The 144,179-nt window shown below is 39.6% G+C and overlaps 2 protein-coding genes across 8 annotated transcripts; both read right to left on the bottom strand.

The window, feature by feature from the left end:
- Positions 1 to 4,265: 4,265 nt before the first annotated feature.
- Positions 4,266 to 44,976, bottom strand: LOC135242056 (A disintegrin and metalloproteinase with thrombospondin motifs 18-like). Of its 3 annotated transcripts, none has more exons than XM_064312946.1 (23): positions 44,723 to 44,976; positions 44,294 to 44,369; positions 43,225 to 43,544; positions 31,485 to 31,734; positions 30,425 to 30,624; positions 30,092 to 30,175; positions 29,713 to 29,872; positions 29,239 to 29,344; positions 28,354 to 28,491; positions 28,119 to 28,272; positions 27,124 to 27,219; positions 26,745 to 26,893; positions 23,187 to 23,359; positions 21,282 to 21,412; positions 20,872 to 20,995; positions 19,323 to 19,567; positions 16,448 to 16,568; positions 15,852 to 15,978; positions 10,227 to 10,431; positions 7,764 to 7,958; positions 7,207 to 7,455; positions 6,865 to 7,018; positions 4,266 to 6,334 (listed from the first exon to the last, which is right to left on the bottom strand). In XM_064312946.1, exons 3-23 carry the CDS (start codon positions 43,537 to 43,539, stop codon positions 6,216 to 6,218), a joined length of 3,495 nt encoding a protein of 1,164 aa, XP_064169016.1. In that variant the 5' UTR covers positions 43,540 to 43,544; positions 44,294 to 44,369; positions 44,723 to 44,976; the 3' UTR covers positions 4,266 to 6,215. The 3 variants fall into 3 exon arrangements, with proteins under 3 accessions (XP_064169016.1, XP_064169018.1, XP_064169017.1); XM_064312948.1 differs by lacking the exon at positions 44,723 to 44,976 and adding an exon at positions 44,503 to 44,607; XM_064312947.1 differs by lacking the exons at positions 43,225 to 43,544; positions 44,294 to 44,369; positions 44,723 to 44,976 and having other exon boundaries at positions 31,481 to 31,614.
- A 34,919-nt stretch (positions 44,977 to 79,895) lies between these two features.
- LOC135242585 (phosphorylase b kinase regulatory subunit beta-like) lies at positions 79,896 to 134,248 on the bottom strand. 5 transcript variants are annotated; one of them, XM_064313725.1, is made up of 32 exons: positions 134,143 to 134,222; positions 131,853 to 131,956; positions 129,628 to 129,714; positions 125,784 to 125,922; positions 124,281 to 124,380; positions 119,387 to 119,494; positions 118,865 to 118,945; positions 116,569 to 116,684; positions 113,709 to 113,772; positions 110,038 to 110,133; positions 109,175 to 109,372; positions 105,767 to 105,824; positions 105,202 to 105,279; positions 104,745 to 104,903; positions 104,357 to 104,451; positions 96,785 to 96,840; positions 96,299 to 96,392; positions 92,048 to 92,131; positions 91,140 to 91,244; positions 90,706 to 90,788; positions 90,405 to 90,495; positions 89,361 to 89,422; positions 89,054 to 89,216; positions 88,452 to 88,533; positions 87,640 to 87,697; positions 85,745 to 85,835; positions 83,186 to 83,388; positions 82,739 to 82,873; positions 82,409 to 82,556; positions 81,763 to 81,870; positions 81,516 to 81,656; positions 79,896 to 81,089 (listed from the first exon to the last, which is right to left on the bottom strand). In XM_064313725.1, the coding sequence occupies exons 2-32, from the start codon at positions 131,902 to 131,904 to the stop codon at positions 80,955 to 80,957; spliced, it is 3,270 nt and encodes a 1,089-aa protein (XP_064169795.1). In that variant the 5' UTR covers positions 131,905 to 131,956; positions 134,143 to 134,222; the 3' UTR covers positions 79,896 to 80,954. The 5 variants fall into 5 exon arrangements, with proteins under 5 accessions (XP_064169795.1, XP_064169793.1, XP_064169796.1 ...); XM_064313723.1 differs by lacking the exon at positions 131,853 to 131,956 and having other exon boundaries at positions 134,143 to 134,248; XM_064313726.1 differs by lacking the exon at positions 131,853 to 131,956 and having other exon boundaries at positions 82,409 to 82,538; positions 134,143 to 134,248.
- Between the last annotated feature and the right edge of the window lie 9,931 nt (positions 134,249 to 144,179).

Raw genomic sequence — 144,179 nt, 5'->3', positions numbered from 1 at the left:
AGGAACCATTTACCTTCTTCAGCCACAATACATCAGAAATAGCTATGCATGCCATGAAGACTAAAGGTCTCACATTCACATTGTGCTATATTGTAAATGATTAAATGAATAGAGGTAAAAATGTTTTAACTAATCAAATTCAAATTAAACATGGATGAATCAATATCCTCCTAATTTGTGAAAGTGTGACACGTGGCCACTAAAACTAACCATTTGACAGATTAGGAAGAATTCAAAGGCAAAGCAAATGACAACAAGCCAATCAAAGTTTAAGTTTACGGGAAATATATATACATATATGAAAGAACATGTGTTCACATGGTTAACAACCTTAATTATGAGGCTCATGATTCACCTCAGTCTTTGATTTTATTGGTTAAAAAATATTGCAACCTTGTTTTCAATAAGCACAATGTGAACATGGGATTTATTCATGGCATGCATACCTATTTCTGACATAATGTCGCTTCAGAGGGAAAATAAATATGAAAACCATATAACTGAAAAAATGAATTATTAAAATTATGGTATTGCACTTATGGTTAGAATGATCAGCATAAACAGTGGTACTCCAGAACCGAGCTTGAAAACCACAGTACTAGAAATAAATGTATTTCAACAGATGCATGTTCAAATTACTGTGTGCAAAGATTTAGCTTGGATATTGCATTTTATTTTTATTTCACACATACAGGTGTGAGGGAGTTGGAGTTTTGGGAGACCAACCGCGACTGAACAGGGGGGTTCTTTAAGCTATTAACCAGAGGTAAAATAGCCACAAAGTCTCAAGAGACACGGGAAAGGAAAACAATACTCCTTAGGGAGAGTATCCCAAAGAAAAGCTCTACACGACCCACGTACTGGGTAAAAAAAGAACTAAAGCTTAAGGAGTATGAAAATAAAACAAAACTGCCGGAGCAGAAAACGGGGCAACTCAAAGAAAACAGACCTCGAACCGAGGCTGAAAAAGTAAAACCCTAAAGAAAGAATACTGAGCTTAGATTGTGGCACTAACTGGTTGCCAACAATCTAAAAAAGCTAAAGACTGTTGTGCTAATTTTATAGCCACAACAATCCAATATCGCACCTTTACTTTTACCTTTTACCTTTTACCTTTTACCTTTTACCTTTTACCTTTTACCTTTTACCTTTTACCTTTTACCTTTTACCTTTACCTTTTACCTTTACCTTTACCTTTTACCTTTACCTTTTACCTTTTACCTTTACCTTTTACCTCGCTTGACATAATCCGCTTCAGAGGAACAAATGAACTGAAGCAAAGCCATCAGATTTGCTCAGAGTTTAAATAGAATTGCACAGGTTCAAATTTAAAAAATTTGCATGATAATTTAATACTCATGGCCGTAATAATGACAGAAAGCGATGAAAACCAAGGCGAATAATGAAGAAAAGAGCAGGTGGAAAATAATGTGTGAGATTAGCTGATCAAAACCATGACAACAGGTTAATAAATTTCTTTGAGCAGGACAAAATCTTCATCTTCAAAAAAGAAAAAAATATATAAGGAATTCCTTGTAATTGCAGATAAAATAGCAACATTTGCAACAGAGATACTGTTTGACCTGACAGCCAAGTTTTTTGGAATCTATGAGGCATTGGAAAAGTAATGCTTTGAGCTGATTTATTGGCTTGGCTAGGAATAACATCTCAGACAAGTGCAACGTACATCCTGTTCTTGTGTGACCTGAGTTATTGAACAGAAATCTTTATGTCAGTTCATTCCCAAAGCCATAAAGAGCTGAACATCCAATTCCCAGTCAAATAGGAACACCCATTAGGACTGCAATGTGGTGGGCAGAATTATGGACTTTTTTGTGTTTGAGAAGCAGAAGTCCATTCAAACAGTTCTGCAGTAATGTTATTTGAATTGTCTACTTATTCATTTTGAAATTGAGCTGTGAAAAAGTGTCTTTGAAGGCAGTGCACTTTAGAGATGGCTGTCATGAAGAGGTGCCTGATTCTATTGTAAGCCAGCACTTCATTTATCAAATAAAGCAGTAGACTGTACAGGTAATGCAGCTCACCTGGTTTTGCTGAGTGAAGAGAGTGAAGATGCAAACAAATCCCAGCTTATTGTCCTGGCCCAGGGTTGGGGACCCCAGCTGCAGACAATAGCCATCTGAGACCATCATCAGCACTAATATAGTCTTAATATAGAAGATAGGCGGCAGCATGTAAGCTAGAGTTCAACACCAGTGCTAAATCAGTGCACACCACACACACACACACACACAGACACGGACACGGACACGGACATAGACAGGAACACATGCACAAATACAATTTTAGAAATCTCTGTCCTATCTGAATTTGGCTCTAAATGTACTTTCACCTGCTCACTCTTAGCTTGTCTTGTCATACATTGAAAGGTATAAAATTCCTCAATGCCTTGTGATCCCCTGAGACAAAGTAGCATAAGTGCGCTGAGCTATAAATTGTGCTGAAGGCAGGGATTTCAGACAGAACATTACCACCAGTGAAGTTGGAGGGGTTTGGGTTTGGAAAGGGGGGGGTGGGGGTGCGGGTACTGGCTGGGGCACGTTGCTCCTGGCTGTTAAATGAGCCTGTGTGATCGGAGCACACAAAGGTGGGCCGGGCGGTATTCTGCTGCTTTGATATGATAATCTGAGTAAACTGCCCGTGACAAAGGGGGCCAACAAACCTGCCATCTTTACGTGAGGAGAAAAAGGCCAACTCCACCTGACAGCTACAAATGAGCTTCGCTTGCGCTGTGCTCTTTCAGCGATCTCCCCGCACCACCTCCCCCTCGCCGTCTCCGATGCCGAAGCGCCTCCGGCCACAAACGTGTGACAGGCGGCGGGATTGGAGAAGTGCGGACGGACACGCTTTTTGTGGTGAACTCGCGGAAACACTGCAGCGATGACGGAGGCGAGGCGTCGGAATATGACAGTTCTCACATCGACCCGAGTGCAGCCAGTATCCGGGCCAAGCGGCGAGAGGGTTGGTAACAGTATAAACCCTCACAGGCGGTAATGTGTGGGACTGTCAGTCCTAATGAGCGCTCAAAAGCAACACTGGCTGCTCGCTCAGGCAAAACAGAGTGGGCGAGGAGCTTGAAAAAACTTTGCGGGCAGTTGGTGGCGATGATTCAGTGGCCCGATGAAGACTGACACTTCACTGACAGTTCTACTGAGAAAATAAAAAGTAGAACTGTCAGTGACGTTTTTTTATGAAATTAGTTTTTGCTGAGGAAAAAGGTAGAAACAGCAGACTAGTCTCATAAAACTGCTGTTAAATATTCAGGCTGTGTAACCTTCTTGCATTGCCTTTATGATCGATCAGGTTGTTTTGCTCTGAAAGGGCATAGACAGATGTGTTTTAGAAGTGAAGAGGGAGTAAGAGACTTTTCCAAGCAAGGCTTGGTGAAATTCAATATATTACCTAATTTAAATAGTTTAACAGTTTCTCTTACAGACAATGTCAATGCTACAATAACATTGTAATGAGTAACATTAAGACTGACTAACAAGGCCAACCACACCAGGAATGGTCTGATGTAACACATGGTGTAAAGCAATTGTTTACACTGGTGACTATCCAGGACCTCAGGCACAGTAGCTCAATTAAACCAGATCCGCTCCAGAATCTGCTCTCAGTGTAAGACAAAACCCAATTCAGCTGATAAAAAGTTATTTTGCATAGCTCCAGACATGTATGACAAGCCATAAAGGGAATTAAGCAGAAACACTATCATGCACAGTAACCAGGCCAAAAATGACATGCCTTTCCTCTACACCCACCACAAATCGACAGGAAAATGGCTTTACTAATATGGATGCAGTCATGTGCTTCACTCTGTCAGTAATGTTGGAAATAGCAGTGAAATGTTTCTGTTCATGACAATTACCCTACTGAGGTATTGTACAAGACAACGAGTGCAATTAAGTGGGAAATATAGTTTTATTAAACATGTTTTAAAATTTTATATTTCCCTTATGTTGTGCTATTTTTACATCATTAGGACACTATTATCCATGTTTCAGATATAGACGCATAGGTATGCCAATGTCAGGCACAACTAGTCTCAGAATGTATACACACAGTAATAAATTACATTTTTCACTTCAAAATGACAGAGGAGTGAAAATGACTAGAATATAACAAATTCTTACCAATAATTGTATCAAATATGGAGTGCATTAAAGAGAATCATAAAATTAAGATTTGAGCATTCCCTTTAGTGTCTATTTCAAATTCTCCCCGTCCATAAAAGATGAAAACACTTTTCATTAGTCCATAAAAGGAGGTTTCAATTTTTATTCTTATGTAGAGCAGTTTTACATTTGAGCAATTCATGTTCACCAAATGGACAAGGTTTTTCAGAGTACAGCTGTTTATCATAGCTATTAATGTTGCAATGCGATGGCAATACACTGCCAGTGAGGAAAGCTGCCATGTCAAACTGTGATATTGGCCAGAAGCCCCTGAACCAGAGCAAACTCCATAAATTATCACTGGGACTAGCTAGACATGTCCAGTCCTACAATCCTGCTTCTCCATGCCTGTCTGAATCTCTCCCATTTGAATCTCTCCAAATTTGAGGGGGTAGAGGGAGAAATGGAATCACCATATTGGGTACGATTTGAGCGGAACATCCAGTTCCCTTACTCACCGTGGGAGCCATAGGCTGTCAGAACTGCCTCCAGTTTGGACCGTGCAGGAGAACATGGGACTGTTACCATCTACAATATTCACACAGGTTCCAGTCTCTTTCCCGTTCTTCCCTCAGGGCTCACCTGACGTGCTCTGGAAAGTCTTGTTCCCTTTTATTTCTTCCTGTGAATTTCATGGTTCTGCTATAGAAGCAGGAATTACAGGAACACAACGAGCTTGTCCACAGAAGCCTCTGATACCAAACACACAGTGGGAGAAGGGAGTGGGGGAGGAGGCAAGTCAAAGGATTCTGGCACTGTAGCCAGTTGCTATTTTAAAAGGCACTAAGAGTGGTCCAAAGAGAGTAGGCAAGAACACACAGGAAAAGGTCTGGACACATCAAGCCTTTCTGAATAAGCCTGTGACCACATGTATGCTTGGTCAGTCCAGGTAAACACCCTCAGGTAGTCCCCAGATTCCTGGAGAATAGTCTGAAGTGAGCCAAGCATGCAAGCACCACTCCTATTCCTGTGGTATAAAAATATTCCTTTGGATAATGTGAATCAAAGCAAAAGTCTGTCAGAGACCATCCCACTAACCATCGCCCCCTCCACCAGCTCTCACTCATCACTCATCTCCCTCGAACCCTGACATCCCTCTGTGTTAATAAAGACAAGAAGATTAATCTGCGCCACCTGCACTGTCAAATAGGAATGATATGGACTCTGTCCTTGGTTACGGACAAAGGAAGACAGCTTTACATCCAAGTTCATCCATAGAATTCACCAGCCAAGCAAAGGACCACACATAACTGTAAACATTATTACTGCTGGCTGGGCACAGGAAATGCAATCATTTAAAACAAACAACTGAACACACAAATACTCATGTGATTGTAACCTACACTTGAATGTGTAGGTTTGCTTGCTCCAAAGCAAAAACCAGCAATAATATGCAGGGGCCAGGGAGCATAAGTGCATGTGATAACTGTGATTATAACAAGTAGTAGTTTGAAGTGATGCATGGGTAACAAATAATTTAAATCTATTAAGATGTGTTCACTTACATCTCATAAAGAGCTCACAAGGGCAAGCAAGTATGGCCTAAGTTAATGCTTCAATGCGTATTGATGTCTATATATATATATATATATATATATATACAACAATACAAATATATATTTCAAATAGACATCAACAAGAATGTACGTGGACTTCCTTAAAATTCTCACAATGGCTTAAAAACAGATGGTCACCATCTCAAGATGTATTAAACAAGGACAATGATAACATATTTACATAATAAGTATCTTGCAGTATGTTATAATACTGTATTTCCAGTCAAGGGACAATAACTGATTGTTTACACAAGGAAACCAATAGCCATAATCATTTGCCTTTTTTACCCACTTATCAGTTATCAAGTACTCCAGGACAAAGACTGTTCTCCTGCAAAGTGATCCCAAATCCAGTTAGGGCCATCAGACACACATTGCTCTGCTGTGTTTTCATAGCTCCAGTCAGCACAGTCCCGAACTCGAGCATCAGCCTAATCGCAGGTGGGAGGCCGGTCGGACAAGGCTACTGCTTCTTGAGGGAGCAGGACTTGCAACACTGTTGCCCATAAAACTTATGGTTGCACACGCCATGTTGGGGAACCAAGTGGCACCAGCTGAAGGAGTCAATGCAAGGCTGTTCATCTAGGAGACATAAATACCCAAAAATCACAATTAGATTCAGCTGTTCATTTTTTTTTTTCCAAACAAAGGCAAGGTCTCCAGCTACACTAACATACAAGACTCTGGGGCAGCAGAAAGAAACAAAACCTACAACAGGGCCAGATCATTAACAAAAAAGGAATTAAAAAAATGTCCCAGACCACCCCCTCATGTGATGAGCAGAGCTGTAGTCAGCTTGGGTAAAGGAAATGGGAACCTGTGTGTGTGTGTGTTAGTGGAGTTTTTTTTAGCCTAGGTGCCCAGAAACTGTTTAAACCAGCCCTGTGAACATAAATAATAGTGCCACTTTTTGTCACTCTTAAGATGTACAGATGCTAATTTAGAACAAATGATTTCACAGCTTTCATAATTTGCCTGTACAGCAGACACACTGTTAGAGTAAATGTGTACCGAATTTAAACAGTGTAGCTGTGCAGGACTGCAGCACTGTAACACATGACTGGTAGGGCTCAGAGAGAGAAGTGAACAGGGTTCATAGCTCTGTACTCTACCTGTCAGGGCCGGGGTGGGAGCGGGGCAGAAGTGGGTGTTACAGGCCCGGGAGGCGACAGGTCTGTGGTGGGGCAGGCATCCTGCCATGGGCCGCCCCTGTCTCAGACACTGGACACTGCGCGTCTGTACCCCTCCCCCACAGGAAACTGAGCACTGCCAAACAGAGAGACCGAGACAGGGTGAAGGTGTGTGTGTGTGAGAGATAGAGAGAGAATGACAAAAATGAGATAGAAAGAGAGAGGGAGGGAGAGAGAGAGAGAGAGAGAAAGACAAAAGTGAGATAGAAAGAGAGGGAGGGGGAGAGAGAGAGAGAGAGAGAGTGAAACAGAGAGAGCGTGTACCTGCTGCCATGGTGAAGAGTACCACCCCAGCACCATGGCGCTGGCTGTCCTGCCCGGTGTGGGCTGGGGCTGGGGCTGGGGCTGGGGTTCGGGGCAGGCCCCCCTGCTGCAGGTCTGCAGGAGCTCCAGCATGGGCTTGGCCAGTGTCCTGCACCTCCTCGGCGGGAACTCGGTGTACTGGCCCTGGGGTCCCCTCTCTCCACAGCGCAGCTCCCTCTTCTGCACGCTGAGCCCGCAGGACGAGGAGCACTGCAGGGAAAGCACCCATCAGCCATTTTGCCAGCTCAGGCAAGCTCACTGTCCTCCCAGGGAGCATTAATATTGCTCCATGTAAAAACACAAAGGAGGGGCGTGACTGATTTTAACGTCTGTGCAAATAAGAATGGCTAAACACCACCATCGTGTTGGCATGCCATTCTCCTGTTTTAGAGCGGTGTCAGCACTTTGGAGTGAGTTGAGTCAGTGGTAAGCCAGCTTGGAGACTGCGGTCTGTGAATGGTCTGTCCAAACCCATGCGGTGGTTAACCTGCAGCGCGAGTATGCACACGTGTCCTCACCTCACCCCAGGGCGTGGCCAGCCACTCTAGCCTGTCGTTCCTGGGGCAGCGGCGCACCACGCAGGTCTCCTGGGACGGGGGCCGAGGGCTGGGCTTGCACACGCTGTCTGGCAGGGTCACGACTTTGGCCCCTGGGTCAGTGCTTCTGCAGAACACACTGCGCTTCCTCAGACCCCGCCCACAGGTCTTAGAACACTGCAAGCACACACACACACAGACACTCTCAATATGAACACTGCAAGTACAGACACACAGAGACACTCAATATGAACACTGCAAGTACAGACACACAGAGACACTTTCAATATGAACACTATGAGAGTACACAGGTCGCACTGAGCTCAGTGTCAAGTGTGGCTGTAAATCAACAAGTTGTCTGTACCCAGTTATGATGTCACATTCTGTCAAAAGCACTTAATACAGTATCAAACAGATCTACCGTAACTGTAATGTCTGGCTGGATTTTCTGTTTTTTTTTTTTTGACAAAGTAGAACAATAGGCCTGTATGATTACATTGTTTTATTACAGTTTCCTCTTCCAGTGCTGCTAAGAACATAGACCTATGTTTTTCAAAGTGGACTGTATGCATCACATGCTACTTTTCAACACTAAATTATGTAAGATTGTTTCTTTACTCACACATCCAAGGGGAATGGGAAAGAAAAACCTTTTAAAAGAGGCCAAAAATGAGGACAATATAATGAGGACATGATTTATTTTGTACTGTGAGGCAGAATTGAAGACATCAGCCTCTTAATTGAACAAGGTTAAAATGTAATACAACCCTAGGTGGCACAATTATGAGGGGAAAAAAACTCCTGAAAGGCAACATAACAGTCTTTTCTATTCTGTGCCATCTCGTATCATTCTCCATTTCTGTCTTACAGTACAAGATTCTCACATATTCTCTGTGTCAGACTGATATGTTGACTATGCTGACTGGGCAGAAAGAAAATAACCACTGCCATAAATGTATTGGTTAAGACACCCATTTAAAAACAAGCCTCTTTAAATTCTATTTGAGGACAGGCTTTCCAGGAAAACTGAAATAACAGGGAAAAAAATAACAGCATTTATTAAAGCCAGTATTTTCCATAAAATGGGTAACAGTCACTGAACTAAAAATGAAAATTTTCACTCTCACTTGAAAATCTTAACTGACATACTGGCAAATATAGGCTCATGAAATCACAGAAAACCTATGCAATCCTACAGAGGTGAGTAACAGACAACTTTGGTTGACACTAAAATATTGTTGAGATCTAGAAATAACCAGTCAAAACCTGTGTACTCTCAATCTGAACTCAATCTGCAATATTAAATACACACAGCCTACTGTCTAGACATTGAATGCTGGAAGTGATGTCATTTGAAGGTGCATGAGTGTTACTGGTGATGGATGAACTTTCCATGGCATCGCTGTGACAGTTCTTGTCATGCCTGACACAGATTAATGACAGTGCCACACTTGGAAGTGCCACACACAGCTCACACTGTCAGAGCCCGAGCACCAACTGTGCAAATCAAGAGAGTCAAGAGCGCTCGGAAGTGTGAGGTCACAGACTACCCTCAGGACGTCAGCTCTGCAATGGCAGTCCTGTGCAATGCTCGGCCAGCCTTTCTAACATGGAATCTGTTCGCAATTCAAAGTCATTTAAATGCATTAAATTGAAGGTGTTAACATGGAACCATTGAAAGGCATACATCCCATTTGTTTCATTTTTTTCTTGATTCCCAGTATGAGAAAATACTGCTACAGATTGTACAGACTTGTTAGATTGTACAGCCTGAAAAAGAACACAAGGTTTCATATGCAAAACACTAAAATATGTGAATATTTAATTAAGTCTTGAAATTCATCAGTAATCCAGCAGAGGGCAGTGCAGTTGTTATTTCTTTTTGGCAGTGAATCAGTTTTGGAGTGCTTTATTAAATGTAGTACTTCATGCTTAAAACATAGAACATCTTCACTCATTGCTGATAGAGCTGAGTTACAGTTCATTGAGAGCTACAGCACAATGCAGGTCATCACATGCGTCTTGTCTGCCCCATGTTCAATGTTCGTATGTGCACATTGGTAACCCCACCAAAAGTGTCTGTATTTGAGTGCAGAGCTAGTATGAGTGGGTTAAATTACACATAAAATACGGCAGCAAATCGTATTAATGCGCCCAACCCATGTCGATGCAAGGGCCTTTATTGCCTTTATTTCCATTTATCATGGAAAAACAATATTGGGCACTAAAGGAGATGTTCGTCTAAAAAAACAAGCAACTACTCTCGTACCCAACTGTATAGGTGTTCTTGTTGTCACCTGTTGAAATATACCCTGTACCCTAGTATGAGCAACGTGTTAGTCTATAGCCTGATTCAACCTGTTTGTAATGTAGGAAGACCTCAGCTTCAGGACAGGGAAGCACTGAAGCTGAAGAGTGAGGATGGTGCTGCAGCAGAGAGCTTACCTGTGACCAGGCCCCTGAGCTCCACTCCGGCGGGCAGGCCTGAACGGCACAGGCCTGCACCTGGGCTGGAGCGGCGACGGGGCACAGGGAGTGCACCACCGCCTCCTCCCGCTGGTACGTCACCCGGCGCAGGCACCGGACTGGGCGTGTCTGCTGGCCGCCCCCGCAGGTGCGACTACACGCCCCCCATTCTCCAGTGACCCAGCTGTGGGGAGAGAGAGGCAGAGAGAGAGAGAGAGAGAGAGAGAGAAAGAGAGAGGCAGAGAGACAGAGAGAGAGAGAGAGAGAGAGAGAGAGAGAGGCACGAGTTAGTCACTCCTTCAGCTGCACAGATGGAAGCATGCTCCAAATTTCACTCACCAGATTGAGGCAAAAGCAGCGCAGTCTGCAGCTATGCTATTGACACAGCTATGTCAATCTGCCTTCTCTTGCCAAATGGATAATGCAGAACAGGAAAACTACATTGCTGATGTCAAAGATCCAGTAGGGGGGGCACTCATTTCACCATACGCAATGCCCCAGAGGGGCTAATCAGGATAGTTACTATTTATTTTTTTTACTTAGTATGAAATGTGCTCTGCCTTTAAATGCAGAACAGAGCTACAGAACTGGTTAGCAGATCCCCTTACTGTGTGTCATTTTACATGCTACCCATTCATAACATATGGCTAGATATTTTAATTAATATTTTGACGTTTAATTAGTGTGCTCTGGAGTACAGCAGTACTCCTATTTTGAACTAAACTGCCAACCTTTTGGTTATAAGTCCATTCCTTTACGCACTGTACTGTGTACTGTGATTTTTAGCATTATTAGATCCCATTGCACTTACTAACTAGTAGTTGCTAATCCTAGTTTAAAAGGATGGCACCAGTTTGATTGCCTGATGTCCCCATACAGTTGAGTGGCCACACAAGCCCTTCTTGCTGCCCATCATAAAAAAGGATAAACATGATTTTTTTTTCAGTGTGTCTTAAGTATAGGTAATTTGAAAAGCCATTAATCTGTTGGCTCTCAGGAAGTATCCTACCTGCTCTGTGCAAAGCACTTGAGGGAAAGACTTCTTTTTTCCCTTCATACCAGCTTGAATCATCAGATTATCTGAAATTCTTTTTCCCCCTTTTCAGCAGCTTGTCTGCTGCACAGCACAAATCACTAATCAGCATCCTGAATCCGGTTTATTCTAGGGATTTACACACACTCAAACCTCTCTCTCCATTTCACATCAGTGCAAATCACACACACACACACACACACACACACACACACACACACAGCAAATTCAGCAGAAATTGTATAATGTGCAGTAATTAACGCTGCGATCAAAGGGTGTGATTTTCGATTTATCGTTGAAACCCTTCCAGCAGTTTCGCTCTTGGATTTGGCCCAAAAGGCTTGCTCTTGTCACAGAAAATAAGCCTTGCCAGGTGTTGCTGAACTGAACCAGAAATAAGCGTAGGTGAGACATGAAGCTCCCTCACTAATTCCCCACATGCTGAGCGGCCCAATCCCACATGCGTGTGTCCTCCTTCTGACTCAACGGCCCGACCGCGGTATGCCTGAATTGCACTCGCTCCCACTCGGCTATTAAGATAGCTGCATGGAATCTGGGTATTTGGGAGTCACTCTTGGACTGAGATAAAAGCTTCTTCAAAAATAGAGGTTGTTTTGGGCCGGGGAGATTATCGTAAATGAGTGGCCTGACAATGGTGCGGTGAAGACGGCAGCCATCTGACACGGGTGGAGCTAGGGGTTGAGTTTTTGGCCCTGGCAACACCCCACCGCCCCTGCTGCCCACTCCGGGACCTGTGTCGAGACATTGTCTATTTATATCCCAACTCCTTTTCAAATTGTTTGACAAATTGGAGGGAAAATGCTGAACTGTAATTTGAGGGGGGAAACGTGAACCACGCAGCGTTGGCCAGAAGCAGATAAACTCGACAGGCCAAATGCAGCCCAAGGAAAAGGTTTATTTTTTATCATTGTGCAAATAAAAATATGTCTGTTGTAAATCAGTAATCACTCACTGCTTCACTGCAAACCATTGTCAGGCATGCTGTAATTTACCATTTTGAAATCTTTTGACAATTTAAATATTTCAAGCTATACAAATTAGGGAACCATATCTACGGAATATTAAAAAGTGGCCCCTTGGTGGTTTAGCCTGGGCTGGGCCCGACAGTCATCTGCTCAGCCTTAGCTTTCTCATTAATCTGTCTACGACTAGGAGTCCACAGCAGTGGGACACAACTGGTTATGTCCCATCATGGGAAGCGTGACGTTAAGACCAGACAGGGTTCCTCAGGTTACTGTTGCGTCAGTTCCTCCAAACAACATGCCTAGAGCCCACAAGCTACCAGCTGAGCTCAGACTGAAATATACTTTCCTGATTAACCCTACAGCAGCTCTCTCCTCGTCCGCCGCTATGCTCCCTGCACAGGCGCGGGTTGCTTTAAAGGCAGCCTCCACGCATGAGCCTGTGTATTGCATCAGTTCCAAAGCACTCCTCCTGACATGTTATATAACAGTTGGCATGCTGAGGTGGAGTAGTGAGCAGCTGACCTCTGAAGTTGATGGGATGGGTTTGGGTTTGCTATACCTGCAGTTATTCAACAAAGTCACAAACCAATGAAATAGGTCAAAGCCAAAATGGTAGATCCTAGCCACACACAAATTTACCCAGTGAGACTGAGCAACATAAAAACCCTGGCAATGAATGTTTGTTCTTCCTTTCTGATACATCAACAGCCTGGAAATGTAACTACTTGTTTATTATTCTTCTTTTTCATCATAACAAAGCTCCCACCCTCATATTTCTCCGGCACGGTTTGTTCCATGTATTGTAGCCACACTGGAAGGCCTAGGTAAGTGATTCTGCAGCTGCAGCCAGTTTACAGCCCCATTCTGTTTAGGGAAAACCTCTGCGTGGAGGAACCGGGGCACTGCAAAACTCTTTAAATGTGAACATCCATCTTTTTGGTGGCATTCTGGAGGTGGAGATAGAGTTGGCCCGTCCCCGTGCCGTTTGATCTCCAGCATTCCACGTTACACGGAAGCCTGTGGCCCTTACAAACGAGCATGCAGCGTCTGGCCAGAGCCGAGCTGTGGATTCCTGGCCGGCTAGACGAACCTGGCCCCATGGGAACTGCAGTTCTTTTGCTATAATAAAACACGGACAGCCCTGTCATCACTACATATATTTGTTGGAAAGATAAGCAAAGTTTTTTTTTTCGTCTTTCGATCCACTTTCTGTTCTTTTTGCATGTTTTTGAATGCATGCCCACTGAAGTTTTGGAGGTGTTTTTAAAGAGTTATTTTTCTTCCTCCGTCCCCCTCACTAAATTTTTTATCATCCATAAATCCAAGCACTTAATCCGAACAAAAGCAGGCTGACAATTTCGGGGATCTAGTGCTGACGTGGAAGGCTCTACTAGAGTATATGTTAGTGTTATTTGAAAAGACGGCACGTTTCCTCTCAAGCTTGAGCACAATCCTGCGATCCAAGAAATCTCTGAGCAGGAATAAAATATAAATTTAGCAGTAAAGCACAGAGTTCTGTTTGAATGGATAGTACTATGTCAAAATGATATTATATTTGTTTGGTTTTCTCATGAAAAAGGCCTTTTATGACCTTACCAGACTATCTGCAGTAGTTGCAGAGTTGAGGAAAACATATATTATAAAATAATGAGACAGGCATGTTGATTTCAGGAGGGTAATCAAAGTAGTAATCACTCCTATTACTACCAGAGGAAAGCGTAAATGATTGATTGGCTTTTGATCTACCAGAACGATAATAATATAGCTTCAATTACAGAGGATATAATGCCAGTTCAATAACAGTGGCGATGTAACAAGTTCCTTCCAGTATTGGGCTATTTAAAATAATCAAATTTCTTTCAAGATTTGTCAGGCTTTAAATAAAATAAATAAAATGTATTGTTATTTTCTTTTAGAGAATAGTCATATGGACTTGATTTCCTATCTGCAAGTAACCATGGCATTCCATGCAGACACGACAAGCATCAGCTTGCCAGCTCCGTGACAGTTGTAGACTTTAGTAGAACACAAGTGCATTGCTGTTAATGTCAAGCTGTAAGCTGTGCTTCAACAAACTGCCATCACAAAAGAGCTAACAATAAACCACTGACTGCAGAGCATATTGAAACATATTCAGTTGTCTGTAAACATTTGATAACAGCGCTTTGCATGGCTTCTGTACTTTGTTGCCCTAGCTGTGTCCATGCACTCAAACCCTGGCTGTCCCGCTGGACCATTCTCCTGCATGCCTGCTTTTATGACAACCAGTGAATGTCCATTTACTGGTCTGTAATGGCTCTTAAACATACACTTCCCCAGTCTACTGGATGTCACTTTAATGAGATGGCCAGTGTTAATTGAATTGCTTTCTTTGTGTGCGTGCCTCTGTGTGTGTGTGCGTGTGTGTGTGCACATGCACCTGTGTGTATATGTGTGCATGTGCCTGTGTGTGTACATGTGTATGTGTATGCACACACGTGTGTGTGGGAGTAGGAGGCTCTACATCTCTTTACATGCTTTTCTTCCCTCTCCACAGTGACTACCATCGCAGGCTGCTCTTGTCTGGAGGCCATGCTAATCCTGTTTGGTTTGGGAATAAAGGGAGTGCAGCCGAGACCTGTGGCAAGTATCCGTGGAGGAGGCTCCAGAGAGGTCCATGCCCACAGCAAAGTGCCCACAAAGACTGCCAGACAAAGTGCAGGGGGTTCTGGGCCACTGATCTTAAATGAGCTAACCACTACAGCGGTGCACATGGATAAGGGGGCAGCACACGCACGCGCTGAGGTTCACAATACTAACACTTAACCACACACTTAAACACATAATCAGGGTTAAATATACAAACACACACTCAAATGAAAACAAATCCACAAACACACATACACGTACAGTATAGCCAATGTTACAAATATGCACACACATGCACACATATTGTAGCTAGCACAGCTAGCAATCGAGCGTGTGTGATCTGTGGTTTTTGTTTTATCATGAATGTCTTCCCACAATGGGCTGGTTACGCACATATACTAATGTCAGACTCACACAACCGCATAAATAAATATGTTAATGTACGTAAATGCGCACAGACACATGCACTTGCACACAGACACTCAAGTATACAAATACAAATACATACATACATACATACACTCATGTATACAAATGCACACATAGACATGTGTGCACACTCACAGACACAGAAACACACAAACACACACACGCATACACTCAGGCCTGGCAGAAGTCTTGATGAAAGAAAGGCTATGTACTGTCAATAGAAGACTTACACACAAAGCTGCTTCCCTGTCTGCCACATGGGCTAGCCCGCAGCAGTAAGCTGTATGCGAGAGGCCGGCAAGGAGATGGGAAGTAGGCATGCATGGAGTACTGCACAAGATGCATCGACACACACACACGCATGCATGCGCACACACGCACACAGCCACTCACACACACACACACAAACACACACAAACACGCACATGCACTGCATTATGGAATGAGCCTGAGAAGAGGTTTAATTCTCTGGGATCTCCAGCTGAGCAGTGGAAAAGTGAGGTGCAGTGTAAGGGGACTCTGACTCACTAGGCAGGGCAGGGCTGTGTATTGCAGAGGACAGATCCCACTACAGGCCTTGTCTGGGGATTGCAGAGAGTAGAGTTGACTTGCATTCGTTGGTCTTGTAAACATACAGCTTTAGTTGATATCCGACCTGAGAGGGGGAAAGGAATGGGATATATACATATAAAACATCATATTGTTCCTTTGAAAGCAGTTTTTTGGTCATGTGGATGGATGCGACACAAATGGGACCGGAACCACAAAAGCTCCAGACAAGGATACCCGCTCAACCGTATCTGCATCCCAGTTTTCAGCAGCACTCGTGATGCATAGGCCAGCAGTATATGCTCTATAGGCCTTTCACAAAGGCTCTATACAAGCCAGTATACTGGTGGCCTACTGTGGCCCAGGCGAGGAGTTTCACAAGGGGCACAGAACGAAAATAAGAATCCCGACAATCGCCACAGTGCCATCACAAAATGCCAGGGGAGGGGGGGTGCAGTGATTGGTGGGTCTGCCCCAGTCTTTCACTCCTCACAAAGGCGCTTTATTAAGCGCGGGCCCACACTATGGCCCCCACCCGTGCGCTTATAAAGCTCCCGTCAGCTGACTCCGCTCACCTCCGGCGCATGGTGCCGAGCAGTCGGACCGCACCACCCCCCAGGTGTAGTTTGGCTTCTTTTCACTCCAGGGCAGGGTGTACTCCCAAGCCACGCCCGGATTCTTCCCCTGCAGCAGAATCTGGAGGGCAGGAGGAAGGAGGGAGAGAATGAGGCTGCAGGCCGGGTCTGTTAACTCTGTACTGGGTTCAACAGTGTACTTTCAGTTTTAGAACATACACACACACACACTCACAACAGCTATAAGATGGCTGAAAAATAAAACATAAGCGCCTTTACATCTCTATGATGAGATATACTTTCTGAGAGGTAAATGATCCACTGTCTCTATTGACGCAGTATGAGTCCATTATATTACATTCAAAAAACAAATTACTGGTATTGTATCAACTCAAAAACAAACTTTTGTTTTGCGTTTATAATAATTGCCATAGTGTGATCTACCTGTGTAACCTTTGAATTCAGTGCTATAGAGTGTACTTTTGTTCTCTTTTGAAGAGTGCATCATTAAGTACTATACATTGTATGTATGGGTAAGGACGTTAGAGTAATAAAGAGAACAAAGTGCATTCTAGGGCAAGTCCAGCACATTCTCTTTTGATTCCAGCACAGGTAAGAGTAACCAAACAGCACAGCGGTTGGCTTCTTGAGAAATGGACTGTATTTAAAAACATATCACGGGGGGTCTCCGTGGCAATTTCTGGAAAGAAGAAGTGCAGAACATTTAAACTAACCCCCAGAACGATCTATTGCCATGGCTGTGTTCCATGGGGCCAGGCCAGCCAGCCTGAGACTCCGATCCAAATTTACACCAAAAAAGCATCTAACACTTCCAGACCTCAACAGTGTCTGCGGTCTACCTGGAACACACCGGCCACCTGCCTGCAGGCCCAGCGACAGGGGGTGAGATTTATGGCTCCTGAAGTTACTCTGAATATGGCTGCTGGAACCTGAGAGACTGCACCAATGGTGCTCAAGGGGCTTAAATATTAACACAGCAGTGAGAGTCAAACTCTCAAAAAAATAGCTTAGATACTCCTTAGAATTTCCTGAAGCCCAAGCCCCCCAAAATCACTCCGACCCCCCACCCCCCACCCCTGCTCACCGCTACAGGAAACGTCAATACACCAGGGTAGTATAATCCCTGTACGATTTCCTATTTGACCCGTGAACACAACCACTATGTGGCCACTCAAAAACCTTGTTGAAATGCGTGCTATCACGTTGAATTATTCATATAACTATTTCAGCATTGTGAAGGCCTGAAACTAAAAGGCCTTCACAATGCCAAAAATATCCAACAGGCTTAAAGAAACACCTTGTATGGGACACCGGGATTTGCCTCTGATATACAGGTCAATGGGCGTAAATATTAATCTTTTAACCCTTTTTCACTTGTCTCTCATCATTTATATGCTATTGTAATTACAGAGCACTAACAGGCTAACTTTGCTATGCATATGTTGGTCTGGAATAGCAAATTCCCTGACCTTGTTGTTTTACACTGATACAACTTCATGTTATGAGACAGATTAAACAAATTAACCATGTGATATTGAGTAACATATCACTAACCCATAACATGAATTAACTTTTGTTAAATGGTAGTATTTGGAAAAATCATTCTGTTGTCAGTCTCATTTTCAAATGTCTCACAAAAAAAGGAATATTACAAGGCATCATAGCTTGGAACATGTAATTAAGAATGCCTAGAGAACATGTGAACGATGCTGAAAATGACCAATTTCCCAATTTCATAAACAGGTTAAAAATGTCCACAAACCTAACCCTCACTAACAGACTGCAATGAATCTTCTGAATGTCCACAAAATAAAGGCAGACGACATTCCGTAGATATTGCTCTGAAATTTCTGGAGTATTTATGAGGAGTCTGTTTTAACCTCCACAACAGGTCAGAGAGAGCTCAAGGCATTGCTGGAATGAGTTTTTGAAATTACCGTTTTACACCATGTTGACGGTGAAAAAAAGTGGCATCTTTGCAACTTAATTTCTGTCTCACTTAAGATATTTAACCTGAGCTAACACAAATTATAATATAGTACATTACATTATGCATAATATTCCACCTATGTTATGCATTTATACAGTTACTGAAGCAATCCACATTGGATACCCAACTCAGGGGAACCACAGTAATGTGGAAGTATATTTAATTTTAATCTTTGTCATAGTAGCTCAGTAACAATATTTGCCCGTGCATGTAATTTACAGTCTATGGCATCAACATTGCAATCTGAGTATAGTGCTTTGCTATCTATTGTCTGAAAGCACTTGTAACTGAGTGCAGTTGCATTATGATTTGCATATTTGCCAATATAGTATTATGCATGGTAATCAATAGCATGCCCACCAAATCAGTTGATAGCATCCTGCACATAAGTGAATATAGTGTCCTGTGTATTCATTTTCTATTGTTCCAGTGCCTAAAACAATTATGCAGTCAGTTAGAATATTTTCTCAACAGAGAGTCGGATATCACCACATGGCTTACAGGGGATTTCAATAGCAGAGTAGTGCAATTTGTCTTTTTCTGACTTATGTGGCCTCTGCTAAACAGAAGGGACTGCAATGTTTGGGCCTCTGAGTGTAAACTCCCTCACACAACACTCCTACTGGTGAAGGCCTCAGCTGGTCCATGCCCTCCACTGAGTTGAAAGCCTCCCCAACGTAGCAGGATCAGACCACAATTAATCCCGAACAGTAGCATTACTACATCGTACAGTTGGCCTCCACCCCTCCCCCCCCGCCCCTCGGTCTTTTTCATCTAACTTAGAGCAAGCATTCAGCCAAAGCCCTGTCACCGCTAATTCCCTAACGGACATCAGGGGACGGCACCCGCAGAAGGAAATCTTACTTCAAAGACCAGCGTCTCATTAGTCGGACCCGCCGCGTACAGGCTCTCCGGCCGGTTGAAGGAGCGCCGATAGTCGAACACTGTCCCAGCGAACTGGAATGTCCCCGGCCAATCAACAGTCCAGTCCCCTGTCAGATAATATTTCTTCTTTAGACTGCGGACAGCCAGATAGCTGGTGGAGATTTCCACTTCCTGCACACGGATGCTCCGGGCTCCGGCAGGGATAGTGACCACCGTGTAGTACTCTGTGGAAAGAGGTCGGAGAGAGAGGGAGAGCTTGGTTACTTTTTTGAGAGCAAGCACTGTCTTTAAGCTCAGAGCCCTGGAGATCAGCTTTCTCTTGGTAAACTTTGGCCAGCAATACTTATCATTGTGATTTATAATTAGTAATTTGATTATTAGCCTATGTATATGACGGTTAAAAAAATTACTCTTACCAGAATAGGAAATAAAATACTTTTTCCTTTTGTTTGTTTGTTCCATTTGTGCAATTCCACGTTTTAAATGTTATATAAATAATATAATTGCTTAACATATGTAATGTTTCTTTAAATGTTCTCTCAGTTTGGAACATGAAAAGGTAAAACTAGCACAAGCAGTGAACCACAGAAGGAACTATTATGCAGTGGAGACTAAAACTTTCCTTCCCTGAGACCAATTGTGTAGGACTTGTTAAGGGCAGGATCTAGACCAGTGGTAACCAACCCTGTCCTTGGAGATCTGCTATCCTGTAGGTTTTCATTTCAACCCTAATGTGGCACACCTGATTCTACTAATTAGCAACGCAACAAGATCGCTAGCTGTTAAATGAAGTGTGCATTGTTAGGGTTGGAATTTAAAAAAAAACCTACAGGACGGTAGATCTCCAGAAACTGGGTTAGTTATCACCGATCTAGACCACACAGGGTATCTCTTCCCAATGACACCGCTTTGGCTGGATACACCACTGGTGAGAACCTGAAATAAACTGCATAATTTTAATGTTTTAATCAATTTCAGGCAACGATAGGTATGTTTTCTTTTTTTTTGGGTTGCATTAGGATGCATGTTCAGTCCAGCACACTGTTGGCACGGTTTTCCTCAGCCTAAAAAACACTTTCTACCGAAGATGCAGGCTGAAGGAAATGCCTGTGCTTTTTTTTTTTTTTTACCCATGCACACGCAACATTAATGCAGGTATGTACAGTCTGCTGTTGGACTCCACCCACTGGAAGGGTTGGTCTTGGAGGTTACGAGCATGCTCAGAGCAAGCTCTCTGGGGAAACCCCGAACTCTTAGTTGTATCTGCTGTAGTGCTCACCCTATCATGCATGGATGGCTCTGGGAAAACTGCTGCCAAAAAGGGCCCTACCCCGTCATCGCCCATCCGTCAGGCTCACAATAAGTGGCACTGAAGAAAACAAGGCCAGGGTTCTTCTGTACTATTCCACAGTTCAGCGATCAATCTCCAGGCCCTGGTCTTAAGTGAACCCAATAAAATGCCCCAGCTAACAGAGGCAAGAGAGGTGGGTACATTTTATGATAGCCTTCCATGAGCTGTGTGCCATACCATTGGCCCGGTGCTGCAGGACGTACTGGCCCTTGAAGAACTTGCAGGTGGAGTTGTCCCCTCTGCAGACACCACAGGCATCTACAGTTGACTTTGAACCCAAAATCTGGTCACATCCAACAGGCTAAAATTGAAAAATGATGTTGTTAATGGGACAGCAGTGATTTCTTGTAAATTAAAGTGGAACAACTGTATGGTTCATCATTAATTAAACTTTCAGTCTTAATGCAACATAAATGTCATTTGATTTTTTTTTTCAATAAGAACTAGAAAATGAACCACATGGAAAGCATTTGGTTGTCTGGAAGCCAATGGATTTTACAAGACTGATGCTTGTGTTTTCAGGTAAACACGCTCATACTACAGTATTTTAATAGACAGTGAAATAAAGATGCCCAGGGTGGATGTACCTCACATATCCCATCAATACACACATCCCCTTTGAGATCTGAGCAGGATGTCCCATCTTTGACTTTGCTGGACATGGCGAAGAAGAAGTCGAAATCCTCTGCGATGCAGTACAGTTTACAGATGTCCTCATCTGTAGGGACATGGGACACGTTTGTCCACTTCTCAGAGAGGAGGCGAGCATGTGTTTTCAGAGGTGTTACACAAACAGCTTTGCCTGTACATAGCTGGCAAGTGCTGAATTAACAAGTGCACAAGTGTTGAATTAACAAGTGTTGTTTTTACAAGGTTGAGTAAACTCAACATGTTTAATATCAGCCCAGCTGTATCACAGTATCTATATGTGCAAAAAAACTGCAAATACCGCACTGACTCTATACTGCTGATGTGCGTTCACATCTGTTGGTATTAAACCTTTTAATGGTGCCTAAAGGCTCTTTAATTAATGTTACACAGATTGAAGATGCATGGATACATGGGATATGTAGATTGAACAGAATGAATCAATAGACAAACAGAATGGTGGAAAGGAAGGGTGGCTGCTGTGCTCAATTATTTCTCTGATAGACAGCTACAGAGACTGCATCACATTTGATCTTCTGCAGATCAAAACAGGCCGCCGAGCACTGCCGCAGTCTTCTGTTCGCTCTGCTGCTGATATGAATGAGTGCTCGAGCCCCAATGACCTGTATACACCGACAAGTGTCCTAGATCTCTCCCCAGCGACTGGTCACTGTGCTCAGCTGAGGACAATGATGAACCAGCCACTACAGCACAGCAGAAAAGTTCAGAGTCTTAATGTTGAAACGTGTTAAAAAATAAATAAAATAAAATTTAAAAAACTGAATACATGTCTTTGAAATAGACAACTTGTTACAAATGCAACATTATTTGGTCATCTCATAAAAAGGCGGACAGCAGGGTTCCTCGTTAGAAGCTTGCAACAGTGTTGGCAGTGGTGCTCAATTGCAGAAGCCTGTAATATTGTTAACAGTACAATTCAACTGTAGAAATGTGTAACACCACTGGTACAAAGAAACCATCAGGAGTTGTCTAAGCTGAAGAAATCTAATGACAGAACAACAGAAGATCTGTGCTTTTAATTGGATTTTGCGCTTAGTGCTCAGTTACTCAGGGGTAAGTATCTTTTCCTCCAAGAACATTCACCCTCTGAATGTACAGCAAAACCCAGAGCAGACGGACACGAATGGACGTGCCACATGTTGACCTGGCAGATCATCTCCAGTTTTACCGCCTGACCCAGTCTACCTTTGAAAATGGCAGTCCTATTTCCATCTCCCCATAGTCTTTTCAGGACTGACTCTCCATCTTCATTAATCAGGCTTCTGCCCTAATAGGCTGACACAGGTAACCTGGCCTAAAGGCTTCTTTGTGTTCCAGCATTCAGAATCGATAGAGTACAAGCAGGCAGCTACATGTCTCCTGTTTGGAATGGAAGCATCGCTCACGCTCCCCACAAAAGCATACAGGATCACAAGGAATACCTTTTAAAAAGGTGCACCAGAGCAATATCTAGCTTTAAGAAATTAAAGATATGTTTTTTGTTATGTAAAAAAAAAAATGCTTCCGTTGAATACAGACAACGTGCTTTGTGCCAGCACAAATAATTTAAAAAATCTGAAGAATTCAAGGATGAATACCACAATCAGACTTTAGAGTAATCACAGCCATAATTATGAGCTAATTTTAATGGGATTGTACTATGCAAGGTTTAATGCAATATTTTGCATCCCTTGATTTACAAAATTACCATTTCCTGTTTCCTAGCATGTACATACTGTAAGAAAAAGAGTTGATGGGGGTTTATGCAAGAATGGTGGTGTACCGCTCACTGGGAATTCCTGATCTCTGCAATTAAGGGTTGAACATTAAAATATTTCACATACCTTCCACTTTTGTGTAAGGTTTCCATTTGTAGTACCAGCCCCTGAAGGGCTTGCTATTGTACTCCGCGCACTGCTGTGCACGGAAGTCCACTCCATTGGGCTGGCAGGCCCTGGTGTTGCACAGCTGGTACAAACGGCTGGATCCTTGGCAGAACTTTCCGCTGTGCTGGGGCCTGTGGGAATAGTCACCAGTTTCAAGCGATGCTTTACAAATTTCACTGGGCAACGCCAACCCTCATATTCAATGCATGAAGAAAGATGGAGGTGACTGCTACAGTGCACATTCAGGCTTACATTAATATGTGTTGTTTAGGTTCTACTGGGGCATTATGTCGCTTGCTTCAGAGTCCATTTTACAAGGCAACACTATGCTTCCAATTCTGTCCAGTGTATTACAATTTCTGCAATCCATAGACACTGTACATATATCATAAAGATCCTAGCTTTAATAAATGTAGACCCCGAATGATGGGCCACACCCAGTATTCCAGGCCGGCGTCCTGTGGTCCGAGCTTCAGGCCTCTAACTACTACTCTACATTACTGCACGAAAGTAGAGACCAAGCGAGCGACCATTTCCCAAAGAGCTGGAACCAGAAGAATCTCGGATGCCACATAAGAGGAGACTGTCCAAACAAGGAACATGCCCATGCACTCAAGCCTTAAGCAGAAATCCAACATCATTTCTCTGAGGCATATACTTAACAGAGAGGTTCTTGGGCATGCCTCCACTGTGAAACCTCAAAGAAAATAAGTCTGGTCTGAGATTCTGCCTGCTGGATCCCAGCATGCTTTTACAGCAGGGGTATTTGTTAGCAGCCAGTATATTGCTCTATTCAGGCGTATTTGAATTGTGCACCATTCGTAAAGCTGACAGACTCAGCCTGGAACGCCCTTGATGTTTATCGGTGCTTCTTTTTTTTTATTTCAAAAAGGGCAAATTAATTAGCATTAGCGTGATGGTGCAGACACCACTTCAGTCAGTACCGCTGGCCCAAACCTGTCGACTGTGAGCTTGTTTGAGCCACGTCTCGGAGCGGGCTCACAGTCTGATCCAATTACGGCCAGTGCGCTGAGATGCACGGGTCCCATATGCTAGAGCGTTTACGGCCAGGACCGTGTGGAAACAGAGCTCAATGTCTCTGGTATTCCAGCGAGAGATTCAGCGTGTATATTCCCACACCGAGGGAGCAGGACAAGGCGCGGGCTGTAATTTACGCCAGGTTCAATCAGCCGCTCGCTGGAAACCCACCTCCTCTGGGAGGCATGATGTGAAGCTGAACCAGGAATGTTTTCTGGCCTTGTTGCAACTGATTTCTTTTTTTAAGCCTCTTGTCTAACTCAATATCAAGAACATCCCAATGGAAAGGGGCCAGGATTTCTAAATGTCTTTAAGCTGGGGTCAGGGTGTCCTGTCTAGCCAAACCCCCCTTTCTCCCCATTCCGCGACACGTCCTCCTCTGCTTCTCTGCTTGTCAAAGCAAAGACACCTTCTCTGACTTCATTATCAAAGTCCTGTTTGAGTGAAGGCACAGCACGCCCCCACCTGACCTCTCCTCCACCCTTGACCCCGCCTTCATCTTGCCGGCTTTTACCGTAGGTCTGGAACCCGATAACATCTGAGGCAGTGTGCTGTCAATTAGAGCTGTGTTTTCACAATCGTAAAAGTCCTTTATGAGAGCGGACGGCCATATGCAGCGAGAAGGCTAGCCGATCTGTTACAATCTCTTCCTGGGTGTTTGGGTTTGATCCCAGCTGTTTTACTAATGTGCTGTTCTACAGGCATGGATACTACTAAAACAGGTGAGGAGAGAGTATAGGCAGGACACGCGTGTGTATGTGTTCAGAATTTTAAATGTATCTGTAAACAATAGCATATTTAGTGCTTCGTGAGACTAAGATGAGAATACAGAGCTCTTTTTTCTCTTTCAAAGATTGGTGGACAAATGGATTGAATAAGGCAAAAACCATGAAATAACCTTAAAATCACCACTTCAGACATGCATTTGATGAGACGAATGTGCGCTCATTAGCGAAACAAGTCCGGAGCCAACCAGTCCCTGCTCTCACATTTATGCACAGCTTTTGCATTTTTTACGTCTGTTTACACAGCTGGATATGTACTGAAGCAATCCAGGTTAAGTACTCTGCTCAAGCGTACAGCGGCATCATCCTCCCTGGGAAGTGAACCTAGGTTCGAAGGCCAGGCCCTTAATCATCATACTACGCTGCTACCGCTGTCGTGTAGAATACAGCACGCCACAAAGAATGCACTGACATTTTGAAACACATTTTTAGAATTACATTGCTCAATCATTGACCTAGCTCTGCCAAATACACAAGCTGTCAGTGTGTTCGGGGCCATTGTAAATGCACTGCCTGTGAATGCGCTTCCAGTAGCACTGCTTCATACAGCATCCCATTATGTACTCCATTTGACTGCAGTGACAGTTAAAACATTTATATTAAAGAATCATTGTACATACACACAATTAACAAATGCACATCACACTATTTTGATGGGTGCAGAGCCGCTCTCCCATGTTCTTTGTGCCTCTCATTCATTACACTGATTAACCCAAGACAGATGCAATGCCTAAAAAACATTTGACTGCACAACTTAACTCAGCTTGCATATCAATTAGTCAAACTGAAACAGACAAAATATTATTGCATCATGAATTCAGATATGTGGCACAATTTGAGTTTAAACCTGGTCTGGGTTGGTTCAAAATGCAAAAGCATTATTGACCACCAAACTGGAAAATTTGTAAAATTGAATAAAACATTATAAAATCTTTATTCAACAAAAGGCTGTTTGATTTGGCAGAACAGGACTAGGGTGTAATCATTTACTCGATGTAAATGATTTTTCCCCTGACTGACAGACTCCATGGAAATCTGGACAAATTTGGCAGATGATGTCCTTCATGTTATCAGGGGATGAACAGTCCTCACTCCCAGAAGAGGAGAGAAGAGGTAGCCCGTAGCAAAATGTTCTGATTTTTACATTTTAAGATTTATATCCTAAAAATGTAGAATCTTATGGGAATGGGAATGAGCAATGTATGAGTATTTTATAAATTCTTAGTTTATTGAGGGAATGTTATGACATGGTTTCTCCAAGGAAAGAATATGAAGTTAAGGATGATGTCATGTCAAATATAAATGTAGCCTGAATTTATTTTTACTACAGCTGAACATAATTTTCAGTGAATGTGAATGCTTGTCAGACAATAAAATCTGCCCATTGACATACTTCCTCAGCTTACTTATGTTTCACACTTTGCTCTGGCATTTGGGAGGGGGGGGGGGGCTGTTCATCAGATGCCATCTGTAATCTGAGATTACTTAGGGGGTCAAAGTTTAGATTTAATCCAGCTCTATCTTCAAAATCTGCTGGAACTCCCTTCTGGAGTTCCAGCAGTGCAGACATGATGGTAAATATTTTTCAGATGTATCTGTCTGTAACACTGAGAAGAGCAGGGAAGCACTCCAATTAATCTAGAATGAGGCCATAAAATGAACAGCGGTATCTCACAGCATTCTCGCATAGTACCTGGGGCTGTTGCAGGACCTCTCCCTGTACATCACGCCACCTCCACAGGACCGTGAGCAGTCGGACCACCCGGACCACTCCGACCACTGACCATGGACTGCTTTCGGGCCATGATCCCCAAACTTCACACATTGGCCTCTCCGACACCACTGCACATGCCAGTACCCACATCAGGAGGAGAAACCAGTTATATTGGTTCAAATTGCCGGCAATCATAACACTAAGGCCCCTGGTTAAGGAGGGTGCCCACCAACACAACTGCAAACATAAAAAACATTCTGCAAAATGGAAACATTCTGTCAAACTACACATTTTTACATTCATCTTTTTTTCTTCTTGCCTTCTTGTGTTCATGTTGTTGGTTAAACATCACACTCACCATATCCATCCCACAGATGGTTCCTTCTGCAGCCGGCATGAACTTGGTTTCACATCTGTGTCCCACCCTGTGACACCACAGTGACTTGCAGATGTCCTTTATAAAAGACACAGCCTCTAAGCATAGCATCAGACTTTCTTCAGTCAGATGAATGGACTTAAATTACTGTCCATCCAAAAGAACACAAATTAACATGAGATGATATGGGTGTAGCTACACATACATACAGCTGCTAATCTAATTTTTATATTTTATAAATGAAGCAAAATCTTTCAGCACAATTCCATCACTTTTATTTTTTGGTAAAATCGCACTTAATCTGAGACAAAGGCCAAGTAGGAGCACTGCTGTGGATGTGCGCCATGCTGGCCCATTGCCCGATTGCATCTGGCAGACAGAGAGGGCTCTGAAAGGCAGTCCCACTGTGCTAATCTAGTGCTGAAGACCGTTCAGTACTGCACTGAAGTCCATAAGAATGCATGGCTAATTAAGTCTCTCCTGTTCTGCACGATGCAGACAGAATCCCAAAGGCTAGCCCACAGATAGCCCACAGATCCCTTTAATTAAGATGTGGGGTAGGTCATGTCTGAACTTTGTTCTCAAAGGCCCAGGCTTGAAGTTTACAGACAAAAGGCAATGGGGGTATTCAATGGCCTGGTCCATACCTTAAGGCTAATCCTAAATTTGGAGCTTCTAAGGCATGTTCATTTCCCAAGCTTGTGTCCTTATAGACTGAATAATTATTCAAAAGATTTGCATGTTAATGAAATGCCAAGATGTTAAAGGTATATGAGATTTTTTAGTATACATTTTTGAGCCTAGTTTTGCATTCATATTATTTCATGGTTTAGCCCAGGGTGTGGAAGAAAAAATAGTTTGCTGTTCATTACAAATGAATATGTTTAGACAGGAGCCTTTAGTCATTTGCATCACAAATAACCTCATGAGGAATTCCCAAACAGATTGCAGGTCCATTATGCAGTCAGGTAGCCTACCTTCACAAAGTCCAGATTACAGAGTTTTGCCTTAGAGCCAAACTGCCATTTGCACTGAGTGTCAGCATCATACAACTGGCCAGGGAGCTGCTCCGGGTACTTGTACTGTCCAATTTGCTTTGGCTCATCCACCAGACAAGAAGCTTGGGCTGTACTGTGAAAAAACACACTGCGTATTAACAAGGAAATGGATCATGCTCAAATGTTACACCAACAGAAAGACAACTGGGCATACCCAAGGAATCGGCTGAGGTACTGACGGCTGCAGGCAGACCAGGAGAAGACTCCGTTGTTACCAGCTAACGTGGGTGACATGATGTTCCCCTCGGCCTTCCTGCACGGGTTCCCCTCACCATCATGAACCATCCCGAAACTATGGCACAGAGGGGCAAGACCTTTAATTAAGGAGTCTGCTGACCAGCAGACTCAGATCACAACTCACTCCACTGTTACAGCACATGATCAGCACACCATATAATCTGTTTATCATGTGTAGTCTTATAAGAACTGTGAAGAAGTGGCTGTTGCTTTTCATTTGTCCAGTTTATGAATTTTTGAGGCATGCTGCTGTATAACTGTTGCTCTGAGGCCTACAAAATAGTCTGTCTGTTTCAAAATCACATCTCTACAATTCATTGGTGATTAATAGTTCTTGGCCTACAGGTGCTTTTACAAACAATGCACACACTGGGAACCATTCACAGTTATTTGACCAAAACAATCAAATATTGGGTGTTAGCAGGTTGTTACTTCTTGCAACAAGTTCTTTCCAGTTTTTGTTGAGAGCATGCCAAATGAGAAAAAAATTAACTATAAAATACGTTTCACCAGCGAAATAAAAACTCCCTCTAATCACGGTGGCAACACGTGGCTTTTCACATTTTCTTAGAGCGGATGATGTAATATGTGATAATTCGTAATCATTTAATAATTTGTTCCAAATTATTCTGTTTCAATACACCCTCCTCTCTGTTTCAAATAAAATCATAAATTGCCATATTGTTACTGAATTTACACTTCGCTCAAAGGTGAAGACCTTGCAGACTAACCATCTTTATAAATAAAAGCCAACTTCACTTTTCCTGGCTGTAAAAATGAGGACAGAGAGGTGTGAACATACTTGTGCCCTGATTCGTGTGCTATGGTAAATGCCAGGCCCAGTCCTGTGTCTTCATTTATGGTGCAGCTCCGGTATTTACTGCACATCCCACTTATAGGGGCAAAACCTGGATGAAGAAGAAAGAGCAGCCAGCCCTGCTGTAAAGCTCTGTGTGTTCAAATAAATGCTTAAGATAGTTGTGTTCACAAAGCATCAAATATGTGGTTTCAATGTACAGTCATTAAAACTATCTGATGTTTACCTTTTTTTTTTTTTTTTAACTGCCCGATACTTATGCCTGCTCTGTGGAGGAGTTCAGGAGACGTTCCCGGCTTACAGACACAGACACACAGATGCCCCTTTCCCAAGGATCTGAATCTGTCAAATCCTGAGCCCATGCCCCTAATCAGCACTATGACCCCATTACCTCCAGAGCCCTGTCCTACTTATTCCCAGGGTGGGGTGGAATAATCCCGCAGACCCCCGGTCCCTCACCCAGAGTGTCACAGGGCTCGTTTTTCCAGGAGCAGATGTCCAGGCCCGTCAGCAGCACAGCGTGGTCGTGCCGTTTTCCGTTCCTCCCTACCAGACCCGACTGCCACTGGCAGAAGCTGTTGAGGGATTGGTCAGCGTGGTGGTTTATCATCAGGCCCAGCTGCCTCGCAACACAACAAATCTTGGATTAGTTCTTGCCAGGCATTAGCATATGTATTACTGACACACATGGAAACAAAATGAGCTATGGAATTAACTGGGTTCCTTCAGTGGCCAAACATATTGTCGAATAGACTTCTGATTTCTCAGTGCACAGTGTAAATTATTATGAATGCTCCCAGGGCAATGTATGGGGCATTATTTATTCTGGGTTTCTTACAGGATCTAGTTCCAGAAGAAGGAGACTGACAACCACGATGTTGATATCAGTTCCAATGGTACCATCTTTGAAAAGACTTGATACCTACAAACACAGCAAAACAAACCATGACATATTACAATATTAGAAACAGCATGTTTTGTTTCTGAATTACCAAATGTCAAATGATAAAATTCTTAAGGCCTTTTTTATTTTTATTATTTTTACCTCCTCAGTCCAAAGATTTGACAGCCTGACGCTCCTTACAATGTACAAACTGCAATTGAAATATTTAACTGATGGTATCTCATTCTATCTTTCCAAGCCCCACCCGTAAGGCCCCTCCCAAATCACCATGTTCATGACAGTCAGGACGTAGGTGGTGACGTTCTCCCTGCCGTGTTTCTCCAGCATTTTCCGGTCAGCCACAACCAGCGTTTCCACGTTCAGCCCCCCCACCTTGTTGGAGGTGATAGGAGAGCGTTTAGCCCTGCCTGGAGGCTCAAACTCATCAGGCATGATGGGCCAATCCTCAGCGGGAGGTTTAGGAGTGTCTGCGGTCACAAGTAGAAGAGAGAGGAAAGTGGTTCAGATAAACTTTTTTCCTTCCTAAGGCAATCCCAGATAACAGTGCCTGGGTAGTGTTCAAAGATAAGAAAATATTCAGTCATTCTCTTAACGTCCTGCTTTTGAACGGACAATTTTGTCAACATGCCAGGTAGTAATTCCAGTATATGGTGGCACCTGAGACATGCACAGAAATTTACATCATTTCATAACAATAGCACATTTCATCAGTTCCCATTTACATTTACATTTGCCCTGCAGTTTTCCTGTATATTTACAAAGACACTGACAACAAAACAATCCTGAATTGTAATTGAAGCATTTAAAAGACAAGGAGGGGTCAAGATTAAATACATATTTTCAACAGGTTATATGTAGTTAAAACACACTGATGGCTGTTTTGTGTTAGCTTGTGATCCGATAGCATGAAATGAGACTTTTACAGACACAGAATTGCTTATTCACTTCAAGTTATATATGTAAAATTAAAAAAGAATGTGATCATGCATGCCATGGAATGTTTTTGCTAAGATATGAAAACTATAGAGCAAGCACATGGCCTATCTAATGCAGTTATGTAAGTGTTGTGGTATATAGCCACTTTGTGTTTACCTTGTGTTTATTATATTAATACCATTCCATTGTGCGCAATGAAATGCAGACATTAAATGTATCTCTGAGAACCACTTCTTTACTTTAGAATTACTGGGTGTATGCACTAAGACAACCATTTCAGTTTTAAATTTGGTTCAGAAACACAGCTAATCTCTCAGTCTCAGTGAAACACTCAAACTGATTTTAATTGAGGAGCACTCCTGTTATATATGGACAAAGTTTCCTTACATACATTGCTTGCGCCGTCCACAGAAGTGTTGCCTCTGCATTTTCCTGTGATGGTGAAGGTGATTCATGTTGTGATTGGTCGGTCTCTGCATTTCAGGTGCTGTTCTGCTTCTGTGTATTTGATGTTCAGCTGAACGTCTGTAGAGCACATGTGGGTGATGTCCACTGGGGGCACTGTAGTTGTGCTCCACAGCCAGGTGCTGGGGCAGTGGAGTGATGAAGAACTCGTCATCTGAAGTCTTGATCAAACCTGACTGGTAAAAAAACAATTGGTGGGTGAAGCTGGGGAGGTCACATGACAATAGCAAAACAAAATTTTAGGAGGCAGTTCAGTGTGATTTGAGAGTTGATAGTACCCATTATCTTAATCCAATGGGTTTCTGGACTAAATACCTTCAGTGGGAAAATCTAGCTTTACAAAATGTAAGCAATATGAGAAAGGATATGAGAATAACTAGACTAAAATGAGTTGCTAAAAAATAAAATGGCATAGCGTATTTCAATTAAATGTGAAGAAGAATCTTACACTGTATCTGGGTTGTACATAGCATAACTCTTGCAACGCCAATGGCCCAATTTCCTATGAGACTTCGAAGCTCCAGACTATACATTACAGGCAATGACAGGTTAGATTTTGCTTTAAAAAATAAAAAGACGACATAGAAGCATTTCAAAACAAGGCTTCCCTGCAGTCACTACTCTTTAATTAAACAGGGCTTCCTGTGAGGATTCCCAGACGCCACGTAGAGGTGCAAAGGAGATGCTGGAAACAGAAAACGTTGAAACACGCTTTGAGAATCTCAGCTGCCTGTAAAAACACATTACGGCCGGTGGTTATTAATCATCCGCCATCACAGCCTCGCTATCTCGGCATCTGTTTGAAAGGCTCTATCAGTTTGATTAGCATCATGAGCGTCTCCTCGGCTGCGTCTGCTTACGCGCATGCATTTGGGGAGGGGCTCCGTCTTTGAGAACTCTTGGGAGTTCGCTGCCATGGGTGATCATTTCAAGGGCAGCAGACTGAAAGGATGCAATATTGGTTTTCGTCATTCTAAGAGCCTGTCACTGTGGAGGGGCGATGACTCTCTTCGCTCGTCACCGATAACGTGTGTTTCTCTTAAGTTTGGCAACATAAAGATCACAAGGGAGGCTGGGTCAAGAGCTCTGCTTTTTGTTGATAATTGAGGAGAGGGGCCAAAGGTCATAGAGCACTTAAACATCTGTGCTTCATTGCTATGGAGGAGTGTAGATCCTTATATCTGCGTGCAGGCATGCAGGCATGCACGTAAATACACACACATACACACACAGACATTGTACATATGTACATGTCACCAACATGCAAACATACTTCTGTTTGCCTAAAATATATTCATATATCACAACACTACCAATAAGTGGGAGTGGTTCTTTTGGTTCCGGACAACTCATGTTTGTTGTCATCCATTGACGAAATCCATATTTAAATTATGATCCTCTCAGAGTTTAAGTTCTCATAATCAGGAATGCTGTAGTTGTTCAAAACAGACAGATGAGTCATGAGACTAACCTACTTATATATGATGTGTTTTACATCACTAAATTTCTCAGCGCTGCAACTTGTGTTAATTAGTTTCTTAGCCAGTTTTTGTGCCCTGAAGTCAGTGTCTGTGTCTGTTCTGCGCCATGTCTGAAGCCACCAAGAAAAGTGCTGAACTTTTCGCATTCCGTCTGGGGGATGAAATGCCCCCCACCCCCTGCCCCCAGTCCTGATAATCCCCTCCCCCCAAAAAACTAACCAAACAGTTGTGCATTCAGTCATTCATTTGTGCCACCAGTCAGTCCTGTGGTTGCTGGCCTCTCCCCACCCCCATTAAGCACAACTCAACCACCCCCCCCCCCCCCCCAGTCCCCTTTTCCCTGACTCGCAAGTAAACATTGGGAAGACAAAGGGAGACTGAGGCAGAACCGCATGTTGTGAAAACAGTGCCCAGGAATGGCAGGCTGCCACCCTCAGGCAGACATATGGATGGGGCAAGAGCAAGGCTAATGAGGCTTCATCAACGCTCATTCTAGGAAAATACAGACTGAACGACAGATTTCCCACGGATGGATTTCATTTATGATTATAATCCAAGAGAATTGCTTTGGACTGCTGTCTTACAGCCAGTCTTGCTATCAAAAGGTAGCAATACATGTGCACTCAAAGGGTAGCAATATATGTACACTCAAAGGGTAGCAATATATGTACACTCAAAAGGTAGCAATATATGTATTGGGACTGTGCATTTCTCCCCCTCTCTCTCTCTCAGTGCCATGGTCTACCTGTCCTTCACTTCACCATCAACCATCAAACCATCATGTGACTCATAACTTTTCACAGTGACAAAGGCAAGGACATCATAACTGCGCAATAGCAGTGCACCAACTAACAAAGGGAAACAGTCTTGGCAGTGACGCAGAAGTTTGCTTTGCCAGATGGTATGGCAGTAAAGCCCCATGGGTCCACACCTCAGAAGAGTGGCCACTGAGTAAACAGTGATCACAGAGGAAGCCATAGTGCCCCCTGACAATCAAAATCCAGACAGCAGGTCACGAGAGAACCGCTGACAGACTCCAGAGTTGATGTAAAAATCATCTCACTGGCTGAGTAGCCTAAAATCTTCTCGCTTTGTTTAGAGGGTCGTGAGCATACCCCAACTGGCAATTCATTACAAGTTCCACTGTAATGTGAAGCTCTGTCTGGAGAACATTCAGAACTTTGAACTGCTGGGCTCAGTTTTTACAAACGGAAATACTGTAGCGGTATTATAATGGTGCTCTAAACTTTTGTCCTGAGGGCTTCCATCTGGTAGGGTTTTCTCGCTAACCCCTAAACCCCTCAAAACCGGGAAGCTAAATTGGGTCAATCAGGACAATGACGGCTGAATGAGGGGTTTAAGGGTCTGGAAAGAAAGCTGTACTGCAGCCCTCTAGAATCAGGTTTTAGTAACTTTGATGTACATACGTATAGTGATGTCTGATCAGATTTCATTGAGCCACTCAATATTGTTTATATCGTTTTATCGTTATCGAAGTGGCTATTGTACTTAAACATTCATGTCTTTATTCAAATTTTAACTGTAATATTGGGAAACCTAATTGTTGAATCTAATTTGCATATATTAAGTAGTTTATACATAGTCTCCTTGAAGATAACTGATAATTTGCTTTCAACTATTTAATCAGTTTCACACATCATGTTAATTGGTTTAATGCTGATAATGCAGTCACAAACTGAATTAAGAGTGACAGTTGCTTGTTTATGTTACAATGTGTCCTTATGTTACCTTTTATGCTACAATTTAATTACCATGGAAAGACGAGATGCACACAGTGTCCCTTCATCACTGGAAGAATTGTCAGCATCATATTGTTTATCCATCACACAATTTCACAGTTCTTCCCAGACTGACCCCGCAGGCTTTAATAAATCAGTCACTAAGAGGATACTTCATGCTATGTGACAGGAGCACAGTCACATGTAGCCAAAACAAAATTACTAATCTGCAGAAGGAGGGACAGGAGACACAGTAACTTTTTGACCGCCTTCACCCCAGTTTCATGCCCCTTCATCAGTAACTTAGTAAGCTTGCGAGTCATTAGCAAAGGACCTCGTTAGCATCTTCCCATGGCGACACGTCCCTGTGGATTCTGTCCGTGGCACCTCCCACGAACATTAACCAACATCCTAGAGGAACTCTGCCGTTAGCACTTCCCATTGTTCCCCAGATGTGCCCAGTTATCACACATGTATTCCATTTGTCTCAGAGGCATACCACACTTTGCTGTAAAAATAGCTAACAAATTCTCCTGGTAATTAGCAGATATAGGTGCCTACAGTGTGCTTGATAATCTAAAGGAATTGACTCCATCTGTATTGTTGTGGCCTTTTTCTGTATGTCTGAAAGTCTTGAGAATTACAGTAAAATAAGTTGAGATGGAAAACACAAAGTAATCATGACATAAAATGCATAGCTTTGTTCACAATTGATTCTAAAAGTGTTTATAAATTGTATTATATTATATTATATTAATGTCCCAGCACAGGAAACCATCATAAAAGGGAGCTATACAAACCAAAACAAATATATAAATATACTGTCAGACTTTAACACTGTCCTCTCTCCTTTTTAATTGTTGCCTAACACTGAAGTTCCAAGCCTCCAGTAAGCTCTTTTTAAGTATACATGCGTGCGAGTGTACATTACATAGTAATGGTTCATATGAAGACATTTCACAGATATGAGATGTCTCTTCCCACTCAACCATGATAAATAACATTCATAAGAAAAATATGAAGTGAATACAAACACGTTATCTCACCATTTCTTTGATATTATTCAATTGTCACTTGTATTAAATATCACATTACAGGAAACCAATATATTTGAGATTTCAATACATTACCTACACAAACTATAGTAAATGGATTTCATGTAAAGGCATTTTACCACTATGGACAGTTATACAGTCAGCTGCACCCTGTACAGCATTTAAAATTCCGGTGACTAAATGTATCTTTGGTGTTAGTGTGGGAAGTGGTCCACAACTTGTCTGTCTTCCTTTAAGTCCATAATAAACACAATTAGTTTGGCTTTGTGTAAACTACAACTTCTTTTAAAGCTGCCAACCATGACATTATATTCCAAATTAGTACGTGCTTACATGCTGTTAACGTCTGTGAGAAACCTGGGAGAAACTCAGACCAGTCATTATGGAGCGCTAAATCACATCTGCATTCCTGCTACAGTATGTGATGCATGTGTCTACAGTTCAACCAATGGAGAATGAGATAAGGCAGGAGATAATTCTAAAACTGAAGAACATCTACATTGACAGCATTATGAAATACAATATGTCTCCAGTCTACTAGAAGGACCTTACTGTCTCTTATTTTCACATAGCATTCAACATGTCAAAGATTACCCATTTGCTTTATTTAATGTGTTCTCATGAATGACTTGGATCTCATCCATAATTTATTGCTGAATGTATAGTTGGAAGGCCAATTGTAATAAATCTATTCCCTTACACAAGCACCAGCCATCAGTAGACATTTGTTCAATACTGATTCAGAGGCAGAGTCTAGTCAAAAAAAGAGGGAAAGAGGAACCTCTTTTAACACTCTTTAACACTGTTGTGGAACTCTAGATAAATACCACATAATCATGAATTGTCCCCCTGAGCACTTTCTTTGAGAAACAAAACCAAGGTAAGCCATCTTTAAGCTCCGTTCACTAATGGGGTTATATGACCGTTTATCAGCTGAACAAATGGGCATGGTCATAAACATGCCCTTCAATCATTTTCCTGTGGGGATAGGTGTGACTGTGATCCCAACACGAGAAGTGCACTGTTGAAAAAAGGAAGACTTCGCTGCAGGCAACGCAGTCAGGAAGTAATCTATTTCCCACTAGGACACTCCCCAATTCAGGCAGAGAGAGATAAAGAGGTATACATAGAGTGCGAGAGAGAGAGAGAGAGAAATATATTTATTCTGTTTATTGTAGTTAAATTGTTATTGCCTGTCTGTTATGTTTGTCACGTGGGTGTATGCTTTGGAAATGTAAGTGTATCCTTACCATGCCAATAAAGCTTATTGAATTGAATTGGAAAAAAAATTGAGAGAGAGAGAGAGATTACATATATCGCCACCTTTCGATTGCAACCCAATACAGTTTTATCATGTTGCTTTGCTGGAGGCAAATTTTCATGCCATAAACCCACAATGCTAGAATCATCAAAGGAGTTTGTCTGAACGGAATAGCAGTACAGGTGTGGTTTTGAACCAACCAATCCTGACCTAGAGATGCTATCAATGTCTCTCTCTCTTTGGCTGTCGCTGCTACTGATTCAATGAAACCACTAATGTATTAAGCACCAACCTGCAAAATTCTGTTGGGAGGCACTCGCTTTGCAGATTTTGTCTTTGAAATATTTCTGAAAATGTAAAGCAATAAATAATTATTTGGATCAAAATCTGAGGATAGCATTGATTCGTTTCTTTAATGACTACAGCAGTCTGCGCTCCAGACTAACCCCCAGTAATATGTATGGCTCCACATTTCCATAGTGTAGGCCTTCCACCTTCCCCATTTATCTTGGTCTTCTCTGAGAGCATGAACACAATGCTGTTGACAGGATGTGAATGCTACAAGCTTGGTTCTTTTTCTGGCATCTCGCATCGGGCACTACATCACTGTCACTTCATGGACCTCTGGGAATCGCTTTCAGTGGTACACACAAAATGACTGGTTGAACCTTTCGTACGTAATGCACTGAGAGTTATGAAAGGGTGGGTGGGGGAGGAAGAGGCGGGGGATGTCACATCAACTGCAAAAGCCCAGACATTGAATCTTCTTTTCATTTGCCTGGCACCAAAAGGCAAGCACAAATGTCTGGTGCCACCCATGAATCTGCTTTTGTTGCTCTGTCCCCTGAGTAGCTCTCAAACCTACAAACTAAGCTGTCAGTGTTCTGCTTGGGGTTTCAATGCAGGTGGTCACCACCAGCCAGGGCCCTGAGGGTTTCTCATAGCTGGAACAGCGTGTGAGAGCAGGAAACCAGCCTTGTAGGGCAGGGCCACCAGCCGTACCACTGCATGTCTGCAGAGGCCACAGAAGGGGAAAAACTGCAGTACTGCAGCAGCAAATTATGTTCAACCATCTTGTTTTTCTGGACCAGTCATCAGTACCAAGGGAACCAAAACCAGGAGAAGTTCACTATGGAACAACCAGTCACCACAATGCAATCTCTTTACACAGAAGTTTCAAGTTAATGTTTCCACATGACCAAAGCATTCACACGACCGTTTCCAAATGATTGACTCCACAATACACATCATTATAGAATGCAATTTTACGCAACCGATTCAATGTTACAGATAAATTTACACTGCAGAATCTGTTGACGCCATTTAAACATTCTGTATTAAGCATATATATGCATACACTGCCGTTTTCACACCCTTTATAAAGTTGAGCAGAAAGACTATAAATAAATTCTTATTATTAGCCCTTAGCTATTTTGTTAAATTTCTGACATCTACTAAATATCACATTTTAATAATGATTCATGGAATCAACAATATTTTAAAAAATGTATTTCCAAAAAATACATTTTATTCTGTTTGTGCACTCTCTCTTATGGAAGTCTGTAGAGGCCACGTAATATATCTATTTTTGGACAAACAATTATCTTGTGATCTCGACATAACAAAAGTTGTTTTCTCGTTATCATGAGATAACCTCTGCAATCTGAAATCACAGTGATTGTGTGACAAACTGGAGATAGCACAGCATACTTTATGAATCTATAGATTAAGTTATTGCTTTTACAGCAGACCTGTCTCAGATACTGCTGAGATAATTTAAAACTGGTCCACTTTGTGGCTTGATTGAGCCTGTCTGGAGTGCCAGATAGCCGGGGTTTGTACTTTTGTAATCAGACCGACTTCTCTGTAGCAAGCAAGCTCTGTCAAGAACATTTAATATTTTCAGATCTGATTTAGCCCAGGTCTGATCTACAGTTAAATATACATTTCCCAACAAATCAGTAATCTATTGTCATTATTGTCTTATACTGTGCACATTTCAGACCAAGTGGCAAAGTCACTTTGACTTCTGGACAAAATAGAGACAGGTAGATAGAGCAACTTTATTGATTTGTCTTTGGCTACACGTGGCATATAAAACACATTACAAACATAAAACATGTACTCAAAAGAAAAAGATTGCAAAAGAAAATGTAGCGATGCTATGGTCCAGTGTGATTGTGCACTGGACCATATCATGTTGCCCTATGAAAAATGAACACATTCAATTTTATTTGAGCAGGGACTGACTCGGATAGCCTATACATCACGTTATTTTTAAATCAATAATAGACTACTTCCAAGTGTATCCCTACTACCAGAGTCCATCCCTGGTCAAAGTAAAATCAAATGTGCTCATCCATATGGCAACATGCTATTCCCAGTCTGTCACACACATTGATTGTGCATTCAGATTGTAGAAGTTATCTTGTGATCATGAGAAAACAACTTTAGTTATGTCAAGATCGCTACATAAATAAGTTATGATCACAAGAAAACAACGTCTGTTATGTCACAAGATAAATCAGTTGTGATCTCGAGAATCAAAAAAAAAAAAAAAAAAAAAAACGTATTGCACAGCCTCTACGGATTTCCGTACTCTTCATAAGGATAACGCTTTTTTATGAGAGTGGTGTAGATTGGTAAACATATTGGGAGATCTTTGACTATTACTCATTGCAGAATATTTTACAATCCTTCAGATCCTTCAGTTGGGGTTTGTGCACTGCTCAGCTGAATTTAAAAAAAAAAGAAAAAGTTGAACATTTCATTTTTTCTCTGAGCAATTGTATAAGTATAAAATAATATAATTTCCCCATTCTGAGCATGCAACACAGCTCATTACCTGCATTGTTAATTTTATACAGCCTTCTTTGCTCATCTTTATTAAGGGTGTGAAAAAATTCAGAGCGTAGCGCACGCATATGCACACACACAATTGACACTATACAGTGCCTGTCAACGGCTTTCGGCTCATCAGTGGAGTGTACATGGGGTATTAAGTAGGTTTCCACATGTTACAACAGCAGTGGCAACCGGCAACCCCCAAACTGAATAAACACTGCTTGCTTAGGCAGCTGAGAGCCAAGATCACAAGCGCAGAGGGTGCAATCTGCACACCTCCGCCCCCTGAGTTACGCAGCCTATGGAGAGGGGTCTGGAGCTTCAGTTAGCCATCAAAAACACTGTGTGAATGCTTCCACATGGTTGCGGGAAGAAACTACCACCATGGCTCCCACAGACAGCCATTCAGCACAGTGGAGAACTTCACCACTTTGAGAGGAGGGAGCGCCCACATGTAGAAATATTTTCCTTCTGACTGACCATAGCCGACGACAGAACTTCAGAATATGTCTGTAACTTAATGGCTATGAGCGTAACGTGGCAGAGGGCTTGGGAAAGGGAAAGGTCACGTCCATGTTTGTCAGGCCCGGACACGCTAGCCTGAGCATTGGAATCTGCTAAAAGGGCAATCTGATAGCTCAAAAATCCAACAATACTGCCAGGCTCGCACATCAGAAGACCCCCACACTAGTCCAATAAGATAATTAATGTGATATAAATTTAGGTTTCATAAAGTGTGTCCAAACCTTTGGATAGCAGTGGAAGAATCAAGCTTCACCATCAAGCTACATTGTATTTGGCGTGTAGCCGAATCTCTTACAGAGACGACATTTTAACATACAATCCATTTATAGAGCTAGACATTTTACTGAAGAAATTCAGATTAAGTACCTTGTTCAGAGGTACAACAACAGTATCTGAGAGTGAAACCCCCAACTTTTGTGTTACAAGACCAGCTCCCTTACTATCATTTTACACTGCCGCCAAAATTATAAGCCAGTACATCAAGTTTAGACCTGTTGGTAATTCTGCCTTCTAGGAAGGAAGAACTGCCCAACAGCACTTGGCACCAATGAATATAGACTGTCATTTCGTGCCAGGTGCCAGTTAGCTTCTGCTCATCTGGTTTCAATGGTTCATTCTTTATGTCCATGGGATAGAACCACTCAAGTTTTTCTTTATTTACTCATTAGGTTTGACAAGTATCAGCACACGTTTCTGATTATGATCCCATCAAATAAATTATCCCCTCATGAAAAGAACTTGATTAAAATTATTTTAAATTTTAAATGTAAACTACTGAATCTCCAATCATAAAGTTAAAGATGGCCCTCCTAAGGTTCTGACAGTCCTCTGTTCTGCACGCCAGTGTTGTAAATCACACAATGGCCAATTAATGCGTGTGTGACTGAGGCGACAGAATCCCTGTACACCAAAGAGCACTTAAAACTCTGAATTAACATTCTTCAAGCACAAGACCCTCTCGCTTGAAACCGACTGCCAGTTATCCTCTGGGTTTCCAAGCAGAAGAGGCAGGCAGGGATCAAGGGGATGAATAAGTCCTCGTTTGTATTAATCCAAAGCTCCTTGAGAAGAAACATGGCATGTAGGGTTAAACGCCTGGCAGCTAGGCACTGTGTGCTGGGGGATACTTTTTCAAAGATTATATTTTCATTCTACATAAGAAAAATAAGAAAAAACCAACAACCATTTAATGTAATATCTCTTCACGCTCAAAATCAGGGTACGTGCGCATGTAAAAGACCGCAAGAACAAAATTGTTCGCTGATGCCCCCTAGGTCATCTTCCAAGAACAGAAAAATAATAGGGAGGGGAAAAATAGATCAAAGAGTGCTTCCAGTCTATTCAAATGCAATTGCTTCCAAATCACATTGTGTTGTCGCGCAGTTTTAAAGAATGGGTCACTGCTGTTTTATTGTAGTGAAGCTACTACTAATGAAAGGGACAATGCGCAGATTAGTGCTGCCAGCCAAGCGGCTGAAACTTCACTCTGGGTTTAATTGCACTGAACAAGGGGGATAGGGAAACAGGGAAAACAAGGGACAAAAGAAGGAGCATGGTGCAGAGAAAGAGGTAGAGGTTATTTGCAAAAAAAGGTATGTTTTATCACAGTGGAGTGTCCCGGGTGGACATGATCACTACGGTTGTCCTAGCAGAGGAACAGGGAGGTGAGCACTAAGCCAAGAAATCTTTCAAGTGAACCATTTCCTGTGTGTCCTCACTCACCCTCCAAGATCCATTCACTGAAAAGAACCCATTTATGACTTCATATATGGCGCCACATTCAGGGCTTCTCTTGCTCGCACAGGTGTGTGGTTTTGTGACAATGAAAGGTCATTCACTGGTGACAAAGGCATGCTGACTGATCTCTTCCTGGACTCAAGCAACCAATTGTTAACCCAGACTCTTGTACAGGTATGAAAGGTTTTGAAAGCAAGTGCTGAGTCCGAATCAGACTGATATTGAGTATAGTCATTAAGGGAATGAGAAAAGTAGGTTAAATTTTCTCTAAATGTAGTGCACTTAAAATCCCAGGATGATATACTTATTTCTGGGGTTTCGCTAAGTATATTCGGGAGCATACATTTGAGGAGGTAAAGGACCATTTTGGTCCCATAAATATGATGTACAGCTTCGCTTTAAGAAGAAGGCACAGCTTCACTGATGTGTTCCTTCTATAACGACAATGACACGTGAGCATAGCAGAATGTCTTACGACACTGCCACGGTATGGTTGGAAAATAGTATGGAGGATATTTCTCACAAACTGCCCATCGCGTACTAACCTACACACTAAAAAGTATGCTTAGTAGACAGTACATATTTCCAGGACACAATAGTTAGGAGGCTGATTTGGACACAGTTGTCTGGAGCTGTCAACTGCTCAATAAAGACATTTCAGAATCGAGAACGGTCTCAATATAAGGCAGTACTCAAATCATGTACACATATTTACTTCAGTTTCTGTCTCATTAATAGGCATAAACAGACATAGAAATATTTGGCGACAACTTAAAGGGAAAGCATTGGCTGAATGAGCCATTCTACATTGCAGTCAGAGAATCAAAGATGACACGCAGGAAGCACAAAAAAGTGATGCACACACAACATGGAGACCTTTCTTTGGCAAACTATGACAGTAAATGGTAAATGGACTGCATTTATATAGCGCTTTTATCCAGTAGGGGACAGTAACAGGGGATGACAGAATGGCAGTTCTTTGGGACAGCAACAGGGGATACAGACAGAGAAAGAGAGAACTTACCAGCCCTGAGCAGGTGGATATAGCTACAGATGAAGTGGAGTGGTTTCGTATAAATCCCTGATAAAAGCAGGTGTAGAAATCAGGCTCCTGGGGGGCAGCAGTAAAGCCATCTGTGCCAAAGGTCTGTATGGTGAACCCATCGGCTACCACCTTGGAGGGCCTCAAGTCCAGGTGCATGTCTTTCCCAAAGGCTGACAGTTTGTAGTGCACGGAGCCCTTGGCAGACAGCAAGGATCTCCTCCTCCGACTGCCCCCCATCACATTGTGGGAGATGAAACCTCCCGTGGAGTCCACCTCGATAGGGGTCACAAACATGTAATCTACACAGAAGTCAACACACGTTAACGATATCTGTTGGGAGCATGAACTGTATATCAAAACATCGACCACATAATGGAAACAAAATTTTGGGATGATTTTAGACAGTCTTTCATTAGCAGTCCTTTATTTCTTATAAATAATTGTATTTGTGCTTTATAGTTTCATCATCGTTTTATCATCTGTAGGTACTTTGTTAAACACAGCTTATCGATAGTAATAGTTTTTAAAAGAATCATATAAATGTCAGCCACGCACACGCGTGCACACGTGCCCACACGTACATAGACATGCAGCAGGCACACACAAACGCTAGTAAATCGAAGTATATGAATCATCTCATCTGCAGTGCGTGTGTTTTGAATTTCCCACTCTACGATGTAAGTCAGCTTGATACAGCTATTAGAGGGAATCCCTTTCCTATACAGACCTGCGTGGCAACTGTTACCACGGAAGAGAACTAGAATGCAGTTTGCTATGCATGTCATCCTGAAGTTTTCATGTGGTTATCAATGGATTTTCTTCACTAAAATGTGTCATGGCATATATACTTCTCCCCGTGTTGTCACCGGTAAAATCACTGCGTTTTTGTTGAAGTGTATGGCAACTACGCCGGGTGTTTCAAAGAAATGATTGATTATCAACATTGATAAATGCACGTGATGAAAGCGATCCGTTCGTTAACAGTATCACAGGAGACTCGTTACATTTATTTATTTATTTTTCCGTAAGAATAAGTGGATTTACTGACCATGATATAGCCCGCTGGTGACTGGAAAGTCGGCTGTGACTGAAGATATTGAAAAGTAGCAGCATATCTGCAAAGTCTATAAATAGCAGATATAAATTAAGGTCAAAGATAATGACAAACACCCCGGGATAAGATAACTTAATGGATGCAGTTCAAAAATGAATAGCAATCATAGCTACTTTGAAAAGACTGAAATGAATGTCACCTGCCTGCATAATATTCCCAAACCACAACGCGGATAACTTCACTGATGTGCAGCTGACTAATGGGAAAGGTAAAGTCCATATCAAAAGGAAAAGACAATCCATGTTTTAATGAATGAACCTCTTCTGTTACCTCCTCTTTGAAAGTCGCAAAAATAACCCGCGGCAGCATATAATGCAATTGTCAGGCATTGTTAATTGGGTTTTGCCTTTGCTTGCTCCTTACGTGAAGTCCATCGAATCCATTTCCTCCAACTGCATGAAATTGCTTTCCTATGGCGTGCTGAGACAGGTAGGTAGCTGTCTCCTGAAGTGCTGAGTTTGCTCTGCCGGTGCAGAACAGTCAGTCGGCTCGTGCAGGCACAGAACAGGAGCAAAAGCCCCCGCGGGAGGGAAGCAGCGTGACCAATCATCGCACCGAATTCTCCACGAGGTGTGCTCCACTGTCAGACGATCTATCAACAAAAGCTGAGTTCATGGAGTTTCCCTATTATCGCACAGCTAGGCAATTTCAAATTGATAATAACGATCATTCGGCAGCTGCAACAAATTATTTAATATTGTGACAGATTAAGATAATCCCAGAAGTTTAAAAGGGAGCATTTAACTCTTCATCAAAATAAATAAATAAATAAATAAATAAATGGTGGTAAACATATTGTGGCAATTTTTTTTAACATCAGTTTTGCACTTATGAGTTCAATTTGTTTCAACATATTGTTTAATTTATTTTTTTATTTGATCCTTTTTCTCCCAATTTGGAGTGCCCAAACTGAGAGCAGTGGTGCGCAGCACTGCAAATTCCTGCATTTAGGAGAAAGCCATTTTCTCTCAAAAAAAATTATGTATGTATACTTTCAACATAAGAAAACACATTTTCAACTGGAACTGGTGCTGTATTGAAAGTCCCATTGCAGAGTTGTGCTACAAATCCTGGTGATTCAGTGATTGTGTGCTGTGTATTTTTGCCACTGTTCAATGGCATATGGTACATCAGCACTCATTACTGGAATCTCTGCCATCAATTTTGGGAGAGCTCAGACAGCACATGCTCTCCTCCAATGCATGAAATTCCAGGCATAACTTTTTATTACACCACAGCTCGCAAGTGGGGCTTGCACAGAGATGAGGAAGACACTTCATGTGCGTTTTAACAGGTACCCAGTTGACCAGCGGGAGTCAATAGATGTGTATCCCTGCCGTATGAACCAGCCATAATCCTGGGTGACGCGACCAGAAATTATATATCACCCCACATAATTACAGGCCGCAGTCAGCACCGGTATGGTCAGAATATGTGGGACCATGTAGGCTACAAGAACAAAAACGGTGCCATAACTGGGCAATTCAGGCAGCCCTCATGACACCCAACAGCCCTCAGGACAACAATACTTAAATACGTTTCTCATGCAAAAAATCTGTGAATCACCTTTACCATTTCCTTAGAGATACTGTTGGTACTTGGATAATTATTTATACTAAGCTCCTAATTTATAAGCATACACTTTGCAATTCACAGTAACTGCACTGCCTGCTCAAAAAGTGATATGATAGTGGAAGATATGCACTAGATGGAAAAAAAAAAGTGTCCAATTTGTTCCTTATATATTATCAGGGCCGTATTGCATAAATATAGTGATGCAATTTGCATTGTAATTCATAAATTAGATAAGATTTATTCCTGATAATGGGTGATACTGCAGTCTGAAGAAAGGACTAGCACCTCCCTGAATGCAGGAACAACTTCTGCATTAGATAGCTTTTGAGTATAGCATGAAGGACGAACCAACAATTTAATTGGCTCTGAGTTGGCATAGCAATAGCCAATGGACATACACCATTACTTCATCAATAGGAACCCGTTAATTGTGCAAGCCAAATCACAAAAACAGTGAAACCACAGTGATGCCTTTGTTGCCCCATCTCACTACAAAGTAGTACTTCAAAGCAAGGTTAATCATTTTGTGATAAAGAGCATGAAAGTAATAAGCTGTGGCGTCTTCCACTTAGTGAAACTCTCTCCTCAATTAAAGACTCTTTTCTTTTTTTTTCTTTTTTATTATTATTATTATTTATTTATTTATTTTTACTGCATGTGAAAACATTTTGTTTGTTAATTAGTTTATTTGGTGGTGCATTTTCCTGTAACAATAATCCTGGCTGATATTATTATACTTTTAGTCTAGCATTACCTTCAGGAAAGTTAAAAAGACATGCAACTGAATTACAATTTACAGACATCAGAAAGGAGCAGGAACAGCAATATCTATGCTATTTCCAAGGAAATATGGAAGTTCACTCATTTCCACTCCAGTATTTTTATTTACACATTATAGCCAAGATGTAACATTGAGTGTAACTTTCAAATTCTTTCAGAATTGTTTGGAAGAATCCATCTTGGTTAAGTTTCTTTTCAAGGAGACTCAGAGTATTATTGGTGGGGAATGAGGCCAGTGCAAGGTAGATTTTGGCATGCTTTTTACAGATGTACTTGTTGTGCTTGATCATGCTGGAAAGGACTGAAACAGTGACTCCAGAACTAAGCAGCAACATGGTGAAAAGTGAGAAGTGTAGATTTGTTCTTGAGACCCCAGACATCAAGGAATTTACTCAACTCTTTCTGTCCATAATAACCAACCAAAGAAATGACCTTGGTTATTCAAAAAAAAAAAAGGTTGAGGGAATATTTAAAAAATCCCATGACTAGTGTCACCATAATGCTAGAGCTGGCTCTGGCCTCATCTCAGTCTGGTATCTGTGACTAATGGTCCTTGTAATTTTGTAATTTTATTGCTAGTTGAATCTGCAAAAGGGATTTGGTTTCTGATTATTTTATTTTGGGCATGGTAAGTGGTTGCCACTGTGGCAGCCACATATTGGCTTGTCACTCAGAGTTCTTCTGGACTGTTTTTTCACGAATGTAAAGTTTGAGTGTAAAACACATCTACCCTCTGCCGATTGCAATGTTACAGCATTCTTGACAAATGCTACTTAGCTTTCATAAACAATCTCATATACAAGCAAAATTGTTTGTTGTTTTGTTGCTTGTAGGTCGGAAGTCGTTTTACTATCCCCATGGTTTGAATGACATTGAAGATATGCATATAGAACAGATTAGATATATTTCAATGCTTTTAAATTTTCCATATGCATTTGTTGCAATAAAGCCTATAGGACAGCAGCGCAGGACAATATAGCTACTGTGTAAAACAGATGCCTTTTTAAAGTTTAAGATGGCTAGATATTTATCAACAAATATAGTGCAAGACGTGAATTTATTTCCGTGATTTGCCATGTTCACAGCGGTTATTGAACCAGAGTGCAAAATAAATACAGTTTCTGGAGTAATGTTTAAAGTGTCAAAGCAATAACCCATGAAACATGACCAGCATGCTTGCATTTGACTAGTGTTTATTTGAGTCTGCTCAAATGGGGCATAGTAATTGCTATTTATGGCTGACATTGTAACTTTTTATCCTCACAGATATAAACTATCTCTGTAGGGACTAGGCATGCTCTCATTGGACCAAAGATTGGTGTACAATAAGGACTGCTGCTGAAGTTATTACTGTCCATACTATGCACACAATTACCGTTGAACAATGGGCTAGTTAAGAGTACTTCAAATTGCTATCCTGAAATAAATAGTTATTTCCAGTGACATAAATGATTAAAACACCTGTGCCTTAATAAAGTACTTACGAATGAGAAGGTAAAATTCATTCAGTTGAAACTAGAAAGGCAGAGGACCATAGCAAGCCAGCACAGCAATTTGCTGTTGGCGCATTTTCCTCCTTGTAGTGTCCAATGGCAGACACATCACATGCATCCTTGTTTATTGTTTCTTTGTATTCACTGGGCTCTTTGTTTTCATACTGGGTACTTTACCTAGATCAAACGCTTGTTTCCGAAACAAAAGGCTCAACCAACAATACCCAAATTTGTAACTACATCGTGTAATGAGCTCTGAGAGGGGAATAATACGAGATCAGAGGGGTGTAGATGTATATTAAACAATGATTTAAGATCTGTAAGATGTCTGCTAATCACTCCTGATGTCCATATTTATCATGGATCAAGCCTTTTCATCTAAAATTTAAAAAAGGCAAACCTGATTCTTTAAAACGTTACTAGATATGCCTTAGACATGTAATTCAAAACAGTCAAACATTTAAACATGTTAAAACAAAATTAATTGAGAATTGATTCACATTTGCAAGCCTCAGCTGATATTGTGAAATGCTGTGTCCTCTTTCTGTTTGGGAGGTGTACAATCCTAACTTATTTTACTTATTTAACTTTTATTATTGTACATTTCCTCATCAGCCAGTCTTCTATGTGTGAGCAGGCTTTCTTTAAGGAGGATTGGCTACCACCTTTATGACTCAGACATGGATAGTGTAGGTAATAGATTAAGTGTATATAATAATGCATAATGACAATGACTTCAGTCCTATCCATACAGAATGTACAACAGTAAAGATAAAATGATTTTCTTCCTCAAAACTTCAAATTCAAAAAGACAAAAAAAAAATTAACTAAGCTATAGAGGGGTTTTCCTTTAGCAATATACAGTATATGGTGGGATTCCCCACATTTATTTTGATCTCTGAGTTATGAGATAATGATATGTTTGAAATGTCCTCACTCATCAGCCAACTATTAAGGGTGAAAAGCCCAACACTTGTTTTATTCATTCATTTTTTTTTGTGACAATGTAGTGAGCTTTCTCTCCATACTAATGGTAAAACCAACTGTTACTGTACATATGCACATAGAATGTGTAACTCTGTGGTCTGTCACCCTGCAAACATATTGCAATTACATGCGCCGCTTGCCAAAATAAGTTTTTCCAGATCTAGGATTGAATGACAGGGGAAAAAAAGTTTAGAGTTTTTCAGTTTTTCTCCCTCCATACCGTCTGTGCACTGAGTGAACATTCTAAAATAATGGAACTTAAAATCACAGAGTCACCTTTTCAATGTATCCAGATGAATGAGCAAATGGGAACTGTGCAAATTGCTTTCTCAGACACATTCCTGCTCTAAGCTCCTTAATCACAGTTTAGATGATGTGATCAGAAAGCATATTATTTGGCCAGGCTCCAAACCATCTGGGAATCCTTGCTAAGAAGTCTATGTAGGACAGAGAGAGAGAGAGGGGATCTACCTCCAGACAGTATCTGTGTGAGTGTGCGCTGTAGGTGGCCACAGGTGCAACTTTTGTGCAGCCACCTGGCCCCTCCCTGGAACACTGGAAGCTCCTTTTGAAATGCATTACACCTCATCTCACTTTCAGACATACATAATGCTGATCATGTGGGTTCAATTTAACACTCCCACTCAATAGACATTTACAAGCAGACACACACACACACACACACACCTACATGCAGGCGTACTCACAAACACACACAACTAACTGAGGTTAGTTTTAATTATCTTTTAATGTTTTCTTGGCCCATGGAGATTTGTCTGTGTTCGTGCATGCGCAAGTGTGTGTGCACGCGTATGTGGGTATTGTCTTTAAGGCTGAGTAATGTATAAGAGTCAGGCATTGCTTATAGCTCTCCTCATCTGGTCAGAGTCATATGGGTCCCTTCTGATGTCCACGCTCAGCATATCTGTGCCAAGCTATGTTGACCAGTGGCTCTTATTTCTGGACCTGGTGGTCAGAGGATTTCAGCTTTCTAAAGTGGTGGGGGACACAGAGCAAACAATTCTATTGCCAATGTCAAGATGCGGTCTCTAAATTTCTTTTTTTGTAAGTGTGGAAATATGAAATTGCACAAGGAAGCACAAAGTTAAGAAGCATAAAGAAAAGGCTGTAATTTGTCCTTAATCTGTGCCTTCTGAACCTTTATTCCCAGCCCTGTGCAGACGGCCTGAGGGCCAGGACAGATACAGTATATAACCCACAGCTACATCAGATCCCACTAAATCATACTCTATTCACCAATGACAAATGCAACTTCTAGTCCTTGTGGAATGTTGGTATTTATGTTCTGGCTTGGAGTCCACAGGGTGAGGAGTGAATTTGGGTTAGTGTGTGTGCACAGTGACACTGCATTTTGAAGGACAAATTGCATATATACAGTAGGTTGCCTCACACTTAAATAAAAAATAGCTACCAAATGCATTTTATTTGGATGGGGTTGGTACTGCTAGCTGAGCACACATCTTGAAGACTCTGCAGTCATAAATTTGGGAGAGTTGCACATTTCTGAAATGCAAGTTGAGGTTATTCTGTCTGAGGTCCTATATAGAGGTGTAATTGAGTGTAGACCTGAACCGGGCAAACCTCTTGCCATCAATTACATTGTATCTCTTGACTGAATCAGATGCTTTCCCAGGCTTGCATATACAGATGACCTTGTGGTCACCGTGAAACTCTGTGGAGTTGAAACTCTGAGTAATCCACTCAGAAGTACCAAGGCTTTGAGGAGTCTCTCCCCTTGGCAGCAACAATGATAGATGAGGAGGACAGAGGCAAAGGTTCCTAAACATTTAAGAATTGAATGCAAAAGAACTCACAGAGCTTTATTATACCCTTAGTTTAAAAAAAGAAGGTATTTATTTATTTTTTGGCTTGCAGAAAATTTTATTATTTATTGCTGGTAAAAAAAAGAATACTCATCCTTTTATCATTGTTCCATACATATTTTCAGCCCTTCCAAGTACATGAGCAAATGGGAATGCTGGAAAATACTGATATGTGACTACTGTACTCTGCTTTTGAGTAACATTAAATTAAAACAGTGATATTCCGTGGTCAAAGATTGTATTTTAAATTGGCATCTGACTATTGAACTTGAATTAATTAATGACACTCTCCCTGGTGATTTTTTAAGTAAATAATTTAATTCTGATTACCGGGTTGCATGTTTCCTCAGCCTCACTGTCTTAACGGCTTGCAATTCATAGATTCGCTGTGCCATAATTTAGGCAGTCACTCAAACTGGCAAGTTCTCATTGTCCTGTTCTCATTGTCCAGTCCTGTAAACATTAATTATTTCACACAAAAAAATCTTTGAATCCATGCAGGGCTGAGGTGAGATCAGCTTATAAATGTTAATCTCCTTCAAACCCAGTGGGCTGCTGTTCTTTCATGAGCTTCCAGTACATGGAGAGGCCTTGGAGATGGAGCTAATCGATAACCCTTGGGTGTGTATAGAGACTTGTGATTTGTGTGTGCATGTGTGTGTGTTTGTGTGTGCGTTTGTGATGTTTGTGTGTGTAGGTGTGTGTGTGTGTTTGTGATATTCGTCTGTGTGTGGTCTGTGCAGGGTCTACATCCAAATACTGCTGCTTGGATACCTCGTAGAATGTCCATATGGAAAAAAAATCAATGAGATGACATTTGTGACAACACATTTCTTGTTGGTGTCATCTTTATCATTATTATTTATCATTGTCATTATTGGAAGACTTTCTGGCATCAATTAATCACATGTTTTGATTCATACTCTCTTGAATTATGCTTTATAATTGCATTATAGGTCAGAAAGATGGTGTGCTGATATTTGCCTACTTCCAGTGCCAGGGCAAGCAGGGTAACAGCCCCAGTTGAACACTCGGAACAGGCAGAGGCACTGCAGACATGTTTATGACCATTGCCCTGGCAAACCTGACATCCTCTCTCCTCTCATCGCTCCATGCCAGTCTGGGAGGGCTGTTCCTTTTTGAGCCAAGAAGTAGTGCCAGCACTCTACTTGATTGGCACTTGAGAACCACTCTGAACAATTTACATCATTTCTTTACCGCTTTGGTTGATTTTAGAGAGAAATAAATTTGCCTTAGCATGCTTTTGCTGTTGTTGGTAATATTTTTCAAAAAGAAGTCCTCATTATGATGGTGTCATTTTTGAGCTATTATGCAAACAACTTGCATTTGAGGAGTGGGCTCACACGTCCTTTTCTGACTGAAGTGTTTTTCTAGCACAAATGTCCACAATGGAAACAGTACATCTTTGTTGAGCTTCACATATGTTGAATAGAACATCACTTATATCTTGAGAGACTGAGAGAGAAGGGGGAGAGAGAGAGCAAGAGAGAGAGAGAGAGAGAGAGAGAGATAGGGAAAGAGAGAAGGAGAGAGAGATGGAGCACTACAAGTGGCCCAGCAGGTTGAATAGGATTTAAATGGATCAAGAGCTGGACCAGAGCATTCTCATGGACAACAGAGACATTCTCATTGGTCTATATGGGTCTTAGTCACAGCAGGCAGGCCGGGCATCCACTGAGCCCTCCCGCAGGTGTCCTTTCAAAGAAGTAAATACCCAGTGGCCTCTCTGGTTGCTTCCCTAGCTCCCGTTTTCAACAGCTCACATGTTTTATTCCTTCTGCCCCAAGACAGATCTGTGTGAAAATGGCCGTCGTGAACCTCATCAAATTAAGTCCCTGCAATGGGGCTTCCGCCCAATAGCACAGTGTGTGCCATCCGGTTTCATCCAAAATGGCAGTTTATCTTTCTTCTCTGTGAGGAACCATAAAGAGATGTCTCCACAAATCAACTTTAGCTTGGCCTTGGCTGGCCCCGGCTCATTCAGGCACAGACACTGCTGTCACTGTCCACTCAGCCACCACTGTTAACATGGACATCACATTCTGCACAATTTCAGTCTTTTTGTGAATCAATCCAGACTGTGTTTGTTGTTATTGATATCATTCACAAATCATCTGTTATAATTCATAGCACTTGATTAATGAGAAGGAATTGTTCAGAAATAAGCGTCATTGAGGAGAAAGACAGGAAATTTTCTGCAAATACACATTTGTCAATTTTATTCCATCTATAAAATGGAGAAAAAGAAAAAAACAGCCAATAGTACACAACTGTTCCAATACATGGCCTATTTAATGGCCTATATGCAGTATATATATATATATATATATATATATATATATATATATATATATATATACAATATGTACACTGAAAACAGGAGGTGGCACGTCCTTGCAAACATTCTACATTTCAACAGATAAAAGGAGACACTCATCCAAACACAATATAAGCAGCATTAGTATTAAGAAGCATTAAACAGTTATCTATTCATTTGTGTTCGGCAGGCACAGCTCAAATTTCTCTGTGACTGAGTTTTAGTGTGCACCTTTTTTTTGTGAATGAAAAGCCTTACCTCATTCTAAGCCTGGAGCCAAAAAAAACCATTTGTCACTATCAGATGAATCTCTTACCTTTCAGTGGCCAGTATATCAATGCAAATCACTCAATAGGTTATTTAAGGGAGTTTCAGGTTTCAGGCCATTTAGCCTAAAGTCCCATGACAATGTAATTTCTCATTGAATTCAGATTAAAAGTGCTGTCTTTATTGCTAGATCCTGTATTTCAGAGGAAATGGCAAATTGCCAATATAGTCACTCAGAATTGCTCTTCTAAGATCAATGATTTCTTTGCTCCTCTCCAGAATAAAATTTATCATATTCTGTTTTGCTAAAAATATATTTAAATGGACATTACATAATGATACTCCACCGAGTATCATTTAACAGAGCATTTGATATTTGAGGACCTGTTATTTAAAAAAGCTGTTGTAATAGGACACGTTACTATTGGGGTGCACAGAAAACATGTTTATGCTGCCAGTCACGTGTGCTTTGCACAGCCAGCATCATTGGCAGATGTTCTGTATCAATCTGCAGTGATTCTGAAATATGTTATTCCCTCCGAGATTACATTGCATTACATTATGATCAGTCAGTAGAGAACATCACTGTTAGTCTCAGGAATACAAAAGTGTGATAACTACAAGAAGGCGCAGAAGATCCATTTACAAATAAGAGTAAATTTATTCAAATAGCAGATGCTATTGTACTGTATCTGTATAACTAACAATAAAAAATGGCATACAATTCAGAAATTGGTAAACTCATGTACAATGTTTGAAGAAATTGGCAACACTTGCAGCATAACTGATAAAAAGAGGCAATGTTATCATCTCTGTCCATCTTCTGTGAGCCATGAAATTGATATCACAATTTAATTGCTACAGAAGGTACTGCTGAATAGAAACCACAGTGGAATCCTGAACCAAATCCATTGGATTTTCTCATTTCTGGTTTGACATAAGGACATCTTTAAAGTGAAATGTTGTCTGCCATAATGGCACAGAAGGTCAATGTGATAAGCAGAATGGAAGGGGCATCATTAAAAGTTATCTCTTTGAGATATCTTTGAAGGGCTTTCTGAAAGCTTCTTCTGATAGGGAACATAACTCTGAACAGACAGCTTTGAATGCTGACCCAATATGGATGTCTGCAGTAAAAACAATTGTGGCCACACAAGAGATGTGTTGATGAAATTCACATCTCTATCTGCATCGGTATATGTGATCTCTTATATTGAAAATGATCTGTGACAGTAACATGTTTAATAATATCATGAGTGGAACTTGTACATGTATAGTATGTGATGAAGTTTTTTTTTTTTTAAAGAAGAGCACAAAATAGCCTATATTCCTCACTGTCAACAGGACTCCACACAAATAGCCTTCTAGACCAGATCACAATCGCCTTCCATATTTGCAAAGCCACAAATTATGATTTAGGCATATCAATTGGTTTATTTTGTTGTGCTCATTTCTATGGTAGAGATTGAGACATGGTAAATACAGACAATAAGTACAAGGAGACTTGAAATGTAAATAGGCACAGTTGGACTGGCAGAGACCAAACCATATTGAGAAAGGGGATAAGATGTAAATTGTTCATAGTATTTTAAGAATGCATTTAAGTTGTTTATTAAAGAGAGACTCTCCATAATCTGGACTGGATTTGTCAGTATGTTAAGGTGGACACCCAAAGAGCCTCTTATGCCTTTCTCGGGTAAACTTACTTTCATGAACATTGTCTCAATGCGTAACAAAGGAAAGAGAAAAAATCATGACCATTCAATCGAATGTAAAAGAAAATCCTGACAGACTGATTGCTCTGAGCTGTAAATATCTTGAAAGGGGAGAGAAAAAGTCTGCTTCAAAGAAATAGGAAGGGATTAACTATTTGAAGAACATGCTTACAAATGGAGCCAGTCAAGTACATTTCTAACCATTATTTCATTAATCTGCCTCACACAAACTGACAACGTGTATTTTGTTTTTGAACCCCTGACATATTTTCTTTGTGCGCTTTTTAGAGTCAAGATTTCAAGGTGTGGGATGTGATCAGAAGTGTGTTTCCCACCCTTTCATGGGAAGGTCTTATGAATATTATTAGATCCAGAAAGAATATCTGAAATGGATTACCAAAATTCATTTGGATTTATGTCTTGTAAGATTATAAGTAAAGTGTTATGTGTTGGGAGGTGGCTGTCACTCATTATTGGAAATGAGAATTTAGACAGCAGATTGACTTAAGGCACTGTGGGGAAAAAAAGTACTAGACTAGCTTTCTTTTTTCTTATTTTCTTTGCAAAAAGTGGCGGATAAAAAGGATAGCAACAACGCATTTTCAAGTACAATAGCTATGAAGTGTAAGTTGGCTGGGAAATGAAGATAGGGTGTGCTCCTGCTGATGCTGATCTACTTCACAGTAATTCTACCAGAATTTTACTAGTTGGGGTGGAATACCAGGACACCATTGCAAAATGTCATATAAAGTACAAATCCTTCTTTATTTAAATTTTTGTTTGTGTATTTGTCATAGTGCATATATTTGAAAACAAGGCCAAATCCATACCATATTATTGTTACAAATGTATATATTCTGTGATAAATGGGAAAAAAAGACATTTCACTTAGGCCAAGTGTATTTTTCAATTATGCTAAATCATCTAAAAGCTATTATATAATTGAACACTGTACACACTTATTTGCTCGCAGATGATGCTAATGTACTTTTGAAAAACCCTATCATGATCATAGGCAGGAGATATGACATTTCCAGTGCCAGTTAGCTTTGGGAGCTCTGGATTTTATTAGACATTAGATCAGCCCAGGTCAGAAAAATAATAAATAAATTAATTAATAATGCTCACTTGCAACTGATTAATGCTATCCACAGGTGTTCCACTGGTTTCTGGCTGAGATAACGGTACCAAGAAGCAGGAATTCAATCATTATTTAAATTGTAACATACTTCTGTTGAATTGGACAAATACTACTGAAAGAGAAAGTTGCAAACACAGAGAGAGTGAGAGACAGAGAGAGAGAGACAGCGAGAGAGAGTGTGAGAGATAGACGCACAGCGAGAGAGTGAGAGATAGAGACAGCAAGAGAGAAAGACAGCGAGAGTGAGACAAAGAGATACAGAGCGTGAGAGAGGATGTCTTTCTAAATGAGTCACTTCAGAGCAAATTGAGTAATGAGGGCTAGGACCAGACTAGGCAGAACTGAGCAGCACCGTGCCAAAACGCCGCACTCACCCATTAAGTAACTGCTGCCATGATGACAGCCTGGCACGGCTACATGGCGCAGTCGCACAGCTCAAAGGCAGAGCGGGCACTGGAAGCCCTGTGCTGAAGGCCACATGGACGTGACTGAGCTCAGGGTCCCGCTGGATAGAACTGCGCAATATCAGCAGGAACGTGGGAGCGGTCAGCTTCGCTGTAGCTCTCCCCAAAAGCCACTCCAGACGGCCACAATTACAGCGTTCCATAAGTTACAGGGTAAACATCTCCTATAAAAATACATTTCAAAAAACGTTTCCAATGTTCGGGATGGGAAGAAAATCAAGGACAGGGCATTTTGTATTTTTAGGTTCCTTTTCAGGGATCGTCTCATCTCTGATTCTAAAGTTCCAAAGTTGTGGCTTCCTCGTCTGAGAGTTAAGTGATTGCTTTTGAACTCGCACTCAGATCTATTTATACATCTTTATCACTTGGGTATATAGCTTACCACAAGGATAAGGAATTTTTTTTGTAATATTGAAACAGTGCAGTCACAAAATACTAAATATCCAAAAATACAAAAAAAAGACTTGATGATCAGTCTGCTATCAGTCAGTGTCAGTATCAAGCTGAAATGTATCAAGTGTGAAGTTCAGTGACCACATGGCCATTCAACTCTACCTCCCAACTACCCCCCTTGCTTACGAAGCACCAGAAAATCCCCAACGTAAACTAGGGGGTCATCGCAGTTCCTCACCACCCACCGGCCTCACTCCATTGTCTGAAGCCAGAGCTTAGAAACTCGCCTGGCCTTTGGTCTCTGAGGTCTTACAATAGAGGAGCATGAACTTCTGACCCCTGCATGGAGAAGGTCTGCACACAAGATTATTGGTTTGTTGATTTTCCAGCTTTCCCCCATTGTGCAGGGGTCCATATAAACCGGGGGGGGGGAGGGGGGTCATTCTGCTTGTGAAAAGTGACATGACATGATGGCTCAGCGCATCCCAAAGAAAGAGGAGTTCATTGATGAAATAGCCAAAGGAATGGTGAGATCATTCACTCCCGGAGTGAACAGGGACGTTGTCTCCACCCCACACTCCCAGGAGAGGCCAAGTTTGGGCCTTGTGACCCCTTCCCCCCAGAGAGCAGGAAAGAGGATATTGCAACAGCATGGGGTCTTCTCACTTTGAATGAAGCCTTCATTAAGTCCACTTAAAATCTGATTATCACCCTGCTCTCTTAACTGCAACATGTCACTGCAATGCTGTACCACCATCAAGCAACGAACAAAGAGGGAACAGGAAACAATTGAGTCTCAGGAGAGGAAGCGTTCGCTGTGAAAGAGCACAAGGTTATCTTAACTGTTGTCTTTGACTTTTGAATGCTTTCACAAAGGCCAGTCTTCACATATGTACAATGAATATAAACAGAATGGAAATAAATAACTGCAAATACTGTACACAATGAGCTTTTATCACTTGACCTGCCAAAAATTATAATGTGCTATAATGTTGTTGAAATGATACTGTGCTAATACCTAACCCTCAAAAAATGTTATATAGTACCTCACTATTTAGCATCATAATGTTAAATAATGTACATTTTAATTAATATGTGAACTTGCTTTTATAAATGCAACTCTTTATTTATTTAAATAGTTTTAGTGCCTTCATTTGGAGATTGTAATGTTTCATAATAAGCAGTTTAGAGCAGCATAGGACACAGGTAAAAAAAATGTTTTTCAGCGCAAAAAAAAAAAAATGTGCTTAATTTTTTTTTTTTTTTTTGCAGGTTCCCAAACAGTAGCTACTGAAATGCACTCATTAATTTACTCATTTAATTTTAATCATTTTGACTCCAGTTATTTCATTATACTCATGGAAATCTTATCAAACTATGCTCTATGGAATGGTTACCTGCAACTATGTTAAGTACTTTAAAGACATTTCACACATACTCAGCTAAAAGCACACCTGTAACGTACCCTATAATTAAAAAGAAGAGGTTACACTGAAGCTCATTCCAGTTCTTTCCTATTTGCCAGGGCATGTTTCTGTCGCACAGTAAACTTTCATTCAAATTTTTTCATCTGTCAGGAACATCACTTTTGGGGTGACAATGAGTTAAAAATCAAAATCATCAAACTATGCGCTAATGGGAAACACTGATATTCTTAGGGAAAGGACTTTCCTTTCAGCAAGATTTTCCTTTCAGCTCTTATTATGTGATCAAATGTCCCTGTTTCCCAGCTGAATAAAGAGGAGTCCATGAGTAAATCTGATACCAGTGTTTCTGCAAGAGAAGACTCAGGATAAGGCTTTACATATATACAGTACCTATAGAGCGCAGCTCTTTATGCCAGCCTTCATTGCATAGTTTCATCTCAACCTGTCTACCAAATTTGTGTTCTACAAACCACCGTAGCCTACTTCCATCTACAGTCCTATCTGTATTTGCAGTATCTGATGAAGGCGTAAGTATGAAGTTTTAAAAGCGCAAAAGGAGTAGAGTATCATTTAGAGCAGACATGTTTTTGGCTTCTCGCTGCATTTGCAGTGCTCTGTGACTACTTTTAGGCACATCTGCTCAAAACGCATTGCTGCATGTTGCAAATTCAGATAAAAGCTCATACTTTGCCTGCTTTGCATTTCATTGTTCTTTTGTATTCATTGTATTCTTTTATATATATATATATACAAATTATATGCATTGGCATATGTTCATTTGTGTTCTGAGGGGGTGTCTAATGCTCAGCCAGTACCTATTGTTTGGAAAAATACATTTTTCAGAAAAATAATAAAATCAATACATTTTGAATATCAGTTGAATGTATTAGAGTTCATTGTGATTGTTTTGAGATGCTCACACATACAGGAGTGATCAATTTCCTTTGTAATATAACTGTAATATAAAATGTTACATTCAGACTCTGGCAGTTCAGACTTTTTGCTCATGTGTAACAGTTCAGATGCCTTTGGAACCACACTGAGTCACAACTTCTAAGTTCCAACTTGCACATGTACCACATCTGTTTGTGGAAACACTTAGATATGAAGCCGTGTAACTTGTACGTGGACAGTCAAGTCAGAATTTTTCCGTCTACGCATACATTTAGTATGCCACCATTTGCCAGTTTGGCAAGGCATGCCCTGGATCAAAGACAGGATTGGTACAGAAGGGAATTCCCCACCCAAATTAAGGACCATCAGTGAAGTGATTTTTACATCACCCTCCAGGTTAATTTCATCATAATTCTGCATTGGTAATACTTTTCAGTTGCCTTCAGAAATTAATACAGGCAGTTAGTCTTAAAAAAAACTTATGATACTATCATAATGATATACTGTATGATTAGAAAGTCTAAATGTCTGCCTCTATGCATAGAGATGCACAATACACGATAGCTCTTCAGAATGAAAGATGGATTAGCTGATATTATAACCATTACTATTGCATTTACATACTACAACTATTACATTTCAATAAGGCTGTAGTTTAAAACATTTAGCAATGTCGTTAACTTTTTCTGCCCAAACCACAACTTTCCAGCTACATATTGTAAACAGGTTCTTCCATAGAAAAATGTTTTAAAGATGTGAACGCAAATCCCCCCCAAAAATCAGGGAAACACAAGTTTCCATAATGCTTTTGTTGTGGAAAGTGGAAAGTTAAACATGCCTTTGTAAGTGTGGGGGATTTCTCAAGTGATCCCTAGGAGAAGCTCAAAAAGAAGGCATTCATTAGATCATTTAGAAACACATTTTGAAAAGATTTGACAATCAAATCTATTTAAATCTGGATTGTCGTTCATTTCTTTAAGCAGTGTAAATAACCAAAATACCATTTTGCCTGCTTGCTTGATAGACATCAACTGTGAAGATAGATCTGGTGCTAGCCTACCAGGCTAGTAAAGAAATTGCATAGCTTTATAAAATCATCAGGCTGTACACTCCTTCCAGTCCCCTCTGGTCTGCAGTCTCTGACTCCTTCCCCTTCCAGAGCTTGCACTTCTTAGTCACATCTGTTGTCTGTTCTGGCCCTGGTGGAATGAGGTTCCCACGGAGGTCAGATGGGCACAAATGTTAGGAATCCTCCAGCACAGCCTGCAGACCCTCCTCACCCTCCTCCCTATACCCTGTGTCTTCCACCATCATCCTCTCTAGCGCATTCACCAAGCTTTAACACAGAATTAGGTGTAACTTTTTTCAGAGCCTGTGGTTCGTTTGAAGTAGATGGAATGCTTATTAGGGCATTGAAATATACCATTGTATACCATATTTCCCCCTCCAGGGAATTACTGCATTTTAATCCCTGATATTTGTACTTGTGTTGATACTGGCAGCGTTAAATCATTGAGCATAAGAGTGTCTACTAATAGCCTGTAAAAGAAAGTAACTATAGCACTGTAAATAAAACTTGAATTTACAACAATTTGCATCCCTGCATGATTTCCATTATGATTCTGGAGAAACACCCCCTCCCCCGACATATATCAGCACATAATAAATCAAAAGACACACTGTTCCATGATTGCTAGGACACTATGCGTGGGAGTCCCTCAATGTTCCAAACGCAAAAGCAGAGACACGATTGGCCATGACAGGAAACAGCTCTAATAGAGGAACATCTGCCTGAGGAACATTTGACCCTGATAATAAAGCCCCAGACCCATTTGGACAAAAACTTGTCTAATTCACATGTGGCAAATTTAAATAGATTATTTACCTTACTTTGTGCCATTTATCATGTATATACTGAATCTATATACTAGGTTTTTGTCTTTATGAGAACAGCTGTTTTCACTTGCAACTCAAATGCTGACCAAGCAAAAATATTTTTAATTTTATTTTTACATGCAATGTATTATTTTAAAATTCTGTCATCTTCCATTAAATTAGAATCCATAACTCATAACTGCTAGTAAAAAAAAAACAAAAAAAAAACAGAAAACATAAAAGAAAAAATATGAAACAAAATTTGATATATTTTAATAGATTGCACTTGCGGACACCGAAGAAGCTGATAAACCTGCATAAATTCCATTGTTTAAATCCAACCCTTAAAACCTGTATTACTAATTAATATAATTGATTTCCGGGAATTCTTCATTTCCTTCTATGTGCACATCATGTGATAATAGCTGTGTATGGTACTGCCCCACTCTAATTCATGATTTTTGCATGGTTATGATTACTTCCAGTTATGACGCCATTCCACACTCATCTCAATGCGTGTGCAGAAAACTGTTTTTTAACTGTTTAATAGAGATGGCTAAGAAAGGACTTCACTCTCATCCTTGTACTGTGCATGGTATAGACTGTACAGAAAGGGGAGAAGTGATTGGTTTTGACCTGCGGAGGTTATGAATACATAATAACATGATGATTGTGTGGTTTGCTCTGCTGTTGCTGCATGATGCATATCACACAGTCACAATGAAGCAGATAAACAGCAGGACCACAGGATGTCCAGCATGCTTTGTTTAGCCATTGGTCATGTAGCCGCACGTACTTTCCCCCCACAAGTCAATGGCTTTATTGAACTGAAAGCAGATTTCTTCAGCCTCCTGTTGTGAAAATGCTCCCTTTGTTCACCCCGTACCGCGGGGCCCAGCTGGTTTACTCCAACATACCCTTGATGGTTGTGAACTCAAATGTTTACAAGCCTTTCTGAGCGCAACACTTTCATGTTGGCACAATGAAAACGTTAAATTACCTCACTACACATCCCCCCCACCTCCGCCCCTTATAAGCGCCGCAATTATTGATTTCAAAGAGATGACATTTGTGTCTGAATGATCTGCTACAATGGCTGCTGTTTGGTTTGAGCCACGTGGGCTCTTTCAAAGGGCTTCAAGGCAGGGGAGACACTCAGTGCGGCAGGCTCGCAGTCTGAAGGAAGTTCAGGGTAGGCCCTTGTCTGCGATTTTCCGCCCTGATTAGTGCCAATGAGCAGTGACAGTATTTGGGTATGTCAGCTAGAAGTGCACTGCTCTCTCTGTCTGGGCATCACTGATATTTTATCTTGGATGAATCAAATTATATTTCCAGAATTTTAGACATGACATCACGTTACACACTAGCTGTCTACATGTGAAAAATGTATCATTTAGTCTCCATGGCTGTGACACACAAAGGTCCTTGCATCTATGGGGAGCATGCTTGTCCTTTTTCCAATTGAATTTTGTACAATTGTACCAGCATATTGCCTCCTGTAAAACAGAGAATACGGATTTTGAAAAAGAACCCCATCCAAGAAAATGACAGATACAACTCTATTCTCTTCATACAGGATATAATTTACCTCAGATTACACCTATTGTGACAACCATGTGACAGGCCTAATGTTTGTAGGGCACAGAGGTACAGTAATAGAATATTACCTCTCAGAGTTATAGAGTTATATAACAGTGGCTTGGAGTAATCAATTTCAAGGTAGTCTGCAAAATGTAGGACATATGACACATGTCCTATGTCTCTTCATGTATTTTGTTTCCATAAAATTGATGTTTAGTATGTGAAAACATTTGAAGAACTGTACTCAAAGGAGGCATTCATCAAACATGTTCCCTTTATTCTATAAGTTTGCATGTGTTTCTTGATTACTGTATATGCAATGTTCAGCAAAGTTGCTAATAATTAGCTAGGAACTGAAGTAAACATAGCATCAAAACTATCTGTCAGCAGGGTTTATCATACAACTTTTTGAACAAGTTTTACTAGGTCATTGCACATTGCACATCCCAATCCCAAACTTCAAGTGCTGTTACAGTGTACTTTTCTTCATTTTATTGGTGTCATTGATTGTTTTTAATACTTGATGATCTCCTTGATGGGAAAACTGGTCTATAAATGTCCATGTTTTTCAGGCCGCGTGTTAATCTCAAGCTAGAAAACCACCTGGCCAAATGGATGGTAGAAGCCACCAGAAAGCAAATTTTCACTAACTAGATAACCAGAAATCAAGATAACCACAGGTTTTGCAAAGGGAACCAACAGATGATAGAATGTTTTTTTTTTTTTTTTTTTTTTAATTGTTTGTTTTTTTAAATGTATTTATTTTATTTTGTCACCTTTACAGACAGTGACTTGTCATACTCAACACTCCAGCTTGCCAACTGACTGAACTCCCTGAACTTGCACCTCAAGTCTGGTACCCACAATGTGATGATGTGCTGATGCTAAGATGTAGCCACATCCTCTAATTTCTGTCTGGTGCTAATGTTCATTGTGGGTCAATTTTTTTCCATGGTCTATGGTCAATGTACAACCCTGTCCCATCAAGGTAATATTTTGTGACTGTTTTATTATCTCTGATGCCAACTGACTCAATGGAGGAACTAGCAACATGGGGAAAAGGGGATTAAGGTTTTACCATAGTTTTTACCATTTATTGCCATATACTTTTGAGTCATATATTCCAAAGTCATCAAAAATATTACAAATGACAATTGCAAAAACATATTATATTTGTATTTGAGAGGGGTTAAAATTTAAATATGTGAGGGGCTACATGCAAAATCCAATCCAATTTCTGGACTATTATTCAATGTTTGCGAGATGGATATTGGGGTAATTCATCACCAGCAAGGAGAGAAAGGGTAAAGTCTTGACAAAGATCCTCACTCCATCCATGGAGACTATCTTTCTGTGTGAATAAAATCACAACTGTCCTTTTCCTTCCTTTAAATATGCTCTTCATTTTACAGGCAATCTTGGAGGCAGTGCATTGTACCAAAATATCACAAGGTGCAGCTGTTCTCAGTACAGTAATACCCATGGGTAGAAGAGATGAGGTGAGTTTTCCAAAAATAAGCAAATAGGCACCAATTAAGCCTGACAGGGAATTGGGTTGGAACCAACCATAAATTGTGTCTATAGTGAGAAACACATGGATGCCTGAGATTAAAAGCTTTGCTACTGTCTGTAATACAGTCATTTTCCAACCTAGCAGGATCGTGCTGCCATAGTCACCCACCAAATGAATTTCCCAACAGAAAATATGTGTAATTTAATAAAGCTTACATTTCTTCAAGGCTCATGTAGAATTTTCAAAAAGTACAGATATAAATGTATTCTCAGCATTCAACTATATCTAAAATAAAACTGATCTAAACTAAAATCTATTATTTAATGTGTAGATTCAGCAGTTGTCATGAATGGCATGCCTGCTTGACATATACATCTATTACTTTTCCTTGCCTGTCCAGATTAATTTTCAAGGTTAATTTATTATTGGTGAGATCTCTGTGTCTCCAGGCTTTAATTCCTGCTGAAGTGTTTGGTTCAAACATTATTCCAGCAGATCTCCTGATCTCTTGCAAAGGCTCCTCGTGTCTGGAGGGATGATGTCAGTACTCTGTGTTAATGGTCACCAACCTCTTTTTACATTCAGTCAATGTTATATTCAAACAGCAATATCTCAGTGCCTAATGGACTTGCTAAAATGATGTAAAATTACAAACAGCAACACAATTATAGCAACAATGATGATAATAATAGCAAGAAATACAACTCTTCAATTTAGAATTTAAGAATATTACAGCAGGTGTCACTGCATGCTCCATAACAGTGTTAAGTAATTTGGCATAAAGGCTCACGCATCATTATACATTTTTTGATTGGAGTTGCGTCATAAGGCATAATCACAGGCTCTGCCATTACTTGCCTGCTCTCTCAGCACTGCCCCTCTCCAAAATGCACCATCTTAGGAAGATGAGTTGCAACTCATATCCTTCTCTGTGCGTAGGAAAAGACAGGAAGTAAAGGAATAATCGGGACCCATCACCAATTGAAAAAAGGCTATTAAACAGGCTATTAAAAAGATTGATCCTTTAAGCTGATTGTTATCAAAATGGCACATTCGTCTCCTTTGGTCCTGAGAGTCATTTAATTGAGGACATGAACTTTCCTTGCCAGGCAATCTCCAAAGATGTTGTGGTGTGATGGGAGCAGCAGAAAGGAAGCTCTGAAAGATGACTCACATTAAAACAAAAACATTCATAACTTCCTTAAAAACAAACATATATGTATGTTACTGTATATCTATAGCATATGTGTCTGTTTTTCCATATTCATGCTTGTCTCTCATTTTTACAGAGCACATGGTAAGTAAGATACAGCTGACAGAGAATGTGGGCTCGGGGACTGGATCTGAGACAATGCCATTTCTTTATTGATTCAATATATGAAAACATGGACAGATGTGATAGATGCCTGCACTCTACAGTGAGACACACTAATATTTGTCGAACTGTTACCCTGGGTGTACCCTGCCGACTTAAATACATGCCTTAAATATAAAGGTGGGTTTTGTGTGATTTAAAATGTTTTCAATTATTTCCATGAATACATTTTTCAAATCCAATTTTACTAAATATGTATTCATAGTTTTAAAAGGGCAAATACAAAAAAAAGTTGCACTGATGTTGTGTCATTCGGTTGAACCACTCAGTTATTATGTTCCATGGGTATTATATTGCATTATATATCCTAATTATTGTAGTAGAATTAATCAGTTATTTCATTCATTATTTTACATATTTGTTTCTTTGTACTTTCAAGACATAATACCCATGGATCATCCTGAATGCATTTAAAGGAACTTTGCAAATGGTTGCTTGGCACTGCCATCTTGTGGTAGCTGACAGAACTGTTGCCAAGCACATGATTCATAATGGACGGCCTATCTAATGTTTCATATTATTTAGCAAGCTTAATATGGCCATACTTTTATTATCCAAGGGTATGCAAAGCCATTCAAGTGTAAGTAATACCAAGAAAGGTTAATAGCCTATTTGAATGCCACAGTGCGTTAAACTATGATACAGCTAAGCTTTTAACACCTGAACTGGATTTAGATTTTAAAACCAGCAGCCATTTTCATCTCTTTCATAATATTACACCTAGGTTGCTTTAATGAAGATTGGGGTATATTCATACATATATACATTTCTCAGTATAGTTCAGGTTTTATGAGGACTCCTATTTTTTTCATGTGAGAAAGCTCTTCAATTAGTTAAATGACGTGGTGGAGGGAAAGGCCATTCCCTATCGTGACTTATATTTGGTGCTGTGGATACAGAACAGGGAGATGTCTCCCTCTTTTTGTCTGTATTCACATCCCTCTCACTTTCTCATTCTGCTCACTCACTCTTCTCTGTCAGAGAAGTGAGGAGCCGGAGTGTACCTTGTCAAGCTGCCAGTGCCGCAGAAGGGAGAATGGGATGTTGGGTGTTGAGTCATTGGAAGACAGAGCAGTCCCGGAGTGGCATGTCCTCCTCTGGCCATCTGCAGAGGATAGACAAGGTAAGACTACACACGCCTCACTCATCTCCATTGCACAAGTCCCCTCTTCCATTTTCATGATGAAAAGCAAGTAAGAGCCTTCCCAAAGATGTCCCCAATACTGTCCCACGCATCAGATCCAAATCCTTTTCCCTGCTCCCGCTGAGAGAAAGCTATCTGTCAGGCCTCGGGCCTCAATACTTCCTCCATCTCCCACTGTTTTCCATCCCCCACACAACGGGACATTGGTATAAACATCAACAGGATGCCCCCACCCCCCAGCCCACATGTGCAGAAAATATTACCAGATTTCTCTACTACAAGGGCTAGATGAGCCTGTCTGTGTAAATGCCAGATAGTGGTAGAGCGCTTTCATCAACAAACATTTGAATCTTCCCTGCAGTGACTACAGTATGCCCTGAAGACATGGGGTATAAGTGCTAAAGGGTTAGTTCACCCAAAAATGAAATTAAGGTATGTTTCCATTTACCCAGTTTCCTATCCATCCGAAAAATCTTGCTGAGATTTGATGAGTTTTCTAGATATCCACTGCAGCTCCACATACAATCAGCCAAAAATTTACATTTGAAAAACTCAACAGTAGAGTCTCTGTCCAAATGTAATACAAAGCTTACTCACAAACATCCACAGAGATCAATTTGTGCTCAGTTTCTTCGAGAACTACTTCTGGAACAAAGACATTTTTGCTCTGGAGCGCAACCACTGTCTTATACACTGATTTATTTGGATTTGCACTCCGTTCATTTTGTTTGCAAATCTGATGTTTAAAAATAGATTATTGGTCCACAGAGGACCACCTCCACTTTTCTTGTTATAGAATGAGTATGCAACTGAACACCATAATTCTGCCAAATGGATTTCAGCCTCCCAGAATCCTATAGTGCATCCTGAAAGTGTTCCAGTCAACTACTTCCCAGAATTTTTTTGGACATGAATCAATTGTGCACATTACAAATATACAAGACATTGTAGGGAACAATGTGAATTAGCCAACAAGACTAAAATCCCCTGGTAACATGGTGATGCAACAGGGATCACTCCAAGCTGTTTATAACAAACATGTCATTAAATGGCCTTGCCATGTTGCGGCAAGCATGAATTCAGACCAACCTGACAGGAAACTAATTCACTTGCACAGCAGTAATGAAACATTGTCTTTGGCCTCACACTGAGAAACTACCTCCCATATGTACGTCACACCCAAATGTTGATTAGCCATTTCTCACCATGTGGAAGGTATTTCATGTGTTCTATTTGCTTCTTGAATATGGTGCTTCACTTTGATTGTACTGCAGCCCATTCCATCAGTAATTCTCAGAATGCACAGATTGACATGGTTCTATACTATACATTACAGTTCACACCCATTCATACCAACAGTCAAATAAGGTGGTGGTAGTGTGATGGTGTGGGGATGCATTGTTGTTTTGGGACCTGGATTACTTGTCATTACTGAAGGAACCATGAATTCTGCTCTGTACCAGAAAATAATAACGGAGAATGTCCATTCATCTGTTGGTGACCTGAAGTTGAAGCACAATTGGGTAATGGAGCAAGACAGTGATCCAATACAAAAAAGAATGTCTACATCTGAATGGCTGAAAAGAAACCAAATTAAAGATTTGAAGTGGCCTAGTTAAAGTATTGACTTGAACCAAATAGAGATGCTGTGGTAGGACCTGCAACACACGGTTCATGCCAGAAAACCATCCAATTTGTCTGAATTAAAGCAGTTCTGCAAATAATAGTGGGCTAAAATTCCTCCACAGCAATATAAAAGACTGATATCAAATTACAGGAAGTGTTTCGGTGATATGATTGTTTGATAATTTTTTTAATTAAATAAATTAAGTAATATAAAAAAAATGTGTTTTGTGTTTACTCAGGTTCCCTTTGCGTAATGTTATTTTGTCTACAGGTCTGAAACCATTCAATGTAACAGATGTGCAATAATCGAGGAAATCAGGCAGGGGACAGATTCACAGCACTGTAATATTGGTCAGGGTTTAAGGAAGACAATTATCCCTAGAAATATTATGGAAAAACCTTCAAGCAAAGCACATTCTGCATGATGCTTTCCTGCTTGTGATGAATTCACTCATATGAGTACATGTGCACCGCAAAAACAAATACATTGATTTCTACTGGTAAAGGTACAGTAAAAGAGTTGTACAGAAACTAGTGAGGGACCTCTTGAAATTAACAGGGAAGAACAAACATAGAGTTCCACTCCTGTGATATATTCCATGTTTCTCAGTTCACTGTCCAGCAGCAAATACTTCACAAATGCAGTTTATTTTTTTAATCTCTTTGCCCTTTTCAATGTGTGTCTGTTAGAAGTCGTTAAGATGACACCAGCTCTGTTGTTATGCACAGTACAGGATTTAAAGAACATTATGGCCGATCACACTGTGAACAGGCTGTTTGAGTTATCAAAGAGAGAATACTTCAATAGTGCTTGGGGGTAGAGGGATGGGGGTCATTTCTGTTGCCTTCTGTTCTCTATTGAACATTTTTTGCTGAACAAAAAGAAAATTGTTTACAAAAAAGAAAGCATGCTTCAATAGGAACATGGAAATTATACCCAATGGGCAGTGACCGCTGAGACATTTTCTCATGCAAACGTATGTCTACAGCAGCTGTCCCACCACATTTAAAGCAATTTTAATTAAGCATTGTTTCATATAGCCCGTTCTTTGGACTGCAGAGTTCAAGTATCATTCAACTGTTGGCAAATGGTTTATGAAGTGGGGGAAATGGCATGGACAAGTCATTTTTTGGTGTAGGGAAACACAGGGTTTATATTTTTTTTATTCTTCCTGGATACCCATGAGAGAATAAAAATACAAAGCCTCTGTGTGAGATATAGTCTATAAAAATAATGCATCCTCAAAGTACTGTCTTTTAAGATTGAAAACAATATGCCCCACAAGTGGTTTTGATTCATTGGTAACCAAATCATGCAAAGCAAATGTTCAACCAATTAAAGTAACACTAAAGGGACTGTTTAGATTTTTTAAAAGATGAATGCATTATGTCTAAAATAAAGATAAATTGTCGATATCTCTTTTGGCAGTATATTCTATATTTCATTCTATTTTTTTTTTATTGACAATAATCAAGTAAAATATGTGCACATACACGCCAATACTACAGTGCTGCCATGCAGGTTTATGGAAGCAAACATTACCTTTAGTGTCCCTGAGGCAGTAATAAGACTTCACAAAAATGTACTGTTGGCTGAAGGTGTATGTTTAATCACCGTTCTGACAATATGGCATTGTGAAACCTGTTTACTTGATATTCCACTCGCATCCTTAAACTTGAAACCTGGCTCACTGAAAAGGGTTTTGTAATGAGCTTAATGCATGTAGTTGTGGGGGGGACATTTTTCACGTGGCATCTGTTGTTCAGTGCTGATAATATTGCTGCTGGTATGATTTTGGTGCAGCCTCTTCTTCTTCAAGTTCAATGTAGCAAGGTGTTTATTCAAATGAAAAAAAACAATTCCACAAGTTATCACAACAGCTCACAGATTCCACCAGCTGTAAGAAGTGCCAAGCACAACATGTCTAATCAAACTCCTTTAATTCATGTCCAACAGGTTCTGTCTTTTTTGCATGTTTTTAAGGGTTTGCATCTTGCCAAAGTCAAACGTGTAAGTTATAAGGGTTGACTTCAAATTTTGTCTACAGCACTTTCTGAATAGGTCTATTCTGTCCATGTGTGTGATGTGATTGTTAGGTATATGCATTCAGATGCAATGTTTTTTTTTTTTTTTTGTACAATACATTCAGTATTAAAATATATTTTGTTTGCTGTGGACTGGAAAAATTACGGGAGAAATATCAGATACATATTCTACACTTTGTTTAACTACCTGTGCGATCTTAACCTTGACATATGTTTCTTCTTTCCTTGGGATTTCTTAGCCTTAAATTGATTTCCACAAATAAGTTACCGAGACAGACAGAAATGCACAGGAAGAGCAACAGCTCATCTGTCTACAGAGTGATACATCACAAATTATTACTTATATTAGATTCTAGATTTTTGCGCCAGAACGCAGAGCCAAACCAAGCACAGGCTTCGTCACATTGTCACGTTACATTGTTTCTAATCTGATTATCTTGTGAAAGCAGATCTTGTCTGTTTTGTGCCAAAACAGTACATTTATTTATTGTCCCTCTGGGTAAACTAAATGCAAAAAGAGAACAGCCTGAATATATTACATTACATTACATTACCATAATGGATCAGATGGTTCCATTTACATACACAGAAACACTAATATAGAAGCCAGTGCAGTTCACAAAGAGATTAAAATTTACTAGATGTGGTTTCTGATACAATCATATATTTCAGATTTCAAGAACATTCACATTGTCTTGGTATAATCTGATGCCTGGATTGCATTTGGAAATAGCATTTTTTGTAACCACTCCATACAGTGTCATACATTCAATGCATCATTTATTTTAAAGTGAACTGTATGATCCCAGGTCATAGTTTTTATTTTATTTCATTTTTTTAAATAATCTGTGGAAGGTGGCATGGTGGTGCAGTGGGTATCACTGTTGCCTCACAGCAAGAATGATATGAGTGTGTGAGTGAATGGTGTGTGAATGGTTTGTGTGCCCTGTGATGAATTGGCTGCCTAACCTAGGTGTGTTCCTGCCTCTCACCCAATGCATGCTGTGATAGGCTCTGGCACCCCCCACGACGCTGACCAGGATAAGTGGATATACTGTAGATAATGGATGCACAGATAATCCATGAAGGGGATATTATCCAGAAGGTTTTCTCTGTTGCCTTTGACTTGTACTGACTCTCTCTCTCTCTCTCTCTCTCTCTCTCTCTCTCACACACAAACACACACACACACACGCACGCACACACAACAATAAAACAATAAACCTTTATTCACTCATAGCCTGCACATGTCTTATTTCTGGGGGTAGCAGCCACCATTGAAGAAAGGATATGGCACATGTAATTGTAATAAAGTGGCATTATTAGTCTATAGTAAATAGTAAATTTGAAGAAAAGATCCATAGTTCTGTTATCACTTGTCAGTGGGACATTGGTGACAGGTAAAGATCATATACTGTAGAATCATTCAGCCAAGATGTGAATCAGAATGAATCACTGATACAAATCTTTACTTTATGGAGAAGAACATGCCCAAATTTATACAAACAGTACTTTTATTTATATGGATACCTTCAAGTTCTCCTCGGACCTCCTGTGTTGCTTCATATTTCTAATGTACAGTAGTAATGTGCAAACTTTCTCACTAATTCTGGATTGAAAACTCCACTTTCTCGGTTCCAAAACATGCTTGTTTTAAGATGTGTCTGGTTTGTAGCAACTATATCTCTTATGATTTGTGTTTCAATGGAGTTGGCTGATGACTGACAAAGATTAATGGTATGACAGTGTGTGTACTTTATGTGTGTGTGCACGCACATGTGTGTGTGTGTGTGTGTGTGTGTGTGAAATATATATGTATAAATGTATACACAGCACATAAGGTTTGTGAAAATTAAAATCAAGCTAATTATCAATTCATCAAGCTTCTAAACAAATCCACATTTTATTTTATACTTTATTACTGCAGGTAGTAAAAGAAAATCCATATCTTCTTTCAGCACTGTGTCTCTTACACTCTTTTTCATTATGTTTTCAATACTAGCCATCCACACTGACACTGTTGGGATTGCACTACACTACACATTTCCGAGTTTTTGTTGTAACACCCCCAAAATGTCTGGTGCTAAAAGACAGAAGTAGAAATCATGGATATTCACCGCCAAGATTATGACAGGGTACCTCTAAGAACAAAGTGTCCTCTCCAATTCGTATCCTGAGCCAGATCCTAAAATCAAAATATTATTTTTTTGTGAGTTCATCTGAGAATATTTATTTTCTGGAAAAAATATGGTCTTTGTCCTTCCCTTCCAGTGAGTGTGTCTCAGGGTGCGATATTAAAACCCTCCATGTGGATCACAAAACGTGAGTAGATGATCCCTTTGCAGATGAAAATTTTAATCTATCTATATTTCGAATGTACTTTATTTTATTTTATTTTTTTGAGAAATGCTTCTGTCGGAAAAAAAAAAAACAAATGAAATGTAAAGCTCTTACAGGACGACTTTCAATGTTGGCATATTACAAAAATAGTGATTCATCTTCACTGGAGGGGATGTATGTGCTTGCAACACCATAATACCTGTGTAGTAGTACACTCAATAGCACAGTGTTGAACTGAATGTTACATTTTGTCTCTGGTGTGATCTCTGGAGATTCACAACTAATAGCACATATGCGACAAACATAACTATTCAAAAAAATAATGAACAACAGGATTTTTTTCAACATGTAGAAAAATGGTATTCATGTATTCCCTTGGAGAGCCCCAGAGTGTGCAGGTTTAGTTATTACTGAATGAGTTTTATATTTCAGCTGATCAGACACATAAAATGCCTTTAATTGATGTAAACCAAGTTTCAGGAAACACATTTCCTGAAATACAGATGGTTGAAAGTGAATGTCAAATTAATATTAAGAAACGAATGGAGGAATGTCGATTTGCTTCTGTCTAGAGATTAAGCTTTAGTCTCTACATTATCAAACAGTAATCTAATTTTCTTCATGGCTAATCTCTGCTGCCCTCTGATGGTTAAGTGTTAGAATTTCCAACATTCAATTAAGCACAAGTCTGTGAACCTAGGCAGTCATTTGTGAAACTACTATGTAAAGCAAATAATAATGTTGGGTATTCTTAAATGTTTACCAATGATAATGGGCCAAACATAATGAAATGCAGTCCATGCAATAAGACAGAACATAAATTATAGCATATGCTGTTAATATATGCTTATTTGGGTTAAGCCCACATGTGATGAGAAGCAATGGATTCATTTTAATTTCTTTAAATATTTCTCATTCTTATTTGGACTTTAAAGTGTTGCCAATTTAAAATATACAGCCGGTGCATAAAGACATAAATGAATTAGGGGAGAAATGGAAATGCAAATCACACACTGCAAAACTCTTAAACTTTAACTTAAACTTTAGTTCTTAAACTTTAGTTCTTTTGAGTTCACACAATAACAAACACAAATGCAAATCAAAAGGTATCAAGATATTCAAAAAACAAAAAAAAACAAAACAATAATAATCTGGAGACATTTCAATCTACCAGACCTTCATCTGTGCAAAAGAACCCAGCAGTCACAAGCACTTAAATAGAGCACAAGTTCAATTGGTTCTGTTGGCTCCACCTAAAAGGCACTTTTCGACCAGGTGAGCACAATTCAGAACACCTTGGCCACACCCCCAAGTGCTGTTTGACTGCACAGGATATCAGTTCCTATCAATTAGTGAAAAGAATCAATTGGGTGAGAAATGGATTTCATACCTCTCATGTTAAATTACCAAATTATCAGCTAATTGCAAAGCAGAAACACACGAATATGAGACAGTTCTAAAGGATGTGTGTCACAAATTATGTAAACAGGAAATATCTGATTGTACATGTCTTGATTTTGATTCAGCCACAAAATCCAAACAACAGTACAGATGACTGTATTGTCTGATACATATTGTCAATGAGCAAGAATTAACAAGAATTAATATCCCATATCAATGCTCATTAACAATATATGAGCCATATGCAGGTGTTTGTATATGAAAACCACTCACAATATTGTGATTTATGATCATTTATACATGCAGTTACACTATGCTTAATTTCATCTTGCGGTGATCAGCTTGTGGTAAAACAGATATATAAAAACTTTTTTTTTTTTTATTTGGTCAATTTTATATGTTTTATTGTTGTCTAAAGAGGCATTTTATATGACTTAATAAGCTCAAAAAAAGTGTCATACGCCAGCGTGACACCCCTGGTAGGGAGATGTGACAGTGCTGGGGAACACCGTTGGTTGCCGCATGGAGAGAGAGAGCGCACACACACAAACATGAAATCAAATAAACAACCCTCTTCAGCCCTCCCCCTCACAGGTTTCAGGCAATGAACTAAAATAACAAGCCAAAATAACAAAGACAAAAGATAGTAAAACAGAGCTATTTCAACTATTTCAGTTCCCCGCTCTGTGGTTGGACTGCTTTCCAGCAGACCAGCTCCTCCTACTTTTCAGTGGCGGTTCACTTTACCCCGTCTTGTTAAAAGAAACAAAATAGAAATTAAATGCAACCCAAATAAGGACACACGCTCTCAATGAAAGCGCCCGGTCTCAGCCCCAAACTGTGGAGAGCAGCACACCTTTAAGCACCTGGGCTGATTAGCTAACACAACCCAGGTGTGTGTGCTCTCTCCACCAGCCAGTGCAGCCGAGACCAATCCGTCTCTCCGGTGGACTGAATGGCACACATTCATAATATGATCTCAAATTAGTGGCAGGTGACATGCGAAAGTGCCTGATGATACAACTATATCTGTACATCCATCATGGCTGTATGTTGTCGGGACTGCAAGTACATTTCAGGAAGATAAAGTAAGTTCATATCCGTTGTTCTGTGTCACTTAATACATACTGACTGAAAGGCACTGACATTACTGTCAAATTTTCAAAAGGGTACGGCATGACCAAGAGCACTAATTTCATGTAGTCCAAAAGATGTCCACTGGATGACAGCAGAGAGCCCTGAATATTATTCCCAAGTATCATGCTTGCATCTGTCCATGAACATCACACAGTGGACCAATAGTGTGGACATAGGAAATAAGTGAAATAAGATTGAGGACTATTACACTGTCAAAACATTGATACATTTGCTTTGTGGAACTTCTTAAAATCTTGATAGTTATGTCCACACGGTCCTGTACTGAGGCCTCCATGTAACCGCAAAAGAGTACAACTGCCCCCTCATCTATAAGGAGGGCTTACAAGCTGTGACTGGCTTGTTGGTGAGTGTATGCAATGGCATTCATTAATTGGTTGATTGTTCAGCTTTAGGTGGCTTCCTTTCCAAATGTTGCAGGCAAATATAATTTTATGTTTTGTATTACTTCTCTGTTGAGCATTACTTTCTTGATAAGCTTCCCTCAAAATGAAACAGAATTTTCACTCAGTCTAAGGAAATACACTCATGGCTAATGTTATTTATTTTTAAATAGAAATGTCAATATAGAGCTTTTCACTGATTGAAGGAATGGATATTGGGAGACTAAAAATACATCTGACCACCAAAACACCATCGACACACATTGACATTGAAACATATTTGGAAAACATATGATGTGTATTGAAAGATAATCATTTTTAGCATTCTACATTCAAATAAGCAATTAAAAATTTAAATTGTAAAAAATCTTATTCTGTTTGTCCTCTTACAATGTATGTGCATTTGCAGTCCCCTAATTTCCCATGTTATTAAACTTGTGATTTTGACATTCACTAAGTCATTAGCCCCTTAGCATATTTACAATGTGCAAGGAATATGAATTAAACAATGTTTAATGCTAGAAACAAGTCACCCGTGGTACTGTATAAAATATCATAATTGCATAGGCTATTCTGTAAAGCAACTACATATATCTAGTCCTGCCTACATAACTATTCTTAGCTGCTGTATGGTGACTTGTCCTGAAGGGAAAAATATAATCTAAATTAGTTATTTAAACCAGGAAAAGTTGTATCATTTCTGGCAGATACAAATAGATTTAATAGATTAGGCCTATTCTGTTGCTAGGCAACCAAAGCCTAATAAGATTTCCTTTTTCTCTTCTTTTCCGACCCTGTCTCTCTTCTTGCTCCAAGTAAAATTCTCTCATCCCTTTCCAGAATGTGATTGGAAGGTCAATATTTCGCTGCTTTCATTTATTTGACACTGATATCAATACCCTCTAGTGCAGAAAATAGTCTTTTCCCTTTAATTTGTAAAAAAGCCATACTTCTGAATGAATGTAGATTTAAAGATTTGTCAGCACTACAGTATGATTCAGGGGGCAGATCATCCTTTTGTGCCAAATATCTTTGCATTTTGCTGTTTTTAAAGTAAGCTCTGATTGAACAATCAGTTTTGAACAGGACTGAAGATTCAACGGGGTTTAAGTCAACAGGATCTTCATTGTCTCATTATTCAAGGTTGATTTTACAGGCAGCTGCTGTTTTTTTCACCCATTTTTAATTTTACACAATGATACTTTGTTTGCTGAAAACATGTCCTGGCAAGTCAAGTATGACATCCAGGCCACTGTTATACAGTACACATAGTGCATAATATTTTATCTTTCATTCTAACCTCCACAATATAACAACTGAATGACATTAAACAATGCAAATGCAATTACCATTCAACCTACAAAGAGTTTATGCCTGCACTGGCAAAGCTGATTATCTTTTTTAGTGACCTGATGCACAGTAGTTCATGTTTTTTTTTTTTTTTCCCACTGGTTCCAATAGTATCCACTGCAGCAGCATATTGCATATTGGGTCATAAAAATGCATCCACATTATTGCAACAGATCATAGTTTTTATGGAAGCTCATTCTTGGATCTTGGGAAAAACATCCATAAAAAAAAGCACCGCAACTGGTTGTGTGACTAATTTATTTTTTTACTTTACGTACTGTACTTCAGTGCTCAACTGAAATAGCTGAACATAATTGTAGTTTGAAAGTAAAATTGACACTTTCATGATCAAAATCCATACTCACCTCTCCGAACGCCTCCATGAATCAGAAACGAGAGGGAACCAAGACATACCGATCACATTTGAAAGTGTGCTACAAAGCTTAATATTGTGATAAGTTACCTGATCTGGCACCATTTACAGCTCTGGTAACCATGTTTTCCACTCAGTAAAAGGCCAGTACAATTTCTGGAGCAGTGAAGTAGGCTAACCGATATAGACACATACATTAAAAAAGCTTTTATGTCCTTGGAGTTGGAGTTGGTCACAAAGTACACAATTTAAATATTAACAAGATTTACAAAATGATTCTAGGTTTATGTCAAGGACTTCTGTCTGTTGAAAGTGTTACCCATGATTAGGTCTTAATTAATTTGCTTAATTTATTGAACTTACTCCATTTTTAGCCCAACCACACAAACCACACGACTGACAGATCAATATATGTTAGTTCAAATGATGCTCAGTATCCACTCAAAGACTGTAACTAAATAAATATAAAATAACAAATAATAATAGTTGCATACTAATAGAAGCAGAACTGAATGACAGGGTAACTTTATGACATATAGTCAAGAATGTTGTGGCAGTATGAATTTAAGTATCCACATAACAGGATTATGTCGAATATTTTGTCTCATTTAGAGATTAAAAGAGCAATTCATTTTCTATCTAGTTGGAAATTCTGCAGAGCTGTTCACTCAGTGATGGAGACTGTGTGAATGTTGTGGGAGCCAAAATCAGTAAAACTTGCAATATGCAAAATGTCACGATACCCATTTAAACACCCTGATTTATCTGAAGAGGCTGAGCACAAGGGATTTGGACATGTTTACTGCAGGGCCTACCCAGGAGATGAAATCACAGCCCTTTCCACTTTATCCTGAGAACCCCTAGATCTAATATTATTGCTATAAAATTGGTAACAGACTGGCATAAAAGCTATAATGTTTATCTTCTGTATACGGTCTGAAAAATGCAATGTCCTCTGAATTATGGGTGTTTTTTCCCTGTTTTAATTTCCAGAGCATTAAGTGCTGAAATCTTCCCTGATGTGAAAAGATTTGCAGTGGATTGGCACAAAGCTTTAGTCAGCTTTGTGCACACCATAAATCCTCAAACAGCACTCAGCTCTCAGAAGTGCTTCATTGCAGAATCCTTAAATATAAATTATTTTGGAGTTCAACTTGAATTACCTTACCATTTGGTATGGGCTGTTTTTGATTGTCAGGCTGCCATATTCTTCTGGCACAAGTGGTATCAGTGAGTGCTTTAACACAATGACTGTTCATTCAGGGCCAAACAGACAGATGTGAATAAATATGGCATTTGCATCTATATACGTAAACACATTGTTATAGTATTTCAGAAAATGTCAGTATTGTGATTTTGTAAGAGACGGAATAGAAAAATCCAAACCTTATTTATTTACACCATACAATTCACTGCCTAGTCAGAACTGAAATGAAAAGTCAGCATTGGAATCCTTATTAATAATCTTTACTAATATGTTCCAAAGTCTTTTAGGTTTAACAGGTCTTAAAAAGGGGATCAAAGGTATCAAAGAAGCTTGTAAGACATTTGGTTGATCACATCTTCAGTATTTTCTCCTTATTTCTCTCCTATATTTGACTGCATACCATTAAAAAAAAAATACTGATTTCAAAGATGGCCTTTGTTCAGACTCTTGAGTGGCATTACAGGTAACCCAGGTGATTCTTTGTTGCTCTAGAAATTCTGCAATTAAGTAAAGCTATTGAGCAAGACGGAGACTTCATCCACTGTACATTCGTATATATGTCTATACACTTCATTCAATTCAATGTATGCTGTCCAGTTAGTTGAATATGCAATCGTTATGAGTGAATTCACCATCATACCGAGTGTGTGTTTTCCCTTCGTAAGGTACAGTACTGTACAAAAAATAACTTTTTTGGGTTCGCCTTACTGGTAACATAGAAGCGTGTTGCAAATTTGGTTTTTAGTCATTTTCCCCACCACCGAACATGACAAAAGTATGGATTTCTATTAAGGGTTCAGAGAAATTTTCCTTGATTACTAATCAAGAAGAATACAAGGACACCAATGATTAAATTGTAACAGTTTCTCACATTTTACTTTCATGCTTTTCAGTCACAGCCAGCAAAACTACAGGAAGTCACTGCAAATATGAATTAGCAGGGGGGAGATGGGGATGCAGAATGAAACACTTGTTCACTGAAAACTACCCACCAGACGATTACAACTTGCAACACTGCATCAAGTAAGACAGTTTTATTTATTGAAATGCATTCTGAGGGCAGCATTAGATATCAGGTGCCCAATCAGAAAAAAGGAGTAGGTGGTGGTCATTATTCATCGTATGCCCAAATAACAGCCTCCTATGCCCAAGGAACAGAGTAAGTGCCCTGCAGATTTAGTGCAGTCATTAGTGTGGTAGTCTCTCCTGCTGGAAACCCGAGTTTGAGGCTCACCAGATCCTTTCTGTTGCTCTTTATTTCACTCACTTAAAAAAATAAATAAATAACACATTGAACTGCTTGGCATAAATACAATATACAAGATATATGGCAAAACTATTTAATTAAATACAGTTCAGGAGAAGGGGGTTTGAGGGAATACAATATTCTTTTTTCTTTTTTTTTTTCTTTCAGCGATGTCCCTAGTCTAATGAAACATAAAAATTAACCCCACCTCCTCCTTTTTCTGATTGGGCACCTGAGAGAACCAATCAAATATAACGCTGGCCGCAGAAGGAATTTTGAGTAAAACCCCTATAATATAGGCACATGGCTTGTAACTACATGTATTAACAAATGAATCATGAATAAAACAATCAAAACCACATTCAGAAAAAGGTAACATTCATTTTAAGAACAATCTCTTCTCAGCCCTGCTTAAGGAGCTCATCAATAAAGCTGAGGTGGTTGCAGTACAAACATGCGGTTGCCAAATCTCCTGGCAGGGCCTTTTTAAAGCTGCGTTTAGAAAGCCGGATATCCAAAGCACTAAGGAGCCTGTCTTAGCTTGCCATGCAGGTGCTGTAAAAAAGTGATTTTCAGGATTTGTGAATGACGGGGTGTTCTGTGAAGCAGCCCCCCCAGTGTGAGTACACTGTTCAAGCCCTGAGTAAGGTGTAGCAAGGCGTTTAGCTGACGGTGCAGGGGTCCTCCTTGAACTTCACCTCTCCCTGCAGCAGTTGGATCATCACAGCCTTGGTAAGGTAACAGGACGTCCCACCCTTAGCCAATGGAGGGCTGTTGTAAAACGCCTCTGTGTTGTCCTGCAGAATACATGGAGACAGTTACACTGGGATGACCAAGTACTGTTACTATGCTTTCAAAGACCTTTTCCAGTGCAATTCAGATGCATGGATGCAATGAGTACACATACAGTATCAACGTGGCTGGGAGAAATAAACTGAATTACCTTGTGCTAAAATTTCAATATCTAAAATAAAAAGCCCACAGCTCAAGTGCCTATTGGAAATCATGGTGTATTAAAACACATCACTCTCAATGGCAAACTCCTTCTCCACTCAGGTAGAGAAAAAAAAACACACACACACACATATAAGCCCGTGTGTTGTCTGCAAATACATACAAATGAAAGCGGCGAAAAATTAGTGATTAAATCATCCTAAATTCCGATATGCACACGCAGAGGAGCAGCACTAAACTGTTGCTGTTGCACATGCAGCAGTACGCACATGTTTTTTAGTCGCTGTTGACTGGCTGTGGTCCCTCTGGAAGTCACTAAAGGCCTCTTTCACCAGAGAGTCCAGGTTCACTTTATCCTGGAACTCCAGCTCCGGGTTTCTCTCCAGGACAATGGACACCACCATTAATAGCTACAATTACATACACACGGGTGGGAAGTAAGCTCAAATAGACCTGTACCATCATCCTTCCTTGATTCATAGGCTTCTTCCAGAACAGAACAGAATGGTGCCCTACCTCCACAATGATCTGCCTGTACTCTGGCTGATCAATGTGCTTCAGCATGTCCTCCACCAGCAGAGAGAAGTTCATCTCGTACATCGTCATGTCCGACAGTGTGGGTTGCTATATGTGAATATAAGCCATACAAAACTATTTTTGCAATAGGAATTGACTGATGGGAACTATCATCAACCATCTGGTTTCTGAAAGCATCTTTAACAATCCATGGACGTGATCTCAGCGGAACTTCTCTACCAACATGTCCGCCCTCCAGCCCATTTTAAAATTTGATTTTATTTACGCTCTGACCCTGCTCTTGGCACGCAGCCTGGATTCAGCTCATTTAAAAAACTTGTCTCGCTGAGCTGTTGCCACTGCTACATTACAAAAATGATAACAGGCTGTTATGAGGATATAGTGTCTCTCCAGGCCCACATGGGATGAGTTAATCATCAGCGCATCATCCCTACAACACATTTATCTCATTAGAAATTTGCATTTGAGAATCTACAGGACACTAGGGCAGCCTGTGTGTCACACGCACATTTTTATGTTACTGGCCTACTTTTTCATCAAGAGTCTTATGCTAGGTTTATGGTAGTGCATACTAATGAACAAAAATTAACAGAGAACATAGAACCATTATTACTATAGTTTGTACCTGTGGGAGGTGCACACCAGCAACTACAATGCCATTGGGAGTTCTCTCCAAAATCTGCCACACCCGGTCGTAGAAACCCAGAGGTGTTCGATTGAGAGAGCCGTCAATCTGGCGCCTGTCCAGCCAGGACCTACAGAAACCAGGCAGGCTGCAGACGGTCAAACTCAGACTCTTACCATCTACAGACACATGCATGCCTGTTGTCTTATGTTGTATGTTGTTTGGTCTACCTTGTTTCTGAATCAACATCAATACTTCTGCATGCTAACAGAAAGTCAATGTGGGGATCTTTTTGTAATCATATCAATCTGTGATTGACAGAGACATTACCTCCCAGTTTGCTCTGGCTTGAGCACATCCAGCAGCAGCTGTTTCACTTCGCTGGGGGACAGCTGGAATATGTCCCGAGGTGGCATGTCCCCAGCTCTAATCTTCAGTTCATGCTTCATGGCTTGAACAATCCAACTGCACCACAATCGATACATTATGTTTTAGTGCTGAAAACACTGAACATTTGACTGTGTATGCATTTTCTAATGATCCCAGTAGACTGCAGTGGTTCAGACTGCACTAAGAAGACTGGAATACTTCAAAGCGCATAGCTAAAAAGCCAAGAAACACCTAAATACAAAATAATTACTAATTAGCGTCAAATACAGAAGTGCATGCACACACGCACGCATGTACTTCACTTGGAGAAACCAAAATAAATTAATATCTAGCTGAACAATTGCTTAAACCAAAGCCCTCCCTCCCTTCCTCCCTCCCTCTCCCTACCCGATCCTAATCTTGAGCATGCCGCTGAAGAGCTCGGGGTTGTTGGAGATGATCCAGCCGATGTGGATGACCAGCTCCTGCTGAAGCACAGCCTCGCGTTCGCCATGTGGACTGCACTGGCTGTAGATGATGTCTTTGATGACTCCCGGAGACAGGGGGTTGGAGATCACCACCTCCTCGTGACCAAATATCCCCAGGGTCACCTGGCAACGCACAGCCTGTGTCACCTGAGCTCCCCCCCTTTTCATTTCATTTATACAATTGTGCCTTGCAGCTTTGACCTACAACTACATTTAGACAAAAAGCATTTTGTTTCCCACTGAAGTGAAATGCAAATGCAAATTGCCTAAATGCCTGCATTTTTAAAGGAAGCACTGTTATAGCTAGAAGCTCTGAAGTAGACTGACTCATTAGTTATTGAAAAAGTTATTTAACATGAAAGACATGGAAAAAGATTACTACATTTTCAAAATTCATAGGAGGAATGTCCATTGAATCCATAACATGGATTTCAATGTTCATGAGAATTGAAGAGATAAAAGATTGACACAAAAATACCTACAAAGCAAACAGGCTTACCGTGGAACCTCACATAAATGTGTTAATCAATGTTAAAAGGAAAACAATTTCCATCTTTAAAAAAAATATTCATCTGCAGCATCTGATTGCACTTCCTGGGGATGCAATCTAAATGCAGATTCACACCACCTGTAGGTACTCATTTCTAATGAATCACTCCAAAGCTCTTCAAAAAATTAGGCGAATAGCCTTTGGAAGACCAGAATGCTATTAACCTTCATCTTAAGCCAAAGCACAAGGAAGAGGGGAGACTGGATTAGTTAAGAAGCAACATTACATTATTAAAACATAAAGAAACAATGGAGAATGCACACGGTTAACACGTATGGGTTATTGCACTGAGGAAACAGTGGCAGACCAGCTTTAAAGAGGCAGAAGCAGGCAGAGTTGGCAGGCAAGGGAGGGAACATGCACAACTAACACCATATATTTGTTTAAAATGCTTTGCAAAACTACATAAATAAGCATAAAACTGATTTGATTTGATCTACAGTTAATCAGTGAACATTAAAATGACCACTCCATCAGAATGTATTTTCTTCTAAATTAATTTAAATGGTTAAGAATACCATTTATTGCAGTGATTTGTAAGTTTCTGTCCGCAATTTACAACTTACCTGCTTACCATGAACTAAAACTCTAGTAATAGCGGGGGCGATGCTGTCCACCAGTTTAGTTAACAGACTGGCAGCCAGTCGTACAACAGACCTAGTGGACAAGAAAACAAGTACATCCTCACAAAGATCAAAACACTTTTGCCAGTCTGATAAGACCACAGTGCGCAGTGCTGCCAAGACCAACTGAATGAATCTGATCTGTATAATTGAAGTATAAACACTTCAGCTATGAATAACTCTGATAAGAAAATTATTTCCTTGGATATGCCTAATATTTTTTATTAGCTTTTAATCAGAATCTGAAACTGTCTAGATGTACAAATTATGAGCAACACTTAAGCAAGAGCTACTCAGAATTATTTTTCAAAAAGTTACTGTCATCTTTAGGCATTTTACATTATGCATCTTGTTAATTAAACTGAACCCAGAGTGTGCTATATTTTAATAATTAAAATTATATCTCTGGTCTGATTACAAATATGAAAAAATGATATTTAAAAGCATGCCCCCAGAAGGTGGCATTGGAATTCATAAGTATATTCCCCATGTGACAAAGACTATTTATCTGAAGCTGCATCTCATATTACAAATAACTTTTGTCAATTTAGTCTTCTCAAATTCATTTTCACATTAATCAGAACATTGGAACTGCAATATATTTTAATGTTCACTAATTTATCATGAGAAAGAAAGGATGGCCTCGTATTGTGCATTGCGCTGTAGCTGCTTAATTCATACTTTTAAATAAAGCGACAGTCATAAACAAAGAATCTGCAGTGTTTTTTTAAACAGTATGCAGCTGATAAGGGCATGATGCTTCACATGTAGAATAAATAAAAATATCTCTGACACCAAATAGTAATATTGAGAAATTGCTGAATTAATGCAACAATTGGATCAACCAATGAGTTGTGGATAAAAATCAACTGGATTATACGTAATATGTATTAACAAAACAATCCAGTCTCCAGATATACAAGTAACGGGGGTGTATTAATGTTTTTGGAGGAATTGAAGTGCCCATTCACGCTACAGGTTCCTTTTTCCTTTAATTATTCCTTTCTGTTTGTGAAAGAAATAACACAACGGTGAGGAATTATAACAGTGGCACACAGAGACGTAAAGCACAACAGCAATGCACAAGCTCAGAGGCCATTTTGCCGGCATCTAGCTGTTGCGATGCCGAGCGTTTGAAATGGGACAAGGTGAAACAACTTCTACGAATGCTAAAGACCCACGAAGGCAGTGAGACTACACTAGGGGGAGGTAAGGAAAGTGCACTCCAAGTTAATGGGGATAAGGGAACAGTCATGATCAAAACACACCACACATGCTAATGCAGATGCTCACTCTCTTCCATTACCTGCTTGCCATGAACCACCAGTGTGGTAATATGTGGTGCAAGAGAACTGGCAACCTTCTTGGTTAATGCAGCAGCATAACGCACTGCCAGCCTATGCAGGTTTTGGTTTATTTTTTAGGATAAATTATTGATGGGCGGCGTTTAAACGTACAAAGACAAAGACAGCAAAAGAACGAGAGAGAAATTAGTAGTAGAATTACACAACTATTCAACAAGCTAAAATATGTTGTAAATGCTACTGTTTGTTACTGAAAAATATGATAGCATATCAAAATAAACTTCAAACATGTGGGCAAGGAGAAGTCTTCAAATATTCAGACATGATCAATTACAGTTGATATATAAGGTAATAAATACTACTACTACTACTACTACTACTACTACTAATAATAATAATAATAATAATAATAATAATAATAATAATAATAATAATAAATAAGAATAATAATACAAGAGCTTACATGTTAATCACAGTTGTGCATGATTAAGTTGTATTTACTTTCCAGTACGAATAGCATTCAATCACTATAGCCGCGTTTCCACCGCAGGAACTATACCCCGGAACTAGGAACCTTTTGAGGAACTCAGTGCGTTTCCACCGCAGGAACTAGGGTCTAAATTTAGTTCTGGGGGCTTTGTTTTAGCCCCCAAAACGTTCCTGCTCGGGGGGTAGTACTTTCCGAAAGTACAGGAACCTTTTGGGTGGAGCTTGCAGCGCTGAACATTTCTGATTGGTCGAGTACTCGTAGCATTTGTGTTGTGTTTATTTTCCGCCATTACCCGCCATGTTTGAAAATATGCAGCGGCAAACCAATTTATTTTCATAATAACTTCAAATCAAACTTGTATGTTATGCGGCGCAGTAGCCTACTTTTGGTTATAACCTGTCAACGTCTTGGAATTATAACGTGTGCTCTTCTGTTCTTTTCTTGCTTTAGTATTCGTTTTATAAAATGCTAAGCATTCGTGCTGGGACAGCATATTACGTAGGCTACCAAAACATTCAAACGGATTAATTCGGTTGCTGAATATTTTCTTCCGGATTTTCTTTGTTAGCCCGTTGTAATTGACTCAAAACGTTTGATACAGTTATGTGAGGTATGCGGTAGTTCTGCATAATTAACATTGGTGATACAGTACAAGCAAACTGGAAATCACCTTCCGCACTTTTTATCCGGGTAAAATAACAGGTTAATTCTAGTAATCTTCGCTTTAGCTTTTTCAGACTGCCGTAATTTTACTCAATTTACTGCCATTTTTCAATTCCACGAAAAGACCAGGAAGACTATGGACTCATTTATGGTGCATGGTTCGCATCTGGAGGGCACACTTCGCTGCTCGGCTAGCAGTAACTTCGAAGGAAAGCAAACGGTGGCTGTACCACTACTAATTTACATTTTCACGCAAGTCCGAGTTTTCGTTCTATTCTTGTCATTTTGCGATTAGCCTATATGGAATTGACAACGAGAAAGTAATAAAACAGCAAATTGTTTACAACGTGTGCATGTTTTCTGCTGTTAATGAATGTGTTTGAGAGGATATATGAAAATCAATAAATACAAAAGTAACCATATATAGTCATTGTTGGTAACCCGTTGTATATAAGTGGAATAAACCCCTCCGGGCTGTCCCGGTTATTAGAAAATAATGTAGGCTACTTCGGTGGTAGTATGGGGTTACAGAAGAAATCATATGACAGATGGACCGACGACAACGTCAGTGGGCTAATTTGCCTAATCTTCGCGGTACTTTAGACCCCGGTGGAAACGCAGACAACCATTGGCTGAAGGAACCTTTTAGTTCCTGGTAAAGTAGTTCCTGGGACTGAAAGTTCCGGGTAATTTTGGTGGAAACGCGGCTAATGAAATCAGACAGATAAGTGAAAGGGTTCTGACCAAAGTTTCCGACTGCCAGCTCTTCTGTAGATGCGCTCGAGCTCCTCCGCGAGGCTTGCTGCAAACACAAACAAACAAGTAAGCTGAGCTGGGTGAGCCACGTGCTACTTCACACGCAAAAAGAGAGGCAGACCTGTCAAGCGTGGACTTCCGCTAAGATCACACTTTAACAGATGATAAACACATCAACTCTTGTTTACAAAAGTTAAATTGGGAGGGTTCAAAGTTACATTCCTGAGCTTTCATCTTCAAATGCTCATTCAGGCAGGATGTCATTCTGAACGGTAAAATTTAACTGCCAGATTCATTATCCTCTGCACTCAAGACATGCATCTAAAATGTCAGCAATCAAAAGGATTTTACAGCTTGAGAAAAAAACAACTGTTTCACAACCCGTTTTATGTTAGAGCCCTCCATGTAAAATCAGTGGATTATTGACATTATTTCTGCCCGGCAAAATTGAACTGTCAAACCGAAACATGGCCCTTTAAGTTGATTGTCCCGTTTTATTTTAAACACTGAGAAAAGCTATTCCAATAACCGTTGCATAGCTGTAGGGCTCTAAATGGATTAAGGTCTAGGCATCTAATTTACAGTGGCTTTACTGAAGTGAAGTCGTTTCCATTCCGAGGAAGGCTAGCTGGTCTTGGTGCGCTCAAAGCAAACAAGCTCACAGACCCAAACACTTTGGTGCAGTAGCCAAGGGAAATTGGCCAATAAATAGACCAAGCAGTGTTTTTCCCATCCCTCTAAATGGGGGCTTCAGTTTGACTGGTGCAACATGCAGCAACAAAATTTCACAGTGTACACACCGTCTTTTGCAATAAAATCAGGTCCCTCTTTCTTTATGAGAATGCAGGCCAGCTGGGCCTGGCTGACCAGGCAATTGCAGTCCTGAAATAAAAAAATGGGATGTGAAGGTCACAGGGAAAAGAAATAAAAATAGCAATTACCAGTATATCTATTTGTTCTGTTTTGTTACACGCTTGAGCTATGCTGTGATGTCTGAAGCTCATTCAGGTTTCTTCCGGTGCATTTCCATGAAATACTTAATTGTCAATGTTAAAAAATTCACAAGCTATAGACAAAACAAAGACTGGTCATTGTACTGTTATGTCCAAAAAAATAAATAAATTATAATCTCACCCGAGACAAAAGTAAAAATTATTTTCCAATAGGTTATACTTCTTAAGAATAAGATACTGACCAAGCCAGTAAAAACAGACCTCCTAAAATATCATACGTATTAGATTTTAATCAAAACAGATTTAAGCAATTGTTTTGTTTTTAACCACTGCATAAAAGAGTGTGTTCAAAGTTGCACAGAAAATGCTTTGCAGTTAGATGGAATGGGCAGGCTCTCCTCCACGTGTCAGAGGCCTAGGCGTGTGTGGGTGTTGGGCGGGTGGCTCACATGAAACTTCTGCAGAACTTCCACGGTGGATTTGTGAGTCCACTCCTCAAAGTCGATTTCAGGCTGCTGCTCCAGGTCTGAGGCATTGGGCGTGCTGGTCTGCCTCTTCACCTTGGAGTGCCGAGGCAGCTCCAGCTCCTCAAAGCTCTTAAACTCTGGGATTCTTTGAAAATGGAAACAAACAACTGAACCCGCCTGCCCACAAATGCACACGCACTCACCCTTTTTTCTCCCTTCCACACATGCACAAAGTTAATTTTCCAGTGATCACCCACAATAACAAAACAAAAACAGACAGGATGCTTACTCGTCGACTTCATTTATGCGTAGAAAGTCCAGCTGCTCCACCACCGCGCCAGATATCAGTGTCTGAAAGATTGATACAAGGCTGCACCAATGATCACGGCCCAAACACAGGAGCCAGATATATTGTGGCTCCCGGCATCCAAGCCCTTTGGATATGCAAGGGCGTAAATTTGATGGAAACATAAAATATAACTAGCTAGGGCTGGTGCACTGAAGCATTTCTCCTCCTTCAATTGAGAAAAAAAGTGTGTAGGGAACATATTGGATTTGTGCCTGTTTCAGTCACAGGTGCACAGGACAATAACCTTGTAAAATGTCACACACAATAAACTCCTGCACACTGTTAGCACTTGGAGAATTCATGCTTATTCAGGAGACTCACCCTACCAGGATGAACTCCGTGTCCAGGCTTTGTGTCCCTAAATTTCAGAAGTCTCACAAGTAGGAAGAGCCTTGGTTAGTAAAACCAGTCGGCTATTAGGAACACCTAGAGGAACGTGTGTCCTCATTAGAGGAAATGGTAACACTAGGCAATGTTAACTCAGCTATATATCAACCAAGCATAGAGAGAGCAGGACAAGGAGGGAAGCTTTGCGCTCATTATCCACATGCTGCTACTCCTGCCTCATGCCAAGTTTATGCAGCCAACTTACTATTCATTCAAACTAACTGTCGGATATTGTTATCGACAGTATTTTTTGTGATCACGTGTCTGTTTATAACTATTCCCTCTAAATTAAACACTGCTGAGTCTCAGTCTTGAAGTCTTGTCCAACAGGTCCAAATTTCTGTGATTTTCTACATATATGATTGGCGGATGGGTACTGCACTAATCCATTGTATTCAAAAATGATGTGCATTCAAAAATGAAGTTAGAAGAAAACATCCAACAGTGGAAGCCCATGCAGGGTAGAAAACTTTAAACATCATATATTATATGAGGAGAAACGCTAGATAAGAAAACAAAAATAAATAAATAAATCTAACAGCAGGACATGTCCTATGAGGTCTTTATAAATGTCTGAATAAACAGCAAGGGGAGCACCTGCAGTCTGTCCACATGGACCTTCACCCCTCCAATGTTTCCCTTTTTGAAAGAGGCCAACATGTCCAGGACTGGGTTGAAACGGCTGCCCCTGTAGCACAGAAACATTAGTGTGGGATTTAAAAAGCAGATTAGACAGCCTAACAACATGATTTATAGCACTGAGGGAGTAAAAAAAAAAAAACTTTTAATATGGATACCTTTTTTGGGCTTGTTATTAATTCATTCATTAATTAATTTAGAGGCTGTTTCAGTTGTTTAGTGGTTTGCCTTCTAATCGATTGAGCTTAACAAATCTTACTTGATGTTGTCTTCTCTAACGAGTACCAGGAATAATGGTCGCCCAGGCATTTTCCAGGAAAGTTTGATGAACTGCAAGGCATTCTAAAAACACAAAAATGTTATATTTCATACTGCCACGCACCAACACACTGATGAAAGGACTGGTGGGGAAATTCAACTATTTGCATTTTTTCCACAAACAAAACTTACTGAATGGAGAAGAAAAACAATGACTTTTTTTGTAAACTCAAACCGAAGAACATTTTGGATTAAACCCTGGCCATTTTATGCAAATATGTACAAATGCTTTCCCCAAACACATCCTGGGAGTATCTCTGCATGGATTTAATGCCTGTACAAGACCAGCAGAGTCATGACTTAAACTGAATTTTTGCTTTCTGAACAAACATAGGATTCATGACATCTTTAAACTAAGGAGTAAGAATGGCTCACCTCGATGTCATCTATCAACAGCATGACGTCTTGAGACAAGTAGAAGTCGCTCAAATCAAAGACGATCGGGTAGCAAACGACAGTCTTCCCCAGGATTCTATAAATCTTTGGGGAAGAGAATGGAGACAGACTATTACATGGGCCTGAAAACCAAGATGAATGAGTCTGAGGCCCAGAAATATGCATTCTAAGAGACAACCTATCGATTCTGACAGAGAACACACAGATGCACACCACCCATAAGCGCACACGTCCAATGACCACATGCATCCCTGCAGACATCTCCCTCGTATTACAACACAACAACAATTCAATCCGTTCTCCTCCTAGAACGTTTCGCTCGTGATTGCTTTCACAGGGTTTTATTTCCTCGTCTTTCACCTTTAAGACATTCAGCTAATAGCCAATGGCTCTCTGAAGACATTCAGTGAAGACAAATGATAGAAGTGCTGCATTTAACACAAAGAGACTTTCCCTAAAATGGAACACAAATATAGGCTAATGCTCAAAGTACAGAAATATTCTTCATAATAATAATGAACGCACAACAACTGAATTTCAAATATATATATACGTCGCATTGGTATGCTTATGTGTACATGGGTCAGGATTAGTCCTTGGTAACTATTGCAATGCCTGACATTTATTGCAGTTGCTTGGTTTTCCTAAGAGTATCAGTACCATTTCTGCAAAGGTGATGTAAATGGTAAATTGAAAATGGATTTCTTAACGGAAGAATACATGAATAAACAAAACAAATATACAATAAGCAGCTGTGTATATGCCCTGAAGGCAACGGTAAATAACCTGACAAACTCACTTGCAAAGCTATACAATTGATTGGTGGAAAACATGGGCGAGGATGATGAGATTCAAATAAAATTGTAAACCCCCCCCCCCCCCCTTACCTTGCTGGTTCCTAGGCAGCCCACCGGCCTCTCCGGGCGCCCGCTGAGTCCCAGCTTCTTGTTGACTGCCAGGAAGCGGTAGGCCTGGAAGGAGGACCACCAGCGCTGAGTAATGTCCCTCTCTGCCCTGCACAATCTTTCCAACCCACCGCAGTGACTCACAAATGATGCTCTCCTCCATAAACAAACTGTGGAATTCAGTCTACAGTCAAAATCAGCTATGAGGTAGTCTACAAGCAAAAACGGATGAAGCCTTCAAAAGCTAGCACTGGTATTCACTGCTGCTTCAGAGAGGCTGCAGTTTGTACTGTGGGAAAAAAACATGCTGACAGCAGTACCTTGGTTTCTCTTTTCTATAAATCAAAATAAGTCACTGTTTAAATGAACTGAATAACCATGCTCTGGAATTCTGTGACAACTTTTTAAATGCTTCGTAAACTCCTCCCTCCCCTGAGCCCCAATAGCTGAAATGTCCTTTATCAATTTGAGAGGTCGCACATTAGCTCCAATTGTCTAACTGCTTTTTTACCTGTGCTGAACACCAGCTGAGCTGCATGGCTAATGTGCTAAAGAAGTGCACTACTGATGCAAGCAGACTACAGGCACATGATTAACCAGACGATATGTTCTTGCTTTTCTGTGTATATGCGTGTGTGCTTGTGTGTATGTGTGTGTGAAGGTGGGGGGATACCCTGTTGACTTAATCCCTCCCTCCTTGATCTCTGCCATGGTCAAATAGGCACCGTTCATCACTGCATCTGTAAACAAGCTTCCGGCCACGTTTGCCGACAGCCCCGACGCACTGACATTTTGATATTATTCCGATCGCAACCTTTTTCCCTCCAGGGAAGCTGAAGGCAGCCCCTGAGATGCCCGTGCCGTTTGAGCGTAACAGCCGATCTGAAGGTCATCGGCAGGAAGACTCTCCGCAAGGCCACGGTGGAGCTCCAGGTGGTTGCTTCAGCAACTCTGCCCACAAATTATTCACTTTCATGTTTCTCGCCTTTTGAAATAATAACGGGGAGCAGCACCAGTCTGAGGCACTGACGAGGCCTGCCTCCCGCTCAGGGCTTCTTTTTCATCTCTCGATATTAAACACACTGGGAAAAAAAACCAAGAAAAAAAAAAAAAAACAGGAAAACAGCAGTCTGCTAATGCATGCGCATCTTTCAGGTGAGCAGATGCCAAAGCTCCTCTAAAATATGTTAGATTTTAGCGCCTTGATATTTTAGTTTACTGATATCCTGGGTCGTTCTGTATCGATTTCCTTTAGTACGAAAGAGCATCCATGCGCAGTGACCATCCCAGCACTCTCCAAACTCAGTCCAGTACATTAACTTGCGCTCTTCACTGCAGCTGGGTGTGAGCTCACTTCCAAAATGAAATATGGAACACTGTATTATGGAAACCTGCTACTCTGTATGTAGTCGCTCCAGCAGGCCAAGTTTTCTGTCACCGTAGTGACGTTGACCATGTAATGTGTTGCAGAAGAATAAACCTGCGGTTACATTAAAATGAAACGTGGATTGACCAGCGGCCTTTAGCTTTGAAAAGACTTGGCTTCTTTGATGTAACAGGAAACTAATTTATGGCAACATTGAAAGAGGTGGATCACTCGGTTAAGGCATACATTTTGGTGTATGGATAAGCTGCGCAGTCTCAAATCAAATCCAGACTGTGCCAGTGTCGACCGTAGACAGTAGCTTCATAAGGCGATGTGCAATTGGGGTTTGCGTCGCCCAAGGTATGGGTGTCTGCGTGTCATCACTCCCTGAATACTCCCTGAGGTCAATCGGGCACCCACTAACTACAAAGCCGCATATGAAAGGTCTTCCTCCGACTCCACTCTATGTGAAATGAACTGTAGTGTGCAATGTGAAAAGAAACAGCTCTTGACAACGTGTGTTTTGGTGAGGAACCGTGGATTCCTATACTCTCCCGAAGGGGCAGTGGGGTTCGCACATGAACACGCCTGTGCTTCAGAACAATGACAATGTAAACCGTCCCTCAAAAACTAACCTCCATCCAATCCCTTCTCCCAGGCAATGCAACAGCATACAATGCAAGAATACAAAATTGCACATTTATTAATCATCTTTAAATCCTTAAAGTTTAAAATGGTTTCAGCAATAGTAGTTTATAATCTCCCTAGCTCACAGCCCTCTCACAGATGGCAGGCCTGAGGCTGAAGAGTCATGCCATTTCAACAGTAATCTCTCTCCTCCTAGCCCGTGATCTGCGAAGAAGCGCTGCCTTTTTACTGTCCTCTCTGCCCTCTACGACCCGGGCCACAAGCTGCCAGCTCAGCAGCTTCACAGAGCCCTATTAGAAACAGCCAGGTGAGTGGTAGCACACCGCATGCTACCGTGGTGGGAGGTAAAGATCAAGAGCAACCTGCAAGGCAGTGTGGGACATGCAGAGGAAGGCAACAGCCCACCGCTGACAATACCGGATTCCGCGCTGCGTGAGAGATCGAGGGGAAAAAGCAGAAACCTAACTGGTGAGGAGTCCGCAGCCCACGGCCCGCCATCAACCAGAGAGCTAAAACTGCATGTGCAGTTCTACTGTAATTAATTAAGGCAGAATGGCCTCTGAATTACAAGGTCAAGAGAAAGTTGTAAATGTTAATTATGCTTCCACATCAATCAAAAAAAAAAAAAAAAACTGAACATGTGCTAATCAATAGGTCCAGTCCCCAGCTGGGTAAGGCAGGAGCTGTAAGAAGAAGAACTGCACAATTCAAGAAATAGTAATGCAGCACCAATTCATGGTACTAGCACATGAATTCTGGCTCTAGGAATGAATGAATTTAATTCGAACTGACACTAGGTGGCACTCTACACCTCTCAGTGCCTCTTTAAAAAGTCAGAAAGGTATTACAGATAAGAAATGCAAATCCAAAAGTCACCAAATAAGGTAATTAAAATAATGAAAATAAAAACTGGAACATTAATTCAGAATTAATCACATGTCAAATTACATTGCCAGTAGCACTGTAGAATGTTTGAAGATAAGTGTGCTTTGGAGCTGAATACCTTTCAAATACTCCCTGCGCAGAATACTAATAAGATTTTTTTTTTTTTTTTTTTAAGACTAGCACATCCTAGTCTTCAACCCACTCATGGAGGAATATCAATATATAACTGATTTGTCCTGAGAGGCAGTTATCCTGGCCAACTGACACCCTCCTTTCGCCCAGCTGGCCACAGCGGGCACCGGCACGGTCCAGATTCAATACCAAACCGTGAGGCTCATCCATGCACTAGAACAGCACCTTAACGGGATGGCCCACTCAGCAACCCCCTTGAGTAAATACATCTAGTTTAATCTAGTGCAATCATCACAGGGGCCGTCTGGGTAGTGTAGAAGTATAAGCACTCGCCTACCACCGCAGAGACTTGAGTCCTGATCCTTGCATTAGCGACTCCTACCGGTTGGTCGGGTCACCTGTTCAGCGGGGAGGGGATCTGGGGGAGATAGCGTGAACCTCCGCACGCGTTACGCTCTCCCAGTGAAACTCCTCGCTGTCAGGTGAATAGAAGCGGCTGGCGACTCCACATGTATCGGAGGAGGCATGTGGTAGTCTACACCCTCCCCAGACCGACAGAGGATAGCGCATCGTCCAGAACCGTGATTCACACGGGGAATTGGTATAACGACTAAATTTGGGGGGGGGGGGGAAATGAGAGAAAAATGGCAAAAAAAATAAAATAAAATAAAAAATCCAAGTACATTCATCATATTTTCAGCTGGATTGCATCACTGTGTATTTATAACTTGCTGCAGCATGCAATGTTTGAAAAACATAAGCACTACAGTTAATAAACAATTTATCTAGGTTTATGCAGATAAAGTGGAAACCTTTGACTTGAGAGTCAGGTGTTTGACCATTCTACCCTTCCTTTTCTCTTTTATAATTTGATAGATTGATGCAGGGTTGTGTGCAAGCATTGCTGACTCATCCACCACAGGTTGAGCCTCATCAAAATTTACTCTATTTGCTGAGCTAACCAATATATAGTTGATTAACTGAGTCAATTGGTGACTCTAAATTTCCCATAGGTATGAGTTTGTGAGTGAATGGTGAGAGTGCCCTGCGATAGCTTGGCAACCTGACCGGGGTGTATTCCTACCTCTCGCCCAATGCATGCTGGGATAGGCTCCAGCAGCCCCCATGACCCTGACTAGGATAAGCAGATATAAATAATGGATGGATGGATGTCTAACTGAGTCATTTATTGACTGCATTACCTTCACCAGCTCCTTTTGGGCCCAGATCTGGATTGGCTCCACTTGCTGGGGTGTCTGGGTCTGAATGCCATAGGTGTTGAGGAAGACCTGCAGTCTAAAATCAAGAGACCAGCTGGTTAATAGGCTTCTGTTGGCCACATGTCCTCATAAAGGCACCACCCCTCACCCACAGCACAGTAAATGAGTGTGTATATAAATCACTATTGAGTACTGGGCCAAGATTTAATGAGCAGCCAGAATTATACAGCAAACTAACATCTCCGGAAAGACAGTACTACTGCTACTGCTGCTGCTGCTACTACTACTACTACTACTACTCACACACACACACACACACATCTGTAAAGAAAAAAATGGCTTATCGGCTAGATTTAGCAGAGGCAGATAAATATGTTAGTCTAGACAGAATATAACAAATTTACAGAAAATACAAGTATTTTTTAAAAATGTGTCACCTTGGGGGCAACAAAATAAACCTGAACCTACCTCTGACTCTCAGCAACCAGAGCCACATGAACCACCACATCATTCTCAATGGGGCCCTGGAAACAAATAAAACAGACATAAACCGAAATGAGTCCACCCTGCGTTGAAGTCCATAAAGGCACCTTAGTTAAATGGGCACAGATACAAAGAGACAGGGCCTCAATATAGTTTTTGAAGATCCGGACAGGATTCCAGACATGCTCCCTTAGAAAGGTTTAAAACAGCATTTAATCAGTCTGGAAGTGCAGGCAGGATAAGAGTGTGGCCTGGGACTGAAGGCTGTAAATCTGCACAGGCTCCTGTTGGGCAGTTCATTCAGGGACCAGAAGAACAGAGAGGAAAGCATGGTAAATGCTACTCTGAGAAGAGAGAGAGAGGGGCAGAGAGAGCGAGAGAGAGATGCATCTATGTATGAATGTAGTATTGATAAAGGACTGTCATAAACATATTTCTGATATAAAGTTATGGCATTTACTTTTGTGTAAACACGTATGTATATGTGCGCTGGCATAAATAAATAAAAACTGCTGAACACAGATGTACTCTCTTGCAAAAACTGTACTGAGCTGATATTATGAGAGCTGAAATCAGACCAATGTGAAATGTTTACATTTTGTGTGTTTAATGTACAATAAGCCTCATCTTAAATAATTGATTTACAATGTGGAACATGTTTTAGCCTCTGTCAAACAAATAAATAAAAACCTTGGTTTTGGGATGCTGAGAGTGCCTTTTGTGCCAGTGTGATGGCAGTTTATCGCTCCTAACTGTGTCTTTAATTTCGCACGGTTGGAGCCTTGACAATGAATGTGGGGGAAGTGATTATATTTTGACAAAAAGAGAAGGTTTATCGCCCTTGTTATAATCAGCAGAGCTCACTGCAGGCAGAGGAGAGAGCCTCTCACTTGATTAATTGCCAACGGAAGCCTCCAATGGAACAATGGAAAACAGGCGTATTAATGTTTCGCTTAAAAAAATAAAAATAAAAAATAAAAACATTTTTTCCACAAAAACATTTAAAATATGACACATGGGCATGTGTGTGAAAAAAAAGGTGTGCATTCAGTTTTACTTTTGAACCAGTATTGTCTGAAACGGCAGATTCTCACATAGGAGTGCATCAAACCTGACCCCAAACCAGAGCCCAAAACACAAGTACGGCTAAATTCTGGCTTAAAATAACCGACTCATCCTCTCCTCCCTGTGTAGAGATTATTAGCTTTCAGCAGGAGATGTGCTGCAGAGTTTCTGACACCAGCCAAAAGCAAAGTGACCTTTAGACCCGAGGGCTGTGGCACAGTGGCACAGCTGGGCTGGCATGGGGCACAGCGGGAAGGAGGACACCCCCATAATGCCAGGAACCCCTGACAATGATGAATAATAACATCCTCTGCAAAAGTGAGCTTTGTAGTGAAGGAACAATCAGACAAATTACACCTGCAAAAACAAAAGATAATGCACACACACAAGCACACTCTCTCTCTCTCTCTCTCACACAGGCACAAACACATACACATACGCACACAACATACACACACGCACAAAACCACACAGAAACACACACACACACACACACACAGTCTCTCTTTCACACAGGCACACACACATACTGTACACACAGACGCATACACATACACACACACAAACATGCACGCACACTCACACATTCTTTCAAACACACACACACTCTCCTTCACACACACACCCACACACACACACACTAATATAAAGTATACTATACATACACACAAAACAAATGCAGTATTTGCAGTGCATCACAAAGTTAACAGACAGTAAATAATGATATTTTTTTTAAAAACTACTGTCTATGTTCATGTTTAATTTGTATTTGTGTTTTCAGAGTAAGGAAATCCTCCTGTTGTGTTCATTCATTATTCATAGAGTTCCCAAGCTATTTTATCAGAGAATGCTAAAATGTCACCATTTACCTCATGCAAAATTTCTCTCCATTGCTACTAACATGATAATGCCATTAATAAGCTGAGTATGGCCACACAAAAAAAAGTCTCGTAAATGTGAACAAATATTGCACTATACTCATTGCCAGCGAGACCTGTAGATAAGCAGAGGAAAATGCAATACATCAAGGGTTGTGATGCTTTCACTGACTCAAGCAATTTTCATTTGCAATATTCCAATTAAACTGTTAGGATGAACTGACAAAATATTTCCCATTAGCAAACAAGACGTGTCACGAGTGTATAGTTGGGTGAGTCACAAGAATTCAAACCCATTTGTTGTGAATTTTCAAATGAATAGCATTAATACTGGGCTCAACTGATCTGAAGACATTCAAGACAACCAACATATTTCATCCACAGCACAACAGCTCAAAGCCTGAATGTGAATATGAGTTATCTCACCAAGTAAAATATGTTAGGAAATACATGTAAACATACACAGTACATTAGGAAATACATGTAGTACTGCTCTTATATCCAGCAGGATACTTGCACTGTGTACCATATGCTTGACCTTCACCAAATTCCTAGTTACAGTATATAAATGAGTAACGTCAAACATTGTCTATACAATATAACATAATAATACATAATCATATCTGAGTTGCCTAGCATATTAACCAATCATGACAATGTGCAGCTAGACTCAGTGAGCTGTTTACTGACACTAGGGACACTGGGGGAAACATCTACATTCCATTTCCATCACATGGGATTAGAAAAAAAGCCAATTTGAAATGAATATAGTGACAGCTGACCTTCAGATGTTTCAATTGGTAGCTTGCGTGTAATTCATTTAAATGTCTTTATACTTTGTTCAGGTGAGACAAACGATCATCTTGTTACTCATGTGCACATGGATGACTGGGGTGATAGCACTAGCATCAGGACAGCATGCTGTAAACTGGGCCCACCAAGTACTGTATGTGGTTAAATGAAATAAGCTTTATTCAGCACAAGCCTCATGCCTTGCATATACATTAAAACATCTGAGCAGACTTTGCAATAATGAATTGAATGTATTTTGCATGCATCACTTGTGCGGTAAAAATATGAACCTTTCTTTAATACTGACAAACCAATTTTCCATGCAGTGGAGCAAAAATAAATAATGGTGTGTCATACTAGCAAACCAGACCTGGTTCAAAAACCTAATTTCAGAGAATTTATACATGCATCCATTTAATACTTGTATAGCTAATGCTGAATCTCATTCTTGCATAGTATAAGCATTTTCACATTTGTGCACCTCAACATTTTAAAAACTCTGTTCTTAATTTTGTTATGCCTCTTGAATGCATATTATGATTGACAAAATTCCAAATTCTGCTTTCATGTCCTGTATTCTGATGTTTCTCTATCAACCCTCAAATATTTTCTTATTGGTTTATCATGACTTTTGTCAGGTAAGCTACTGCCCATTGTGTTAACACTGTAGGGTTCAAAATAGGTTACTTCTGCAGATTGATTGTGCTTTTAGCTTTAGATGATGTGCTTCAATTACACAGGAAATTATAATTGGTCAAATTTCTATTGCATATTTTATTTTTGCATCTACATGCGCCACTGCATCTAGTCCTTTTGTCAGCTATACTCTTGATTCATAAATGTGCATATGTGCAATACGAAATATTGCTCCAGCAAAACAAATTGTAACATTACTGGGTGTGCGTGTGTGCTTTTGTATTTTTATATGTATGTGCACGTGTACATGTGCGTGTGTGTGGATACACGCATGTGTGTGTTAGCACAGCTTCAAATTAATTGTAAAATAAAAAACTTAAGTCTCCACCCACTTCCATAAAATGTCCTGACAGGTGATCTGAACTGACCACACAAAACTGCGGAAGCCTTTAATTACACATTGGACAGTTCCCCCTGGAAACACCAAATTGATGGGGACGGGCTCAGAGAATAAATCTACATATATTTTATATAATTGAGTACACTAGTTTTTTTTTTTACCACCATTTTTTCATACCTAAAAATGGCTTGCTTTAATGATAATGCCATTTCAGAGCATAACCACAATTATCTGTTAATGACAGTGAGAGCAGCACTGGTGAATTAAAGTTCAAGGTTTATTAAATAAAATGCACTTCATGCTGAGGACACTGAACTATCATATAGCAGCATTCAGATTACCATAGAAACCATTTTACTATACAAGTAATGTATGATGTGCAAAGCAAACGGTTTATTATCATGCTTTTATAGAAATCCAGTTGGATCCTTCAGGGTCCTATTGTGTGAGTAATTATACTTTGTAAAGCTACCTGCCTGTATTACTGATGTAGGGAATTGAAGTTCGTATAACAGAATACAGATGTGTCTGGACTTATGGCCTTCCTTCATGTATAAAAACACACTTCCAACAACCCATATGTCTAACAAAGCAGTAACAGACACTTGTGATGTTAGATGAATAGGGAATTTTACAACTAAACCAAATGTGACTCAGCCCAGCTGGAACCAAAGCAATTGTTCCTTGTTATATTCAATGACAGCCACATTTAATGTAACACCTGTCTAAATATATTGTGGTGACATTGAGCTACAGCCAAGTCAATACAGAGTTTACAGCCAATATCAAATATCAAAAGGATATTGATTGACATGTGTAGTCAACATCACAGTATAGAAACACAAAACAAATTTACCAGTATAGGTAGTCAGTACTTTTATTATGTAGAGTATGGCTAAATAATTTAACCTGCCTAGTATGCATGAAGTATAAACAACCTGATAATGCCACTACATTAATTGTGGTGCCTGTTTTAATCATATGGTAAAATGCAGAACAATGTACCAGCAATAATGGTCACATCAATTCTCACAACTTGATAGTGACAAATGCAAGACCAAAAGGTCAGGGTGAGGATTACCACCCCAAATGCAAGCAGGAAGCAGAATGGCTTTCTACTTCATTTCAAAACCTCGTTCTCCCTGGGAACACTGATGCCTTGAGCTTCTATGTTTACTGTGATTTAGAAATAAAAATCAAAATGAACATTACAGCAGAACTTGGTATTAGCCAATAAAATCACTTATTTCTTCGACCAGACACATGCATGTCCCTACAGGATGAAGGTATTTTCCTTCCTTTGAAACATTCTTGAGATACAAAGACAAAATGGCTTTAGAGCCAGATGGAGCTTCCAATGACAGAAGCTGCAGACTCCTGAGCTGAGCATTTTTATCGTTCCAAAAATAAGTTTTTTCCCCCAAGTACTGTGTTCTAAAAGGTCAGCTGTGGTCTATTTGAATTGACTACTGAAAATGACAGCTTGTAAACAGTAAGCAGTTCAATTTGTGGATCAAGCTCAGCACAGACATTTCAGAAACACACTGGAAAAAGCCGCAAAGCCAAAATCTTGAAGTGCATTATTGTCTCAATATAATGCACCAATGAATTATTCTGAACATGCTGTCTTGATCTTGCCTGTTAAGGACAGGATTCTGTCCCTTAATGCACACATTTGGTACCAGATCTTTTGTTGTCTGTATGGACTTTTTCTAGTATATTGTCTGTCAAAGTCTTTGACTGCATTGCTATCCAACAAAGAAAATGTCTTTTTTTTATTCTCTGGTAATTTGTCTGATAAAAAAAGCATCAAAATCACACAACAACAAAAGACCTACACAATTTCAATGATTAGAAAGCTTGATGAAAATACTGTTGGTGCGAAATAACTACCAGAATTTCAATAATAGCACACAGCAAGAGAAAGGCATATATTTTTCTTTTCCCCTGTTCATCTCTGCTCCTGCAAGGCACTCTGTTTAACGGAAAACAGCTCTCAGCACATACATGGCAAACTAACTCATGCTATCAGTCCCTGAACACAAATCAATAGCAAGTCTCTTTATTTGTCACCATTACTTATGACAGAGATGGAAGACAAGCATTTGAAGGCAGGTTACAGGTTTCAGCAGCAATGGTTTATATGTGGCTGTGCCAAGTGCCGTCAGGGTTTCCATGTGAGCCAGTAGTGTCTAACTTATACAGCAAAATCCATGCTAAGCACTGTCCATTGTCACAGTAACTCAGACTAAGTATGAAATGAAGCCACTGTGGCGGAAATGAATTGCCACAAAGCCCACAAGATGGAGCAATCAATGGCATCATTTCATATACACTGATTTTTCTGGAACTAGCAAATAAATAAACAGACCACTTTTAATAGTTTAAGCCTTTACCTTTCGAGCATTTTATACAGTAAATACCAGTATCTATCCTAGATGCCAAATATTAAATAACTAGAAATGATTTTTGATGAAGGTTATACCAGTCTCTGTTCTTTGCCATGGAACTGGGTTTCAGAAAGTGGGGAAGGAGAGGAAGAGAGGACCATAGCTGTTGCTTTAGACTAAACAAAAAGGTTAAACTGAGGCACTCTGTGGAAGAAGGGAAGGGAATAAATGTGAGTTAAAATAACTTTTACTTAAAATCATCATGGCATTTCGGCCAAATGCTTTACACAGAGGTCTAAGAGCACTGCTCATTCCAGCATTTAGCCAAGTTCTCTAAGCGCCATGTCACACTGCAGTTCTTATCAAGACTCAGAAACTTTCTGAGCCTTCAAGAAGTGTTTTTAACACCCCTATCTATTCATTAGTTAGAATCTATTACTGCAACTTCTCATTTGTGTTAGGGTCATGACAAACTGCAGGTAAATGCCTTAATCTGTGAAAGAGACATGTATCTTTATCCTTTCCACACAGTGGAATGCAGAGGTAAAGGAGAGGCTCAGACACTTTTAGGTGGGCGAGGGTTGGGGCAGGGTCCTCAACTCACCCACACACACCTGCGCAATGCCACACTCTAACCGTTAAATGGGGCTTCCAATGACTTTCTTTGAAAGGGGCTGATTGATTGCTTTGCTGCTGGACAAACCGATTCTTCCCTCTCAACTCCCAACTGCAAGGCAAAATACGTGGGCGAGTGTCTGAACCTGGAACTTACAGTGCCCTGGAATTTTTCCCAATAACCTTGTTTAAAAATCCCTTCATAATTGAAAGTATGCTTCAAAGAGGGAAGAATGACAGACTCATCCACAAAGGAACTAACCTGCTGCTCGTAGTGTGAATGTAGCCATGTGTATTACAGAGATTACCGTGTACATCCTCTCTCCGGCTGCTGCTGTGCTTTCAAATGGAGGATGTTTTGAAACCACATTGGGTGAGGTTGGTCTGTGACCTCAGAGCTTGGATGATATATTGAATTTGATGTGGGCAGAAAAACTGTTCATGACTCAATACAAAATCTTTGATTAAATATGCTATCAAATGACTGAAAGCACAGATAGTTACATAGGAATGCAAAAAATGTGTGAATATACCAATGTCTAATGGGTTAGTAGCTTTGTTAATTGGGTTAGAGTTTCTTTGGAATTGGTTTAGGTTTATTGACAATTGTGGTCCTCTAGTCTAAAGGTGTGAATGTATATGCAAGAAGAAAGACAAATATATTTTACTTTGTACAAATAAACATATGGTAAATGACACAAAATCATTTGCATTCCACATCTGTTTCTAATTTGACACGAAGGCCTGTCATCTGAGAGTCACATGACTGTAAACGCCATACCTGATTGGAGAATCTCAGGTTGACATTCCTCTGCTCTTCACGTGGCACGTAGCGGCGAACAGGGTCAATTTCCTTGGGGCTAATCAGGCCATCCACTGAAACAAGTCATTGCACAGCAGCATAATTAAAACATGGGCAAGTCATACTGTTCCTGCCCAGTTACCACAACTATTTCCTGCCCTACAAATCCTGACCTTGATATTTTATTCCCTCATTCAAGGATAAGATAAAGATAGTTGATTTACTTAAAAAATGATTGTTTGACTTGCAAAAATAATAACAGAACAGGTGAAGGAAGAACAACCCAAGCTTAATGACTAAAGCTCATGAAACCTCGCATGCCCAAGGCTGCTTAAATCTAATATAGTTTCAGTTAAAGGGGGCTGACCGAGCAGCTTAGCGATGGTGTAGAGGGCCTGTCCCCAGAGGAAGAGCTTGCCGTCCCGTCCCGAGTTGCTGGGGTAACGCTTCTGGCTCCCATGCTTCTTCTGCTCGCCCTCCACAAAGTCGGCCGGCACGTAGTAGTACTTGGGGATGACCGCGTGTCCTGTGGAGACGTGTGAAATACGCTCAAGTCACAGGGTGGGTATCATGAATTTATGTTCTTCACAGAGGATAAACTGCTCATACAAGGCACAGCTATGTGCTTGGTGTCTTATTCTGACAGAGAGTATCAATCATCGACTGTGCTTACATCTCTCACAGTAAGGCTCATTGCACCAAAGGTGCACCCACTTCAGTGTGAGAACCTTGATTTGTGGGGGGGGGGGGGGGGTTATGTGAGTGCTTTTCAAATAAATGCAAACAAAAGCATACAGAACTAAAGGTTCATGTATTTCTCTTACCTTCATAGGACTGGAAAATTATAGGCTGCAGTAGGGCTTCATATTCCTTGACTTGAGCTGTATTCCCTCTGAACACGCCTAGAATGCAAGCAAAATAAATCAAGTGGCTGCTATTTGTATTTATTCTGGATTCTTCTTTGTAACAGCACAACTGTTGCCTTTCTTTTCTTTTTTTTTAAATTAAATTCTTGAGTAAAACAATTCTGCCAAACACAGCACACAAAAAAACATGATAAGAATTAAATCACAGTGCTCTCAATACATACATCCACGTGTAAATACCACACATAACAGCAGAGAAAATAACTAAGGGCAATGTATTTCAACTCCAGGGAGAAAAGATACATCACTGGCACAATTAATTGCTTGAAACAAACAGTTTAATTACCACATCACTTCAGGGCTGAGGCACAAGAATTTAAAAAAAATGCAGACTGTGGCATAAAGACAGAGAGCCATAAAGAAAGGCCCTCTGAAAATTAAGCTCATGAGTTACTTTAGAATGATTCAGATTAATCAATGCACACGTACAGTTAGTACATCACAACCTGTCAATGTGACCTACCGTCAATCATCATGTATATAAAAAATATGGGGAACTCGCATTCAATTCCGTCGAAAAGCTGAGGAAAAAACAGATGCACGGAGTCAAAATGCTTACCAGTTCTAAATGTGCCAATGCCTTCCAAGGCAAATTAACTAATACAATTTAACATAATATAAGGCTTCTTTGTTGCTCCATTACATTCCTAGGAAAACAGATATTCAGTTGATTCTGTGGTGCATAATGAACCGCAGAGCACTTGAGTAATTAAAAGAGAGCACAGAGGCTGTTTGGAATCGCAGCTCTGATATACTGATTTAAACTCTATCACAATGGCTGATAGAGTAGCAACAAAAAGCCCACATCTTTGATCCAGTACCATTGACCAAGCTTTAGTTTAGTCATCTGTGTCTGAACCACTTCCATAATTTGACCTTAGTAGTTTTACAAATCACCACAGTTCAAAACAAAATAAAACTAATAGTCACAATAATTGAAAACAAAAAGTAATTATTTAATCCCTTGGGTTTTGTGCTTGTGCTATATACAGCACACAGAAATAAAATGGTGCAGTTCTGCATAATAAAACAGTTAAAAACATCTGATTCTACATGTTCTGACGGAGGCTATGCATTGGATTTGAAGTGATTGCATACATTTTAATGACCAACAACAGCAGTATTAAATGCGCCTCCGGTAGTTTTCAGGGTAAACATAACACATAACGAAATCTTCATACTGTAGCGAGTTCAGTGAAAGACACTAAGACAGATCAACTCTTTGAGTCATTGCACTCATTTATTAATGCACAAGATCAGTGCAGCTTTAAACATGAACACGGGAATTCAGAACACAGAAGACACAAATCACAGTGAACTCTGGCTATTCTTCAGCGCTATCGTAGAATAGCTGTTTATCACAAGGAAGTGTTACACATATGCAACACTTCCTAGATAGCTAGCCAGTTGCTGCTACACTACTATTCCTTGATGTTATTATTTTTCATTTATCATCAAACTCAGGGTCTATAAATAAAGCCCGTCCAGAATATAAATATTGGATCAAACACAAGCCTGAAAATTACATAGCAAAATAATATTGTTGCTATTTTTCAACCCTTTCGACCACAGGCATAATCCGGGTCTGTTCTGAAAGGTAACCCCAGAGAGTTTGCTTAACAAGAGTTAGAATTACTCTGGATGTTTCTGAAAGAGAGTAGCATAAGCTCAAACAGAGTTGAAGTCTTTTCTCACCTAAAATATTATCTTTTTAAAAAAAAAATTGATATAGATGCTTGTGGATGTGCCTCATAGTTTTAGATACACAATGAGCCACTGCCACAACACTGGACAAATACTGGTTAAAATTTGAATACCACCAAAAAATAACATTCTGCATTGTTTAGATATGTCTAATTAGGTTTCCAAAAAGGCCATTTGGAGACTCCAAAAAAACACCTTGTAACCAAATGGATGTTTAGAGGGTTAAATGGCTATATATTTCATGCTACATACTAGTAGAATATTTCTTAAATTAGCTTGCTTTCCCCTTGCCAGTCACCCTCCCCCTCCCTCTCCCTCTTCCCCCCTGCCACTTCCCTCTCCAACCACTGGCAGCAGCAGGTCATTAGCTAACCAGTCTACTAACCATTGATTGAGGTCCACCGATTTAAGTTTTCATCAAATTCCCAACCTGCATCAACATGTCAAACACATCCCACACTTTCACATGCCATATGTATTATTCAAAATCAGGTCTACACCATATTCATAAGCATAATTAATAATAATAACTATATTTTGAGAGTGTATTCAGATACCCACCGATAAAAAAATGTGATAAATTCCTTAAATAAACCTGCGACTTAAGGCGTTATAATAAAATATTACGAGTTCACTGTAAACTTGTTTTAAATTTAATTTGGAGTAGATTTCAAGTGAGAGAAATGATTTTATTGTGGAAATAATCTAGTATTGTGAATTCTAAATATGTTATTCACCTTGCCATACTAAACTGGGATCATCAGCGGAATCAATTTATTAATTCAGCATTTGCTCAGCTAATGTCTAGTGAAATCCTCTGTCCTTCAGTGGATCAGTATTTTAGCTCTTCCATGATATAATGAGAAGCTGTGCTATTGTTATGCCTGACCTCAGCAGACAATCTCCATGGTAATGAGTGATAAATGAGAAATTAATGACAACGGTGCGATGTGCCATTATAGGTTGACAGCTCTTCCAGTCTTCCATATCTGCAGTGTACTTCTCTTATATTGCAGGTAAGGCATTTTGGGGCACCACAAAATTTGGTCCAGAAGTTAAGCCAGAACCTCCAATTGCAATGTATTAGAGGTTTGCATAATGGGAACATGCACCGCGCGGCTATTCATTTTCAACCCTCTAATTAAGAGGAGTCTAGCAGTGACATAGGCAATACAGGGATGACAAAAAGACACTGCAGCATTCTGCTTAGCCCTCCAGTAAAAATATAAGATATTGGCACAAATCCTGTCCGCAGGGTCATTAGACAAAGTAGCCAGTGGCAAGATCGATCCTGTTTACATCAGAGCCGTTCTAAGAGACGTTGCTTCTGCCTGTTTCATTTTTAGAAAATCACAGAGAACAAACAGAAAAGAACTAAGCCAGTTATACTACTTCCATCGGAGAATATTGTCATACAAAATATTTATAATGCTGGAAAAACATGTGCATTTTAACTGAACACTCAAGTTTATTTATTTATCAATTTATTCAAAATGATGCTCACATGGAATTTCTCAGCTGCAATGCCTACCTTTTCAGTGAACACCTCTCTGGTTTTATCTGACATTAACTAAACAGTTTTTCTCAGTGTATCATCACAAGCCCTACTTACAGATCAGGTATTACATCATTTAAAAACCACTAACATGCTTATCACTTAACACTTTATTGAATTAAAGTCATCACTAAAGATTTTAATTAATTAATAGCAATTGTATGTATTGTCCTGGGTAACTTACATAGATTGTATTGTAAATAGGATCTGTTTACAACTGAATATTTATTGCAGTATTTTAGCCACAGTGAGTACCATGCTCAAGGGTAGAATACCAATGCTCATTAATTCTGAGAGGTCAAGACCACAGCTAAAGCAACCATTTGCTAAGTGCTAAGCAGATGTTTTGCCCCAAATTAAGAATCAGCATATACTACTAAAGATATCCAATAATATAATATTCAATAAGTGTATAGCTCCAGTCAGCAAAAACGACGGAATTAAATCTTGACTATGTGTGTATATATAAAGCAGACTGAATGCATTCTTTCTAGGCTACAGACAATTTGCATTTAAAATTCTGAATTAGAGGGCTAACGAGTTGAGAAAGGTGATTAGAATGAATGGCCACTTTGGCTAAGCACATTTTAAAGGGCAAGGCTTATGGCCTACCTTCATTTCCGCAGGTTTATAGTATCTCCTGTTCTTGTCCTCATTGGCGGTCCTGTAGCCGTCGCGCAGGAAGCGCTTGAACCCGTACTTCCCCTTCAGCTTGCGCACGATCTTGTCCAGGGTCTGACTGAAGAGGGCGTCGTCATCCACAGAAAAGGCCGGGTAGGTGATGCAAGGCAGGAGGGCAGCGTCCGTGTTCTTCAGGAGATGAGGGGTTAAACGGACAGACAAAATGTCTACGTTGGTCGAGTGGAGATGTCACTAGGTGTCCATGTTCACCAGTCAAAATATTGTTCAATAAGCATGAGAAATGCTTTTTGTGAAATGCTCTTTCATTTCCACATATCAGACCCTCGTGTTCAACAGTATATTAGTTACTTGCTCACATATAATTCAGATATTGAAATGGATTACATAAACTCAGAGTCCCGTCCCCCCCTCCCCCTGGGTCGAATTACATAGGAAGGAAAGCTATTCAAAATGATTTCATTTAATTATTCCTAATTAAACTCATTTACTACCTCTTGACAGACAGCTCATCTTTTCTGTACGCTAATGGTTCACAGTGGGAAGTAATAGAGGTTATTTTATTTTCAAGAAAGTCTGAAGCCTTTTCAGGTGCATTTGCGTTGCATTGGGTATACTTGTGACTTAAAAAAGGAAGAGATTCAGCATGCTCTAGTGATTCAAGTTGATTTATAAATGATGTTTGGGTGCTGAAGCGAGAAAAGAAGCACTGAAATTAAAAAAAGCCCGGGACTTTCAGTTCTTCGTACGTAAATAGTTGTGCATTTCATTTTTCTACGCAGAAACACCAGTCTCTGCTACTCTTAAATAAGTCATTGGTCCCCGTGGTCACTTACATGTGATCTTGACTCTCTCGGAAGCAGGGAAAACAAAGTTTGTCGGTTTCGGTTGTGGGCATCGATGTCCACGAAAATGACTGACCAAGAGCAACCCTATAAAAAAAATTACCAAGACATACATAATGCAACACTTATCATCAATATTTGTTTAATAATGTGCCTCATCCCCATTATTATCATGGGATTTAAGTACAATCAATGAAAAAGTGCAAATATAGACAAATAACAAATATCAATATCAGTAAAAATAAATAAATAAATACAAATGAGTATTACATTCTAATGTTGATAATAATGGTCAGAATTTACCAGTAAAATCTAACATACATAAAAAGTGAATAAGAGAAATACAGTATCTCATTTCTATACTACATTTTCCACAATTTAGTACAGAAAGATTAAAAGCACAGCCATGCTTTCACCTACATATTGTGGGTATTAAGTAGGGCTTAATAAAGATGGCAGACCACTGGGTGAAAAGAAATGGTTGCTGGTGCGTGTGACTCTGCACCATAGCACAAGCATGCCACCCCCAGCAGCTGCCCAAATGATTTAAAGGCACATTCACAGTGAAATGCTCTATGGGCAGAAGGAAGTGCAAACATTGTACTCACCACTACAAACGGTCAGCAGACAGGTCCTGATAACTGACCAAATGGAATTTTGGCCTACTTTTTGATCCTTATTTTATTTTTATTTTTTTGTTTGGATATTTCTGCTAAAGGATGTCTGAGCTGGTATATACAGTTTTAAGTGATGTTCAGGATTATTTATGTCACTGAAGTACATCATGTACATAAAACAACAAAATAAGTTATATTTTGTTATAGAATGATATTGCAGCAGGTTGATTTGTTAACATACATCTTAGCTATCATCATACATTCCAGTACATAAGAGAGTAAGGGATTAGCCTACTGCAATGCCACCCACAGTCATAAATTCCAACCCATAATCAATTCTAATACTGTTCCCATCAGTTGTCTATGAGCTGCTAATCAATTTTATGACATGGCAATACTGGTGTGCTAATAAGCCATTCGCTCCCATAAAGTAAAAACACACGATATAAAGGCCTACTTTGTAATTTGCTCAATTTATTCTATTGTTTACAGTATTCTATTGCTTAGTTTCTAGTGTACTCTTCCTACAGTTCCCATCTAAACTAGTATGATGTTTTATTCATAGATGCCTATTTGGAGCTTATTATTCAACCTAGACAAATGCGTCAGCGGATATAATTTTTATAAGCTGACCACCGACAGTAATTTGCGTGCTGCACGAGTTTGTGGGCTGCAGTGAAATTGGCTGTGACTTACATAGGACCCTGTGGAGTCAGCCTTGCATGCTCCTGCCACTCGTCACATTTATTCCCTTCCGCTCTTTGCAACGGAGTGGAGTAAACGTCATTCTGGTAATTAGGCCAGAAAGACAACAAACCCATCAGATGACTCACAGATTTTGAGTCCTTACAAGCAGAAACAAAGCCCAGTCCAAAGGGCTCAGGCCTCTATTGACAAATAAAGGCAGAGTATCATTAGTCCCTTGTTCCAGTGTAATAGGGTTTTGTTGTGTTTTTTTCACATTGCAGATATATTGATATATTACTTTGCTGTCATTATTATTTACTTTTGAGTCACGTGACTGCTTGGACAAGATGGCCGCTTAAACCCTCTGATCTCTCCCTTTCTGGTTCATTTCTGTTCAGAATTTTTAAAAAGTATTCTTTTTCAAACATTTTTTTGTTTAACTAAGGTTCTTAATTTTTTGACAATGACTGAGCCGGTTTTAAAAAAAAGGTCATCCACACAGTTATTGTCCCTTGCTAAATCGGAGAAGACTAGCACTCGCACCAATGTGATCACCATAGTTGAAACCTGCATGGAAAAACAATGCCAATTTTTTGAGCCACAACTGTTACGCCTCGAGGAGATGGGAAAAGATTCTGATGCTAAACTCAGTGCCATTCAATCAGTTACTTTATAATATAGTAATATGCACAATATAAAGAGGATATTTTGGGTCTGTGTGCCAAGGTTGATGTGATCATCACTGCCAGTCCATGGAGTTCCTTGGGGACAGCCATTAGTAATTCATTTCTTATATAAGTTGTTGTGCACCCAAGGCCTAACTAGGGGTCCGGTGTCCAAATTATACATTTTCTTCCTACAAGCATCCTACAAACCCCTTTCAAATGACATCATTTGGAACTGAGACCTTTCAGGCTTCGCTGTTGACATTGATTGGGATACGATATGGAAAAACATTTGTCTGTCTTCAAGGAATCCCAAAAAAAACTAGAGTTTTGCTTGCGGGCCTCACAACAGCTAAAAAAATGATTGCTCTGCACTGGCAGCCCCCACACATACTCTCATTGGATCCTTAGATTCCTAGATGTGGTGTATATGGAGCTCACAACAGCCAAGTTACATGGAGCAAATGAAATAAATGTCAATTTATGGCTATGTATTGCTAAACTGAAGGGTTTATTTGAATTAAATAATTTTAGTTGATGAATAGAGTCCTGAAAGTCCACGGGGTGGGCATGGGGGGTCTTTGATTTTATTTGTATTCTATTTTATTTATTTATTTATTTATTTATTATTATTATTATTATTATTATTATTATTATTATTATTATTATTATTATTATTATTATTATTATTATTATTATTATTATATTTTCCCCTTGGCGCTAATTGTACCATAACAATAAAAAAAAAAGATTTACTTTTGTTTTTACTGTTTATATATTCTCAAATTAAATGACAGATGAGTTAGCACAATACATTTGAAAACTGAAGAGCCCACATGTTTAGGTTGAATAACCTCAAATTCCTCAATTCCAACAACACTCAAATATTAATGTATATGTATTATCTATAAAGACTTTCTATAAAGTTTTATTCATTTTTGATTTGTATTTTACCATAACCAGCACCACAGAAAACAACACATCCTGCACAAGGTTGCGTCTTTATTTTGCTTATGTATTAGGCCTAAACATTTATTAAACCTTTTCAGTGTGGTAAAACTTGAATAGATGAACAGCAGTATGAAACAATGCTTAGCTACGGGAATGCAAAAAAAAAAAAAAAGACTTTCAGTCTTAGGGTCTCAAAATTATAATCTTGAGGCCTCATTTACTATGAAACCACCTCCAATACGAGGCAGAGAGGGGACATGCACACCACAAACAAATTTCATATTTTACACACCCTTAATTAAAAAAAGTATCAACTGCAAAATAATTTCAATAAAAACAATTGTTTTTGATTAGTATGTCAAAAAAGACTGTATGATCAAAGCCAATAAGAAACTAAGTATAGCAGTTGTGTAATGTTTGGTCTTTTTCCATTTTTCTCCCCAATATTACCTTTTTTGGCAGAAGGTATTGTATGTTTTTAGGAGTTCATATTGAGCAAATTCTACAGCAAATCATGTAAGACTAAGAGATACAATCGCTATTTCTGACTTTGAATTTTCTTTCCTATTCACTGTGCCCACAAAAAGGAACTAAAAAACCCTTCTCACGGTCTGAGGTTTTTTCTGCTCATATTCATCATAGTCATCTTGGTCACCTTCAAAACGTTCACCATGGTGATTTGAATGAGAATAAGAGTGCTTGAGATAAGTTTGAAATAAGAATGAGGAAGTAAAGCAAGTACCTGGTTTCCAAACAGGTTGAATCCATTGACAGCTTCAAGTGCTGCTTTGGCAAGCCCAACAGAACTGTTGAAAAAAAAAAACAAAAAAAAAAACAAGCTATAAGCAAGCACTCATTGCAACACTCAAAGCTACAATTATCTGACTCATCACTTCCGGTTTGAACTGGAATTGAGGCATTTTGCTGCATTTATCCCACTCAGTTCTGCAAAAATAACACTAAAACTTAATCTTAATCACTATAATCTATTTTCACATTTTCAAAAAGTAATTCTATATTACGTTCTTGAAGTGGCTAATTCGCCAAAATTAATCGTATGAAGACCCGTAAAGAAGCCAACAAGAAATAAAGTACACTGAGCAGCAGCCTTTGCCTGTATTATTGTTGGTTCTGTATAGAATATTTGTGTGCCTACTCAGTACTGTAGCCATGCATTAGACCTAGTGTTATCCCATGCTATCAATGTTGTGAATAGTAACTGTCACATTCCATAACCTTGCATTATCCGATCATTTCCTTATTATGTTTGAAATCAGGCAACTAACGCTTATTTTTGTAAGAAACCTCTCAGACACGCCAAACAGCATCGGGGTCACCATCTGTAACAAATCAGAACTTATCCCATTGCAGTCTGTAAGAAACTTATCCGACACACAAAAAAGCAGAAGTATCAGAATGGCAAAGGAACGTGCGTAATTTTACCTGGGGCTACTGGAACGGGACTCATTTAATGTCATCTCAATTATCTGACTCCATAACAATGTTTTGACCTTTCCTCTGTGTTACAGTTATGCATAGATGGATGAGACTGTTGTCCGCCAGTAGTGTGGCTCTAAACGAATAGCTATCCATTTTGTTAGACGTGGCCGTACCTCTGGCTTGTGTAGCCTGTATACTGTAAATACAATTGTGTATCCTGTTACAACACGCGTGTATCGGCAAGTGACTACAGGGTGTATTTTAGGACCTTCTACGTGAGCAGTGGTAAGAGTCAAAGAGGAATGCCAGGTTGAAGTGAATGCAGTTTATTGTACAATATGTTAATAATGGCAAGATACAACGTTGCATAGACGTGTACATAGACGGATGCCTATACGCTTATGCATATGCGCAGGAGACCGTGTTGACAAGCCTCCCGAACCATTTCACATTTCCACTTTTATACCCAAAAGATAAAAGCAAAACACCAAGTCATCAAATAAGGCCACAATCGTGACAAAACAGTACAGACCGATGATCTCTGTCAACATATCACACCGGGTTAACTTTTGTATCTGGCTGGGCACTAACCTATAGGTATCAAGATCTTTAGTCCGCACCCCACCACCAAAGACACCAACTTGTTCTGCATGATATTGGCTATCCAACAATAGTAAGGTTCACATAATGCTGATCCAGTAGGATGTTTCGTAACACAGTCTCTTTATCACACGTCCTGACTCCCTGTCAGCACAGTAAACAGTCTGTTTTCCTTTGGGGGTCTGATAAGAGGCAGACTACTGTGTAGAGAAACTGATTCATGTTTTTCTTATGTCTAGGTAAGAATACTGCAATGCCCTATTTGGCTGCCCTAATACCACACTGAAGAGTTGGCAGAATGCAGCCACTTGAATCTGAACTATAACTAATAAGTATGAGCATATTACCCCAGAGCAAGCATTGCTTCACTGGCTACCGATTAAGTGGAGGATAGATTTACAGATTGTGCTTCTGACTTTTAAAGCATTGTATGGACTTGCGCCAGTCTACATAACTAACCTTTGTCAACCCAATAAGCCAACAAGGTAACTTCATTCTCAAGATACAGGCTATTTAGTAATACCAAGAATATCTAATGGCTTGACGAAATCTTAGAGCTTGCTCCTACAGAGCCCGAATACTGTGGAACACCCTTCAAAAATGTATAGGGAGTCAGACACAGCCTCCATATTTAAGTCAAGATAAAAAAATGCACCTTTATGATCAAGCTTATAGTCCGGAGGCAGGGCAGGAGCAGCCTGTAGACATACAAGAGCAGGGGCATCCAGTCTTGTCTGAAACGGGCCAGTGTGGGTGCAGGCTTTTGTTATAGCCCAGCACTAACACCTGATTCTACTCATCGACACATCATGGCACACAACTGTTCACAGACACAGCATAGTTTTTTTTCTTCCTCCTCAGCAGAGAGGCTGTGCCAAGATGCCGCCAAGATGAAAAGCCCTTAGAAATTCATAGCTTTTAAAAAGAGCAGAGCTTCAGGTGAAGGAAAATCATTATGAGACCTACATGAAGGATAAGGCAGAGCTACTGTTCAAATGACGGGACATCGATACATTTTTTAAAAAAAGATCACTCTTGCAGCACACTCATAAATCCCAACGTCTATACATTCCGTCTTGTGCGCTCTGAATGATTTCTCCCCAGCAGAATATCACTTCCAACATTGACTTTTCTGTCTATCACAACAAGGTAGTGGCCCCTCTCAAAGCTTGCCAAACTGATCCACCATAATGCCAATTCTCAATATGTGCCTTTAAGGACTTCCCCCTTCCTCAGTGTCCCACTTTTCATTTTAATGCCTTGTTTTTTTTTTTGGTACCCTATGCACATATGTATCAATTGTTGTGTCTAATGTGTGTTAAGGTCCTCTACATTACTGACAATTCTTTTTATTTAAAATTTCAGATTTCTAATAGATTCTTAGAACATGGTTTGTTTGTGCACTGTGAGCCTGAGATCATGACATACTACAATTACAATTCAATTCATAATGATAAAATAACAATAATAATAAAAATCATCATCATCATTGTCATCATCATTGTCATCATCATTATCATCATCATCGTCATCATCATCATCGCCAGCAACATCATTATCACCTTGAATGCAGCTCAGTGCTCCCATTATTGTATTTGCTCCCTCTCTCCCACATTCCAAAGTCAGGGACTCTGTATGCTCTCTCCACGCAGAAGACCAGGTTCTGTATAAAAGACACCTTCAAACAAAATGAGAAAATGTCTTAAATTTATTGCGTTCAACTGAAGTGATGTCCTGCCCCTCTTTACTAATTCAAACTCCTTTATTAATTACAGCATATACTCCACTCTGTTCATGTTGCCTGACTTGGACCTCCATACAATCATTTTATCAGACACAGAGGTTCATAACTGATCTTTATTTACCAGAATATGAATACAAAAAGCAATAACTACAACACAGATGTAATAACAAGCATATTTAAAATTCCTGACAGACAGGTCCAGGCCTAAGCACTGTTGGAACACATTATGTAAGCATATCAGTAATTACAAAAATTATGAAATTAATGGTTTTCAGCATCATAAGAAGAACACAGAACAATCATGGAGAAGTCTTGCAAATGAATTTGGTTTTACTCTCACACATACATGCGCACACATATGCACACACACACCCATATTTTTGGACTGCTTTTGGATTTACTTTGACTTACATAAATGTGTCTAGTGAATTAATTGTGAATAATCCAAATATTTGGACAATGGCTGAATTTTATAACAAACCGGTTTAGTTTAGTAAACAGATACGGTATATCACAGATCATTCACATATTCAGCACAATGACTACAAGTAATGTCAACTATGTGCACTTAACCTGTTTGGTCCTTTTTCTTTTTATCTCAGATAATCCAACAGTTCATCTCACACATCTCACTAGAATGGTGTCTCTTTATTTAGGCAAATGGTCTTATACTGAAATTACTACGGTGTTAGATACTATCTAGCCTGTAGGTAATCAAAGCACTGGGTACAATTTAGTGAGGAAAATGGAGAGCGTCATTGGGCTGAATGGCCTGTTCTCATCATAATGTTATGCTATGTTATGTTATTTTACAACAAAAGGACTCCATAATACCAAGCAAATAATAAATAAACAAACTGCAGTATGCTTTGATTAACTGACATTTTATCCTCCTGCTATGTCTTTATTAATTTTTTCCAGCCTTTTTGCAGTGTACGTACATATGTAAGACTTGTCCAAATGTGTTGCTAAAGATTTAGGAGGACGTTTTTAAGTGTACTGCATTTGAAGACTGAGCACTAGTGCTCCAAGAATGAGCAAATTGGTGAAGGGGAAAGGGAAAGATGACGGACAGTGCTTTAACACAAAGAAAAGGCCCACAAGTGTGTTCAACTGGGTTGGAGAAGATGAGGAGAGGAGCCCAGCTGCAGAAGAGAAGGATTCCTCCATTTATTTTACACTGGAGTAGATGAATAACACCAGCAGCTTTACCATGCCTCAAAGACTGTTAACAGCCCTCGGTCATTCAAGGTTTTCTATTTTTTTTCTGTGCTCTCTGCAGTATCTGGGCAGGTTGTAACAGGAAGTTTACATGAGAGAGAACACAACAGCTCAGAGATTGTTCTTCTTTTTCCCCACTTCCATTGCATAGGGAAGCGCGACCCATCCGGAAACATCCATCAGCATTACACTGTGGGAAGAGAGGCCCCCAGGTGCCCTGAGACATGATTTTCCCCTCACTGTCAGTGGACAAATGAATCCACGGAGGTGGGTGGGAAAGATGAAACTTTGTACTGGAAAAGTGCCACAGCTGGGGTAATGAGATAAGGAAATGGCAAGTGGAAATAACACAAATAATGACTCCCATTTCCTGCTCATTTGATATGGTTTATATTAATAAAAGGATAAAAATGGTCATGTTCATGCTCTTTAATTGTGTTAGACAGTCCAATAAGCAGGGTTTTAAAATGCAAATGAAGGCTGCCTTTCTGGCAATCACTATGCCAGTAAAGCCACACAGGCATAGCAGAAGAATAACTTGTCACTGGGAAAAAATAGCTGGCAAGATTCATTAACTGTTGTTTTAGTAAACAAAGTAAATATACGCCCTTGGATCATCCATGGAAATTGACTGTTACTGTTTCACAACAGGATGTCCTATTACATAATTTACAGATAAGCTTAAAAAAACCTAAGGCAAATAAACACGCATAAGGACACGATCAGAAGGCTATTATTTCACACCAGTGTTTACAGCACAGAATAAAACTAGAGAAAACGGTAACACAGGTTCTGTATAGTTTTATACTCCACAACTATATACATAATTCTGCTGTAAAGGGGTAAATCCAGCTTGGATGTGGTCTTTGCAGGGTTCTGCGATCCAGTTTTACCTCATCAGTGTTGTAGATGATTTGAAGGCCAGAACTGATCATCTCCACCAGGTAGATCAGGAAGAGAGAGACAGCATCAATCTGCAGGGGGAGGGAAGGGGGTACAGCAAACTAAGAGTCAGTCAGTTCTTTGAGCTAAATAACACTCTTATAACCATAGAGATGATACATTCCAACAACATCTGCAGGGTCCTCCTAGTGGATGCAGAGTTACTGTACTTATGCAATGGATGACAGGTTTATCACATGTTGGAGGACTAAATTATAATCTGTATGTGAAAGCTCTGTGACAGGAAACTGTTAATTAAACAATCAAACACCAATCTTTCATATAATATAATATAATATAATATAATATAATATAATATAATATAATATAATATGTTTCCCTTAAGAATAATTGGCACAAGTCTAGTCTAAACTAACTGGTGACATAAATAATAAATATTTTTAAAAATCTGCACCAATTCCTGAAAGAAAGTTTCATTAAAACATTTAATTCAAAATTAATATAGTTATTACCTGGAGGTGACTATAGTCCTCGTAGGAGTGCACCTCATCCCCTGTGTGTACATTGAATACTGAATGGAGACATTTCAATGGACTGGGGTCCTGCTTAAACTGCTCCACCTGAGAGAGAGTGGCAGTAAGAGAGTGAGAGAGAGAGATACAATTGTGAGTGATTGTAGTAATGATAATGTCATTCACATATTCCATATATTATTTTATAACATTTACTTGTGTGTATTGTAAGTGTGCATGTGAATGTATGAGTGGGTGGGTGGACTGGTTATCACTACAGTCCTCTCTCACACCAACGTGGAGTACAGAGCAGACATAAGAGTCTTCTGGAAAAGAGACATCACAGATTTAATTGCGTGCCGCATAATATTCTCCACATTTTCTCTTCTAGACACACACACAATATATAATATATAATGATTCCTATAATGGCAAAGCAGCAAGGGCTTAGGTAGTGTATCATGGGGCATCATATTGCTTTTGTTTGGCCTCAAACAAACAAGGACTGATGGAGCGTTACTTTCACTGTGAACCGCGCTGTTCTGCTTACTACGCAAAGTGCATCGCTTGCCAAATCTGTGCTAAGTGTGAGCCTGACGTTACAAATATGTGGCCTACTTTCTGTTTTTTGGCCCTCTCCTGGTAATTCATCAGGTCAATACATCTGACCTTCTGTCCCAGATTCACACTGTGCTTAACTCTTAGCCTGTCTGCTAACTGCTTAACAAGAGATCTGGGAGCTGAGCTGCGCAGAGGACTAGAGCTCAGAGATTTGCAGTGCTGCTGGGCATAACATCTCATACATTTGCAAATCTCTTCTGGTTACAGCATTAAACAAAACAACCAGTCTGTGTCTAAAGGGAATCCCTCATTATACTAGCAGTAGTGAAAGAAAAAGATCAGCCTTCATTAGCTTCATGAGCTTCCTCTTTTGTTTCTTTTTTTAAAACACTATCTATTGGCACTCTTCTATTGAACACTGTAGAAAGCAGTAATAAGAGAAAACAAATGGTGCTCACACAGTTTAAAGATAAAGATATGGCACCATACCTAAAAGATAGAAATTATGACACTCGGGTCACAGTATTTTTAAAGGAGCATTTTACCTATATCATCCTTTGCAATGGAATACACGTTTTGGTAAATGCAGTATTATTCAAGTTAAAATTTGTAGCCTTCTGAAATTACAGTTTCCCATAAAGACTTTCTCTATTGTGCACAAAAACGAAAAAAAAAAAACATGCACTTCAGTCCAGGAAACTGATGCAGTGTTGAAAAGAAAAGAATGCATAATTATCTGTCTTGTTAATATTTGAAATGAATCCTGTACTTTCAATGTAAAGTACTTAATATGCCCGGGATGACTGTACACGTAGGCTGAGGTTCCCCACATATCAATAAACGCAATGAATTTGCAAGGTATAATGCAAGTGCAGAGATCCATGCATTTTTATACCTTTTTGCCGACTTGTTTTTCGAAACCGCACCATTTATTTGTGGGAAACACATTTAATGTATGAAATGAAATCTAATTTAAGGGACAAGAGATATTGTTTGTCATGTATATAAATCAGACGTTAGGGCAAAATATTATGCATTCATTTTGGGGGGAAGTTTGCATTTAATTTTAACCCATAGCAGCAATAAACAATTCTACAAAATGACCAACTCAACTGCCTGAGTCTAAGCTGTGTGGTTATGTGTGTGCAGTTATATGTGACACCTCACAACTGTAGAGGAAGCACCATAAGAGAAAATAAAAGGAGCTCACACAGTATGTGGACAATGTTATGGTGAGCAAGGGATCTTGAGACTAAGGATATCACACTGCCCTTCTCTCAGTCCCAGGTTCCCTTCCTGCAATGTACACAGTGTCCTCATGAATCACCACACTTACAGTGCATTTGTTTTTCTGGCTGATACTTACAGTATACACAGCATTCAATTCCTGTCAGGGAAATGTTCAGACTGTTCTACCTCCATTTAGTTGGCATTCAAAACTTGTTTTTTTTTCTGATAGACTCTCAGCACAGTGTGCATACAAATGTTTTAGCACTGCATAAATGGCATATTATAATTAAGACACAAGAAAGCCCCTTAAATTAGGTATGCGAGGTCATGAGTAAAAAAAAAAAACAAAGCAATCTTAAGACAAAGATTTAATTAAAGAACAGTATAAACAACATGAATATTGAGGTAGGTTGTAACAAGGCTTTTCTTCAGAGAAAAGGCAAAGATAAACTGCAGTATCAGTATCAGACTGAAGAGTGATGCATCCATATTTTCCCCAGGGACAAAATAATCCATCTCGTCTAGATATGGTCTCTGAAGAGCACACAAAGTACAAAGTTGCGGATTCATCTGAATACAAAACCAAGAAATCAATCTCATATTTTGTTCTGAAATGACATCAGTGGAGCATGGCTTCTATTAGGAAAAAAAAAACTAAAGAAAGAAAAAAGAAGAGAAAGATAACAGACGCGCGTCCATAATCCCGAGCAACCATGCAAACCAAGCATGACTGACAATGTCGTTCAAAACACGAGCTGCCCACTCCAAACGAAGAAGCCCTCAGAAAGCAAGGAATGCTGAATGAACCAGCATTCATTGTCCTATAAGCTGTAGTTTCCAGCCTGTGGTGTAACTGTTACTACAAAACCTGTCACTGTAACTGTTACTAAAGCATAAACTCTGAACGGGCACATCGTCACGGCAACATCAGCTCTAACAACAAACAAACTCACTACCTCAACTGCTATCTTATACCACATTCGCGGGAGCAAATTAGATACTGGAGAACCTTCTGGCAAAACACCAAATCATCTCAGTGCCGCTTGTGTGCGTCCCAGTGGACGAGAGTCCAGTCATTTGTCATAGCACATTACCTCTGATGCGCTTCTATTTAACACCACCGCTAATTAATAACTCGCTGTGTGGGTGAGGAGAGCTGACTAAACCCAGTCCAGGCCACATACTTCTGCACCACCAAAAAACCTTGGGGGAATCCATTAAAGGATTTTGAGGCTTTTGCACCCATTACACTGTCATCGAGCACTAAGAAAATAAAATAATAAAAAAATGATGTAAGATTCACAAAGCAACTGCAGTGGACAGAAAGCATGTAACACTACACTAGCAGCACAGTGCACTGTTTGGAACATGCATATTTAAACTGTATTATTTACACAGATTACACGTTTTTATAAAAATGGTGCTCAATAAAGTGCCCGTTTGATTCAAAGTTGATCACAAATTACCGCTTGCAATAAGCATGGATATTTGAAGATGACAAGAAAGTTGGCTGTAAGCTGTCATTTAAATTGAATGCAATATGCATACTTGTCAATGACCACAGCAGCTGTCACAGCTGCAGGAGGAAGTCACCACTGACATGTTAGACGTGCATGAAAACTAATCTTCCGTACAAGTGTATTCATCTTTGCGCTGACAGAGACAGAAATTATCAATCATTACTGGCACACTGGAATTTTTTAATGGCAAAGATGACACTGAATCTGGACGTGTAATTTCCTGCTATAATTTAAGGAGGCCATTTCATTCCATGCAGACAAATTTTTAAATGACTCCAATAACCACATGACAAACCACATGCCGTTTTACTTTATTTGTGCATTATGAAATTCTGACAGTACGACTTATTTTTAAGATTTTAAAAAAGTACGGTGTGAGCGTAAAATGTAATCACATGCAGCAGAAAAGTTTCAACTTGGCACAGTGGCTGAACTGATGGCTGAAATGTCATTTTTTGCATCTAAAATACACACAATATTGTACTTGTGGTCTGCGTTCACTAACTGTTTGAGTGTGCCTACATGGTTACTTGATTTGCATAATTTATTTTGTGGATCAATTGTGCCTTAATTAATATACGGCATGGATAGTGTCCACAGCTGCACAAACTGCACTGTATCTTTTCTTAGTGTATCTACCCCTCAAGCTTCACAGACAACTAAAAGGTCCACTAGTCTAGTATCTTTTCACTCTTTTTTGAAATGTTGGATCGAGAATGCACTGTCACGATAAATGTACATATTAAAAATATGAATGGATTGTAATAAAGTAAAAACCTCATTCTACAGTTTGTGAGGGCAATATATTCATTAAAAACCAAAAATAGGGGAAACAAGAAGAACATGAGTTCAAGAAATGTAATAAATAAATGGTGTTAAGATCTGAATACCTGATAATGAAGTTTTAAGCCCAACATATTCTAACATTTTTTTTCTTTCATTTTCAATCCTCTGGTTGAAACTTGTTCCAAACGAGTGCAAAGCTTATCTCCCTCTGGCAACAAAGGTCTACAAATAATTAATTCACACATCTATAACTGACTTCGCTCAAAATAACAGAAACTGTGGCAATTTAATTTCTGAAGTCAAATGAAATTGAACCAAATCATTGCTCAAGTCATCCAGTCTATCAAATTATGATTGTTATTCATATTAATTCTATTAACTATTATGAAACACCAATTCAAATCTCCAAACACAATATGAGGCATCTGGTAAGCAAGCAAAAATAACAGCCACACAGTAAGTGCTCATTGTTAAACATTCAGCTGTAGAGCTAAAACAGTGGTTCTCAACCTGTAGCTCACAAACCACACAAGTTTGCATAACTGTGCAGGTCCACGTACAAGCTGATAAAGGCACTTTATTGTACAGTCAATTGACCTTAAAAAATTAACACGAGCAATCAAATCAGACGATAATGTACCAGACACCATCTGGGCCTTTTTAGTTTTAAGAATTTCAATGAAAATGAGTTATTAGTCTGCAAATCAGACGGCGCCATTTATAAAAATTTGTGGGCTGAGAACATTGAGTGTACACTGTAGATTGTCCTCTGACAGCCCCACATGTGCGGTCCTCACCTTGTCCGACTGTCGCATGTAGCAGTACAGGATCCCCCTCATGCACTTTATGGCCGAGTGCTCCAGCTCGTGAGTGCGACCCATGTCATCATCAATGCGTCTGCATGAGTCAGAAAACAGGCAGAAAATGGGAGGGGCGGGGCAAATGACATCACAAAGGCCTGGAAAACAGTATTAAGGCTAACTGACTGCTGGCCTTGCGTGCCAGTACATAAATGACACCTCAGGCTGTATTCTAACATGCTATAGGCTTTAATGTACCCTAGTCTCATTCATCTTTAATGGGATATTACTTATTGACCAAGTAATACTATTTTTAATGGACCCCAAGGAAATATATCCAATATGTAACAAATCAAGACTGTTTACTTTGCTTTTCATTACATTAAATGCCCATGCTGCAAGCAGAAACAAATGCGATGTTTCGGTGAAGATTGAAACAGTATGCTTTTTTCTGTAGTCTATTTGCATGCAATTATTATTTTTAATTGTTATTCAAATGTTTCCTCTGAGGCAATCTGAGCAAAATTCATGATGTGTCATGCTCTCATAATAACAGAAGGATTTATCAAGATCAAGTGTCCTTGAAAACAACTCAGCCAAGCTATCACAGAAAGATGAGATGCATGGAGGAAAAAAAGCAAGGTTCATTGCTGGCTAGATTAATGAATCACACTGCCAAGAAATGTGTAGAAATAATAATTTGCACGTACACTGCAGTGAATATAATTGATGGGTGGACAGAAGGTACAAACGTTGAGTCAGGCCATAATTCTAACACTCATTAAACTGTTAAATATCCTTAATGTTTGTTGTTGGGTTAGAGAAACAAGTAAACTACAGACATTTCTGAGACAGATCAATAAGTATTCATGAATGTCCATTTGAATGTCCATGACTCAAAAGGAGAGAATATCCACTCCAGCATGTCCATATTGCTTGATTAATTCCTTAGCCATTCATTTGAGCATCATCCTGATTAAATTCCACTGCCAATGCTAACCATGACTGATAACAGGCTCCTCTGATCAACCATACCCGTCCATGTTTACACTCACACTGCACAACTATAGTGTGCTCACCTCACAGCTGACTGAATGCTACTTCAGAGAGCTCTGTGTAGAACATAAGTAGAGTGCAGCACAGTAGCTTGCTAATCATCAGTGAATGTTACTGTCAACCTGTGCCAATAGTGAGATTGTAACACACTTTAATAAGGTAGCAAAACTGTGCAATGCTAGCAGTTGATATTTGAATAATTTAAGACTTCATGTGACTGTTGAGAGAGGTGATATATTTAATGGCATACAGTACAGGTGATGCATTTAGAAAGCTATGATGTAAGGCTGCAACTTACTTGTGCACTCAAGTGCAGATGACCCAGATGTAATGGTGACAGGGAGACATTTACAGATGTCAATTTAAGATCAAGCAGAAGAAAAAGAACATGACTTGAAGACAGTAAGAGGAGCTTGTGCACATTTAATGTGAACTGAGGCTGACCTGTATGCCAGAGCCAGGGCCCAGGCACTGGCTGCACAGTAGAGGGAATCTCGTACTTTGGCCTCTATGCAGTCAGAGTAAGTCTTTACAGGAAACAGGCCAGTTGTAGGGCTCTGATAATTAAGGATGGTTGACTTCACTGGGTTGGGGAGGGGGGAGGGGGTATTGAGAGGAAGAGATAACACAAGAAAGGCAATCTGTAACTCAAATAAGTACAAACTGAATCACATTAGGTTACATAGATGCTAATATAGTCTCAAAAATATATGCAAAAAAATAAACAAACACATGCACACAGAAACACACAGCCTAATAGTAAAGAAATAACTAATGTCCATGTCTGTTCACAGTTCAGTTTACAAAGCTATGAAAAAAAGTCTTATTCATGGATAAGCTTACACATTCCTCATGGGAAATATAATTAATGTCTGGGACATAATGTGACAAACCACAGGAAAATGGTTTGTCACATTAAGTCTTTTCATCAGAACTACTTCCAAGAAACACATATGTGATTTCCGATTCGGAAACCATTTATTGCTCAATATTATTATATACTTATCTAACTATATTTAGTTTTGGCAGACTAAATGTTATTTTCATCCTCTAGTTAAATGATCACAACAGAAGAAACTGAGGTCATGTATATAGTACTGCATCGATCTCTCCCTTGGCCAGAACCATTAGTAATGCATAATCTGCCTGAATGGTGCAGTAAATTTGTCATCGTCACATTAAGGCACGACAAACGAAAGAGACATTTGTTTTAAGCCCTTGTCAATTCAGAGAGACAAAGTCAGGAACACTTCTACAAGGAGGGAATGTGGGAGAATTAATCAGAATATCAGAAAATGAATCCACATCTGTGACTCAGCCAACATCCACACTTAAGGAGCAGGGAGGAACTGATGGCATCAGAATCTATTTATATGAAAGCATTTCAAATATACCTTAGAGAGGCCAGAAGTGCCTGCTATTGGATGAAATTCCACACAGCAGAAAACATTAAAGATCACATGTATTTACAGAAGATGTAGAGTGAGGGAGTGACTGTATGGAACTGTTCAGTATATAATCTGTCAGGAGTTGTAAAAATCTGGGCAAAATGTAAGCCTTAAATTTAAACTGTATGCCCTAAATAAGGTCTTATGAAATATATTTTTGAGAGTAGTGCCTAGCTGCTTTGGTTCCACATTCATATAACCCGTATGACTTAATTGGTGTGCATTTTGCATTTTATGTGAAACTGTTATGTTCAAACATTTCATGAAGCATATTCTCAGTTGAATTACAATATCTCTCTTCTGACTTTCTTTATACTTGTAATTGGCCCCTTGACTTGGAGGTTGTATTTATTTTTCTTTTTACCTATTTTCAATAAATGGCTATATGGTTAAAGACTGGGAGTTCATATGTGTCTCAAATCCTTTGGAAGTACGAATAAAATATTAACTTTATACACGATATATATTCAATAATCATACAAGTATTACATATATAATCATAACCATTTCAGAATGCATTTTCCAGTTTGAGGATTCCTGTGGTGCATGCACATGTGCTTTGCATCCATGGCTGCTGCATACAACCTACCACAGCAGAGGCTGAGAATACACATAGTCTTACTGCCAGAGAATCAGTGATTGCAGGACGTTTACTTAAACCACAATCAGACAAAGTATCATCATGAGTACTTATTAACCCTTCATCCCCGTCATGAAGACATAAAGACCTGCATTTTACTCTTTTTGATGAGTTCTGGATTTTAAGAAAAAAGAAAAGGAAAAATCATAACCTATAATCATAAAAAATGTTTTGGTAGGGAAAAAGGGCACATAGTAAGGATATCAATTATGCATATAATATCTGGAGGGGGAATTGTTTCAGTGGTTACCTCAACTGGGAAATGAGAGGGTCATGTAAAAGTCAGCTTGAGTTCACAACGAAACACCACAGGCCAAAGATAAGGCAAATGACAGAAACATGTTTGGCCTACTTCTGTTACATTGAAAAATCCCATAAGATTCTTGTCAGTGTGGTATGACAGTACTCTAATGGTCTTAGGCAAACTGCACCACAATACTGTTACATCTCGTGCCATCTTAACAAGGTCCTGTTGACCTCACTCCCACTTACGACAGCCATTCTATGTAGTCTTTGCAACACTTCACACTTTTATTCAATATACACTGAATTAATTTGACATTGCCTGGGTCACAGAGATATAAGTAATGTCAAAGACAAAAAAATAATTACAATAGAGGGACCATGAAAGAAAAAGTTCTGCGATTCGGTTTTTGTCATTATGCAACCATAAATCACGCTGCTTTTTCAGACCTTATCCACTCCCAGGTTTCATCTACTTGGCTGTGTTTTTATTTCTTTTTGTTTTAGCCTTCTCATTACAACCTTGGTAACCAATATAATGTCTCTGATGCTTTCTGTGAATAGCATTCCTGAAACCAAGCTTCAGGTATGAGCAGCGAATTGCATTCAGTCCAATGAATGAACTTTCTTCCTCTTCTCACCCCCAGGAAAACACGGCTTTTAATGATAGAACGTTGAACAAAGAACAAACATGAGCTTTACCGAGAGCAGACAAAACTTTCTCATTATCAAGAACAGACATGAATTGATGTTTCTGCCCAACAATTCCAAATATATTCAAAACAACTCCATAATAACATAACATATTCATATAAGCAATTTATTTGCAGACACAAACAAATCCAAGCATTTTGTAACCAACATATGTGTAGTCCTAAATACCACATATCAGAATAATTCCCACCCACCTGTAAAGACTGCTCTATATTTCAAAATGCAGAGCTTTGCAGTGATGCGGTGTACCGCTTTATAACACTAAGGGGAAAACTGGTGGAGAATAACATGAGGATGTGAGACTTCTTGAAGTTTCAATCCAAAACTATTAAGTTGTTTGTATTAGAGGCTGCCACAGGAAAATTTAGAGTAGACAATAAAGATAAGATTATAAAAAATTTCAGCAGGACAGTCTCATATATCCAGTTACCTCAACCCATAAATGTAATGATACATCCTCTACCTGAGATGTTTTTCCCCTACATTAACCAGCAAACCGCAAATTTTATTTTTTTGTTTATTTATGAATTTATGGCACAGATGCACTGTCAAATACGACAAACGTAACATTTGTTTTTTTTCAAAATAATAAAAAAACATTAACAGAGCACAAAAAGGCATTCAGTATTTCAGTTTGCAAGCAAGCTTTAATAGGTTTGAAACAATCAGGTTTATGACATAATTAATTGATGATAAGAAACAGGAGACATTAAAAACCACAGAGCGAGGACAGATTGGTGTTAATGGCATAAAGCAGCCAGACTGAAATCACTGACACTAAACATAATTCACTGCATACAACTGACCAAAACAAAGTCACACATCAGGCGCACATCACTGTGTCCATAACATTCCATAGGGCTCTCAGACGGCCAATACGACTTATAAGCAGTCATCTGTGTAACATTAGAGAGATCTGTATCCTTTGAGCAAACAGTGAGTCAAAACCATTTACAATATCACCTGCATATGATGCTGGTGTCTTTGCATCCTGATGTGAAAGGCCACTGAGGTGAAATCAAGCAGTTCAGCAATAGATTAAATTAAAAACTGTTGAAATGTTTGACCTCTGAAAGAACATGGAGAAAGTTCAAGGGGCTTGGCCGACAAAAATAAAAAATGTGTGAAGGCAGACTTCAGAGGCAACTGTCCAAAGTGTAATTATCGCTTACATTTTAGGCATTTCTTCTCTTTTTAAATAAGGCCAGTTCCCTACCATTACACCATATTGCCTATTGCTTACCGGCATTGTAGTACCGGTCCAGCTTCTCCCACAGTGGCTCATCTTCCCGATGGAGAAAGGAGAGTTTGAGTGGTTCATAGATGGATCCTGGAGAAATAAAAACAGAAATCATTGCTCTGTTCAGTCATTTGACTGGGAGATTCTCTCACACAGCTTGTTTGAGGGCAGTCATTTGCATTTTGTTGTTACATCGCTGCCTTATGGTGAAAGGCATTTAAATTAAGTGCACAAAGCATGTTGTCCCAAAACTACTTACAAAAACAATACTTGAACATAACAACATTGATGTTCCAATAATGTGACGGGTCTACAAGACGTTCTCAAAACAAAAAGCATTCATAGGTCTATGAAATTTATCAGTAAATGCCACTGCTGCAAAGTTCCATAAATCACTGTGTTTTTCCCTACTCTGGAGTCCATGCAATTTTTGAGCAGAAATGAAATGTGAGATTAAACAGTCACATGACTTCAGGAACATTTCTATGATGAATAAACACTTATATTGTTCAAACGTGAGCACTCGATTCAAAAGGCACGATTCTGTACGTGCAGGGCAGAAAAAATAAGTAATTTTCCTACCATTCGCAGTGGAAAATTACAGACATGTGATGTTGACATTCAGTGAAATGAATAAAAAAGTGAGATAGGATCAAAAGCAACCAACAACAAAGCATGCAGTCGCAGAGAGCCATTACTCCAAATGCCTTCATCAGAGCTACCATTGCAGAGAGAGCATTGTACAAACTGTGATTACAAATAAAGGAAGGGAACAGTGACTCCAAATAATCAAACCTGCCACCAGCTAATTTGCCTGTTATTCTTGGCAGAGGAAATTTTTGAAGAAAAAAGAATGATAATTTGTTGGACCAAATTTATTTCAGACACATGTAAGTTTGGAGCAATTTGCATTTTAATGGAATCGAACGTGGCTCAACACTTTAGGCAGCGGAACTCATGTAAGGACAGGAAAATCACCATAATTTTCATCAGCTTTTAAAGAGCAGGGACAAAAGCATCACTTTTAAGATTGCTCTGTAAAGCAATGTAGCTGGAGTACTGAAAATAAAGGCTTCTTCTATTCTGCAAGCAGCTTGTTTTGATGGAAAGCTAATATACCCATAATTCAATGAAATGGTTGATATAAATAACATCAATCATATGTATGGAAAAAGTGGTCCAGATATTAGAGATATGTATTTAAGTTGACAGAAATAAACTAAGCAGTCACACATATATAGTTGCAAGAAAAAGTTGCACCCTTTCGGAATCACCAGGAATTCTGCATTAATTACTCATAAAATATGGTCTGATTTTCATCTAACTCACAATTATACAAACACAATCTACTCACCCCCTTAAAACCCACTTAGAAACCAAGGCTTTTTGTAAGAACCCCCCCCCCCCCGCCTATTAAATAAACCCATTACTGTATAAAAAAGTATACACAATATAGACATGGTTCAAAATCTGAAATAAAGGGCACATTTGCACCAAAATGAGCACATCCCTGATCCTACGGGGGTCTCACTCAGTAAACATTCTTGCATCAAACTGTGAGGAGTCTAAGCTTTACAACGGTATGCAGGTTATAGTGATGGCTGCACCTTGAGTCAATGACAGATAAAAGCAATAATTTAAGAGAATGTTATTGTTTGACACTGCCGTCTAATTTCATGGCCATTGGGTTTTAAGGACTGAAACTAAATTCATGTTTGTTAATGCTCAATTCAGAGTCCAGACATTAACCCAAATGAGATGTTGTGGTCTGAGCTGAAGAGGGATTTTCATGCAAGAAATCCCAGAAATATCAATGAACTGAAGCCATTTTGTAAAGAGGAATGGTCTAGAATTCCTCCTAACCGTTGTGCAAGTCTGATCAGCAGCTACAGGAAATGTTTGGTGGAGGTTATTGCTTCTGAAAGGAGGTCCTACCTGTTACTAAATACAAAAGTTCACAATTTTTTTCCAGTCTCAACTGTGAATTGAGACTGTTAAACAATGTGTTCAATAAAGACATAAAAAGTACAATTGTTTGTGTGTTATTAGTTTAAGCAGAATGTGTCCATTACTTTATCTTGACTTGTCTATCATTGTATTTTGACTTGGATTAAGATCAGACCACATTTAATAAGTAAATAATACAAAAATCCAGGCAATTCCAAAGGGCTTACAGCCTTGTCCTTGCAACTATATAGCCTATAGGCTACATATTACTGACCACTTACCATATCTTTGAAGTTTATGGACGCCGGAAACCTCATTTGCTGAGCGGGCCATTTTCAAAAGTTGTAGTATAGGGCAAAGATCATTCAGCAAAACTACAAAACTACTGCAATTCAAATGGTTAGTAAGGCATTAGGAAATCAACAAGGAATTACATAGCAAACACACTCAGCATGGTTAATTCAGAGATGGTCATTTACAGCACCACACAGCAGTTTAATGCATGTTTCCAGTCTTTACATCAGGTTCTCTCATTTTAGGCTTTGCAAACTGCAAAGGGAGAAGGAGATGTGTGTATTGTTGAGTTATACAGTGTTAAAAATCTGTTTCTCTGAATATCATAATCATTATAGCCTAACTGTTTTGGGATTCCAGTTTTCACAATAAAATTGATCTGAACATAAGTCAGCCTAATTAAATTAAAATCCCCAGGGTACACATATGGACACGCAAAGCACATACAGGCTTATTTATACTAGCCTGCTACACAGATCCAAGCTATTTCAGTGAGTGCTTTCTCATAAAACCTTTTAAATATCAGTAATTGATTGTCTTAAACTATCTTCAATTTCAACATTTGGCATGTGTAAAAAGTCTAAGTACAGTCTTTGTTGAAATGACCTCTTTAATCGGATTGACTAAATATTACGTTGAGCAGAAGGTGTAGTAATTGGTTGGAATGAAAACCCATACACTTTCGGCCATCCGTGGCACATGGCTGGGCACTATTGTACTAGAGGACACAGAGGTGGCAGCTGTTATTTTACTATAACAGGAGCTGCGGCATCCAAGGTTAAGAGGTGCTGAACATAATTATAAGAAAGGGCTCTAAAGTGAAGGGCTCAATGAGGAGTACTCGAGTGATAAACCCAGAAATTTTAACTTTAGTACTCCTCAAAGTGTAGCTTTCTACACAAGTACACAAAACATAGACTAGCTATTCTTAAAACTGCATCTGGGTATAGGTATTTGGCATTTTTAAAGCTATTCAGCCAGCAAATGCATTGTGGACATGCATACATTTCTGTACTTGGTGCAGTGCAGTGTTGTATGTTAGTTTGTTGTCTAGTTTATTAATTTATTTAATGTATAAACTAATTATGAATTTTTAATGTAAACATTCTAATCTTGTTCAAGCATAGCCTATCAATTGCCCTGAAAATCCCCCTGACCTCAATGTGAAACCAGATCCTCACAAGACTGTGGTTCGAGTCGATCACAAATTAACAGACAACATTATCAGGTATTTTTATTTTTATTTTTTAAATGTAAAAGTAAAACAAGAATGCCAAAGAGAAAGGGCCCGACAACTTTTCAACCAGTGGACCTCAAGTTCACCCCTGGGGGGCCCCCTGTGTATGCTGGTTTTTGTCCCAACCACAACTGCCATCCCCAGATTTTAACAAGCTTATGTTTTGAGAGATTATGTATTTATTTATTTAAACAACATCAGGTCAGAAATAGCCATGCTTGCCATGAAGAATAAAAGTCCCAAATTCACACCAAGCAATAGTGCATGATTGCATAAAGAGAGGTACTACAACAATAAATTAATCAAATTAAAGACTGAGGTGAATCAACAGGCTCTGAAAGTGTGTATGGCCACTACAAAAAACCATTTGGTAAATAATGAAGTATTCGAAGACAACAAAAAAAAGTCATAACAAGCCAAACCAGCATTATGTTTACACGTTCAAGGAAAAATAAATAAATACGAAAGAACTAAAAATACGTGTTCAACAACTTTGATTGGGCAAGAGGTTCGACAGAACGGAACTTGAGAATTAACCCCAGCTCAACACAACTGCAAAGCAGCAGCCGAGCTAACAACATACGCTCTGCGAACATTGGGCGACGTCCCTATGGTCCCATTACAGCCAGGACGTTGGACTTACAGAACCTTTCAAAAGTCCTAGCGAGGTGCCAGTATGTTTGATATGATTAACGTTATTTTGCAGGATTCATGCTAGCTAGATAGTTTAGAGTTTGAATATTTTTACGGTCTATGACACTGGATTGTGAAAGATATTCTGCTAAAATGCTGTGCAGACAAAATTCAGCTAGGCAAGAGCTACTATGGAGAGCTAAAAACAGAGCCTGAACTTTATATGACTGACCTTTACATGATCAGCCCACCATCTCCGTGAAGCAAGACAAATTCGCAGCTGTTTGTTTAGCTTATTTGATATAACTAAGGCAGACACGTAATTTAAACAATGACGTGAATCAGACATGCAGTATACGGGTGAAGTAATATGTACAACAGCATGCAATTTCGCTAACAATTCCAACCTGAACGTTTTGATCTGGTTTTGAACTCCAACAGCTTCCAGCCGACATCCGCCAAGTTAGCCATCTTTACTGAACACAACTAATAATAATAACACAACGCGACACATCGTAAAGTACCGCGCGCTGTGATGTCACATCAGCTGAGCTATTTTGAATGGATGTTTTTTTTTTTTTTTCACCGTCTGTGTTTCTAACACTTATCAAACCCACACCGCTTTACTATATTTTACATTTAAAAATGACTGGGCCATGCCATTCTAATCTGTTCTTAATGAATGAACCACAAACCTTTATAGAATGTTGCCACTCTCCACGCTGCCGTAAAACGTTTCGTGGTACATGTAGTGAAGTACAAATTCAGTTAACATTAGATGTGGACGATATGTTTTGATTCCTTTCGTAGTGTTTTGAGTTGGACCTCATTAGAGTTATCGCTCTTCAAGATGTAACGGCTGATTTGTTCGGGTCCGAATGTCATGGCACAATTTCTGCATTTGGGGATTCTAATTTTGACGAGAAAACTGATATTTCTATCTTTAGAGAACGTTGGTATGGTGTTGGTAACTGTCCGTGTAAGCGTACCTTGATGCAAATGGAGAACGTTTAAATTCAGTTGATATTTATACTGTTTCTGTTTGGCTCCCAGATTCATTGTTGCTAGACGTCAGTTACAACCATACAACTGAAACTTTAAACCATGTATATGGTCCCTGCCAGAGGTGGGTAACCCGGCATGTATTTGCTCCACCACCATGCACTAAACCAAGTGATTCTAATTAGCATAACTCTTCACCATGGTAGGAGAACTAATTATTGTAATCAGCTGGTTTAGTGCATGTTGGTGGCGCAAATACATGGTCAGTCTTTTTACTCTTTGAAGCCGGGTTACCCACCTCTGGTTTCTGCACATTCTATGTTCACAGTTTCCACACAATATTCCTGGCAGATTTGAAAGCCCACTAATTTAAGTCAAAAGTGTATCTAACTAAGGAAGTAATCCCAAGGTCATAATCATTACCTGAGGTTTTAAGGATACATTGTAGGGCATGATTGACAGGATGGTCATGGATCTTTGATGTAATGTATTAGTGATTCTGTCATCAGTAGCTTAGATCCTGGTGATTATGATGGAGATTCCCAGATCACAACTCATACCAGGAGCAAGGGTGCTGGACAGACTACCATCCATGTTTTTTTGGGGAAATAATCAAACTTTAGGTACAAATATCCATTCAAGTGTTGTCACCCTTTTCATGGCACCATTAATGGTTTAACCAAAGTTAAACAAAGATGTTAAAAGGCCAGAGAAAAGCTTTGTGTTGAAATAAAGGTGTATGCATGATTGTATGTGCTGCACTTTAATTTAAGTTAGCCTGAATGAGGAAAATAAAAGCAAGTGACCAAAGATGCACACTAATTTGTATGTTAGTGCTGTTGTTTAATAAAAATGCAGACTTTCTTATTGGCATATATAAATGTGAAGGCTGAATTGAATAAGACTTTTGTGGATGAACTGCTTGTAATGGAGTACGTATCAGTCCCTTATAACAATGAAGAGGAGAGCTGAGGGGGGTCTTTGGTGACAGGATGACTACCTTAATGACTACTTTAATGGCAAAATAGTTTAGTGCGGATGTCTATCCATGCCACCCTATGATTCCACTGGTTGAAGTATTTGTCTCCTCTTCCTTATTTTTGTGGAAGAGCTGGAAGATCTGTTTAACACAGTCCTGTACCTGGCTTATGTGACCCTGTACTTCACAGCGTTCTGAACTTGCAATCGCAAATTAAATAAACCACAAATCCTCTGAAGGTTTCAAATGGTCAAGACACTGTTTTATGCACATTTTTAAAGATGCTTTTTATGATTTGTGCAATGAAAATAATTGCACCTTTGGGAAAGCTGTGAAAATAAAAATCATGGTAAAGGAACTTGCTTATAGAATTTGCCAATACACACTATGCCATTGGTCCTTCCTTGGTTTGCTAATCTGTGGGTCCCTAAGTGTTCTTCAAGACCCTTACAATCGGATGGTAATGTAACAATTTTCAAGTTGAGAGAGTTTCCCATTTTTTTAACCAGTGAATAAATCTCTTTCATCCTCTGGATTGTAACCTATTGCTTTCCAATATGTCACTCCCTTACCTGCTCCTTAGAAAAGATTAATCTCAGCTCTCCAAAATCTGAAAATCCTTGGATATGTTGCCCTGTGGGATAATCATCCTATATTTTTGAGCTCCAATATACAAGCTGCTGGGAAAAAAATAAATAAAACTATATTTTATTGATCACTTGATTTAATTTTTTTCCCTACAAGTCTGCATGCCTTGCCTGAATCGGAACATTCGGATTTATAAAACCGGTTGTATCAGGACAGTTTTGGATGCAGGATTCTACCAGAGTGAATACCGTGCCTCCCTGCATACTGGTCTTCCTCACTTGCGAGACAATACTAAGATGCGATGATGTTTGATGTGAGCTGGTATGACTTGAGGTGTTCCTTCTTCTTATCTAATGACCATGGCTGCTCAGAAAGAGTTTACTCCCTGGATTTCACTCACAGCAGGCCCGGCTACCATATATGTTGGGCACCTTCAAAGTGTCACCTTCACTTATAGCGACTGCGTCGCCTTGCGTCCTCCCAGCATGAAAATTATGACTACTGCATGCATTAAGCGGGATCCATTTTTATCTGTGGCAAAACACAGCTGCCGCTTCCTGCCGACACAGCCGAGGCAGATGAAGCAGGGCTCAGAAATGATCTGGAAAGCGTCCTGATTCTGTGGAAAATGGGCCGCTGCTCTGCAGTTGGCAGCACTGAAGAATAGAGCTTTCTAAATCTGTGCAGCTGTAGAGAAATTGCTGTAGATTAACAACCCTGAAGGCTGCTCTGCAATTATAGCTGTTTATGCAGAGCTTTTTTTATAGGGTTTGGGGAGAAAGGGTGCAGGGTGGGGGTTGCAATTTTAACAAAATTAAAAAGTTAAAATTCAAAGTTCAGAGTGGTAAAAGTGCCTAAACAATTAGGCATGTTTGATTTTGCTTTTAAAGGTGACCGACAGGCTGCAAGTATGTAGACATACAGGCATGTTTAGGTAACAGGACTTTTGGTCAGGTCAGTTACTGCAGTCTCTGCAGTTTTCTCTGGGAAGTTTGCTAGAACTACAGCGACTAACAGCACATTGATAAGAAATTGTCAGGTGTAATATGGGTCTGATTGTGGGAGAAAATATATCACTTTTTTAAGGGAACTGACAATTTTTCCTGCAATGTGGGCAACATGAACATCAGGAATGCTTGGCAGTATATAATCAGTGACTGTCAGTGACTCGTTTTAGCCAATCAGTTTTTCTCTGTGAAGGCCAGTATATTTGATTTAGTTGACAGCACACAGTAGCTCACCCATTTTGATGGTTCATGAAGTATCACACTCCCATCACTATTTGAGCCTCAGCTTTAGCTCACTGTTTGTGTGAAAATGATGCACTTTTGGTCTTATAAATTATTACTTTTTCATTTATATAGCCTCAGCCCCTGCACATCACTAATATACAATAAAAAAAGTAATAAAACCAGTAGCAGATCTTTGGTGATTACCATGTCCAGCCCAATACTTTATTTCTATTTTAAAAGTTTTATATTTGTCTTATTATTAAAATAATCCCCATGCTTTGATACGTGCACACATCAAATGATAACATATTAGCAATATTTAAGAGAACATCTTCCACTCTGTTATCAGCTTCACTGGCTTTTCATCTTACAGATTGTTGTCTGTGGAGAAATGGCAGGTTTCTTTGCACCTTCATTAAATTCTCTGGAAGGATGTGTTAGTTACTGAAAAACAAAAAGTGAAGGGGTTTGAGCAAAGGTCCCGCCAAAGTCGTGGCTCCAGTTTCAGTCATGTGCGAATATTTGTGTGGAGACCTTGACTGTGCTTATCAGCTGCTGATAAAATATCTGAAATTGCTTCCCCTCTTGTGTCAAGGCTTCATTTAAGTTTTAAATTGGAGTGTCCAGGAGCCCTTTCCTGTCGCTGTGTGGAGACTTTTACTTTCACGAGGATTTGCCATGCAGGTGCAGGTCAAATAATATTGCAAAAGACACTGACTAGTGCACAAACGCTATCAAGCTTTTCCGAATGGGCTAATGCAGGCATGTATGAATTAATAGATTATTATAGGCATTGCTGATTAACATTGTACTGCTAAGTTTAAACTAATATCACTTATACTGGAGGAGTAAAGGAAACCTTGGAAGAAAATTAGTTTGTATCATCAATCTTACAAATTTACCCTGTGGAAAATCTGATTTTTAACTTAAAGCTATTTAAAAATATCTAAAATTGAAAGATATCTAAAATCTTTTTTTGCATCATGATAGGTTTTGCACAGCCTTGGTAATGGAATGTAGGCCAAAGTAATATGTTTATATAATGTGGTAATAGCAAAACTATTGTAGAAAAAATAATTATATTACTTATTACAAATGTGTGCATAGATAATAATTCAGTGGGACTGGTTGCTAAGCAGCGTGCCTTTACATTACAACCTCTTAAAACAGTCAATTTTGTCGGAATGACAAGATAATTGGTATGTCGTATGTGTTGTAAGGAAAACAGATTTGCAAAATTAAGCTGATACTGGAGGGGGAGTTCATAAAAAAAATTATGGCAGATGAAATTTACAGCTCAGAAAGTTCTGGAAACTGTCTCAAAGCTAACTATTTCACATAATAACAATAATAATAATAATGTCTGAGACGGACGTCAGGCAGGCAGTGAGAGGGGGTCACTGACTGAGAGAGGGGAAAGGACACAAGAAGAAGATTGCCATGCATCTGCCCAAAAAAATGATGATCTTGTGCTTCTCAGAAACTGGATGGTAAACTGAGACGAAGGAATGAGTCTGGAACTCATGGATATGCAGCTTTATTGTGACGAAAACCATGTCTTCATCAGAGTCAAAACCAGTTTGTTTGCAATAAAGCTGTATATCCGTGAGCTAGACTTATTGTTTCATCTCAGAGGGAAAAGGACATCAGAATTAAGAATGACGTATGAATTAAGGCTTGTTAAGCCTAGAATCTACACAACATATGACATGGGATTTAGACTTCCTGTCTGATGCCTTGGTGAAAGGGTAAGGACTGGGGGCTGAGCCCCACTTGAGTTAGCAACAACCATGCCTGGAAGGTTTCCAGAAGCTTCCGTGGGTATCTTAAATGTCCTTTAGTAGACAAAAAATGTTAGCTTGGGCTGAAGTGCCTGTTCTTATGGAAATGTGCTCACATTGTAACGTTATAATAATGCTGTAAAACTAGAGTTCAATCATTGATCAGGAGGGTTTGTAAGGCTTCTTTTGTCACTGTGTGGAGAATATTGTGAGGGGAATATCAGTAACATCTCAAAAGTGCAAGGTAGAAGTAAGAATCCAATGAGATAAGAACTATAGGGATATGGTGCAGGTCCATGGTGATGTTCAATGTAGATGATTGGTACCAGTTTAACTCCAAGAAATTACCCAGAAACTCTCTTCTATGCAAATGGAACTCTTATGTACTTTTCTGTTGAGCCTGGTGACACTAGTATGGTAGTTGCTTTTCCTGATTTTCCTAAAAATATTAAAAATGTATGACTCTCACCTGCAAAATACAGCTAAAACTGAAGTCCTGCGATTTTGTACCAAACAACAATTATATTTTCAATGCCCACAAGGCTGAATTTTGAGAAATAAGGAAGACATCTCAGGTTAGCAACTACCATCTAAGAATATACTCCAGTCTAACCCTCTCTATACTGCTCACCGGTTGGTTTTAGAATACATTTTCATATTTTATTGATTACATTTAAAGCAATAATGGACTAGGCCCCGAGTATGTTTCTGTGTTACACCCTGTCAGCCAAAACAGATCCTCTGATATTCAGGAAAGGCTTTTCTTTATGTCTCCATTACACAATTTAAAACCAGTGGTTCTCTTGCTTTCTCTGTCCAGGTGAAGGCTCAACATGAGAAGCGCTGTAAAGATGTTGTTGTTGTTATTATTATTATTATTATTATTATTATTATTATTATTATTATATGTACTCTGGTATTGCATGGTGAATGTTGTGTATTATATTAATTGTAGTTGCAGTAAGAAAGAATCACTGTTTTCTCTCCTGATGAAAATAATTCTGACCCTTCCTTCATACTTAGTCAGGTAGTACCATTGCTAGTACCTTTTTCATCATATTCAGAAGCATTCATGATGGTGTTTCTGTAGCCAGATGAGCAATGATGGTGTCACAGTCATATGCCATCTTTGTTTAAAAATTTCAAATGTGTGGGACAAATATGTTTCCTAAATGTGAAACAAAAAATATGATTACCTACAACATGATTGTATCTTCATTCTATTTTGCATAGGTTAATATGAATGCCCAGATGTGAAATTTAAATGTCTGTGTTTATGTTTGTACTAAAATGCACAGAATGTTCTAACAAAGGACCAACCACAGGCTTGATGTTTAAACAGTAGGCCAACAAGTTCTGGCAGTCTATCAAAGAGAAAGTAATTTAATTTACATTGATAAACACTTGGTTTTCTTTTTTTCTATTGTTATTTATAAATCGGGTATAGAATACTAATAGAAACTGTTGGCTTCTGGATACATGATGATAACTATGTGACAGAGCTAGTTCCTAATCTCCATGCACTGTTAGCCCCCCAATAGCAGAACATACAATTTAATACAAAAGTATTTGGGACAGTGACACAATTTTAATAGTTTTTGCTCTCTACTCCAACACACTTTATTTGACATAAAACAATGCATATGAAGTTAAAATGCAAAAAAACATTTGAAGATTCCAATATCTGGGTACATTTACTGTTTAATTAGTTTATCAGATTCATGTTGCAATATTATGTCATTTTTATTTCTCTTTTTTTGTCATTAACAAGTAATAGTAAATCAACAGAAATGTAATGATCATTAGACAATGCAAAACAAAAATCTTTGCATTAATATACACAACTGCATTAATATACATATGAATTCCACCAAAGCCCAAAGGTTGTATCAGTAATGCACTGTTGTTTTGTTGTTGTTTTTTTGTAATTTTTTTTAACCGATTTACACTGCAGCACTGCATTCTTCAATGGTATCTAAAACCATGCCTTAGGAAAAGATGACTTGTTTACAAAGTCCCAATCCTTTGCATAAAAAAGGCTCTGAAAATAGGTGCCTCGGATCTAACAAAGCCATGTTTGTGTTGCCCAGGGCGAATGCCTTTTGAGCCTCAGTTCCGGGTAAGGTGGAAGGCAGTTCCACTTTGAGTAGGATATGAATTCCTTATTAGTAAGCTTGCTATAGAAAAATATGAACAAAAGTGGAAACTTGTAACCTACCTTTTGTAATGGCACAGCAAAGCAAATTTGTCGTAAAACAGCTTCTGTTTTTCTAGGGGAAATGCAGTTTACCATTAATCATTTAAATTTTTTTTTCCCCATGCTATTATTAATTTTCGGAACAGACACCCCAGTCCTCTCCAGTGGACATATATTTGAGTAGATGTGCTCTATCCGCTATGTTACAGTATCCTGTTGGCTGTGACATTGATTCCACTCTTCAGGAAGATCTGCTCTACACATTATATTTTTTACACTAGTCCAACAAAAACCTTCTTTAAAATGATCTGTTATGAGAGTGATGATCCCATACAGATGATTGGTCTTTATTCCTTTATTTCACAAAATACCACCTTCAGAAAGACCTTGGTAATTATTATTTTTGATCATTTGAATTGTGTAACTAGTGTAATAGTTGGATAACCTTTTGCATACATATGGATCTGGTTTGACTATGAGCTTGGTTCGGCACAGACAGCATGGGGAAGTTCATTTGTTAAATGTAGATGGCATGGCAGGGAGAGGCAGTGGGATGTCTCTGGTCTCCATATGCTGTGTTTAATTTGGTTAATATGCTGTATTGACTGCTGAAACTCTCACTGTGTTCGTGTTCCAGTTGGCACCAGAGTTCCTATTGTAAAACGTCTTCACTTTTGGACCATATGGCATTGAAAAGACAGTTAGACATGTTGAGAGAAATGGATGTTGTTGAAAACTAGGGTATGACATTGTTGATGGTAGCAGTTATATCCCACAGCTTGGAAGAATCAAATGAATGATACTGAACCAGAGTTTCTTTTTTTTTTTAATGGGAAAAAAAAAAATGTTTTTAATTAAGTGAAATGTAGAATACTTGTATTTTAACCTAAGGTTCAGACTCATAGGAAGTGAATCAGGTCCGTTATAGTTCTCATGACTGAATGCTGTTCCTGGAACTATACAGTCATCCTCCATGGGATTTCCACACTCTGAGGGCAATTTTAAAAAATATATAAACTTTTTTCCCAGGAGGAATCTTTCAGTGCCAAATACAGGTGTATGTGGATTTAACATATAATGGGAAGGAAAATTGAAACAAGCCCATGTTTGACAGCCCTATCTCTATTAATTCTCTCTCACGCTCATGCACACACTCACCCACTCACACAGTTACTCACTCACTCACTCACTCCCTTCCTATTTTGCACTACTAGAGTAGCCAATTTGAGTGCTGCCATGTATTCCCACATCAATCGAATGTGCCCTTGTTTGTGTATAGTTACTAGCTCTCTTGAGAACAAAGGTTGAATTGCAAGCATAGTCGGGGCAGGAAGTAGTGCACATGTACATTTTTTAACCTTTAACTGATAAAATTCAGATGATTGACGGCATTCTTGTGCCAATTTGTTTCTCAAATATGAAAATGTGTGTTATATTTCTTATTAGGTTTTGTGTTTTGAAAAATGATTAGCAATTTCTCAAATTTATTTTGTGCACACAGAACCATTGGTGTCTTCTTGTTATTCAAAGATGAATAAAACTATTGCTAGTATCCCAGTCCCATTTTACATTACAGGCAGTTAGCAGATGCTCTTGTCCAGAGCGACTTACTGTGGCAACATCAAATTAATGATAAGCCCAAAATACACCTGTCCTCATATTTTGAAAAAGCAAGTAACAGCAAGTGACTAAAAACATGGATAATAGTCGCCTCAATCACAGGAGAACTTCTGTAGACATTCCAGTAAGCATTCCATATTTGGAAGAAAGAAAAGGGAAACTGGAAAAAAAAGAAAAAAAACGGATCGCATCACTGTTTATTGTTTATTGATTTTTATGCTTCTATACAGAGTTGAAACCATGAGGCTGTAGACTTGTTTATGACAACAGACCTTGAAGTCAGTACAGGAAGAGACAGAGAATAATGGGTGGAGGAGTCCTGCTATCACACTAAGGGTGAAGCCACACATTCTCTGACGAGAAGCTAATTTCTTAGGCGATGACATCAGCTCCATTTTCAATGAGAAGCAATTCTTCACGTCCACAAGATATGTTGGGGTAGCTGGTGTTGCGAGGCTGGCGAAGTGAACAGAAGGACAGGGAACATGATGCAGTAACCAATCAGATTGAAGATCTGATGTGTAAATAGCCCATTTCAAATTGTATTATGCCTACTAGCAACTGATTGTGGGAGGCGAGAGTGATGCCAGGTGATCTCGTTGGAAGATGTGTGGCTTCACCCTAAAGGTGCCTGTATACTTAGAAAGAGACGGAACTTTTCAAATGAAAACTCATTTCAAACAAGAGATTAACAAAAAGACTTGGTGTTTTCAGTTTGTACATGTAGTGTGTGCAAGCCAGCGTGAACTGTTCAAAAGCAGGTCATAAACAGCTCACCAGTTTGCAGACCCTGTCTGAAATTGGTCCATCCAAATATCACATTGTTGGCTCCATCACGGTTGACCGGCCGGGGGGGCAGAGTTCAACTTTATTTTTCGGTTCATCTCATCACTGTACTGTTCCATGGTTACGTTGTTGTGGTCGTGACCAGAATACTTGTGAGATGAGCAGGGTTGTTAAAATCATGCAAGGATAACATGGTCTTTACGATCAGGGATTTTAAAGACAACAAAATGTCTAAAGACACAAAATTTCAATGAAAAAT

The sequence above is a fragment of the Anguilla rostrata genome, chromosome 16, assembly GCF_018555375.3.
Source record: "Anguilla rostrata isolate EN2019 chromosome 16, ASM1855537v3, whole genome shotgun sequence".
NCBI classification, from domain to species: domain Eukaryota; kingdom Metazoa; phylum Chordata; class Actinopteri; order Anguilliformes; family Anguillidae; genus Anguilla; species Anguilla rostrata.
The sequence above is the reverse complement of the archived record's forward strand: the minus strand, read 5'-3'. Positions and strand labels throughout refer to the sequence as shown.

What these genes read in the sequence shown, in the direction of transcription:
- LOC135242585 (XM_064313723.1), bottom strand. Translation starts at nt 134,206, where the DNA reads ATGGCTAACTTGGCGGATGTCGGCTGGAAGCTGTTGGAGTTCAAAACC. An exon ending in TCCATGTGGACAGACTGCAG is followed by an intron (nt 89,423 to 90,404) that starts GTGCTCCCCTTG and finishes TCAATCTTTCAG; the next exon opens with ACACTGATATCTGGCGCGGT. An exon ending in CAACAGCGACTAAAAAACAT is followed by an intron (nt 81,090 to 81,515) that starts GTGCGTACTGCT and finishes TGTATTCTGCAG; the next exon opens with GACAACACAGAGGCGTTTTA.
- LOC135242056 (XM_064312948.1), bottom strand. Translation starts at nt 44,601, where the DNA reads ATGGATTGTCTTTTCCTTTTGATATGGACTTTACCTTTCCCATTAGTC. An exon ending in GCACACGAATCAGGGCACAA is followed by an intron (nt 28,492 to 29,238) that starts GTATGTTCACAC and finishes TCTGTGCCATAG; the next exon opens with TTTCGGGATGGTTCATGATG. An exon ending in GTAATCTGGACTTTGTGAAG is followed by an intron (nt 27,220 to 28,118) that starts GTAGGCTACCTG and finishes TCTTTTATAAAG; the next exon opens with GACATCTGCAAGTCACTGTG.